At 34.0% G+C, this 144,179-nt stretch overlaps 6 protein-coding genes and 2 long non-coding RNA genes across 8 annotated transcripts; 4 read left to right on the plus strand and 4 right to left on the minus strand.

The window, feature by feature from the left end:
* Positions 1-12,704: 12,704 nt before the first annotated feature.
* Positions 12,705-15,534, plus strand: LOC133204864 (matrilysin-like). Its single transcript, XM_061340607.1, has 11 exons — positions 12,705-12,785; positions 12,908-13,005; positions 13,218-13,357; positions 13,459-13,534; positions 13,694-13,836; positions 13,930-14,172; positions 14,260-14,376; positions 14,526-14,699; positions 14,834-14,958; positions 15,060-15,211; positions 15,447-15,534. Exons 1-11 carry the CDS (start codon positions 12,705-12,707, stop codon positions 15,532-15,534), a joined length of 1,437 nt encoding a protein of 478 aa, XP_061196591.1.
* Positions 15,535-17,228: 1,694 nt separating this feature from the next.
* LOC133204865 (helicase domino-like) lies at positions 17,229-57,282 on the minus strand. The gene is made up of 47 exons (XM_061340608.1): positions 56,734-57,282; positions 56,520-56,619; positions 55,495-55,614; positions 55,169-55,391; positions 54,922-55,072; positions 54,499-54,684; positions 54,051-54,191; positions 53,540-53,806; positions 53,014-53,145; positions 52,661-52,787; positions 52,422-52,556; positions 50,715-50,824; positions 50,480-50,578; positions 50,057-50,234; positions 49,826-49,962; positions 49,255-49,365; positions 48,700-48,951; positions 48,463-48,599; positions 48,173-48,359; positions 46,039-46,239; positions 45,848-45,929; positions 45,654-45,743; positions 44,159-44,260; positions 43,700-43,846; positions 41,993-42,190; positions 41,773-41,882; positions 41,319-41,635; positions 40,944-41,146; positions 40,188-40,357; positions 39,880-40,076; positions 39,335-39,632; positions 38,937-39,116; positions 38,716-38,793; positions 36,567-38,618; positions 33,426-33,461; positions 31,094-31,250; positions 30,713-30,930; positions 28,660-28,890; positions 28,168-28,455; positions 27,395-27,550; positions 26,971-27,144; positions 26,660-26,864; positions 26,316-26,473; positions 24,832-24,915; positions 24,354-24,519; positions 20,902-21,006; positions 17,229-18,640 (listed from the first exon to the last, which is right to left on the minus strand). Exons 1-47 carry the CDS (start codon positions 57,172-57,174, stop codon positions 17,721-17,723), a joined length of 10,557 nt encoding a protein of 3,518 aa, XP_061196592.1. The 5' UTR covers positions 57,175-57,282; the 3' UTR covers positions 17,229-17,720.
* Positions 57,283-57,313: 31 nt separating this feature from the next.
* On the minus strand, positions 57,314-68,566 carry LOC133206337 (uncharacterized). The gene is made up of 3 exons (XR_009723749.1): positions 68,364-68,566; positions 59,771-59,925; positions 57,314-57,341 (listed from the first exon to the last, which is right to left on the minus strand). It is a non-coding gene; the product is annotated as an uncharacterized LOC133206337 (long non-coding RNA).
* A 105-nt stretch (positions 68,567-68,671) lies between these two features.
* On the plus strand, positions 68,672-78,929 carry LOC133172461 (nucleolar complex protein 4 homolog B-like). The gene is made up of 13 exons (XM_061307348.1): positions 68,672-68,815; positions 71,954-72,068; positions 72,337-72,440; positions 73,192-73,296; positions 73,452-73,698; positions 74,602-74,687; positions 74,930-75,041; positions 75,507-75,567; positions 75,687-75,797; positions 75,980-76,140; positions 77,893-77,975; positions 78,365-78,478; positions 78,786-78,929. The coding sequence occupies exons 1-13, from the start codon at positions 68,702-68,704 to the stop codon at positions 78,900-78,902; spliced, it is 1,530 nt and encodes a 509-aa protein (XP_061163332.1). The 5' UTR covers positions 68,672-68,701; the 3' UTR covers positions 78,903-78,929.
* Positions 78,930-79,818: 889 nt separating this feature from the next.
* Positions 79,819-87,520, minus strand: LOC133205870 (cilia- and flagella-associated protein 251-like). The gene is made up of 22 exons (XM_061341754.1): positions 86,956-87,520; positions 86,640-86,786; positions 86,290-86,393; positions 85,990-86,098; positions 85,583-85,741; positions 85,295-85,463; positions 85,085-85,175; positions 84,824-84,892; positions 84,664-84,732; positions 84,346-84,531; positions 83,906-83,965; positions 83,698-83,777; positions 83,443-83,582; positions 83,053-83,223; positions 82,545-82,771; positions 82,260-82,401; positions 82,036-82,127; positions 81,686-81,814; positions 81,391-81,496; positions 80,953-81,043; positions 80,690-80,824; positions 79,819-80,313 (listed from the first exon to the last, which is right to left on the minus strand). The coding sequence occupies exons 1-22, from the start codon at positions 87,484-87,486 to the stop codon at positions 80,090-80,092; spliced, it is 3,231 nt and encodes a 1,076-aa protein (XP_061197738.1). The 5' UTR covers positions 87,487-87,520; the 3' UTR covers positions 79,819-80,089.
* A 321-nt stretch (positions 87,521-87,841) lies between these two features.
* LOC133205449 (N-acetylglucosaminyl-phosphatidylinositol de-N-acetylase-like) lies at positions 87,842-91,683 on the plus strand. Its single transcript, XM_061341270.1, has 7 exons — positions 87,842-88,147; positions 88,728-88,827; positions 88,952-89,042; positions 89,637-89,704; positions 90,142-90,173; positions 90,463-90,593; positions 91,309-91,683. The coding sequence occupies exons 1-7, from the start codon at positions 87,895-87,897 to the stop codon at positions 91,507-91,509; spliced, it is 876 nt and encodes a 291-aa protein (XP_061197254.1). The 5' UTR covers positions 87,842-87,894; the 3' UTR covers positions 91,510-91,683.
* Positions 91,684-112,076: 20,393 nt separating this feature from the next.
* LOC133172319 (uncharacterized) lies at positions 112,077-113,079 on the plus strand. The gene is made up of 2 exons (XR_009718930.1): positions 112,077-112,283; positions 112,895-113,079. It is a non-coding gene; the product is annotated as an uncharacterized LOC133172319 (long non-coding RNA).
* A 5,998-nt stretch (positions 113,080-119,077) lies between these two features.
* LOC133206349 (uncharacterized) lies at positions 119,078-123,161 on the minus strand (the record flags this gene model as incomplete). The annotated part of the gene is made up of 7 exons (XM_061342301.1): positions 119,078-120,470; positions 120,642-120,807; positions 120,938-120,958; positions 121,085-121,264; positions 122,117-122,224; positions 122,462-122,606; positions 122,991-123,161. Coding segments are annotated over 7 exons (1,653 nt in total), but the record flags the coding sequence as incomplete, so codon positions are not given.
* Positions 123,162-144,179: the final 21,018 nt, after the last annotated feature.

The raw sequence follows: 144,179 nt of genomic DNA on the forward strand, positions 1-144,179 counted from the left end.
TCCCTGCATGACACAATCGCTTTTTTTGAGCCCGGCTGTAATAGACAAGTCGCGATCGAAACTAGCTTCATTCAGTATCATTTGGTATGAATAGTCATCTAATAATATAGTTTTTAATTTATTTACATGTATATTTATGGTAATAATTTTATTTAAGTTTTTTTTTAATTAATGTTCTTTAAAACTTATAATATTCTCTCATTGGGCTGCTATCTATGGAACAGTCTGTCAAAACGTATACCTGAAAACGTGCAAAAGATACACTGTAGTATGGTTCAAAACTTTTTTCATTATAATAGCAGATTATAAAAAGAAAATTTTCAAGTTTGGTCAGGGCTAGTGATTTTATGGTCAGGGCTAGTAAAAATTATGGGAAGTAGCCCGACTGGTCTAGTACTCATAAAAATTAATGTCAAACCCTGAACCGGTTACAAAAATTATCCGACTGCCATCCGCACATTTAAGCCTAATGGCCTCAGGCAAACAGTTTGGTTCTTGGGTCCGACAAAACGCATGTTGCCCTCGAACCCAGTCAATATATGTAAAATCTCCACAATATGCAGAAATCTCACAAAGATTGAAATTATTTGCCCATAAAATAGCATACACGCAATAAAGAGGACAAAAGGGATCATTTTCTCATACTATAATACAATTTTTTGATATGAGTGGGTCTTTGCTCCATTTTTTTTAAAGTTTATCCTCAAAGTTTGCATAAAAATATACATTTTCTGGTTAACAAAAACATGGAGCAAAGACCCCTTATATCTTAAAAATACACTTATGACACAACATTCGCATCTTTCCGAGAAATACTTGAAGTCCATTTAGTAAAGGATCATATCACAAACATGATTTAAATGCCACTATTCAGCAGGTCTTGTGTAGCGTAGTGGTTAGCATGTTAGTCTCAAAGGAAACTGATACTCGGGTTTTTTATTGCTAGGGTTCGAACCCCACGAATACCATATTATATTTTGATAACATTTAATGATTTTTGCTGAGAAAATTTCCTTCAGAAAAGTTTTGTTTATCATGTTTACATAAACTTCAATAATGAGAACTTTACTCTTAATACTAATTCACAAACTGAAAATGATTTTTATATATCCGGAGCTATAGGTTCAAAGGCATTCTATAATAATAATAGTAATAATAATAATAATGTCCTTTATCTATACAGGATAGCACAATTAGTTCATGGCCGTAGGAACCCCCACCCAATAATTTTTCCGATGTATAAATTACTATAGTAAACATAGAGCTATGTGCTTGTGCCCCCTCAATAATAACGTCTGATGACTTTTTTTTTTGCTTGTCAAGGAATTTTGGAAGTTGATAGTGCCCCCTCAACTAGAAAATGTATGGTTGTGCCCCCTCAAAGTGAATTTGCTTCCTACGGGCCTGTAGTTTACAAAACTAGTTTACAATGTGGTCATGAAAACATTTATACAGACAGCAAAAGTATGTACAGAAACAAATAAATAGTAAAGAATATGAAAAAAGCGTGGTCGAATAAAAATAATATTTACATATGATGTAATGTAAAACTTCCATAAAACTGAACATAGTCAATGAGGTGTTTGGTACATTTTAGTTAGTTTGTAGACTGAAAATAATTTCTGATATATGCTGAATTAAAACTTCGTAATGATGGATAACACTTTAAAAATTCTGGCAATGCATTCCATATTTGCGAGCCGTAAATTGTAAAAGATCTTCTATAATATTCTGTTTCTGCCCTCGGAATGTACAGTGCGTTGCTTTGGCTTAATCTAGTAGATCTGCTGTTTATTTCTTATACATATTTTAAAACATCTAAATAATTTGGAGCTAATCCATGCAGGACTTTAAAAACAAGGATGACAGTTCTATATATATATAAAATAGTCATTTAGAGGCATCCATTTGAGTTGCAGAAACATATCTGATGTAGGTGTATAAAAGGTTTTAATCAAAATCACTCTAGCGGCTCGCTTTTGGAGTTTGTTAAGACCATCTTTGTTCTTCATATTGCCCCAAACAGTACAACAGTAATTAAAATGAGGAAAAACAATTGTATTGTAAATTTTCAGCAATAACTCCGAGGACATGAATGATCTTAATCTAGATAAAACACCTATTCTGCCTGCAAGTTTTTTTTGTTAAAATTTCAACATGTTCAGACCACGCAAGACACCTGTCAATGTAAACACCAAGTAATTTCGCACAAGATACATTTTCAATAACAATACTACCCACTTGAGTAGATAGATTCCTACAATTTTTTAACCTTTGTTCAGTACCAATTAACATACACTGAGTTTTTATAAGATTGAAGGTTAACTTGTTTTTCTCCATCCATTCTAACGTATTGATCAGATCGCTATGTAATTTATTTTCAATAACATTTATACTCTTATCTGAGACACCCTGAGTTGTATCATTCATTAATTAATCATTAATTCTGCACGCCTTGTTCACCTATCTCCTTATTATAAATGTGTCTACTTTCTTATTTTTTGCAAACATCTCTTGATTCCATCAATTTTTTATACAGTCAGATCCTTGTAATCGTTTTCTGCTTTTTTATAGTAGTGGAAGAGTCCACTTTGTCTTCTATGAAAGGGGGGGGGGTAATTATTTCGCGCCAAATGTCACGAGTAATTTTTTGCTAATTTTTTTTTCATCACAATCGTGTAAATATTTGTTTTACTTACATACTCCATTTTTAATTTAAAGTCATTAAAGAATCTTCAATATTAACTTCTTTCAATGTTACGAACATGCATGTACATTCAACTTGTAGTCCTGTTGTTTTCATAAGTACATGTATGTACTTTGAGATACAGACAATAAACATATTAACCTGTATTTAGTTCACGTCTTCTATGGTAATGAAACAAAGACAGTTCTTCCTGGAACGTTTCACACCAAAACGACATTTGCTCTTTGATGGATTCTGATACCATTTATGTTCAATAACTTGGCATCTCTATCAACTTCAATACATGATTAAACAATCTTTCAGCAAAAACATTGATTTTTTCCCCTTCTTTCTCTCTGTCCTTTTTACTAAATATGACACGACCGTCACGGTAGCTCAGTCGGTAGAGCTCTCGCTCCGTGATCGGAAGGTAAATTATGTGTTCGAATCGCGGCCGCGACTGACCCAAGTCGATAAAAAATAGATAGCAAATGTTCCTTCGCCAAGCGCTCGGCACTTTGAAGTGAAAGTTGCGGGTCATTCGGATGAGACCTTAAAAACCGAGGCCCAGTGTCACGGTAGGCGTTGGCACGAAAAAGAACCCTCACTGCTCAATGGCCCTAAGTGCAGAGTAAAGGTCTAAATTTGAAGCCCTTCACCAGTATATGGTGACGTCTCTATATGAGTGAAAAATCCTCGAACGGGACGTAAAACAACACACAATCAATCAGTCTAAATATGACACGAATGCATTGGTGCGAAACATTCTCACTTTATATGTACTAGTCAGGCAATTTTTTGAAAAGCTATTACAGTGCTTGTTTTTCATTGGTTGAATTGGTTGTAGTGAAAAATTGTTGATAGATTTAATTTTTGTAATTCTGAACATGAAAATTCGACGCACTTTGGGAAAAAAGGGTATTTTTCTGAATATTATTTTATATATGCATTGATTATGAGCCCTACTTTGTAGTTTGATTCATCTACTTCACATAAATGCCGCATAAATAACACCCAGTTTTTACTCTGCAGCCAAGATATTGGAGAAAGCTTGTTGTTCTAGAAAACATTAAAAGCAACTTTTCTTAAAATATCCTTATGTAAGGACAACTGAATTTCACATTTAAAAAATAATCTTTAAGTCGATAACCATATCCTATGAATATATGCAATGATAATAAAATTAGTTTTATTATTGTTTTTGTAGGACGTGTTATGTTTCTTAAAAAGTAAAATCGAAACAAGATACCTTAAAAGTCTTAAATATGTCTTGCCGACTGAATATAAATTGCTTACAGTGATTTTCAAAATTAACTTGTCAAAAAAGGTCAGGGATTTGCTTTACAAAATACAAAGGATTTCAGTTCAACAACTGGTCCGTGGAAAACATGTGTCCTTCATTTAAGTTTTAAAAGGCAGAGTAATTATATTATTATCAATCTTATTAATTGGATCGACCTAGGCAAAAGAACCCCAAGTAGTTTTGTTAATTGATTTTTTTTTGTTATAAACAGGTCATGGTGACAATATAAGGGTTATTGAAATATTAAAATTTACAGTGGATCTAGAACTTTGAAATAATTGTGTATGCCATTAATGGGAGAAATCACTTTACAGAAAAGCTACATGATTCTGGCGATTGGGGCACAAGAAATTTATGATAGGCAAACATAATAGTAGGAGTCATATACATATACATGTAAATAAGTGGTCATTTCCATCATCATCATCATCATCATCATCATCTCTCTCTCTCTCTCTCTCCGAAATACCCCTATTCACTCAATCCATCAGAAATGAACAGAAAAATTCAGCTGGTTTGGCATTTTTGTTCAGTCAATGGTAGTTATATATCTTATTCATGTAAACTAGCATTTTGACAAAACAAGATTATCAGGGTAGTTGGATGAAATAATTTTTGTGCACACTTGCTAAAAATGGAAGCTTTTAATATGGGGTAGGGTTGTTTAGGGAAATTATTGCAGCATGATGCTTAGGTGACGGTTAAAGCCCATTGGCCTTTGTTTATTTCAAAACAAAATTCTTGTCACCAAGGTTCGATACAATTGCTTTTTAAGTTAAACTACATGTATACGTATTTTTAAAGCAGGTAGTTTTTGAAAACCACGCCACTGTTTTGCGAAATTTCTTCTAGTAGAAGCCTTATCCATTTTGCAAAAATGAGTTCCAACAGCAATAAAGAGCAGGAAAACGATGATGGATGTTGCGATGGAAGAACTTTTGATTGTATGACAATAATGTTTGGATTCTTACATGCATGTCAAGTAAAAATTGACACTGATCTCGTGGTCATTATTCGAATCATGATGGCTGCATACGACTCTAGCGCTGAGCTGGTTATTTTTTCCATACAGAATGCCGATTTTTTTGCCGCTGATAGTACTGATGAAGGCTTGCTTGCCATGTGTTTCCTGGGTGTTATTGCGCATTGGATATTTTTATGTATTCCGCAGCTCAGTATAACGATTGGAAAGGCGAAACCATTGATGCGAAACTGGGGCTCAAAATTGTAGGGATTGTTTTTGACGTTTTTATGCTGGGTTATGCTGGACACATGTATTCTGTTCATGATGACACTGGCTTTAACTTAGTACTGATTATTATTGAAAGTTTGGAAGTAGCATTGGATATTGTTCATATTGTGCGCCTTGGCATTAAACGTCAGAAGAAGAAGGTCTCTCCGGAACCAACAAGCAACCCTTAGCTTACGCTTTAACACCATTTTTTTCTTTGTAATTGAAGGTATCCTCATTTAAAAAAAATAATTAGAGCACAAAGTTGTCTATTATTTTGATACTGGGAGTCCATTTGAACAAAGGATGTATCCAGACTTTCAAAAGAATTGACCTATAGGAGAGAAAAAGTCACTTTTTATTATTTTCTGTCGTATATTAGTCTAAATTTTTCAAATTTGCATTTTGAACCTAAAATTTATTATTTTCAACTTTAAAATTAACCTACAAAGTTGACTAAAACAGCATTTTCTCCATCAAAGCACCGATTTTTGCATGAATTTTGGTTTAGAAGCAGGCCCGTAGGAAGCAAATTCAGTTTGGGGGGGGGGGGGGCACAGCCATACATTTTCAGTTGACAGTTGAGGGGCACTACCAAAAAAAAAAAAGTCATCAGACGTTTTTATTGAGTGGGCACAAGCATATAGTATCTATGTTTACTATAGTAATCTGTATATCGGCAAAATTATTGGGGGGGGGGCACCCCCCCCCGGTTCCTACGGCCATGAGAAGTCCTTCAGGGCAGACCTGTCCCTAAATAAAATTATGGTATTTTGATAGGTTGTGATCTAAAAAATGATTTAAGATAAAAAAAAATTTAAGGGGCACCCCTGCCCTAGGGTCGAAATTCACCCCCTCCCCCCCCCCCCCCAAGTACAAAAAATAAGGAAACCTGTTTTTGACAACCTGGTTCATATTTTTACCATCTATTTTTATAGCCAGAATAACTCGAATGGTATATCCGATGACTATTCACACCGTGGGTGCTTTTTTGTAGAGTCGTATAATATTACATTGCTTTTATTCCGTCTGTACTACTAGTACATTTCTGGGTTATTGTGCTGGAAGGTATACGTACTGCTTGTATTATTTGAGCTTAATCTATCTACAATTACATTCATGTACTTTTGTAGTAAATTAATGTTCTAAATTCAGATCTAATTTTTGAAACAGAAGGACTGCATATCAGTGACTGTACTCCCATGTACTTTATAATATGGAGATAACGAACAGTATTCAAGCTCAAATTCCATTAAGACAATACAAATCGGGAGCAGAGCAAACAGGGACCTCCAAAAACATCAGAGGTAGGATCAGGTGCCATGGAGGAGTGAGCATCCCCTGCCGACCGATCACACCCGCCGTGTGCTCCTTGTCATGATCGGTAAATAACGGAAATAAGTGTTTAAATAATGGCCTAACAATTAGTATGAAAAACATCAGTCAGCATATGACTTAATGATTGATTGTATTTGCTGACAAGGTCTTTATATCGACCATAGAACTTACGAAATGATGACTTTAAACGAGACTGTTGTATATAATTTGTATACATTAATGGCACGTTTTTATATCCATGGAAATAATTTGTAAAATAAACAAACATCAAGAAAAAAAATACTATAGACATTACCATTATTTACAATGAAAATATCAAATAACATTTTGAGATAACAAACTCAAAATGCGTTGACGATATCATGCTTCATAGTTATTGTCTATGAAAAGGTTCCTCCTATTCCTACATACTGAAATAAAATGATTTATGAAAAACGAATCAGTACATGAATGTAGTCTAAAGTCATTGACCGGAACAGAAATTGACCAGCTTTTTGTAAAGACTACAACCAATCTCGGCCCTATAAGCTCAAGCTCCATTTATAACAAAGTGTTCTTTGAAGAGATAATGAATAAAGTTTGAAATATTCTGCTCATATTACATCTGCTGATTGAGACAATATCAACTTTGAGACATTAAGGATGAGTAATATCGTTGCTAGGGATTTTTTAAAGACAATCTGGAACATGGGCTGGATATAAGCTTTTGGAAATTACACGGTTCTAGATTAAAATAACTTTTAACTACATGTATTTTATTAATGAAAAATTTATTCATATTACGTTTGAACTGCAACATCAGAATTTGACCTGATCCTTATGGAGATTGCAAAAAAAAAAATAAATAAATAAATAAAAAGTAAAAAAAAAAAAAAAAAAAAAGACCCAAGGGCCTTAACGGTCACCTGAGTATAAAATAACAATCCATAGAGGATCAATAGATTATAAAATAAACTGATAGAAGAACCTGTGTTGCCTAAAAGCAAGAGAAATAGGATGATCATGATCATCGAAATAATTAGTCTAATATTTAGTAAAAACTCATAAATTAGGAAATAATTAGTCCAGTATTCAGTAACAACTCATAAATTAAGTTCTAACCTGTCCCCCATTTAATTTTTTTTCCTACTATAAGTTTTATTCTCTATTGTGGCCCCATCCTACCCCCGGGAGTCATGATTTGAACAATCTTGAATCTACACTACTATAAATAACTTATTATTCACGAAAACTTTATTTTCTCGTAATTACGAAAGACAGTGCCCTTGCGAAAATTTCATTCTCGCGTATATTAGTATTACTAAAGATTATATAGAGCAATAACCACAATTTGTGAATATTCTGTCTCGCAAATAGGGAGTCGATGACTATCTCGCGAAAATAAAGTGTCACGAAAATTTAGTGATCTACAGTGCCTGAAGATGTTTCTGTATTAAAATGACTAATCATGGCTTTGTTGTTCTTGAGAAGAAGATTTTTAAATGATCTTTCCTATATATTCCTAACTAAAACTTTGATCACCTGTTGTGTCCCCTCCCTACCCCACGGGGGTCATGATTTGAACAAATTTGAATAAACATCACCCAAGGTTGCTTCCTTATAAATAACGCAAATCATGGCTTTGCTATTCTTGAGAAGGAGATTGTTAAAGATTTTTCCTATGTATTCATTATGTAAATCTTTAATCGTCCATTTTGGCCCCAACATATCCCCAAAGTCATGATTTGAACAAACTTGAATCTATACTACTTGAGGATGCTTCCATGTAAATATAACCAATCATGGCCTTGCTGTTCTTGAGAAAATTTTTTTTCAAGATTTTTCCTACGCATTCCAATAAAAAAACTTTCATTGACAATTGTGGCCCCACCCTACCCCTGGTGATCATGATTTTAAGAAATTTGAATCTACACTACCTGAAGATGTTTCCACATAAGTTTCATCTCTCATGGCCCAGTGGTTCTGGAGAAGATTTTCCAAATGTATTCCCATGAAAAACTTTGATCGTCCATTGTGGCCCCGCCCTACCCCCGGGGGTCATGATTTGAACAAACTTGAATCTACATTATCTGTGGATGTTTCCACATAAGTTTCATCTTTCTTGGCCCAGTGGTTCTGGAGAAGATTTTTCCTATGTATTCCTATGTAAAACTTTGATCGTCCATCGTGGCCCCACCCTACCCCTGGGGGTTATGATTTTAAAAAAATTGAGTCTTCACCACCTGATGATGTTTCCATATAAATTTCATTTTACCTGGTTCAGTGGTTCTTGAGAAGAAGATTTTTAAAAGATGCCATTATTTTTTCACTTATTCTTAATTATCTCCCCTTAGAAAAAGGCGTGGCCCTTCATTTGAACAAATTTGAATCACCTTTACCCAAGGATACTTTGTGGCAAGTTTGGTTGAAATTATCCCAGTGGTTCTTGAGAAGAAGTCGAAAATGTGAAAAGTTTACGCACGACGCACACCCGCAAGACGACGGACGAAAACAGATAGCAATAGGTCACCTCAGTGACTCAGATGACCTAAAAAGATAACTTATCTTGATATATACATGTATACATATAAGCTTAAAATTTGTAAACCATTCTTCCTGAACAATTCGATGACATAAAACAGTCAATAGGAAAGTTAACACTGAAGATGAACACTGTGTCAGACCTCCGTGGAAACTAAAGCAACTTTGCCTCCAAGTCGAAAAACTGTCCAGATTCCGACAAGCAGCCAGGTGGCAGGGGAAATTAAAACAACATTTTGAACTTACATGTATCTCTATTTTATGGAAGGATTAGTTATTGGGAAAGAATGGCAAATACCTGTCTCATTGTGCAGTTAACTTGGTTATGATTTTCACAGATTTTTTTTTTCTAAAAGACATGCAGTTGTTCCAAAATCAGAATTGACCCAATAGAGTAACCTCCATTCGTTGCCAGAAATAAATTAAATAAGTAATATTAAAATACATGTACATGTCATTTCTGAAATTCACTCTGTCCACAATGTCGTTGAAGGAAGTGGACAGAAGTTCAAAGACGGAACGATATAGATATATCAAAAATGTATTTATCCTTATCACTTATATTACATGATAAAATTTGTTAAAATGAAAGTTCAAAATTTGAAAGGCAGCGAAAAATAAATAAAGTTAATCGCATTTTTTCAGACACTCAGAGGACTACGGGCCAGTGGTTAACATGGCCTTGTTGCTAGGTGACTTGTCAATGGATAGCTTTTCAGTGATAGAAGCAGATACTTTTTATGGGCCAGAGATTCTTATAACTTCTGGCGGCTGTTTTGTGACGCCTGTGTCCTTTTAATTGGAAGGAGGAGGGTCCTTAAGAGAAAGGAATTTAAGGGCTTTATATTTGAGCATACAGACTTAAAACTAATGGACACTGATCTACCACCGTGTCTTTCATCTACTTTTCCGCAATATATTTATTCAGCACACAATTTTGATTTTAAAATATAATCATAAAGAACATTGAAATTAAAAAAAAAATACGAATAGTTTTTTTTTTTACTTTTGTTTTCTACTTTATTATTTTTGTATTATTGACCTTGGTGCCTTTATTAAAGATTAATGATTTTAAATATGAGGAATACAAATAAAATTTCATTCTTGACTTTTAATTTGTGTTCTGTCAATGTTACTGCTGTGTTGAAATTTCCTTGGTATGCGTTCATTATTTTTTTTACTAAGAAATATTAGAATTAAAAAGTAAGCCTGCACAATTGGTAATGTTTTAACTCCCTTACAGTATTAATGTAATTGACAATATTTAAGAGTAGTACATTCATTTTGTACTTTCCTCGTCATCCGTGACGCTGGCCGAATAGCATCCCATTTTTACTGTTATGAGGTGACGTCAGGGAAATCCTAGCAATATAGGATTTTTGATGACTTTTTGTAAAAATATTGTTTGATGGTCAATGGGAAATCTTATACTTTCAAAATTCACTTGAATTGAAAAAAAACCCAGTGGTTGTACTTTAATAATTACAAAGTAGTATTGTTTGTTTTTATTTAAGGACACCTTCACTTGCTGTAAAGAACATAAATATTAAATGTATGAAATTGGTCTATATTTTGGAGCGGAGAATGATGTAATTATTTTAAAATATTGAAATTATAGATTTTCTATGATGTTAAAAGTTGATATAACTTTTCCCTTTCCTCCTATTATTCTTTGAAAATTTTTGAATCATTTTAAATGACAAACAGAAATCTTGAAAAGAACCTTAAGTGCATGGTTAAACATATTCATTTTACTTATAAACATACTGAAAGCGTACTTATTTTCAAAAGCGGTGGTCCTTATTTAGCGCCTTTCGTGTTGCTTCATGTATACTCGCTAATTCATGTACACACTAATTCATGTTACTGATCGGCTACAAGACTAATTTATGATTGGTGCAATCATAAATTAGCGCACTTTCAAGAGCTAATTCGCTGAAGAGAAAGATTGAGCTCAATTTTGAGCAGTGGCGGATCCAGGAATTTCATAACCGGGGGGGGGGGGGGTAGATGGCATGGGGGTCTGGGGTGCATTGAAGCCTCCAGTTGGTCCAGGGCAAAGAAACTGACCATTTCTTACAAATAAGAGGGTTTTCCTCCTAGATTTTAGGATAATGGACATATAAGTTCTACATACATGTAAAAAAAATTCAAACGGGGGGGGGGGGGGGTGCCGCGCTGGGTCCGCCTTTGTTTAGTGCGCTATGTACATTTACAGTAGGTAGATAAATATCTATTTTCACATTTTTTTAAATTAAAAAAAATTGTTTGTAGCAAGTGGACTTAATCATTTTATACAATTTCCTGGCAGTGCATTATTTTGGCAAATGGAAAATACTTATGCTTACACAAATATTAGTATCATTCTAAAAAGAAAAAAATCATTTGACTCGGACAAAACTACAAGACAAATATAAAATGCATTTATTTATTCTTCCATGTACCCAAAATTTAGTGAATTTATGTCCAGCTGCAAGTTTGTGATATTTATCTTTGACCCTTCGCCTCAAGAGGTCATGTTTTAGTTATACATAGTATTCGACTGAATCCGGAAACCATTTCATGCCATATAAGAAATTGTGACCTTGACCATTCACCATTTGGCCTCAAAATAAATGGGGTCTTTGATAAGTCGGAAAGAGCAATCACCTTAAGTTTCATCGCAAAGCCTAAAAAACTTTTACGCAGTATATTAATTTCTTTGCAGATATATACTGGGCGAATCTATGAAATTTTCCTTGGGGGAGATGGGATGTCCACACCCACTCAAAAAAAATGCCAGTCTGACTCTCATTTGATGGATACAATGTCATTTTTGGTTACTTTACTACACAAACTTAATAAATCTGAAAATCCCAGCGGGGTCTGGACCCCCTCACCCCATTGATCATCTCCAAGTTGCGTATTTTTATGTAAGTTTTTATACTCTTTGTATTTATGAAAAAATATATAATATAAATATATCAATCAAAGGGTTTATAAATCATAGATGTGTGGTTATTTTCATTGACAGAATAATGTGTCGAATCTAAATGACCTAGTGTTGATTCAACTTGTATACAGCTAAGTGATGGAAAAAAGTAAAAGTCTGCACGGCATAAATCTGGACTGTGGTCACTCCTAAATTCCTACCAAAGGAACAACTCTTTGATTCTCTTAAACCATATGCATGCAATAGCGTATTTATAATATGCAGTCGCTCAATTGGTTGTTTACTCATAGTTAAATACAAGTACGCTTGCACGCAAAAAAGAAATGAATTTATTTTCCGCTTCAAAAATTATCTTTCATCTTCCTACAGTATTGAATAACAATATTGAAAGATGTCTGGGTCCAAAGTCTCATGCATCAAAACAACGAAATATTTGGGAAGGTGACCAAAAGAACAAATGAGAAGAAGGTGACGTAAGGTTACAGATATTAACAAACAATTTCCGAATTAAGTACAAATCACACTTAATTGGCACTTGTAGGAGTACTGGCCTGTCCAATCAGATCCGGGTTAAGATTGTATATAAAGAGAGGTAAACTGCTACTCGTCATGAAACCATCTGTTTACAAACAGAAGCAACCGAAGAAACTTACCAGTAAAGAAAAACAATATATTGCTTTAAATATCACCAAACATGTTTAAAATTATATTGGCATTATGTTGCATAAGTCTTGGAGTCGCGCTGCCACTGAATGAAAAGCCACTCAACATTGACGTATGTACATAAATTTGAATAATACTGTCAATCACATTGTTTGCCATAAATATTAATTTTTTATACTCCCTTATAGTATACAGACAGCTTGATAAATATGTAATTTTTTTCCTTCGTTTTAGGACTATCTCGTTCAATATGGGTATCTCACTCCGGCCAAGACACCCTCGGGTGGCACGGGTGTCGCAAGTAGTGATGCAGACAGACGTCAGGCTATAAGGTGAACACCTCTTAAATAATGTCTTAGAATATAAACTGTTTTTAAAAATTTTAAGTACTCTTAACACCAAATTTTATATTATTTAATATAAATTGGTTGAAATGCAGTACGACTACATGTAATATTGAGACTATGCAATTTCCTTTTGTTTACTCACAATACAAAATATTTCTCTCCGCTTTTTTCCTATTAGAGATTTTTTTTTATTTTAGAGAATTTCAGGAATTCAGTGGCCTAAAAGCTACTGGAGAAATTGATGAGGCAACGATTCTCAAAATGAAACAGCCTCGTTGTGGAGTAGCAGATAAGCACCTTGTATCTCTCAATGGTCCTCAGAATTTTGTAGCTATCGGTAAGATTTGTAAGATAATTAGAGTGTCTTTTGCAGTATGTAATTTTTTTTTTCCAACCATGGAATACATAAATTTATACAAAACGGTCTATCATTTTCAGGAAAGAAATGGCCAAATAAAATCATTTCATGGAAAGTAAATTCTTACACAGAGCAATTACCAAAGTCAGAGCAAAGGTGAGTGAAATTCAAGCGAATAAAGACTGGAATTTTATATTAGATTCTTAAATATTAATAAATTATAACATTTCTTGTTTAATTAAATTTTCGTTATATATTACAATTAAAGATATGCTTTTATCAACCTTCATTTATACATTTCAATTACCAATTAAGATCAGCTTTTGAGAACGGGTTAAAATACTGGTCAGAAGTCACTCCACTCAAATTCAAAGAAACAACTGGGAATGCTGACATAAAAATATCATTTGGTAAAGGCAACCACGGCGATGGAAAATACAATGCTTTTGATGGCAGAGGTAAATATTCCCATAAAGTTTGGTTTACTCGTGCATCATACTACAGGAAAACAGTTTAATTCTTACTTACAACATTGTACTTTATCGTACCAGGCAGCGTACTGGCCCACGCCTTCTTTCCAACCAATGGAGAAACCCACTTTGATGATGATGAGTTATGGACGTATCAGAAAGACGGAACTGAGCTACAAACCGTTTCCGCTCATGAATTCGGACACGCTCTTGGACTTAGTCATTCAAGAGAACCAGAATCTCTTATGGCTCCATTTTACAAAGGCTACGACCCAGACATGACTTTACATCAAGATGATATCAACGGGATCCAATCTATTTATGGTAAACGTTTTCTGTGATTCAACAATTACAAAGCATATGTGACAAAGAGTGCCTAATGGATATTTCATAAAATGTTTGTATTCATAGGAAAACCAGATGTATCTATAAGTACTAGTACCACAACTGAAGTACCCACCACTACAGTAGAAACCATAAAAACCACGAGATTTCCGTGCACCATGAAAGTGGATGCTGTCACAGATGGTAGAGATCAACTCTTGTACAACCAATAACAAACTGCTTTGCCTGCTTTTTCGTATTTCTTATTGAAAATACAAATTCATCATTTTTCGTCTATCAAATGCTTTTTTTTTCTCTTGATGATGGAACTTTCTATGGAATTTTAATCATAGGTCCAGATGGATACGTGTATTTTTTCCGGAGGGCAAGTGTTTACAAAATGGGACCTAATGGTGTACTTCCGGGATATCCTCTTCCCATTCGAAGTGTTTTTCCGGGAGCCCCAGCAAAAAACGTGGGATCAGCCTTTCACATCAGTTCGACAAACCAAACCGTGATTCTCAAAGGTACTTTATAAATTAATTTACAAGACAGTGGTAGGGAAAAAATTCAAATTCATATAACCAAAAAGTGAAAACTTTTTAGCGCACAATTTGATTTGGATTAACTTTAAAAAATAATAACCATTCTTCATTAAAAGGAAACAAGGGTTGGAGTTTCAAAGGTTTTACACTGGAAGAGAGATTCAACATATCTGTTAAGGCGCAATCAGCCATTGCCATAAGAAGGTCCGGGAGTTACACGCATCAGGTGTACCTATTTCAGGTAAGTCAGACGTTGATCCAAACTAATTTTTTTAAACATAAATTTATTAATTTTTTCATGTTTAAGAAAAGACTTCTCAGCATGTGCATTTACATTTCCAGGGTGAAAACTTCTACGAACTGAATTACAAGACACTAGAACTGGTACCTGGTTTTCCTTTGTCAGTTAAAACATTCTGGGGAGGAATGCCATTAAATACAGAGGCTGCCATGCAGCTGGAAGATAATAATTTACTACTCTTCAAGGGATACAAGTAAGTTCACTTGGTGCTGTCGATCTTGGTTCAAAACATATAAAGCAAGTTTAAATACCGAAAAATGTTTGCAAATACTAGTATAAAAAGGCACAATTACGTATGATATTTGCCTAATCAACAAATGAAATTAAATTTAAGGGGAGAGTGAACAACGAGATAAAAGCGTCTATTTTTATTATTGTCATATTCAACTCTGCTTTAAATGTATTTATTTGATCATTTATTTTTCCAGGTATTCCATTTTTGACACTTCTAATCAAAGAATCGTTCCCGGATACCCCAAGTCAATTGCGCAAGACTGGCTGGGACAATCCTGTTGAAAAAGATAATAGTCTCTTAAAAGATCTCATTATATTTTATATATATATATATATAATTTTATACATTTTTTAATCACTTTATACATTTTACATTAATTTTTGAATTTTTTAAATGTTGAATTTACAATTTATAGTTTTGTACTTTATTTAATAAATTTTACAAGAACTCATCCAGATTTCTCTTAGTTTATCTATATATGTATATGGGATTTACAGTATAGAGAAGGCCATGTGTTTTACACATTTTGCCAAACTCTTACGAGCAAAGTATCAAGTATTTTCTAATCAGCTCTTAGCTACTCCCTGTTATTGTTGCAGACTGAGAGAAGGACATTTGTATATATAAATACAAGTGGCTCTCACTGTTAAACAATATCTAAACAGTCAAAATCCTTGCAGAGGTAGAATACGCATACCAGCCTCCCTCCTCCCCCCCCCCCCCCAAAAAAAAAAATAAAACAGAGGTCACCTTCCAAATTAAGAAAACTAGAGGCCCATGGGCCACGTTCACACGAGTCTTTTCTTCAGATCATTTGCCCCACCCTAACCCCAGGGGGCCCTTATTTGAACAAACTTGAATCTACACTATCTGAGGATGCTTGCATATTAAAATATGACCATGTTGTTCTTTACAAGAAAATGTTTTTTTAAAGATTTTTTTTCTTTTATTCATGTACCTCCATCAAACCTGCAGGAGTCAAAAACTAAACTTGAATCTATATGACCTGACAATACTGCCTCAGGATGTCTGCAAATTTATATCACTAATCATTGCCCTGCTATATTTGAGATTTTAAATGTATTATTATATATTTAAAAATTTTCTCAAATATGGCAAGACCATTATCTGAGGATGCTTCCATATTAATATGACTCATCATGGCTTTGCTGTTTCAGACTGAAAAAAAAAATCCCTATGTATTCATATATAAAACTCTGATCTCCTGTAATCCCCCCCCCCCAAGCCATGATTTGAACAAATTTGAATCTACACTACCGGAGGATGCTTCCATAGTAACATAACTTGCTCTTGAAATGAAGATTTTATTAAATTAATTATCTCCCCTTTGAAGAGATTGTGGCCTTTTATTTGAATCCCCTTCACCCAACAATGCTTTGTGGCAAGTATGGTTGAAATTGGTCCAGTGGTTCTTCAGCAGAAGTCGAAAATGTAAAAGGTTTACAGATGGATGCAGATAAAATGTGATCAGAAAAGCGCCCTTGAGCTCTCTGTTCTCACATGCGAGCTTTAAAAAAAAAAAGCAAGTCACCAAGCACAAAAAAGCCTGTGTGGGTGGGGTTGGGTATGTTTATAAACTTAACCTCTTTTGTACCTATGAAGTGCCTAGAATGTTCCTAATCTCATCAATAATTTGGTCATGAGATACCATTCAGTTTTAAATAAAAAATATTACTTTCAGAATACACACACTACAGTATAGGCATTTCCCTTCTAATCAGCAAATAAAATGTTAATATTCTAGGCAATAAATGTCCGGAATATAATAAAGAGCCATTATAAAGATGGGTAATTATTTGTACTACTATTCTAAGCAGATTCAGGCCCATAGAATGGAGGGGGGGGGGGGGGCTTTCCTGAGTATAGTATTTTGATTTTGCTATAGTAAATATTCCTTTATCCATTGCTACAGGCCTGAGATTCTCCAATCTGAGCAAAGATACAAACACAAATGTTTCTTCAAGTTTCAATTTTTATTTTTTAGGTATATCTAAGGTATTTATACAAACATTTTTGTATAAAAAAGAAATTACATGACACAAATACCAAGTCAAAAGAGTAGCCTGTACAGTAATCTTGACTTAACCTTATCCATGTACATCTGCAAGGTTTCTTATGCAAATATCAATTTGAAATAACCCCTATTAAAAATTTTAGTTTTTACATTAAATACATATTTATCTACAAAGCAACCTTTTTTCTTTGTACAAAATATGTGTATATATACACACGGTGAAAATGATATAAAACATTGCTTATTTTACAGTAGAAAACCCTGCATTGAAATCTGATATACTTCAAAGACCACATTAAATTTTCATGATTATTTTACAATAAACTGCATGATCAATAGAGCACAACCTGTCCAACTTGAGTCCATAAGGTGAATGGCAGTGTAACAACAATGATGTTATGTTTTATACACACCTTTGGGTCTAAATGTTATTCATGTTTTGGGATGGTTTCTGGTTCTCATGGCGTAAGGAGCCGCTGGTTTGGCAGACCCTGGTGTTGTCTGCTGTGATTGAGTGGAAGACTGGACAGCAGAAGCTATGGTCACCGTTGTGGAAGGTAGGGCTGCAGCTGCTGCTAGTGCTGCCTGAGAAGTGACCGTGCTGGGCTGTGATGTGGCCTGGACAGCCTGTGTCACCACCACCGGCTGCTGGATCAGTGTGCCAGTGCTGGGGACAGACTGAGCAGCCGGAGTTATGGTTAATGTCACTGCTGTAGGAGTAGCAGACACAGCTTGAGCTACGTTGCCAGCCTGCACTTGCTGAATGGACCCAGGAGTGACCTGTATTTGGTGGGCCGTCTGCGTAAGAATTTTCTGTGGCGTGTGAGATGCTACAGGCACCTGCTGGACAACCTGAGTCTGTGGTATTAACTGTTGTGTTGTGGTCTGTGATCCTTGTTGAGTTGCTGCTGTTGCTGGCTGTACTTGTATGGTTGTGCCTGTGCTGGCATCTTGAGCTACAGTAGTGACCGTCAGTGGTTTACCTGCTTGACCACCTACTCCTGTGAGACTGATCGAGGTGGCAACTGGCTGAGCTGTCACATTTGAGGCTTGTACAGCTGACACATGAGTTACAGAGATAGGTGTAGCAGACAAGGTCTGGAGGTGGGTTGTGGGAACTGCTGAGGTAGGAAGTACCTTGGTCACCATCTGTCCAGTGGGCTGTTGACTTTGCGTTACTGTCGTGATGATAGGTTGAGATGTAATGATCATGCCAGAACCTTTGTTTTGCTGCATGAATTGTTGTAAAGAATAGGTAAGATGTCGTCCTGTTGCACCTGAAGCGGGCTGCTGGATGATTTGGACAGCATTCAGAGGGAAACTCTGTCCTTTTGCAACTTGTTGACCTACAGCTGTAAAGCAAAATAAATAATATTTATAGAATATTGGCTGAATATTGAGAAATATGCCTACCCAGTCTTTGCGCAGACCAAGTTTGCGAGGTCCACACCGGCACAAAGTCCGAGGGCAAGATTATTTCTCAATATTCAGTCAATAACCTTTTTATTACATACATGTATTTTAATTTTTATGTACCAATACATTTTTTCCGATTCATATGAATGGGATATCTCTTAATTTCTGGTCATAAAAATCTTTAAATTAGTTACTGCCATTTCTACTGATATTTGATATCAAATGTACATATGTAATATCATTAGTGATAGGTATCAGAGCTGAAAAATCGTATTACAATATATTGAAATGTTAAATTCATATTCATTTTTTGTTTTTCACCCTCTTTTATGAAAACACAAATGTAAATATCATGTGTCCTAAAATTTATATCGACATTGCTTGGCTGCGATGTGCCGGCTTATGTGGCAAGCTGAGTTTGTTGGGCCATATTTAATAGTCTTGTTGCAATAGTCAGATACAGCTTTAACTTGAAGTGGTTTTCTTGTAGCAGCTATTCTCTTTTTGTTTCTAATCAATTCTGCATCATTTGCTGCCATATTTTACTTGAACAAGAGCAAGTAACTCTTTTTGTAACAATACATAGAATATTGACCCCAAACCGGTACTCACAAAAAATAACGTGATACAAATTGTGAACAACAAAATTGGGATTCATCCGGTTAACCAGTAATATCACACAGCACTAGATGTCATTAGGACAGGACGGCAATTATATTGTGATGTTACAAACACAAAAGTAGTCCTGGGCAAGTAAATATGGTTCTGTAAATGCCCAGGACCTCTCTATACATTCTATTGAGAAATATATCAAAATAGGTAGTCATCATATTTAATACATTACCAGTATTCTATTTTTTTTTTAATGTTAGTTTTCAATAACTTGCTGGATAGCTCAATAGGGTATACAGTTTGGTCTAACAAGTATCACATTAGGTTTGAATCTAGGTCACGAGATTACTCAGGTGTTTCATTAAATTTTACAGGTAAATGTGAGTTGATTTCAATGTTGTATGTAGCCACATGTATGTGCCAAGATGTTCCATTGTAAATAAATGCAATATTTTCCTTTAATATCAAATATTTTATCAGTAAATTTGCAGCATTAATGAATGTCAACCTCCCTTCCATTCTCGCAAAAGGTACTACATGTTTTACAAAGTTTGGAAGTTAGCTCCCCACTCCAATTTTCTCTCATCTTATGGATTATAAATAAATATATAAATATAATACATGTATAATAATATATTAATAAATAACACATTTAATTTGTAGGCATTAATTTATGATCAATATCTCTACACCCAGCATATTTCTTTTTTCTTTTCGAAAATCTGAAATTTCATTTAAGGGCTTGTTTTACAGAAGACCTTCTGACTAAGTGTTTTTGCAATTGATTTTATTCTTTACATGGATTTAATTGTAATTTTATTCTTTAATTATATGAAAAAATTAGTAAGGTAATTTTATTCAATGATTAGAGTTAAGAACTATGTCACATTTTTTTTTAGATTTAGTTGTAAGTTCTTTTATAAAATGGGTCCCAAGAGTTCCAATTTGCAACTGCTTGCATAAGCATAGTTTGATCCCTTCATTCTCAACATCACCCCATATTTCCCATTGTTTTTAGTTTTCATATACTTTTCTAAAAATCTTAATTAATCTAACAAGATTATAAAATCTAACCAGATTATCATGGGTGATGAGATTTTGAAGAGTACAAGTAGTGTATTCACAGTTTTGGACATATTCGGATGCTGGATTGAGCAATGTTAAGCAGTTTAATCTAATGCACAGGGTGTTGGTGTTATTGTTTATTGGCAAGAATGACACTTTAGTCCAAAAGAAAAATTTTACCCTCTAATTTGACTTTTGAAGACTTATGAAGATTTATAAGATTTGTAAAAGAGCTAGCATACAATTTTACTGAAAATATATTTGCAATTAAAGAAAAATATTGCATTTATTTACAGCAGAACACCTTGGCACATAAATGTGGCTACATACAAAATTAAAATCAACTCACATTTACCTGTAAAATCTAATGATACACCTGAGTAACCTTGTGACCTAGATTCATACCTAATGTGATACTTGTTAGACCAAATTATATAACCTATTGAGCTATCTAGCAAGTTACTGAAAACTCTACAGGTATTTTGTAATTCGCCGCAACATATGGCAGTCAAACACTTACATGTGATTTTCTGTGGTTGCTTAAGTTGATGCCTCATTTGCTGCTGAATCTGTTGGATATGTTGAATTTTTGCTTGTGGAATCTGGCTTACAGTGGCAGATTTACCTGAGAAAAAAATTGTGAAACATTCCTCAATTATTATTTAATCAATTCTTTAAAATAACATTCACAATAATTACTTGTTTACACAAGTCAATATCACTCATCAGGAAATTAGGTTATACATAATTATGTAAACAATTTATCCCTTGTGCTAAATGGATACTTTAAGAAAAAGAATTTCACTTCAAACATTCAACAACTTATATACCTTTTTCATTTAACACATTTATGAAAAAAATATCTGATTTTCTAATAAAATGGTAGCAAGTGTTATAAAAGTTCTTCTTGACAAATGAAGAAACATAGCAATTTATAATTACACAGAAGCACAGTTTATTGCCGCCAAAATCTATTCAATTATTATTTATTTCTCTTGCAGAAACAAACAAGTTTTATACAAAGCAAACACTTGTACCCAAATACATACACAAACAAACTCACATACATACAAATAAGCATGGAAAGGGGATGATGAAAATGTATGAAGTATTTATTTTGTACTGTCCTTTTTGAAATGGGAGGGGATCAAAATACATGTTTTATAAAAATTTACTTAAAATAGAAATTTAATGGAATATGATCTTTTGTTTCTTCAAACAGTTGTTTGGAAAGATAATTTGTTAACTTCTGCACAAACAAATTTCAAAAAGTTCATGTCATTTTAATTGATGCATTATTTATTTTTGGTTAACTCTTGTAAAATCTTTATATTAAAAATCACCAACAGAAATAACTGATCAACTGTTTTTAATTATCCTTCACAATCTTGTTAAAAAAAATCTTGTTAAACCAAGATTAATAATTAGTTTGCTTAGTTTAACTTGAAGGGAAAAGATATACAGTTTTGTTTTAGAACTTTGCCTTCGAAGGAATTTGATGCATGTTGTAAAAGTTCTTATTTATTTTCTTCCCCTTTTTATTTCCTAATTACAGAAATGTAAATAAATGATACACATGACAATAGTTCACCTAGGCTGAATTGCAGAATTCCTTTAATGACCCTAATTATCAACCAATACAGTATGCCAAACAGCTCATAGTGTGACCAGCTACCCAAGCCATGATATCAAATTATCATTGACAATCTACTGTTCATCATGGCAATGATTAATACTGAAAAGAAATCAGCTTGCATGAACCAATCAAATCAATTAAAATTTAACAAGTGCTTAAGACAACCAATCAGAAAAGAGAAATAATAATTACAACTGAATAATCCCAATTTCAATCCAATCAGAAGACAATCAAACCCCACTCTTCCTATAAATACCCAGGTTAACAGTTAAGGAAATTATCCAGCTTTGCCTGATTAACAAGCCAATTCATCACAAAAAGAATTCAAGAAGTTCAACAATGGAGTTGAGTATTCAGCTTGCCCAACCAACAGATGCCAATCAGAAGCCCACCTCTTCATCCATTCTCCAGCTGCCCTCCATCAAACCCCACTCCCTGGATATCAGTGATTTCCTGGAGCTTAGTTTTAATGACAGTTTCTCAGAGATTCTGCCACATTCTGAAGATGATTTGGACAGCCTGCAGGAAGTTTTTGATCCACTTCGTGATGGACCCATGGATTTCCTGGACAATTCCACCCAGTGTTCCTCCAACTTCACACAGTCTGCAGAGGTACAAGTATTTAATTTTCAGGATGTGTGTTCCACAGTGACCTCTCCAGATGTGAACTCTTCTGCGTCCAGTTCATCTTGTGATGTGGACTACAGTGACAAGTCAGCTTCACCTGATTCAAAGGATGTGTTATCCCGTGCTCTCGAGTTCAGTGACCTAGCTTGTCTTGATGCATACAGTGAGGAAATTCATCCTGCAGAATCCAGACCTTTGAGCGACTGTTGCTTCAGTGATTCATCAAAGTCATCATGTGAATTAAGTGCAGTGGGTATTCCTTCTTCAGACTTTCATGAGGAGTTGTGTCGATTCAGTGTTTCACTTAGTGACTTAGTGAGAGAGCCTGCCCCACAGCCTACAGCTTTCCCTCAAGTTACTTATCCATTCGAGGAATATGCCCAAGTCAACAAAGAGGCATACCAACCACATGTCAACACCTTCCTTTTCCAGCGGGAGCAGGATATCCGTCGAAGATTTGAGGCTCTACGCATAGACTACCCTGAAGACATCAAACAGTTGTGCCAGTTTTACATGTACCAGTCAGCCATCATTGAAACGGAGCGCCTTCACCAGACCAAACCTCCATGCCCATCTGACCATGCAATGGTGCTGAATCAACAGTATGACAACCAACTCAACCAGATGTTGAACCGAGTGGAACAAAGCCTGTGCCTTCTGGAGGAGACAAAGAACCAGAAACCAAAGTCCATCCAACCCATCCGAAAACAGCGAGCTAGCTTCACCAAGAAAGCCATCCAGGTCATGGAGGACTGGTACGACAAGAACATGGATCATCCCTATCCAGATTCCATCACAGTGGAGCTGATCGCAATTCAGGGAGGAATGACAGCAGAGCAGGTGAAGAAGTGGTTTGGAAACAAGAGGAACCGCTCCAACAACACACGCACCCTGACAGAGATTGCCAAAAAGAAACGTCAGATTGCCTTCAACTGCTTCAGTGAACTTTCTTTGTGAAATTAAGTGAAAAACCCAGTGATGTATGAAAAGTTATCAAAAATGAGAGACTGAAAAGACAAACATTACAAAATTGTAGACTGAAAAAGTGCTTCTATTCAACTTGTGAATGCCCCTGTGATGTAAATGTGCTTTGTTATGTAAATATTGTACAAAAGATTGGATAAATGTGCTCCTATATGTTGACTAATACTCCTTTATAGTTGCTGATTGTTGCCTGTTAACAGCATTAAAAATACAACAACAAAAAAATATTCTCTGTTTAATGTTTGTTCTTCAAAACATTGTAAAATGGAAGGGAAAAAAAGGGAAGATGAAAACCCAAACTGCCATCTGAATGGATAGACAAACAAATGAATGACAGATTGATCCTTTTGTTTAGGTCACATACATAGTAGACAACATAAATGCTGCACTAAATGAAACACTTTACATAAAGTAAATGCAACAAAATTTCATTTTATATATTTGTTAAAAAACTCTGTGCCACAAGCATTACATTTAAATGCCTGAATGTTTTTTTATGCTGTGTCTAAATGATCACTTACCGACTACTCCTTTCTGTTGTGGCACACTGACATTAATGTTCACATGCTGTGTCTAAATGATCACTTACCCACTACGCCTTTCTGTTGTGGCACACTGACATTAATGTTGACATGCTGTGTCTAAATGATCACTTACCCACTACGCCTTTCTGTTGTGGAACACCGACATTAATGTTGACATGCTGTGTCTAAATGATCACTTACCCACTACGCCTTTCTGTTGTGGCACACTGACATTAATGTTGACAGTGCTGACTGGGATCCCCGGGGCTGACACAGTCTTAACCAGTGTTCCAGAAGTCCCCGCCACTGTTGCTGATTGCGTTATATGCTGCACTTGAGCTTGAGGAATCAGCTGTGCTGCTGTCAGCTGTAGAATGAAGCATATACTGTTTATAACTGAACATGAAATATTTTTTACAGTTTTTCTTGTATTATAATCATACATGCAACTACATTTAGTTAAAACATATTTTTTTGTGCTGTTTTTTGTCCCAATAGGTCATTTCTGATATTTATTTATTAAGAAATAATGCTGGGGCCAGTTTTTTCTTTCCATTCTCCTTGAATGCTTTAGGAAATAATGTCTCATACATTTACAATTTTCTGTACTAAGCCAACTATTCTTTCAAATGAAACTTAACCAATATGGAACCACTGCCAAAAGCTAATAAAATTGTACCTGGCCAACACCCGTCACAAGCTGCTGAGCAATCACAGTTTTCTGGGCCCTACCCTGCTGTTGAAGCTGCTTTAACTGTTGTTGCTGAAAATAGTTAATGTGGAAATAAATGTAATGAATTTCTGTACATACTTTTCCCACATAATACATATGAAGTATGCAGTCAAAGGATATACATAGAATTTTGTACCAGTGTACTTCAAGTCGTTAACAAAATTTATATACAACAGACAGCTTGTCAGTGACTGTAAACAAACTGTACTGGTCTTAATAATTAATGGAGCTTCAAAATACTTCTTAATGAAAAGCATATGAATCCTCAAAACTTAATTCAGAATTATCATTTTTTTTAATGCACATACACTGTACACCATTTGACTGCAAACAGGTTAATGACCCAAAGGTATTCCACGCTGTTACTGCATTTATTTTTGTCAAGATAACATAGGACAAAAGAATTACAACAGGGACTATTATTTTGTGTGCAAGTATTTTGAACATCAAAATAATTTAAGAGTAAAGAATACAATTTTTTGTTTAAAATCCAAAAAAAAAAAAAAAAAAAAAAAAAAAACACACAAGAATAATAGAACATACCAGAAGGAACATACATGAACTACAAAAATTGTTTATTTGTATGATTTTTTTCTTTAGGATCTTAAAATTAAAATAAAATTTGACCCAGGGCTATTCCAGGAAAAAATGTACGGGAGGGTTGGACGGCACTTAATATATTTTTGTATGGGTAGTGGGTCTGGAGCATATTAAATTTGTATGGGTGGTTGTCCTCACTCGATATATTTTTAGATGGGTGGTTGTATTTACCCTCACAAATAATCAATTGCAAATTACTTCTTTCCTCTCATTTTGTATAAATCGGTAAATACTGATATTTTCGTCCTAAACAGTTGTAAAGTGTGTTTACATTGAAAGTGAAAGTAGAATCGAACAAAACGGAAACAAGGGCAGATAACTATAAAAGCATGTGCAATGAGACTGCAATGACAGTGGGAGATTGGAAAACGGATTCGTTGTGCTTTGAACTCCCTGGTCCAGTTTCTTTTCACCGGTTTAATCAAACATGATTACATTGGTAAATTAAATGATATTAGAAACAATCAGAAAGATCGTTTTATTTTAAAACGAAAGTAGAAAAAAACGTATCTGATAATGAACGTTTTAGAGCATGACTACGGAGTATATATATGTGACACATTTTTTTTTAAATTTAGATGGGTGGTTGTATCAAAAGCAATTTTTAAATTGATGGGGGGTGGGGTAGAAGGTAATCAAAAATGTATGGGTGGTGGGGTAAAAATAAAAGTGCCTTCCAACCCCCCCCCCCCCATACAATTTTTCCTGGAATAGCCCCCAGCAAAAACAAGGTACTGTACGTCTACAGCATCTGACTAAGAAGTTTTAAGGAAGGATACATGAAATAGTGTGCCTGAGTTAAAATCAATAACTTTTTTCGATTAACTAACCGTTAGATTAAGTTTCTGCATCCGGAGTTGCTGCTGTTGTTGCACCTGTTGTTGCTGCATTTTCTGCTGATTAATCAGATTTTGCTGTCTCTGCTGCAGCTGTAACAACTGTTGAGGAGTCAAGTTTTTCGTCACCGTTTGCTGTGTTAATTGCTGGCCTGTGCAACAGAATACAAACAAACTATACCTGACTTTGAATTTATCTTCTACACTTATAAATCATTTCAAGTCATTTTCTGTAATACTCATCCTTCTATACAACATTTAAATAAGAAATCTGCCCTGAACAACACTTTTTAAATACATGTACATACATGTATTTATCTGGTGTTCTTTATATTAACCTGTATTAGTCCTCTGAACTGTGGCAAGCTGTGCTCCAGTCACCGTGGTTTGTAGCTGTGTCCTGGCCACCTGGGGACCTGTTGCTATGGAGGTCGTGACCTGTGTCTGAGGTTGGGAGGCTATGGCTGTTATCTCTTGTATTGTGAGAGGAGCTGCTGTTCTCTGGGCCCTGATGTTAGCTGGTGTAATTGCCCCAGCAACTGTCTGTAAATCAAAGCAAATATGTACCTCAGAAAACAGACTTTTAGCATTAAACATTTCTTATTCTTTTCTTTAGCGGCATATAAACAGTATCTTGAGTTTAACTAACCACAGTGGCCGGTTGAGCTATGGAAGCTACAGTGGCCTGTTGACTCATCCTTCTGTTGATGGCAGCAAAATTAGTGGGGACCCCTCCCTGAGTGTTGACCACAATGTTTCCTGTGGCTGTCCTAGTCACTGCCACCTGTCCTACAGCTGCTGCCTTCTGTACCACTCCAGTCTGCTGCAGTAAGTCATAGCACTGTATGTCTTTCATCAGTATTATAGCATTCTAATTATCAACATCTGTACATTTTATCAACAGCTAGCTGGATTTCAACTTAGAAATTTAAATGCAAGATTCATTCCACTTCTTCAACTCAATATTTTAAATGAATTAAGAATTAACGAGACTTACAGGGAAATTTCCCAATTCTGAACAAGCAAAAAAGTACATGTATATAGTGCATCAGTTGCACTAAAGGAACTCCTACCAGAACAGCTGAGGAGACAACTGCTGTTTGAATGGGTTGCGCCACTGGAGCCACTGCCACTGAGGTGGTGGTCTGCTGTACCACTGTGGTACCCGTTGTGGTAGCTGTTTGAACAACAGATCTCTGCGCTGCTAATTGCTGGTCTGCCGTGGCTTGCTAGAATACCAAAATAAAATCCTTTGCGGTTAAAAGTCATCGCAAATTATTAGGATATTCACCAATAACAAAATTATTTACATGTACTTGCACAAGGTGATCAGTATATACATGAGTGTATATATATATATATATATATATATATATATATATATATATATATATATATATATATATATATATATATATATATATATATATATAAAAGAAATCTAATATGAGTGTTTATTGGAACACATTACATATGATTTTCTTAAAAACTATGGCCATTTCTTTCATTACATTTAGTTTTATGTTTGTATTGCATCAAAGGTGAACTGGAACTTTACAAGATCATTGAAGCATCAACCTCATAAGCAGAAAAGGTAAATGACTATAATTTTTTTTTTAAAAAAATCGGCAATTTCTCTTATAAGTTATTTTTTTGTAAACAACACATTCAAACGTTTATACAGCAAAATTTCTTTATGTACTGATAACCCAGTATAAAAATAATACATAACTAACATTACTGCTTTCATAAAGGAATTTCAGTGTTTCATGTGAATTGCTTAAGTGGAGAATTAAAATACAGTTATGGATCACAGAAAGGGAATCTACTTCAATAAGAGACTTACAGCAGCGGCCTGGTTTTGTTTTTTCTCCCTCTGTATCCTCTGAGCTCGAATTTCGGCCACACTCATAGGATTTAAGGGCTGGTCATAGTTAATATTATTCTCTGACAACACTGTAGCATGCTTGGGATTTTTCAGGGTGGGATTAACCAGAGTTTGCTTCAGGGGTGGGGGCCTCTTTCCTGCAATCTGTTTAGCCGACTCAAAACGGAAGGAATACAACATGGTAACAGCCTGATTGTTGTCTTGGATATACAACTGACTTGTTCTCATTGGTCGATTGTTCTTTGTCTACAAAATTGTAAATACATATACTTCATACACTGTTACACTGTACTTCATATACTGTTCTTACAAAAGTCCATATAATAAGCGATATTTAATTCTAGCATCAAGACTCTCAATCTTATTAAAACATCCAAGGCACATGTATACAGAAATACAGAAAACAAATACATGTAGATTTCATTCATGACCAAAGTACTCCAGCCTTACTTTGTATATCCCCTTTGTTTTTTTGCTCTGTTTTCTGGGGTTGATATCATAAAGAATTCTGCCCTCTTCCCTTGGAATGATGACATTCTCATATCTATTCTTACACTGCTTGGCTGACCTGTACACACGACTGCATGTGTTGACAACATCAGCCACCAGATCCCAGTTTGGGTGATGTGCAGGAGACACAACCAGCAAGTTTAAAGGAACATCAAACAAGCTTTGCACAGCCTACAAAAAAAAAACAAAAAAACCCCCAAAAGTATTTAATGTAGCCATCATTCCATAAGCACTTGCATCTTGGGAAATTCTCTGAACTCTACTTGCATATTACAACCAGAAGTCTCTGACGAGACTGTAGCTCTACTGGTTGTATTTATAAAGGAAGATAAAAGTAGCACTTTGACTTGAAACTTTGCAACAGCAATAAACAGAATAATGATCCTTGGTTTAGTCTCTTTTGTGGCAAGATTTATTATTATATCAGACTAAAACTGTAGGAGGAGTAGCCTTTTAAAACAATTTTACAGAAATTTTGATTTAAGTAACCATGGCAACATCATTCAACAAAATCAAAAAACAATAACACCAATTATGTATCTCTGTAGTCTACTTGTATGCCACATTATACTGAAATCAGACAAAAAGTGTAGGAGGAGTAGCGTTTTGAAAGTATTTCAAGAAAATTTCTACTTTTAGTAACCATGGCAACACCGTTCATTGAAACCCAAAACTGGTACAGAGAATTATGTAAACCCAAAACTGGTACAGAGAATTATGTATCTTAGTGTAGTCTAATTGTGTGCTAAGTTATACTAAAATTAGACCAAAACTGTAGGAGGAGTAGCATTTTGAAGGTATTTCAAGGAAATTTCTATTTTTAGTAACCATGGCAACAATGTTCATCGAAATCAGAAAATCAATATAAAGAATTATGTATCTTAGTGTAGTCTACTTGTTTGCCAAGTTATACTGAAATCAGACCAAAACTGTAAGAGGAGTAGCATTTTGAAAGTATTTCACAGAAATTTCTATTTTTAGTAACCATGGCAACACCGTTCATTGAAATCAAAAACCGATACACAGAATTATGTATCTTATTATAGTCTACTTGATTGCCAAGTAATATTGAAATCAGATAAAAACTGTAGGAGGAGTAGCATTTTGAAATTATTTCACAGAAATTTCTATTTTTAGTAACCATGGCAACATCGTTCATCGAAATCAAAAACCGATACACAGAATTAAGCATCTTAGTATAGTCTACTTGTGTGCCAAGTTATACTGAAATCAGATCAAAACTGTAGGAGGAGTAGCATTTTGAAAGTATTAGTCTACTTGTGCGCCAAGTTATATTGAAATCAGATCAAAACTGTAGGAGGAGTAGCATTTTGAATGTTTTTCACAGAAATTTCTATTTTTAGTAACCATGGCAACACCGTTCATCGAAATCAAAAACCGATATACAGAATTATGTATCTTAATATAGTCTACTTGTGTGCCAAGTTATATTGAAATCAGACCAAAACTGTAGGAGGAGTAGCATTTTGAAAGTATTAGTCTACTTGTGCGCCAAGTTATATTGAAATCAGATCAAAACTGTAGGAGGAGTAGCATTTTGAATGTTTTTCACAGAAATTTCTATTTTTAATAACCATGGCAACACCGTTCATTGAAATCAAAAACCGATATACAGAATTATGTATCTTAGTGTAGTCTACTTGTGTGCCAAGTTATACTGAAATCAGACCAACACTGTAGGAGGAGTAGCATTTTGAAAAATTGTTTACAGACGGACGGACAGACAGACAGACAGACAGACAGACAGATGGACGGACGACTGACACATTACTATCGCATAAGCTCTTCTGGTCTCTGACCAGTAGAGCTAAAAACAGACAATCTGTGTTATTGTACAAAGAAATGCACCTACATTAATGTCAGGTGATATGTTGTTCAAAATAAATAGATTCTTGACAGGTAGCTAATTTGGTTGAAACAAGTAAAACTGTACACCACTTCTTAATGCCATATTATTACAATAACATATTACCTGTAAGAGAGCCCAGTCCTCATGGATGAGCCATTCTGGGTGATCTGAAGTATCTACATTAGGTTTGACAATGGGTGGAGGAACAGGCCTGAAAGGCTTCAGAAGGCCACTCTTTTGTTTGTGCTCCCTTCGAATCTTCAACAACTGCGCTGAAGGACGATCAAACAATGACCGAGGCACTCGAGTTTGCTCCTCTTTTCGCTGTTTCTTCTGGCGAGCTGAAATGCAATTCATTTTCATTTCAACTAACTCCTACATGTACTAAAGTTCCATATCAGTTGAATATTTATACTGATAATAAATTCTTTCAAAATAAAAATTTGATTACTGTGTACCGTTTGATATTTTTGGGAATGCCAAGTTATATAACATTTGTCTTACTTGTGATGGATTCAATCTTGGGTTTCTTGTGCTCCTTCTTGATGTACACAGGTGGAAGCTGGGTCTCTGGCATCACATTAGGTTCATACAGGAACAAAAGACTTTGATCCAAGTAGATGTCATTGTCATCATGAGGCGGGGTAGGAGGAGCCCACAGCTGTCAAAATAAGTATGTTTTTAACCCCAATGTACACTAAATCAACATGAACACACAAATATTTTTTTCTGTTAATACAATTTAAATGATAATTTTGGTTTCAGTATGCAGTGATGTTCCCAAATTCCTGTCATATTAACTAGTAACAAGAGGCCCATGGGCCACATCGCTCACCTGAGTAACTTTGGCCATGCTGTTCTTTACCAGATTTCCCCCTTTTAATATACCTATTGTGGCCCCGCCCTACCCCCGGGGGTCATGATTTGAACAATTTAGAATCTACACTACCCCCAGGAAGCTTCCATTTGAGTTTCAGCTTTTCTGGCCCAGTGGTTCTTGAGAAGAAGATTTTTTAAGATTTTTCCTATATATTTCAATGTAAAACTTGGATTCCCTACTGTGGCCCCGTCCTACCCCCGGGGTATATGATTTGGACAATTCAGATTCTACACTACCCCAGGATGCTTCCATATAAGTTTCAGCTTTTCTGGCCGAGTGGTTCTTGAGAAGAAGATTTTTAAAGATTTTTCTTATTAATTTCAATGTACAACTTGGACTCCCTCTTGTGGCCCCGCCCTACCCCCGGGGGTCATGATTTGAACAATTTAAAATCTACACTACCCCAGGATGCTTCCACTTAAGTTTCAGCTTTTCTGGCCCAGTGGTTCTTGAGAAGAAGATTTTTAAAGATTTTTCTTATTAATTTCAATGTACAACTTGGACTCCCTCTTGTGGCCCCGCCCTACCCCCGGGGGTCATGATTTGAACAATTTAAAATCTACACTACCCCAGGATGCTTCCACTTAAGTTTCAGCTTTTCTGGCCCAGTGGTTCTTGAGAAGAAGATTTTTAAAGATTTTTCCTATATATTTCTATGTAAAACATTGATTCCACATTGTGGCCCCACCCTACCCCCGGGGGTCATGATTTGAACAATTTAGAATCTACACTACCCCAGGATGCTTCCATATAAGTTTCAGCTTTACTGGCCCTGTGGTTCTTGAGAAGAAGATTTTTTAATGACCCCACCCTATTTTTGTCTTCTCTTGATCATCTCCCCTTGTGAGGGGACTTGGCCCTTCATTTTTACAATTTGAATTCCCCTTCACCCAAGGATGCTTTGTACCAAGTTTGGTCAAAATTGGCCCAGTGGTTCTTGAGAAGAAGTCAAAAATGTGAAAAGTTTACAGACGGACGGACAGACGGACGGACGGCGGACAAAATGTGATCAGAAAAGCTCACTTGAGCCTTCGGCTCAGGTGAGCTAAAAACAGTGCAATATCGAGAATATGAGCATTTGATGGCATTGGAAATGTTGCATCAGTTCCTTAGAATTTAACTGAAGAACACTACATCTATTAAGGTTTTGTCAAAGGTCAAGATGTCCAAAAATTTATTTTTACAATAGCTCCAAAACTATGTGGTTTATAAAGTTAAAACTTTTACAGTTTATAAATATATTATTGATTAACAGATAGAAAGTATCACTTGAAAACAAATATTTAAGAAAATATATTTTTTTTGAGAAAAAAAATCTCAAAAAATTTGCATATTTTAAAAAAAATGCACCTGCTTAATTCTGTACTTTTAGTGAAAACCATCAATGTAGAAATAATATATGTTTATCAATGAAGGGCAAGTTGGACGTGAATGGTCTCTGAAAGGCTGTTATTTAAAGCATGACATGTATAAAGACAAGACCCCTATAAAATCCGCCATTTGCAATGTACTTTCGGTTTCAAATCTTAACATTTGGACAAAATAAACAGGGAAAACAACTTTCCAGAAGGTATCAAAGTCCAACTTGCCCTTCATTGATAAACATATATTGTATATGCAATGGTGGCTTTCACTAAAAGTACGGAATTAATTAGGTGTATTTTTAAAAAAAATATATGCATTTTTTAAAAAGAATTTTTGTCGATAAATATTTTTTAAGTATTTGTTATCAAGTGATACTTTCTATCTGTTAATCAATGATATATTAATAAACTGTAAAAGTTTTAACTTTATAAACCACATAGTTTTGGAGCTATTGTAAAAATAATTTTTTGGACATGTTGACCTTTGGCAAAACCTTAAAAGAGTGCTGATTACATCCTAACAGTTTGACAGCACAGACTAAAGTATATACTGCTGATAAAAATGTTGTATCATATACAGTACTGTACTCACAGGCATTTTCTCCTGATCAACATCAGAGAGGAAGACCTACAAAGAAGAGATTATACAACTCATAGAAATCTTGCAACATTGAAATTCAAGTATCAAATATCATTATTTCACAGAATTTGGTAGTAGTGAATTGGTTATATTCAGTTTGGTTTCAACATGAAAGGAATAACTCAAAATTTGAAATTTAGGAAATTCTGATATTGTCTACTCATGAAAAAATTGAAAATGAACTTTGCATGGTGATGTCCTTTGACCTTTCGACAAAATTTACCTTTTATTTTGTTACAAGCAGAATTCATGTAACTCCCACTTGTGGCAATGCAAATGTGAATGAGCCAAATCTCTAAAGAATATTATTTTTTCTTCTAGGAAAATCATCTTTTTTTTTTTTAACAAGAGGCCCATGGGCCACATCGCTCACCTGAGTAACTTTGGCCATGCTGTTCATTACCAGACTCCCCCCTTGTAATACCTATTGTGGCCCCAACCTCCCCCCAGGGGCCATGATTTGAACAATTTAGAATCTACACTACCCCAGGATGCTTCCACATAAGTTTCAGTTTTTCTGGTCCAGTGGTTCTTGAGAAGATTTTTAAAGATTTTTCCTATATATTTCAATGTAAAACTTGGGATTCCCCCTATTGTGGCCCCGCCCTATTCCCTGGGTCATGATTTGAACAATTTAGAGTGTACACTACTTGAGGATGCTTCCACATAAGTTTCAGCTTTTCTGGCCCAGTGGTTCTTGAGAAGAATATTTTTAAAGATTTTTCCTATATATTTCAATGTAAAACTTGTATTTCCTATTGTGGCCCCGCCCTACCCCCGGGGGTCATGATTTGAACAATTTAGAATCTACACTACCCCAGGATGCTTCCACATAAGTTTCAGCTTTTCTGGCCCAGTGGTTCTTGAGAAGAAGATTTTTCCTATATATTTCAATGTAAAACTTGGATTCCCTATTGTGGCCCTGCCCTACCCCCGGGGGTCATGATATTTACAATTTAGAATCTACACTATCCCAGGATGCTTCCACTTAAGTTTCAGCTTTTCTGGCCCAGTGGTTCTTGAGAAGAAGATTTTTAAAGATTTTTCCTATATATTTCTATGTAAAACATTGATTCCACATTGTGGCCCCGCCCTACCCCCGGGGGTCATGATTTGAACAATTTAGAATCTACACTACCCCAGGATGCTTCCATATAAGTTTCAGCTTTACTGGCCCCGTGGTTCTCGAGAAGATTTTTTAATGACCCCACCCTATTTTTGTCTTCTCTTGATTATCTCCCCTTGTGAGGGGACTTGGCCCTTCATTTTAACAATTTAAATTCCCCTTCACCCAAGGATGCTTTGTACCAAGTTTGGTCAAAATTGGCCCAGTGGTTCTTGAGAAGAAGTCAAAAATGTGAAAAGTTTACAGACGGACGGACAGACAGACAGACAGACGGACGGACGGACGACGGACAAAATGTGATCAGAAAAGCTCACTTGAGCCTTCGGCTCAGGTGAGCTAAAAATCAAAAGAATTCCAAATGATATCTTGTTTTGAATCACATAAATTTGATTTCATGAAATAAAGGGGTCATATTACATCAGATACAGTGAGTTCAGTCGATACAACTCAAAAAATTCACACTTGCTTCACTTAACTCCCTAAAGACATCCTCTTTATAAAAGTCTCTTCAAAAATTGAAATGAATGAACCTCGACATCTTACTTCAATTCAGGTCAAAAGAAACATCCTTTTCTTCATTACTTCAATTTTAGAATCCACACCATCTCTAATCCAAAAGTTAACATGAATTCATCGATCTAATGTTGTCCTTGTAAACACCAGTAAGGTACTAAAGCTTAGCATTTTCAGTGCAAATGACCTGCCACTGCATTTCTATCTGGACAGATTCAGATAATAAAATGAAATGCTAGTAGTTCAATTTATTATATAACCCGAATGATTTCTTTCCATTGTGCATCAATTCCCCCCCCCCCCTCCCCCATTTTTGAAAATTTTTCCTGGAAGGGGTTTATGAATGAGCAACAATAAGTTTTGAATTGGTAGTTACGCAGTAACTTTATTTGTAATTTCAGTGCCTTGATAGTCTGCCTGCATATCAAAACATCTAGGATTCCTAGTAGTCCACAATGCTTCCTTTTCTCAAAGTACCTTGGCAGTATTCTGCTGCCAATATGCAAGTCTACAGCATATTTGTGTTACATTTCAATTTAATATAACTTTGGATTTTCTTCATGTATCAACTGATACAGCATATTTTCATGTTTATCTGTGCCTATTTTTACTTAGATAATTTTCTTTCAATGCCTGATGTTTGCTAGCAATGACACACATGATCATGGATTTTGTATCTGCTGCAGAGAGCTTTTCCTCAAAAAAAAAAAAAAATTGTGATTTTTCATTATCTCAAAATTGAGTTAAGTACTTGATCCAATGTTTGAGGAAGAGCTCTTCTGCTTGCATTACAAAGTCTACATCTCATTTCTGAGGGGGAGCAAAGCTTAAGTGGCCAGACAGAAGGTGATGGTGCCGGCACCTCGCTCCACCCACAGAAGATGAGACTGACACCAGGACCTTGTGTGCCACTACCCCAGAAATGAGATGAACACACTTTGTAACAAATCATTGGTTTATTCTAACTTCATTTGAAATGCACAGTCACAACTTTTCTGATAACAAAATACATGCATACATGTGTGTACATCAACAGTGCAATATCAAAATATGATCATACCGTAACAGGCAAACACAGTTTACCTTACAAAATCACAAATTCCACAAACTGTCTTGTACTCAAAGATTTAAAAAGTCCCTGGTTTCAGAAGAAAAAAAAATTACATATAAAACTTTTTTTTCAAATATACTCTATGTAAAGCCTTTTGCCCAATCATCTTTTTCAGATCTTCTGTATAGTTTTTTTTTTTTAAATTACTTTTACACTGGCACAGTTTCAAAATAAAAATTCAACATTCATTTGAATGAAAATTAAACTCATTTTCATTGACATTTAAAATGTTTCAAAAATAAATTCAGTTGTATAATATACACAACATCAGAAACTGTCATTTTCCCAGTTCTTACATTCTACACATTTAATAGCACAATTTTCCATTAACAACTTATTCTCAGCTGACATCATTCACCTGATTAGCCAGAGGTCCATTGGTTGTTACTTGAGTCTCACTATTAGCTTGACTTGTAACCACCATCCCCTGAGAGGATATAATAGCATTTTGTTTTATCACAACATTGGACACCTGGCCAGAGGCCACTCCAGCTCTTAGTAAACTAATGAACTGATTGGGAGACCCACCATTAGTACTTGTCTGTGGGGTGGGTGGGTTAGGTTTCCCTATCACAAAAGGAAGATTGTCACTAGTCTCTCCCTGCTCTACTTCTTCCCTAGAAACACCAGGCTGTGCAGCAGCCTTTCTGGTACGTATTACAAGATTGGGATTCCAAAATGGGGAAGATGTGGGCGGTGTACTTGGGACAGGATTTTCTTTGGGCTGCTGCTGACTGATTTTGGGAATTCTGTACCTCGCCTGTTGTACAACAGTGGGTAAGTTGGAGGGCTGAGGACTAGATACTGGTGGGGCAGGGTTGCTTTGGCTTGCTGCAGCAGCCGTTTGGAACCTTGATATAGGTGCAGATATTCTTGTGGGCTGTATGTTTCTTGCAATATACTGTTGGGGTATAGCATTCTGTTGTACAACATGAGCAACTTTCTGGTTACCATTTGCTACATTCCTGCTTGTCACTAGTCTGGCCATTGGAACAGACAGTGGTGATCCCTGACTTAAGGACACTGGAATAGCTTTACCTCCACCAAGTTGTAGGAACACCACCCCCTGCTGATTTTGAGGGGCAGTGTTCTGTATTCTAACTTGACCTGCAGTGCCTGCAGAAGTGTTAACATACTGCAACACTGGTTGTTGTGCATTTGATGCATTGACCTTGATAAATTGTAAGGTGGGTTGTCCTGCACTATTGCGAGACACCACCTGTTGTATAGCTTGGACCGGGCGTGGAGTTGCAACCTGAGTTGGTTGTGTTATATACTGAATGGTTTGTCCTGGACCTTGACTGACAATCTGGGCAACCTGAGGGGAAACTGCAACAGTCTGAGGTTGAGGAATAACAGAAGTCTGTCCAACCAGCTGAATGGCTGGTTGGTTTTGAGCAGACTTGACATTTAACTGTTGAACCAAGTTTTGCTGACCAACCTGGACAACACCCGCTGGGTTTGCTTTTGGAGGAGCAATTTTGGCAAGGTTTGTATGAGCAGCTTTAGAAATGATCTGTTTAAGGTGTTGCAGTTGGGATGAGGACAACAGCTGTGAAGTGTTATTGAGCTGGTGGGGCAAAGTAGGGGCAGACTGCCTTGCAAACTGGATTGAAGGTTGCTGCTGGTGTGCTTGATACATGAGCTGGGCTATTGTTGGTTGAGAGGCAGAGTTTTGTTGAGCTTTGGCTATTTGAGCCTGAACCTGTTGAACTTGGACCTGTGACAATTGTACTGTTTTCTGGGGTGAGGCAGTACTTATTATCACAGGAACTTGTGGGATTGCAGCAACCTTGTCTGGGGTCTTTCCTTTACCCTGCTTAAGAATGGAGGGTCTCCCTCGACCTTTCTTTTGCTGTAGTACTAACTTTGGAGTAGTATCAACAGCTGGTTCTGATTCATCATTTGGAATAGTAACATTGTTATCAATTAGAACTTTTTTGTTAGCTTTGGCAGATTTGGGTTTACACTTAAAGGTAACATTGATAGCACCATCTCCCTCTTCATCCACTACAACAGCCTCAGCTTTAGCTAAAACTTTGTTAGCCCTTCTATTTCGTCCTACATTTAACCTTGGAGAGATTGTATTTTTTGTAGCTGTCACTTTTGGTGTAACTTTGATAGCTCTGCCAGAAGATGGAATATACTCATCATCATTAAATTGCTTAGCCTTATTTCTGGCAGGGGTAATACGGGATGGGGTGACAATTTTGGCTGGTGTTTTGTTTGCCTTCTGGGCTTTCTTGGACTTTTTCTTCACCTGGTTGTATGTATCATCCCTGTAGTAAATGTACAACATTTCATCTTCCTCCAACTCTGCTCTTCTTTCTTCTTCTTCTTTCAATGCTTTGAGTCTTCCAAGTTCCCAGTCTTTCTTGACATTTTCTATGTCCTCCTAAAATACAGACAATTACATCTAATGTACAACTGTTCATATACGATATTCAATCAAAAAATATGACAGAGGTTAGTTTAAGGTACTTTTACTATACCTCTCCCATTTCCAACTCCTCCATCGGGTCCATTTCAAGCTCCATGAAGTTGACTGCATATCTTTCTACTGGAGTAAGCTGAAACATAATGTAATATGGTGATATTTTGACAAATGTTCACCTACATGTATATTTTATCTGTTCTGCAAGTATTAAATGTACATGTGTACATGTACCTATGTGGGTCAATATACAATCTTCATCTAAAATCATTAAACTACCTCTTTGTCAAGCATGGCAATTTCCTGCTCCACTTTAGAGAGCTCTTCTTCTTTCTTCAGCTCTGCTTCTCTTTCATCCCATGGAATGTTTTCATCAAACTCGGCCAGTTCTGCTTTCTGTTCAGCTTTGACAAGATCTACTGCCTGGGCATCTGTTTCATCTTCAGCCTTTGCCAGAACCTATGAAGTTCAAACATTTGTTAACTTTTGTAATAAGGAGATAATAGGGAATCATCGACATCCAAGATTCATCCCAATTAAATATTGCTCACTCAGAAAACAAGAGTACTTGCAGCCATTGTTTACTATCATGAAGAATCAAACGGTAATTAATATCATCACAATGAGCAACCTGTGTGCACAAGAAATTGATGAATTTCCGACTGACCAATGCTCACCTTTTCAAACTGAGCCATTACGTTTTTCTCTGATTGCACCATGTTTTCTTCCTTTGCATCTCCTCCTGCCTTTGTTTCTTCCTTCATCTCTGTCACAGTCTCTTTCACTTTTTCATTCTCTGTTATCTCATCTGCCAAACTCTGCAGACCTGACGGTTCAGTAAACAATTCCTGTATGGTCTGCTCTTTGAAGAAAGCAGTAGTAAAGTTTCCTCCTTCAATTGCCATGTCCCCAAGCATTCTCTTCTGGTTTGCTTTCTTTAGGATGTTTTCTTCTACAGTCCGCTCACTAATCAATCTATATTTTAACAAGGAAAGCAAAGGAAATTAATCAAAAGCCTTGTTTGAGATCCAACTACGCAAACTTAAACAGTTTCACATTCATTGTAAGTAGCTCATTCAGTATAAATAGAGTACTTGCAGCCATTATTTTCTATCATACTGTATCAAACGGTAATTGTTATCATCATTATGAGCTTCCATTTGCAACAGATTTAAACAACAATGTAACAGCAGTCAAACTTCAAGCACAGGTGCTTACTTACCTGTAGATATGAACATCTCTGGTCTGTCCGATTCTGTGACACCTGTCCTGTGCCTGGGCATCCATTGTTGGATTCCAATCACTGTCATAAAATATCACAGTATCTGCCCCTGTCAAGTTCACACCAATACCTCCAGAACGAGTGGACAAAATGAAAGCAAATATACGCTTGTCTGCATTGAAGCGATCCATAAGGAACTGGAATAAGAATATCATCAGTAAGAAACAAGACTGCATTTTTAGATGTACATGTACATCTATATTGGACTGATATGTTAGTATAAATTCACACATGAACTAGAATCTTACCTGTCTTTGATCCACCTTTGTGGTACCATCTAGTCGTAGATACCTATGGCCATGGAAATTCAAAAAGGCTTCCAGAATGTTCAACATTTTGGTCATTTGGGTGAATATAAGCACTCTATGATTTTCTGACTTTAGTTGTCTCAACAAGATATCCATTGTCTGCAACTTTCCTGAAGTTGGTAAAAAAAAAAATTGACACATTACCCGTCAATTTCATATCTTATGACATTTTTTTTTAATTGCAAACTGTTTCATGAGAAGAAAGTAATCATTAAGACCATACAAGTTGAGAAAAAATATATCATGTATTACCCAAAAATTCTCAAAAAACTAACTGCCTACCTACATGCAAGAGCCAATAAAAACATTCAACTCTGACACTTCAAATGGGGTATTCCAAATGAAAACTTTTTTTTTCAATTTGCAAAATATCAACATATTCAAAGATGTTTGTTTGTGAACTATAGTCAAACCTTCCTATCTAGAACTCAATGGGACTGGGAATTAACTTCGAGATATCCAAGGATTCAAAATACACGGGTAAAATACTTTAAGAATAGTGGTTGGGACTGCCAAATTACTTCGACATATACATGATATGCAAGATATTGATATGCAAGATATTGGTGTTCGAGATACTGAAGTTCAACTACATGTATATACCCCGTCAGGGCTCGTTCTGTAAGTCAACAAAAATGACCCATACCCTAACCTGTTTACTTTATTCTTTTAAAAAATTCAGTGCATTTAACATACCACAATCATACTGGATCAACCGTAGCTCTGGAAACTGTACACTCATCCTAGATGAGATTTGATGAAGACATTCAGTTTGGGGTGAGATGTGTTGTCTGAGACAGAATTCAGTTCTCCTTTGCTGATTGAGGTAGGATGGAGACGGATGTGAAGCATGAAGCTGTATTTGAGGTGACACTATTGATGGTGTCACAAACACAAACCTGGAATTGGAAACAATCATATGGTACAGTTTCAACTGTACATGTAAATTTGCATTAATAAGCATTTCTAAATGTGCAAGAAAAGACCATGTTCATTATAATGCACTTGTCATGCTTTCAAATAATCTTTTTATACATGTGAATCAGTCATGTATGCATGTTTCCTTCTTACCTAGAAAGAATATCTTTCAATTCACATAAATAATCCATTGGGGAATGAACTAGTTCTGAAAGCACTGTGGTCTGTTTCCAATAAATATCGGGATGATTTGGATTTCTCCAACATTTCACATTACGACAATATGCCATACCAAGTCCCTTCCATGTATTATCTTTCACAGAAGTTTTGTTCATGTCTTTAAAAACATCCACTGCATCACACAAATCTTGTCCATACACTGGCTTACATTCACACCTCCTTTTATTAACCTTGGCTATGTACTCCAATTTCTGCTTCCTCAGATCTTGAAGCTTTGATGTCAGAGATTCCTGAAAGAAGGTAATGTTAATGTTTATGATATTATTCAAAACCAATACATGTACATATTAGTGGAGACTTCTGATTTAGACTGAAAATAAACCTTTATGTATGATCAACTAATCATGATATTTAAATCTGTCCTTACCATGTAAAACCGTGAGCTTTTGTTGTGCAGATTTTCACAGTCTAACACCGACATCTTGGTTGAACTATGAGACATCGTAGTTGTCACCTGTGCTGTGGACGGCTTGGAAACTGAACAAATAGAAAAAATGAGCCAAACTTTACTTAGATAAAGATTTGCTACTATGAAGGAAACTTCAACCCTTTAAAAAAAGTGACTACAATACACTTTTTTTCCTCACCTGAGGGGTCCTGAGTGGATGTGACTGGAGCTATGGATGACAATGGGGACACTCTCATCACAGGCCTGGCTCCGGTCACAATGGTGGTACTAGATGGCAGCTGAACTGCTGGAGTCGTCTTCACCTGGGCATTCACACTCGTTACCAAAGTACTGGACGTAGAAGAAGCTACTGTTGTAATTGTTGGTGGGCCATTAACTGTAATGCAGAGAGACATTAGTATATATACATGTAGTTCCATAGAAAAGCATACTACTATTCTTAGAATGTTAACACACTCATCATAATTGTAATAATTAAATCACAAATAAAGCAAACATAAATTGAAAGCATAAAAGCAGCTATTGCAACATGAATACTTGAAAAGCAGGCACATAAAGATTGTCACACACACAAGAAATTATGCAGGGAAACATGTCATGCATCTACTCTACGTGGTTATATAATGTCCGAGAAAGCTCAAGCCAAGCTAGTAATATAGTACTAAATGGTGATTTATTCTCGTTGGCATGAAGTATGTACTAGGAATCAGGACCTTACCAGCAGCCAAAATTTCTACATTCAAACAATTGTTCAAAGCCTAATTGGTACTTGATTGATTAATGTTTTAAGAGGGAAAAGGCAGACATTCCATACAAATATCTGTCTTGTATGAATTTAAATCAAATACCTTGTTGTCTCAACATTTAAATACTACAAACTATCCTAAGATTTGATGACTGGGTGTCACATACAAAGCATAGCCAGTGGCTAAATCTTGAGACTTGCTCTTCCCTACGATTTTTAAGTTAAAATAATCTAACAGACTTAAGACAGGCTCTTATCTGTTAAGAATGTCCTCTACAGCAGCAATATTCTGAATGTTTCAGACCAAAAAATAAATCCATTTAAAGGATAAATGCAACAAGTATTTTCTTGAGATTTAAATCTGCCATGTTGAACACTTGGGAGAGTTCAAAATTTCTACTTTTCTTAAGTATTAAGAATAAAGTTTACTTTGTGAAAGTACAAGGATGTGTCAATCAAACATGTCCCAAAATTCGTAGTTTCAATAATTTCCAGATAAAATAAGTTTTTTTTAATTATTTTTCCATGTGAAATGTTTTAGCAATATACATGTATGTCATGATGTAATACAGAAAATTTGAGAAAATATTAACTTCAAATCTGTGTCTATGCCCCTTTAATACAAGACATCATTAGGTCAAAAGGTTTCAATGGTTTGCTGTCACAAATGGAGTTTACTTAAAACCTTGTGTAGGAAAAAAACAAGCAGTGTCTTGATATCAAAAAATGATGAGCTTACATGTACAAGCTTACTACCTTCAACTGTCTCAAGATTTGGTGATTGGGTGTCACATAAGTGCATGACAGCCAATGCATATATCTTGAGAACTTTCTTTGACCGAGATTTCTTAGCACTTGTGGAATAGATTAAATCACAAGAGACTCCGCTCGGTAATAATGTACATGTAAGTACATAAAAAGGACTATCAATGATTTACATGCTTTAAAAGTTGGTACAAAATTAGCAAACCTATATATTCTATGTGAAAAATAACTGTGCATCTCATCAAAAAAACAAGAAAAGCATTACTCATCACTACTGCATAGCTAATTGCTAACTTGATGAATACAGATTAACAAACAAGCTAAAGGCATTAATTACATGAGCTGACAAGACAAAGACATGAAACATCTTCTTACCAACAGTGGAGGAGGTTGTAGCCACACTTAGAGCTTGTACAGAGGATGTAGGAATGCTGGCTAAGATTTGACTAGAAGTAGACATAGGGGTAGATGTAGCTATAATCTGCTGTCCTGTGGAAGTCTGCACAATCTGAATGAATCCAGCTACAAACAAGTATGTGTATTAAATGATTAATACAATGTATAATAAAGTCATACATGTCCATGAACCACTCCATATTCTAAGGTACACCAATCTTCTTATTTTGCATACAAAAATAAAATGTTGCCAAAATTAAGGGACCTGCAAGATAACATTAATTCTCTCAGGCTCGTACAAAGGCATATTATTTAAGCCTCTGATGGAATTCCACCAACAAAATAATTAAATTGGCAGAACAACGAAAAAGGCTACAGTCATAACATTTCACATGCCTCAGAATAAACTGACAGTATAATACTGTACATGTATCTTACCTGGTAACTGAGACAACTGGCCTGCAGGAATCATCAGACGAGCTCCCTGATCTGTCTGTTGAATGTGAACAGTGAGAGGCTGCTGAACTCCTGTCTGTCCAGCTGCAAAGAAAATACATCTAAATACAACAGAACAAAGATATATCAAGTCATACCAATATGCAACTTAGAAAAAAAATTCAAGAACAACTAAGGATTCAAGCCAATGTATACTTTTCTGCAGGAAAGTTGATTTAATACCAGCTCTTTAAAACAAATATCAAAGAATTATGTAAATAAATGTAAATGTGTACATCAATACTTTCAGAAATACATGTATTCCAAATATTTCACAGCAACTGGCTACTGTTTGGTTTTGAGACACACAAACACCTCTTTGGCGACTTTTTTTTTCCCTGTGACATTCCTTTGACTTGTAAATGTAACATAACAACAATCTTTTCTTAGACAGATATTTAAACAAGAGGCCAATGGGCCACATCGCTCACCTGAGTAACTTTGGCCATGCTGTTCTTTTACCAGATTTCCCCCTTGTAATACCTATTGTGGCCCCACCCTACCCCCGGGGCCCCACCCTACCGTCATGATTTGAACAATTTAGAATTTACACTATCCCAGCATGCTTTCACATAAGTTTCAGCTTTTCTGGTCCAGTGGTTCTTGAGAAGAAGATTTTTAAAGATTTTTCCCATATATTTCAATGTAAAACTTGGATTCCCTTTTGTGGCCAAACACTACCCCCTGGGGGTCCTGATTTGAACAATTTAGAATCTACACTACCCCAGGATGCTTTCATGTAAGTTTCAGCTTTTCTTGCCCAGTGGTTTTTGAGAAGAAGATTTTTAAAGATTTTTCCTATATATTTCAATGTAAAACTTGAATTCCCTATTGTGGCCCCACCCTACCCCCAGGGGTCATGATTTGAACAATTTAGAATCTACACTACCCCAGGATGCTTCCACATAAGTTTCAGCTTTTTTGGCCCAGTGGTTCTTGAGAAGATTTTTAAAGATTTTTCTTATTTATTTCAATGTAAAACTTGAATTACCTATTGTGGCCCCGCCCTACCCCCGGGGGTCATGATTTGAACAACTTAGAATCTACACTATCCCAGGATGCTTCCACATAAGTTTCAGCTTTTTTGGCCCAGTGATTCTTGAGAAGATCTTTTAATGACCCCACCCTATTTTTGTCTTTTCTTGATTATCTCCCCTTTAAGGGGACTTGGCCCTTTATTTTAACAATTTAAACTCCCCTTCACTCAAGGATACTTTGTACCAAGTTTCGTTAAAATTGGCCCAGTGGTTCTTGAGAAGAAGTTGAAAATGTGAAAAGTTTACAGATGGACGGATGGACAGCTAGACAGACGACGGACAACGGGTGATCAGAAAAGCTCACTTGAGCTTTCAGCTCACGTGAGCTAATAAAAAGCCTCAATCTTTTGTCACTGAGGCAGAATAGTAGCTTTATTCTTATACACTCATGAAAGACATGCCTGATTGTCCAAGAACTTTGACTGGAGGTTGTACTGTAGCAGTTGCATTTGTAACTGGAGTGTGGGCATTTTCTACTTGAATTCCATTTACTGAAAAGTTCATATACATGTAGTACAATACGCACTTGTAAAATTTCATATGTACATGTACATGGATTGCTAATATTGTTCATAATAATTTAGATGTTACATACCTGTTTCTGTCTTCATTGCAGATTGTACCGCTGGAGAGGCTGGTGTGGATTTTTCAGATGTAGTGGGAGAGGCTCTTCCAGTCTAACAAAGATATCCAAGTTAATATGAAATTGTTCCAGCACTCTGGATGTACTTATCATGGAGTTTATACAGTAAATGTAGTTACATAGCATTTTCAAATCATACTTACTGGCTGAACAGGAGCAATGCCTTTAAAGATCACTGGTTTCAGTTTACCAGTAGGGGGTCTAGATGGAGGCTCTTCTTGACTATCAATTTCCTCAATCAAAACTCTTGGAGTCTGTAGTTTTTTAACTCTGTGTGCCACAAAAGCTGGTAAATTTAACTCCATGTCAGCCAAACTGGGATAAAGTGAATGTAGATCAATATCCTACAACAGAATTTTCATAATCAGTTACAATGGAATTTACATGTATCACATACAAGTATTTTGTGCAGGCCCAATTTTCTTGGATTTTATGGGTACTTCTTACCTCCCAAATTTGCCTCACCAAATATTGAAATATATTGTACCTGTAGGTGATCTCTTTTGCAAGATGCTCACCCATTAAATACCGTTAGTTTTGGAAGATAAGACGATACTTTTTTTCTCAGAACCGCAGGGGTCGTCCTATTTAACGAATCGACCTATCTAAGGCTCAAGTTTACGAAAAATGCCTCCAAATCAGTAAAATTTACGTCAATTTTAAAGCAAATCTGTGCCATTTTCGTATTTTTTAAAATTATTTTACCGAGAAAAAAATAATAAACAATAAAGAATTAAATATTTATTCCATTGATTTCTTACAAAATAAGTTCCATTAAATATCCGTCGATGTACAAAAAGAGAACTTACTACCGGTATATCATCTAGTAATTAATGTCTCAAAGTATATTTACAACATGCTGTGTCCATCTTGTGAAGTTGGAAGTCACAATCGTTTACTAAAAAGAAAACCGCAGCAGTATCAAAATTTAAAATACGGAAGAGTTTTCACAATCGCAATTATAATCTTTTTTTTACCATTTATTTGTAACGATTAATTGAAATAGTATGCCTAAATATTTGTTCATCGTCTTGTGATATTTATTTAAATGTAAAATACGTGTAGTAAATTGTTGCCAGTAAATTCCTAAATTTATTTACCAAATATACCGCTAGTAATAACTATTTTGTTTTATATCTTAATTAATTATAATAAAACGAACTTATCTTGAATATACTATTATACGTTTTTGGAAGTTATTATAAATTCATTTATTTACGATACATTATTTTTTATTCACAGTTTTTTGATGTTGTTTTTTTTTTGTTTTACCAAATAAATATTTTTTTAAATGATAGAATTGAAAGCTTCCTCGTACCCAAGGGGTACACTGAATTATACAAAGATTGGCTTCTAATAGAATTTTAATTGTCTGACAGATAAAGGGATATACACTGTGTACACAAAGGTGTTAACACCTGTGTTGGTTAAAACACCTGCGGGGCATGATTAACAGATCCACGTGCCGTTACAGGGGTATTAGTGCTATACATCATTGAACAACAAAACTGTGAAATTCTTGATGACTGTTAAATTGCGAATGTACTCTCAATTAAATTTACTTTTTACAACAATATCTCATGCAAAATTATAGCATGTTTTAAAATATGATTAATTTCATTTGCGCACTGTTACATGTAATAGTCATTTGCGTGTTTTAGCAAATCCCTGGACAAGAAAATATAAAAATGGCGGTCATCGAAGTTAATTTTTTACCCAGGTATATAATGTCGGAATAAAAGAACGTGTCCACGATGTTCTAAAATGGAAATGATTATTGTTTGATTTCGGGTATTTCCCTAATTATAGCTGTTTTATACTACCGTATTTATGTGTTTAACGAAAGAGTCAAACTATGACGGCATTGAACAGGCAAGTTGGAGAAAATACGTTATATCACAATTCAAGGAAGTTTTAAGTACGTTTGTATAAAACACTAATAAAATACTGTACTCATAAAAATACTGGTTATTTTCTCAATACGTTAATATCACGGGTTAAGTTAAAGAGGTTTACATGTTCTGATACGTAGTATCTACGTAAGAATCTCTAGAAATCGATAAACAAAGCCTCGTCCTATCTTCCAAATTCGTCCTATCTAAGGATTTTTTAAAAATTACGGCTGAAAATGAGCCTTTCGACCTATACACCCCATCGACATATACCCCAAAACTTATGGTAATGTCCCCTCGAATTGCAACTTTTAGCAATCCACAATGAAATTACAGTGATCTTTATAATCGCAATGAATTTTTTTAAGCCAACAAACTAATGTACCTTGAAAGGATCATAGTTCAAGCAATTCAGCACCAGTGATGGAACAAAGTAGTCAATGCCTTCAGTTTTGAATGGTGATACAATTGGCCTTGGATCAAAGAGACTTGGATGATTACACACTTTTCTCAACTGCATTAAGATGTTGATAACACTCATAAAATGTCCACTAGCCAGGGTTTCTTTAGTTCTAAAAGACAATTTAAATACATATCATATAAATAGGAATAATGTCAAAAAGGAAGAATAACATCAATAATCAAAAACTTAAAACATTTCTAGTTTCTACTTACTTTGTCTGTGACATGAAATCATCATAAAGGTATCTTTGTCGTTTAGACAAATGGCACATAACCACATGCTCATATTTTTTTGGCATCTGCTTTTCAACATCTTTCTTTAATCGACGCAGTAAAAATGGTCTTAGTACCTGAAATGAAAGCCATGAAAATCCATCTTTTTCTCATGCACAGTTCAGCACAGATTTGATGTGGAGTTATAACCAAATTAAGATGAATTAATCTGCTTACCTTGTGTAATCTTTTAATGAGACTTTCATTGTATTCATGACTCCCCTCTATCATCCCTGTCAGAGGATTAGCAAACCACTCTTTAAATTCTCTGTGAGACTGAAACACATGAGGCATAAGGAAATGCATCAGTGACCACAATTCCATCAAACTATTCTGAAGAGGAGTCCCGGTCAGAAGCAATCGTCTCTGACTTGAAAAGTTCAGGAGGGTCTGCCATCTTTGAGACTTGAAGTTTTTGATGTTTTGAGCCTGTTTTGTGAAAAGAGAACATTATTTCTGTAATATGCATGCTAATTTTATTGTTGATTAATACAAATTCATTGATATTATGTTAGAAGTAAAATAAATGGCACAATGAAAATAATTGTACACTCAATTTTCCTTCAATTTATATCCGAGAATTTCTCACATACTCTCTCTATGCAAAGAAAGATATGCTATCAATCTCGATGTCTGTATCAACAGAGGCTAATGCCAGTTAATCAAACACATTATCAAATGGAAATTTTCAAAGTTTTTAAATCAATAGAACGTAAAGTATGCCTCCTTTACCTCATCTAAGATGAAATACTTCCACTTCTTTCTCCTGAAAGACTGATGGTCTTGTATAACAAGTTTATAAGATGTTATACAGATATGAAAGGCATTGGTTTTGGTCCAACCCTACAAAAAATAATATATTTTGACAATATGTTTCTTTGTAGGGAAAAGGGTTATCTAAATGTATATTCCATTTTAAGAAACATACATACATACATGTTTTTACTATTTATTACAAAGATCTTTTATACATTGTGGATTGCATTCACTTCTCTCGAAAGTAATTCATAATTTGAATATTCTCCTTGAAGTTTTACTCCTTCATGGAAAATTCCATGGAGCAAAATTTTAAACCTACTTTTTTCCCACTATGATTATGAAATGAACCTTACTAGTTACCACTTACATTTGTCATTACTTACATGAATTACAATTGAATATTGATGCAATGTTTCTGTTATTCTGATTTCAGCAAACTAAACTCAATGGATGATAACAGTCAATTTATCTAGGGGGTTCTCAACCACTTAGCTATGGAAAGCTAACAAGCCTTTAATTACCCCATCTTAATCCTCCTGCTTACCTGTCTTTTTAACTTCCTTTCCTTAAGAGATCCATAGTAGGTGAGTATTTTGAATGCTGGACACCATTTTTTGATTTCCATCTCCCAATTAAGCATTACACTTGTTGGAACAACAATCAAATGGGGTCCCCATATACCTGAAAACAAGATTATTAAATACATCAACTGTATATTCAATGATTGGAACATATCAGCATTTCTTATGTTCTTAAAAGGTTACAATTCACTAACCTTTCTCGCAAGCCAAATGAGCCAGCAATGCAATAGTCTGAATCGTCTTTCCAAGACCCATTTCATCAGCCAAAATTCCATTTAATCTCTGCTCATACATAGTGGCAAGCCAGTTCAGACCAACATGTTGATATTCTCGTAAAGTATGTTTCAATAAGAATGGCACAGCTGTTTTAACCTGGAGGAAACATACATTTGTACATTACATGAATCTTAAAATCAACATCTGATTCATAATATACCAGTAAGCATTTCTATGAAATGTATTTACCTTGAGATATGACAATTTTATTAAAAAAATTGTCAAAGCAATTGGCAAATTTTATGTTGGAGACTGGTACAACCATTCTCTAAGTTGTAGAGAACGGAGAATAATAAAATCTCCAGGAAATAAACTAAAACATGTATTCAGTACACACTTACAGTGGTTGTTTCTAGAGTGTATCCCTTGGGTTGAAGACTTTGAGCTTGTGCTGCAATATCAGTGATTTCTTTGCCTGGACCTTCCTGATCAAAATCACCCTAAAAATATTTGAACAGCATATTAGATTTATCTAATTACCTCAACTAATTCCTGGACAAGAAACCATTTCCGTTTCGTCAGCCCCCCCCCCCCCCCCCCCCCCCTTTGTTTTTGCTCAAGTTTATTTACATGTACCTGAGATTTAGAATCCTCATCTTTCTGTGTCAAGAATTCCAACCCAACATCATCCTTCTCTGTACTCTCTTCTTCCATACTTTCTTCATCTTCTTCCTCCTCCTCCTCTTCTGTTTTCAATAATAAAAACATAGGTAATCAAAGATTACGAAGCTCACCTCGACGAAGGCTATCTATAAGTAAGGCAAATCTCACATCATATTTTTTCTAGTTAGTGTTCATCCCAAGATCAATATCCATACAAGTTTGGTTTAAGAAGGACTTATAGATACTTGGAAATAGATCTGCTCAAAAAACTTCTAACCTGTTTACTAATCAAGAAAATTTTGGACAGTTCCAACATCCAAAGCAAGTCTGGAAGTTTTCATCCTTAGATGTACCATCCAAGCTGTTTAATCATAACATGCCATAATATTATATAGCTACTCCAAAAACATTACTCTGGTCACCCATCTGGAAAATGTAGGTCAGATTCAGAATCCAAAACAAGTCTGAAAGTGTCCATCCTAAGATACATCATCCATGCTAATTTGATTAAAATATGGCTAAAATTCACTCATCTGGAAAATCTAGGTCAGATTCAGCATCCGAAGCAAGTGTGGTAGTGTCCATCCCTAGATGCATCATCCATGCAAGTTTGGTCCAGGTAAGGGCTTATAGTTACTTGGGAATAGATCTGCTCCAAATATAGGTCAGATCCAGCATCCGAAGCAAGTGTGGTAGTGTCCATCCCTAGATGCATCATCCATGCAACTTTGGTTCAAGTAGGGCTTATAGTTACTTGGGAATGGACTTGCTCCAAAAACTTTAACCTGGTCCCTCATCTGGAAATTCTAGGTCAGGTCCAGCATCCGAAGCAAGTGTGGTAGTGTCCATCCCTAGATGCATCATCCATGTAAGTTTGGTCCAGATAGGGCTTATAGTTACTTGGGAATGGATTTGCTCCAGAAACTTTAACCTGGTCACTCAACACGAAAATCTAGGTCAGATCCAGCATCCGAAGCAAGTGTGGTAGTGTCCATCCCTAGATGCATCATCCATGCAAGTTTGGTTCAGGTAAGGGCTTATAGTTCCTTGGGAATGGACCTGCTCTAAAAACTATAACCTGGTCACTCATCTGGAAAATCTAGGTCAGATCCAGCATCCGAAGCAAGTGTGGTAGTGTCCATCCCTAGATGCATCATCCATGCAACTTTGGTTCAGGTAGGGCTTATAGTTACTTGGGAATGGACCTGCTCCAAAAACTTTAACCTGGTCACTCAACTGGAAAATCTAGGTCAGATCCAGCATCTGAAGCAAGTGTGGTTGTGTCCATCCCTAGATGCATCATCCATGCAAGTTTGGTTCAAGTAGGGCTTGTAGTTACTTGGGAATGGATTTGCTCCAAAAACTTTAACCTGGTCACTCATCTGGAAAATCTAGGTCAGATCCAGCATCCGAAGCAAGTGTGGTAGTGTCCATCCCTAGATGCATCATCCATGCAAATTTGGTCCAGGTAGGGCTTGTAGTTACTTGGGAATGGACTTGCTCCTAAAACTTTAACCTGGGACGCCGACGCTAACGCCGACGCCAACGCCAGGGGTATAGCATAAGCTCATCTCGACTTCGTCGAGGTGAGCTAAAAATTATAATTACATATCTAGATATTTTTTCATAAAACAAGCCAATTCATTCCTCTTAAGCTTCCAATAATTTTGTTTGAATTACCTTCACTTTCATCCTCCTCTTCCTCATCATCATCTGAATCTTCATCTTCACTGTCCTCCTCCTCCTCTGGCATTTCAAAATCACTGTCATAAGCCCCTGCATATTTTTGATACAGTTCCTCCATGGTCATTTCATCTGCAATACAATATTTATTTTTTAGTACAGGCTTTTTTCGTAGTAAAAAACAGAATATCAACAAACTTTTGTAACAATAAATCATAAACAGGAAATGCTTTTACTTTCATCCTTCAGATCACTCAGTTCTTTGGAATAATCTATCTTCTTTTCATGTTTCTCTTGTTCAGCAATTGTGTCTTCTTCATCTTTTTCATCCTCAGTTGCTTTAAATTCTGTATCTTTCTTATCCTGTAAGGCAATACTTACTTCTTAAAACTGCACAGTTGAAAAACTTTCAATTACATTTATTTCTGAACAAACTGTAATCGAAGAAATTTTGCATATCTTTGAATGAGATATGCTGTGCATTTCCAAGATTGTTAGTCTACCCCTGAAAGATAATCCACTGTGACTTATGTTACAATGGGAGTGTACTTGGGGATTTCTATAATTAATGTAGCTAAGAAATCAGTACCTCTTCATCAGCCTCATCAGAATGTACAGGAACTGGATTCTCCAGAACCTCTTTTGGCAATGTTTTTAAAAGTTCCTCAAAGGGTAATTCACTCTCCTTCTGTAAAGCATCTAATTCTGCTTTGGTATTCAGCTGTAACAAATAAACAATGAACTATCAATCTGTGAAGTATTTGCACCCTCTGAACTCTATTCACAAATTTCAGTATGTGGTTGGGATGTGAAGATTAAATTAAAACTGTCCTTAAGAGATAGATACCCATCCATCCCACTGACAGATTTCTATTAAAATATGGTACATTTCAAATATTGCCTAGATAAAAGCATTTAAAGATGCAAGAAATTACTGACATGTACAGAAGTTTTGTCACTTGTGACAAGTCAGAACAAACTACATACTAATGGATAATAGGGATAAAAGGACAACTTAATACATAATAATGCTACCCCCACCCCCACCCCCCCTTTCACAATTTCATTGCTGGGAAGAGGGTATTGGTTTAATGACCACAATGACCAATACTCACTGGATCTTGTTCAGCTTCTTCTTTTTCAATAGTCTCCTCATCATCAGATTCATCTTCTTTTGCTGGTCTGAATTCTTCATCTCCTGCATCACTGTGGGCTGGAGTTGCTACATTGGACCCACTTCCTATGGAAGTCCCTTCCTTCTTTAATCCTTCTGTAAGCCATGTAGAATACTTCTCTGTTTGGTCAACAATAAAGTTAAGGTGCAAGTCTAAAGCCTTCTTCCTTTTCTCCTCAAGTCTTGCTTGAGCTTTGTACTGCACCACCTGCAATAAGTAGGTTACTTAGTAAATCGAGGTCATTCTTCACTGCTCACCACTTTACAGCATGTTTTGCTCAAAACATGCAAAAGTCAAGCGACAAGACTAAATAAATGTTTCAAATGTCTTCATTGTAAATTGCGACAATTTGAATTAATCTTTGGCCATCTTCACAACTCAGCTATTTATATCAGTATAGCTGGTCTTGGTAATAGTGGCCAATTTGAAGAGATAGCAAATAGATCCTTACCTTTTCAATATTGGTCCAGAACTCCCGGATCTGTTTAGCCATCTGGCTAGCTATTTTCTTTAGTTTCAGACCCTCTTCCTTCTCTGCTCTTATTTCTTTCTGCTCAAGATCTTGGAAATACTTTGATACCATTTTTGCTACCTACAAACAGTCATAATTAAACTGTAAAATCATGTTACACAGCCACCTAAACAGTGTAAAAGTACAAATATTCACAATATCCACCTTTATTGAAATTAAATAAATTTTGGCAACAATATTGATGATATACATGTATATATATTATTATGTTATTTTTCTTCCAATTTAAAGCATATTCCAACTAGGAATCTGACCAGTCAGCAAGAACCTCATACAAGGATACACTAGTACATTAGGGTGGGGTAATAGGGTTGAGAATGTGAATGTTGATGGACCAAACTTTGGGGATAATGTACATGTAAAATACCTTTCTTGCAGCTGCCTTCTTCCATTTCCTTTCTTGGGCAAAGTCTGCAGCTAACCACTGCATTTCTTCCAACAGATAATCCCAATGCCCTTTGTTTCTAGGAGGTTCCTGCACTTTGGGTAGTCTCCTTGTTGACCACAGTCCTTCCTTTCTCAGTTCAGAAACTCTCTGCATCACCTGTGCCTCCTGTAAACAGATGAACAACATAAACTGAATGGGTAGTCTTGCACGCTTTAGATTCAGGAAAAAAAAAACCTATTCCAATATGTTGCAATATTCATTGCCAAAACTGGCATGGAAACCAGATTTGGAAGCAGCATTGCAATGCTCTCTCATCAATGTTTCCAGGATGAATGTAGCAAATCCTGATAGATAAACACATTTGATGAGGTTAATAAGGATTCAAATTAAGCACATACTGACCTGTTTTGCTCTTTCAACTATTGCCTCCTGTGTTCCCACACCTGGTGCACCATCATAAACCCCTGATATAGTTGGTGTCTTGGGCTGTTGAACATTGGGAGATATTGGGGGTGATTTTGTAGTTTTAACAACAGGAGTTGATACAGATACTCTGCAAAGAACAGTGGCATTGTTTTCACTAGATTGTATTATTTTTTTTCATAGCAGTACCATTCAAGATATCAACATATATGATAAAGCTATTTACATCGGTGAGGCTGCAGTCACATTTGACTTGGTTGAGGATGTCTGAGCAGCTGGAGGCTTGCTGTCTGTGATTGCCTTGGCTAGATGACTGTGAAGCTGTGGCATTGACAGAGGAGTTGCCAAAGTTACTGTGGTCATACTTGTTGTGGTAACAATCTTTTGAGCTGGTACAGACTGAGTGGTACTCTTCGCAGCTAAGCTATCAGTAGTGACCGCACCTGTACCTATTTATGCATCATAAGGACAACATCCAATTACAACATTTTAAAATCTTAAATACGTGTAATAGGCTTTCATACTATTTATCTTCCTAATCAGTGTGTGTACCTGGCAGAATGATGGGACCAGCTTGAAGTATAGGGAGTATAGTAGGAGGTTGTGATAGATGCTGCACATGACCAAAAATCATTCCATGTCGTCCCCCTGGGCGGCGCGGATCAAACCCTGCTAATTTTACATCGCCATGAATGCAAATACCACTTTAAGATTTTTTTTAATTAAAAAAAATTTTTTTTTTTGGATGAAATATTGTAACAAACTGAGTTACAAAATCTGAGGTGCCTTTAAGCCCTGTTTAAGGCAATTTAAAAAAAATATTATTGAAGAAGATTCAATCCCTAATAAAGCTTATTTTCAAATTTTATTATTTATAGAAGATCCAATTCCTAATAAAGCTACAGCAACATTCAGCCAAGCACACACATAATTAAGAAAATAAACTCAAGAGATAGAATTCAAAGAAAAATTAACTCATCAAAAGATAACAATACAACATCAATGCTTAATAAAGGTTTCCAAAACTTAAAGCTATTAAGAAAGTCTGTAAAAATCTAAATAGATTTTAGGGACATTAGTAGCAATGTATCAAGACTGCAAGCTGAATGCCTATGAGGAAGACACACAACGAAATGTTCTTGCTAAGTTTATATTCCGTTACAATAGCACCCTAAAACTAGAGATTTCAAGGCGACTCCATAATTGTAACGTGGAAGCATAATACATAACACAGTTGATTACAACACAGAGAACATGCAATGTTTATAAAGCTGACCAATTCTTTATAAAATAAAAAAAAATATGAAAATGACTGCCTTTAGTTTCATCACACAATGCTATTTCATGAAAAATTAGCTAGATGCACAGAATTTTCAATGCATGAGTGAATTTTGTTAAGACATGTATGCATACAAAACCCAATACTGTTGTTAAAGGAATTTAAATATACATGTACATGCAGTTACACAGAAATAAATTTGATCGAGGCCTTTAAACAATGTGCACTGAAGCATTATATTTCATATAAAATGAAAACTTAAAAAAACATATACTGTACATACACAAGTGTTTGTTACCTTGTTGATTCAGGGCAGCTACTGACGGGGGTAATGTGGTTGATATAGCTACAGGTGTAGCCAGTGGAACATTGCTTCCACTACATGTGATGACCTTAACCTGTTAAGTACAGCGTATTCTAGAAATGCATTTGTAAGAATCTATATGAATATTATATCAGTTATTAAATTATCCTTTAGCAATCATTTATTTAGTAGATTAATATCTTCTTACTTCATTATTAATTTTCCTCTCCAAACTACTCTCCTCTTCATCATCACTATCCAAACTCCCAGATTTCAGAAAGTGAACTAATTGAGGAGTTGGCCTTTTCTTCCATGCAAGAAAATCCATCAAATTCCCTCCATTTTGAAGGAAGAACATTTCTGTCAAATTATCTATGTATGGTTCCTTTATATCCAACATACTTTTATACTTAAGATCTAATATCAATTTCCTATGATTTGCTATCTCATGGGTAGCTGCAGGTTTTTCTTCCAACTTAATTTTCTTCTTGGGAGATGGACCAGTCTGGTTACCTAATGCAGTTAAGTTTGGAAAAGTTAAATTTAAAGCTGGGGGTTTTGAATCCATTGGAGCTCTGCTAGTGGAAACCGAAGCTGAGCTACTAGCCCCAACTAATGAACTAGTGCTTTTAGGCGTTTGATTACTCATAGTCACAATATGTTGTTGAGGTAGGTTGGGTCGAGAGCTTTGCCCTCCACTGGAAGGGCTTTGACCTGTATGGTGAATGGTTCCTGTGGCTGCTGTACTACTCCCTCCTTGTTTAGCAGTTCCTTGTGTAGTTCTTTGTAACTCATCTACACCACTGCTGCTTGCATCTGAAATTACAAAAAAAAAAGTCTCAATTTTAAGTTCATTTTTTAAAAATTATTTATACAGTTTTGTAATTATTCACTTTTTTATTTATAAAGGTTGAGGAACATTACATTAACTCAAGTATACTCTATTACTAAAACAAAATGTTTTTTGAACACTGAGAAAATTGGATAAATATTCAGCTCTTCTATTTAATTTTCAACACAGGTACCTGACATTTAGCTCCCTATCTACCTCCCCCTTCAGGGATTTATCAGTACCTTCTCAGGGGCCGAAATTCGGTTTTTCCCAATTTGGCAGCATTTTTTCCCAATTGGTGAACAATGCTATTATATTTAATTATCTTGGAAAAAAACTAAGTAAAATTCTCAGATTTTCTGTAATTTTCATCTTTTTAACTCATTTAGCAAAGCTACAGTCATAACACGTTTAAAAACACTGTAAAAACATCACCAGGGGTGTGCAATTAGCATCGCCCGACGCCCGGGGCTACCATTTTTTGGGGTCGGGCTAGTTGTTCTCTGCATGCAGGTAGCCCCTTGGGCTAGTAAAAATTAAAAATACCAATGTTATAAATGAAAATCACTACCGGTGTTTTCACTTATTTTTTGCTATTAAATTCCCAACCAATGAAAATTTTTCAGGCAGAATGCTCCTTTTGTTCGTAAATCTCCATAATCTTATCCATTTTGCAGCACTTCCTGACTTATTTACTTCCAAAAACGATCGTTTTTTTTCCTAATCCGAATTTCCTCCATTCATGTGTTTATGGTAAATAAAGGCAGATATCTATTATTTACCATCACTCAATCAACTGAAAGATAAGTATTATGTGATTTATGTGTATATAAAATATATTTACAGTGTATTTGATAATTTAAGATAAAAAAAAGATTTCACTTCGTTTTAGATGAGTTAGTGCAATATGCACAGAGAAAAGGAAAAAAAATAATTTATTTAAATTCATTTTTATTTTCTATCATAATTATTAATTTATACATGATTCAATTTTACTAGTGAGAATAAAACTTTAATTTTAAAAAGAATTACCTTAAACCCCTGACTTATTCAACAATAATTTATTCAGTTTTCGTAGTTGTTACTTTTCCCACCTACATTTGGGCTAGTAACTTTTTACTTGGGGCTAGTAACTTTATTGCTGCCACTAGCCCGTGGGCTAGTACTTGATTTTTTTAATTGCACACCCCTGATCACCAACTTTTAATCCGAATTTCCTCCATTTTTCTGAAAATGGTGATATTGTGTAATTATATAGATTTATTAAGTTATTTCTACCTACTCAATTGAGTATTGAGTGAATGGTAAGGACTGTAGGCATTATTTCAAATAGAAAAAAAATATATTTTCAATACATTAATACATATTAAAAGAGGACTTTGAGAAAATTTGTACTTAGTACAATTTTTTGCAGGTCAGGTTTATAATTTCCAGAAACATATTCTGTAATGACCTAAATTGGAATCTCATACACACATGTACTACCTAAGTTATATAAACACTTTATACTCATTGAAGTCAATTTTACTTTTATTTAGTGTTATTCATAATTGAATTCTTTGTGAAGTTGGATCATATTTAATGGTCTGTTTGGTTGCCCAAATTAGAGTTCATGCTGAAATGTTGAATATATTACACCTGAATACATGATTTAAGCAAATTTTTATTTTTTCCCAATTTCATCAAAAAGCCGATAATTTTTCCCAATTCCCCAAAAATGGCATTTCCCAAAATAGGCTGATAAATCCCCGCCCTTCCATCCCCCGAAGTGTTCATAAACAAAGTATTGATGAACAAAAATCACTCTTGTTTACATATGTGGGGAAAATACATGCAAGTAGAGTACTGAATTAACTTAACTTGCCCTATTTAAATGTTAAGAATTGCTTACAATTGATTATATAAATTGAATTAATTACAATTTAATACATGCATGTATTTCAATTTATTTACAAGATTACTTAAACCACATGCACATAAAACAACACAGATTCAGAATCTTTAGTTTGTAAAATCACAATCAAAACTTGCTGCATGTTTTCATTTTACATAAGGAGTTGTTACGATATAGACATTTATATAAAGAGTATATATTTATTCTTTAATAAGACATGATTAAAATTAATGTGAAAATTAATACTATCCATTTTCATTATTATCGATTTAAACAGAAATTATCTGATTTTTCAATAATGCCAGAATTTCTAGTACACATTAAATTTCCAACTTCTCTTCTTAAACTTAATACAGTAAATTAAGTTCTTGAGGAAAACATGCTTTGTCAAAAAATTTCAACATTTACTTGATTTTATTCATTGTGAATGAACTCATTTTGAACACTGCAGATACTACCCTCTGTTTCATCAAAACCTCTGTAAGTGAGGCTGTTTCTGGTTTACTTTAGTGCATGTACCTGATTTATTTAGTAGTTGCTGTTGTGTGGAATGCACATGGTGAACAAGTATTGTCTGTGGTAACCCAGACGGGAATACCACATTGCTTCCATCCATGTTTTGATGTTGTTTCTCTGCCATTTGTCTCTCATCATTCTGCATTCTTTCAACAGCTCTGTAAAATTGCAAAAATTTTTTTTTTTAGTAAATCCACAATGAATACATGTAATAAGCATCAATTTAAAATTGTGAATAAATACCAATTACAAATTCATATCTACATCCTTAGCATTCATAGTTCATTTATTTTGTCTTTTGATGGAGTAGTTATTTTGCATACACAAAAATACTGATATTGCATTTTTTTTTTTAAAGTATCACTGTATATGACAAAAATAAATTTGGTCAAAAAAAAAAGATCTGAGTTGAGGCATTCCATATTTTCCAGTGTAGAATTTTCTGTCGACTTATATAAAATTACATATAATCATTAAAAAACAACGATGCTGCATTTTTTGACAGACCATTAATAATGCCTGCAGACTAGTAAAAATAAGGAAGCACAAGTCCAGCTGGACTAATGCCCACACTAGTGATGTGTTGAACCCTGACCCACATGTCTAGGAAAGGTTTCAAGTTAGTTTAAACCCTGCTATACATGTAATACATGTATTTAAATTTTTTCTTTCTTTTAGAGCTTACCCTCAATTAACAAACATACATGTGTAACTTTTTTAGGCTAAATTTCAATGCATAGCCAAACCCTGACCAGGCTGAGCTGTAATAAATGGATCAGTTTTCGAACCTAAGGGTGTCTATTTTACCACCCTGATCTGTAGAGACAGTGAATATGCAATTTTTTGATACAGAAGTTCCCAAGTTATTCAAGGCAAGAAAGTGTTGTCAGATAGACGGTACAAAGACTGATGAAGATTTATCAGATGTTAAACAAACTGCACATTCTTAGCAATGATTGATGCTACTAATGAACAAGAGGCCCATGGGCCACATCGCTCACCTGAGCACATTGGCTAAAAGCACAAATCAGTTCAGTATTGAAAAGTTTACTTTGGGGGGGGGGGGGGGGGGGGGTTTGAATTGATGCTTCCATGTCAATATAAGAAATGGCTTTGTTGTACTTGAGAAGATTTTAAAAAAAATTTCCCATATATTCCTTTGTAAAAATTTGATCCCCCATTGTGGCTCCTCCCTATCCCAGGGGTCATCATTTGAACAAACTTGAATCTACACTACCTGAGGATGCTTCCATATCAATATGACTAAACATAGCTTTTCTGTTTTTGAGAAGAAATATTTTTCCTATATGTTCTTATGTAAAATTTTTGATCCTGCATTGTGGCCCGACCTTATCCCCGGGGGTCATCATTTTAACAAACTTGAATCTACACTACCTGAGGATGCTTCCATATCAAAATGACTAATCATGGCTTTGCAGTTCTTCTTCAGAAGAAATTTTCCTATATATTTCTATTTAAGACTTTGATCCTCCATTGTGGCCCCACCCTACCCCCGGGGTCATGATTTGATCAAAATAGAATCTACACTACCTCAGGATGCTTCCATATAAATATGATCAATCAGGGCTTTGCTGTTTCTGAGAAGAAGATTTTTAAAGATTTTTCCCATATATTTCTATGTAAAACTTTGATAGTCCATTGTGGCCCCGCCCTACCCCCAGGGGTCATGATTTGAACAAACTTGAATCTACACTACCTGAGGATGCTTCCACGTGAGTTTCATCTTTCCTGGCCCTCTGATTCTTGAGAAGAAGATTTTTAAAAGATGCTATTAATTTTTCACTAATTCTTTATTATCTCCCCTTGAAAGAGGGCGTGGCCCTTCATTTGACCAAACTTGAATCCCCTTCACCCTAGGATACTTTGTGGCAAGTTTGGTTGAAATTGGCCCAGTTGTTCTGGAGAAGAAGATGAAATTGTGAAAAGTTTACAACGACGACAACGACAGACAACGGACAAATTTTGATCAGAAAAGCTCACTTGAGCCTTCGGCTCAGGTGAGCTAATAAAACTAGAGAGAATGCTAAAATAGTTCTCTTCTTCAGATCCAGTGCAAAGACAAATCTGCACTGTAGCAAGAAACAGGGGAAGCAACTCCAACTTGCTTCTGCACTACGAGCACTACAGACGGCTAACGTAAACTTGGGGGGGATAAGTTTGCAGAGGCAAAAAATTGTGTTAAATTTTCTCCTTGATGTGGATTTAAGACTCACTAGAAGAGCACCAAAAAGCTTAATAGGCTTGCATTCATTTAGGTACCAATTTTGTATTCCACAAAATTGATGTGGTTTAGATAATGATCCATTCAGATTCTGCTACTTTGCATATAGTTTGTTATAACTTTAGCTAAGGCACAAGATGATGATTATCTCTCAAAATACTGAACTTTAACTAGTCGTATTATAAAGTGAATAAACGACATACACATTCTTAAGAGTTATCTCTCTTCGTGGTGCAATGGTCATTTCAAACCTTCAAACTTCCTGTTTTGCCATGGATAACGGTGGGTTCGCCCCCATTACATGTTTGCTCCGAGTGGTTTCGCCAAATTTTACCTGTGTCCTTTTTTTGTCAAATTTTTGCATGTGTGAATTTTGGCAGTATGCTATGACAAATCTCCAATGTTCTATGTCTGTGGTTTTTGCATGTGTCTTATCGGAAGGGTTTATTTTGCATCTAAAGCGATGTACACCTTACACCTATTTGATCTCGTTCTTAATAAAGTAAATCTTTGTTCAGATTTTCAGAAGAAAGATTGAAGTTATTGGAATAAAATTAAAACAATATTTATTTTACATAAGGGATGTCAAAATATTTATTTTCCGTAGTTGATTATTCAATTGCATTATTCGAACAATAGTCGAATATTTGGAACTTCTTCTGAAAATAAAATATGATTTCAAACTTCACTGATATATTATGTATTCGTAACTCAAAAACTCTTTAACTTTAATCTATTTGAAAAGTAACCTCAAATTAAATACAACGTAATGTGTGGATAACATGATTATATGAAATAAATTTAGACACCTAATTCTCCAAAATGTCTAATTTCCCCGTCAGTTGAATTCATAAATCGGTCTATACAGTCAATTTTTATTTTAGGATGCATTATTTAAAAATTGATAGTCTTTATTCTTTTTAAGCCTATTATGAAATAAATTAAGGCTGGGGTGGGGGGATAATTTCATATTATATTACACATCAGGTGCTCGCAATATTGTTAAACAAATACTGCTTAATCAGTTATTGATTGCCCTGGCTATCAAAATGTCCTTAAAATGGAAGTGGATTGTTTTAATAATTATCGAAGTGTCAAAACATGTCATGGCTATGGTGTGTTTCTTCGATTTGAGCAATCTAAATTAATAAGATATAACTGGTACAGGGTATAAGATCAAGCCCATTTATTAATTTTCCAAACAAAGCCCAGTAATTTGATTGGTAATTTACAACAAAAACAACACAGGCAGTAACTGACAAATAATTCTCGCGGTAGTGAAGCACTCACAAATACTGTACATGTACTTTCTTTACGTACATGAAAAGTCATTCTTTTTTGGTTGAGGAAAATTATCTTATCGACTATTTCTGAGGAAAGACGGTTTCTGAATTTTGAGATGAGAATTCCATCTCGTTTTCACTCTTTCATTGCATTTATTTAATAATAACAATATTCGAATGTCGTTTCATTATTCGATCGTCGGTCCATTCGACTGATAGTTGAATAGTCGACTATTCGTTGACATCCCTATTTCACATAGATGAAGATGTTTTTCTTCCCCTGTTCATTTTTCTTCCTGTTTTTTTTTTTTTTAAAGAAAAGTTTTTATCAGTTGTCGTTAAAATTGGAAATGTTTATTAAGTATTAGTCGACAACTTAGAGCAAGGGCAGTAAGCGGCGCAAAGCAAAGCTCTAACGACAACGCCTGTGTGAAGAGAAAATTCGGACTACTGCACATTTTTTCAATAGAATTTTTTGATACAGTAACTTTGGACCCACAACGCAACGCTTGTTGTTCTTGGTTCGCACGGTAACAACAACTAACCAGAAGTCTCTGATGAGACTGTAGCTCTACTGGTCTGTTTGTATAACAAAAGAAAAGTAGCACTTGGATTTGAAACATTGCAACATGCAACAATAAATAGAATTATGTATCTTAATGTAGTCTACTTTTGTGACAAGTTATATTGAAATCAAATGAAAACTAGGAGTAGTAGCGTTTTGAAAGTATTTCACGGAAATTCCTATTTTTAGTACCGGTAACCATGACAACACCACTCACCCAAATAAAAAAAAACAGAAATACATATTATGTATCGTAGTGTATTCTTACTGTGTGCCAAATTAGATTGAAATCAGACCAAAATTGTAGGAGGAGTAACGTTTTAAAGGAATTTCACAGAAATTTCTATTTTAAGTAACCATGGCAACACTGTTCATCGAATTCAAAAACCAATGCAATAAATTATGTATCTTAGTATAGTCTTCTTGTATGCCTAATTATATTAGAAGCAGACTAAAACTGTAGCAGGAGTAGTGTTTTAAAGGAATTTCACAGAAATTTCTATTTTTAGTAACCATGGCAACACCGTCCATCGAAATCAAAAACCGATGCACTAAATTATGTATCTTAGTGTAGTCTACTTGTGTGCCAAGTTACATTGAAATCGGACTAAAACTGTAGGAGGAGTAGCATTTTAAAGGAATTTCACAGAAATATCTATTTTTAGTAACCATGGCAACACCGTCCATCGAAATCAAAAACCAATGCACTAAATTATGTATCTTAGTGTAGTCTACTTGTGTGCCAAGTTATATTGAAATCGGACCAAAACTGTAGGAGGAGTAGCGTTTTAAAGGAATTTCACAGAAATTTCTATTTTTAGTAACCATGACAACACCGTCCATCGCAATCAAAAACCGATGCACTAAATTATGTATCTTGTGTAGTCTACTTGTGTGCCAAGTTATATTGAAATCGGACCAAAACTGTAGGAGGAGTAGCGTTTTAAAGGAATTTCACAGAAATTTCTATTTTTAGTAACCATGGCAACACCGTCCATCGAAATCAAAAACCGATGCACTAAATTATGTATCTTAGTGTAGTCTACTTGTGTGCCAAGTTATATTGAAATCGGACCAAAACTGTAGGAGGAGTAACGTTTTAAAGGAATTTCACAGAAATTTCTATTTTTAGTAACCATGGCAACACCGTCCATCGAAATCAAAAACCGATGCACTAAATTATGTATCTTAGTGTAGTCTACTTGTGTGCCAAGTTATATTGAAATCGGACCAAAACTGTAGGAGGAGTAGCGTTTTAAAGGAATTTCACAGAAATTTCTATTTTTAGTAACCATGGCAACACCGTCCATCGAAATCAAAAACCGATGCACTAAATTATGTATCTTAGTGTAGTCTACTTGTGTGCCAAGTTATACTGAAATCGGACCAAAACTGTAGGAGGAGTAGCGTTTTAAAGGAATTTCACAGAAATTTCTATTTTTAGTAACCATGACAACACCGTCCATCGAAATCAAAAACCAATGCACTAAATTATGTATCTTAGTGTAGTCTACTTGTGTGCCAAGTTATATTGAAATCGGACCAAAACTGTAGGAGGAGTAGCGTTTTAAAGGAATTTCACAGAAATTTCTATTTTTAGTAACCATGGCAACACCGTCCATCGAAATCAAAAACCGATGCACTAAATTATGTATCTTAGTGTAGTCTACTTGTGTGCCAAGTTATACTGAAATCGGACCAAAACTGTAGGAGGAGTAGCGTTTTAAAGGAATTTCACAGAAATTTCTATTTTTAGTAACCATGACAACACCGTCCATCGAAATCAAAAACCAATGCACTAAATTATGTATCTTAGTGTAGTCTACTTGTGTGCCAAGTTATATTGAAATCGGACCAAAACTGTAGGAGGAGTAGCGTTTTGAAAAATTGTTTACAGACAGACGGACAGACAGACAGACAGACAGACAGACGACGGACACCTTACTATCGCATAAGCTCTTCTGGTCTCTGACCAGTAGAGCTAAAAATTCACAAAAATAAACTCACCTTAATTTAATGGATATTGCATACAGATAGCAGATTTAACATTCGTTGTTAAAATTTTTCACTTTTCAAACTTCATTTACAGAAATGCAGCTAACATACGTCATGTGACGTCACAGTCTAGATGTTCCAGATGTCTCGTGCGGTTTGAAGAGGGGGATCTTAAAATTAAGTGAACAATGCGCTCGCCCCAAAGGTCGCACCGTCAACATATTAATTGAATAGACTGTTTCATGATAGGTATTGCTCTTTTGCAGGGCAAAATGATATGTTTTGGTGAAATATGACGTAAAAGCAATTGTTTATGTCTTTTAATTATCAGTCCATACAAACTCTGCCAAACGTTATTAATTTGCCCTGCAAAAGAATAGTACCGCAGTTATCATGAAAAGACTAATTGAATTAAAGTGCTCATTAATTTTGTTAATCTAAACACTCAATGTCTGATCCAGGGGTGTGCAATTAGCATCGCCCGACGCCCGGGGCTACCATTTTTTGGAGTCGGGCTAGTGGTTTTCTGCATGCAGGTAGCCCCTTGGGCTAGTAAAAATTAAAAAATACTAATGTAATGTATGAAAATCACTACCGTTATTTTCACTCATTTTTTGCTATTAAATTCCCAACCAATGAAAAGTCTCCAGGCAGAATGCTCCAACTGTTCGTAAATCTCCATAATCTTATCCATTTTGCAGCACTTCCTGACTTATTTACTTCCAAAAACGATCTTTTTTTTCTAATCCGAATTTCCTCCATTCATGTGTTTATGGTAAATAATGGCAGATATCTCATTAAATTATTTACGATCACTCAATCAACTGAAAGATGAGTGTTATGTGATTTACGTAAAATATATTTCAAATGTTCTTAATAATTTAAGATAAAAAAAAAAATGATTTCACTTCGTTTTAGATGCGCTAATGCAATGCACAGAAAAAGGAAAAATAATTTATTTAAATTCATTTTTATTTTCTATTGTAATGATTAATATATAAGTGATTTGATTTTACTAGTGAGAAATAAACTTTAATTTTAAAAGATTACCTTAAAACCCTGAATTTTTCTACAATAATCTATTTTTTCAATATTAGTTGTTACTCCCCCCCCCCCCCCCCCATTACATTTGGGCTAGTAACTTTTTACTTGGGGCTAGTAACTTTATTGCTGCCACTAGCCCGTGGGCTAGTACTTGATTTTTTTAATTGCACACCCCTGTGATCAAACTACTTTTGCTTAAATAAACATCAAGTACACTGTAACAGGGATGTGCAATTAAAAAGATTAAGCACTAACCAACGGGCTAGTAGCAGCAATAAAGTTACTAGCCCCAAGTAAAAAGTTACTAGCCCAAATGTAGGGGATGGGGAAAAACAACTAATATTGAAAAAATAGTTTATTGTTGAAAAAGTCATTCTTTTTAAAATTAAAGTTTAATTCTCACAAATTATATATTTTATGTAAACCACATAACATTTATCTTTCCGTTGAATGAGTGGTCGTAAGTAATTTAATGAGATATCTGCATGTATTTACCATAAACAGAGGAATGGAGGAAATTCGTAATAGAAAAAAACGATTTTTTTGGCATAAATAAGTCTGGTAGTACTGCAAAATGGATGATTATGGAGATTTACGAACAATAGGAGCATGCTGTCTGGAAATTTATCATTGGTTGGGAAATTAATAGCTAAAAATGAGTGAAAATACCAACAGAGATTTCCATGTATTACATTGGAAGTTTTGATTTTTACTAGCCCAAGGGGCCATCTCCGTGCAGAAAACTACTAGCCCTACCCCAAAATACGGTAGCCCCGGGCGTCAGGCAATGCTAATTGCACACCCTTGTGTATGTTTGAAGATAATCATGTGGGGTGAATCCACTCAGGTGAACAGTGAAATGGCGCGAATGCGAAAACACCCAGATTCTTTGCAATAGTATGGGGCATCAAAGAAAACAATGAATATAGTCGATCACACAGATTTGATTTGCGAGATACTACCCCATAAAATAAGTAATATTATAGAGGGGAAACTGGGATATGCCGATTCACCCCACAAATGGGAAATAACTTTTGCAAATGTGATAGTCGTCTGGCCATTTACAATCATAAAATTCGCCAGCATGATGAAATGTCAACTAATGAGAAGCTATCGATATATTTCTTTATATAAATCATGATCATAAAAAGCTTTGAGATGTAGTGTTAGTCTGTTATATGCATTATAGTAGGTGGTGCTAATGGTATAAGGTCGGGGTGGACGTGGTGGTGACCATGATCGGCATGAATTTACTGCACAAGTTAATATCTGAAGTGCGTCTATCATCACAAACAAAAAATTAGTGAGGAGTTGCACAATGGCTTATTTTCTTGTTTTATTTCATATACAAGACATCATCGTCATTAGCACACATTGGGATTTTTTTTTTCTTTGCGCCACTTGCTACTCAGAGCCTTCCCATGAATCAAAGTGCGCCATTTTGAATGCGTAAATACTTTGACTTACCAAGAAAATGAGTTACAAATTACACCTTGTAAACCAATTCATCTTCGGTCAAAAACCCTCAATCCAACCTAATCAGTTACTCAACGACACATTTTGATGGGTTAAGTAGCATATTTTTGTCTTTAGATGTTTGCTTTTGATGAAAATTGTTTGCGGATGTCCCTTTCTATAATCTACATAACGCATCCAGTCTGCGCCGGTGCCGGAAAAAGCAGTTAGCGCATGAGCAGGCGATATTCCTTTCGGAATTCTCGAATTTTAGGGAGGTCAGAAATGGTCCTTATCTGATAACATCCGAAAAACAAAATAAACCACTTTCATTGGCTATATGTTTCATCATGGTGGACAATGAAGACACATGTGCTATTTCAGAGATAAAAAGCAAGACCCAACAATGTTTTGAGAGCCGAAAGCATGCAAATTGTCTTCTAGACATCATTGCACATTCTGAGGTCAATGGTCATATGGTTTATTTACTCACCACAATCATCATATTTTCTTTCATGCTGTGTGATTCATACTGAAATAGGAACAGATTAAAATACATGGAAGGCACTGCTTACTAAACTTTGTCCGAACGACAATAATTAAGTAAATATAACAAGGAAGTGTAACAAATGTTATTTACAAATTCAATTTATTTACAAGTCCAGAAAGATTACTAGATCAAGTTCAGTGTTTGAAACTCACCGTAAAATTAGCTAGACATGCAGGGTTGACTGCTTGTGACAGTTGTCAGTCCTGCCAAAAATCTACTAGCCTGAGAAAACAATTGTCTTTTAGCGATAACATGAATGGGGCTAGTTAGAATAATCTTACTGTGTCTCGGGACAAGCCCTCACCACAGTTAGAATACGTCCCATATACTTGCAATGTAGCAAATCGGAGTGGATCCACTCCGAAATGATTTTGAAGAATACAAAAGGAGTTGCACTGAAAATAACTACCAAATTAATCATAACAAACCTTTTTGAGATTGTATATGCCTTTTAACCTAAAAAATAATCCATATAAATAAGAAAATTCAACTCATTTTTTCAACGTTTTTTCCTTGCTTCAAATTTAACGCCATGTTGACATTCGGAACTCTCTGGATTGTTCATAGAAAATGCACAGAGTTCGAGTTATCGCCCGTGTTTATTTTGCTACATTGCGAATACACGGAACGAATTCTATCGTTAAACCGGGTCCGTAGGACATCATTTTAACGATAGAACATTCTATCTAGAATGGGGCCAGATCACCATAATCTATAGGATGACAAATTCTAACCCACACTTTACTACCAATACTAGTATTGGTTGATTTGAGAGAGATTTATCAAATATATGAATTTTAATTTATTGGAAATTTTAACACATCCAGCAGGATGTCCATATGTGCATATCAGTTTGCCCATGGCAAAATTTGTGCGTCTCGAGCGGTTGGGCACACGGTCGTCTTAAACACTGATCAAGTTGAAATAATCTGTCTTGGGACAGGCCTTCACCTCAATTGGAATTCCTCCCATATACCTGCAATACAGCAGAAAATTGCAGACTTGTCGAAATCCGTTGGTCCTGTCGGCAAGGCCGGTAAAAATTTGTCTGGACCGACAACTATTAAGAAAACGTCGGTCCAGATGACTGTTTGAAAAAATCCAGCGTGATGCAAATTTAATAAAGGTCGGGATCGGGATGCGCAGTTGAAGGTCACAAACACAGAAAAAAATGGCAGCGTACAAGGCGTGTTGACGATATCCAATTAAATTTGTTATAGCAAAGTCATAAAACATGTCATTTATGTCTTTTATTAAAGACTTGTAATATTTTAGGCTGTTGAAAATAACCCAGGGCATTTTGGTGCTGTTATTCATATGACTTTCACAGCGTCAAAATGAGGTACATGTATCTGGTATGACAAAACTTTGACTGGTCCGACAGAACATTTGACTTTGTCAGACCAAATGTCTGACAATGATTTAAAAATTTCGACAAGTCTGAAATTGCAGAATTTTGGAGAAAATGAATGAAGTTGCATTTAATATAACCATCAAATTAATCATAACAAACCTTTTTGTGATTGTGGATACCTTTCACCTTAAAAATTAATCCATATAATGGAGGAATACAACACTTTTTGCAATGTTTTATACTTGCTTCAAATTTACACACCATATTGACATTTGGAAATCTTGAATTTCGTCGACATTCCAGCCAAGAAAAGGGAGATATGGTATTCTGGAAAACTTTTGACATCATTAATACAAGTAAAAAAGGAATAAGCATTCACCTAATATTCTTTGCATCTCTACTTTTGCTTTCCGTCATTGTGTGAAATCCATTTTTTTTAACGAACTGAAACTAGTTTTAGATATGAATTAAATAATCTCAACATTTACTCTATTTGACAACTAAATGAAAAATAAATATTATTGCTTCCAGGCTATATCAGCAAAGATCACTCTTCAAAAGGCTATAGCAAGCATGCACTCAAAGTTATAGTGATGAGCATGAAAACATTTATTTTAAATATGCATCATCCTACTCTCATGAAAGGTTTAGTATAGGTATTCTTATATTTGAAATAAAATTGTATGAAGACTTTTGTAGGTGTACAATAAGGGATTCCATTTGATACTTGTCAATGTTTGAAACAAATACACCTGTAATTGATTTAACAAATGATACATGTGTATTTATAGTAGCTCCAACTGAGGAACCTGTTGTCTTACCAAAGTCAAGATAGTCGTATACTGTTCAAAATTCCAATACGTGTGATTAATTACAATTATCAGACTAATCAGAGATATGATTATAATCTTTGATACAATGTTTTTAAAATATAAACAAACAATTTCATAGACAATTTTCCTAGGTAATTAACTAATTTCCCGATAATGACTATAAAATGCAGGATTATGTGCAACCTGAGATAATCAAGTAATTTACACATTTATTCTGAAATTGAGTCCTTTACAATATTAATTACAGACTAATTCTAATGCACATTTATTTGAATGATCAATTAAATTTGTTTTGATAAGTATACTGTTTACGTCTTTTAGAAGGTTTTCATTTTGTTGTCCTCGATTCTAGACCCGATCGTATTTACATGTAACTAATAAAAAACTATGAAAGTACGTTTTGTATTATACCTAAAGCATTATTGTATAATTCTTTAACACCTTACTCAAAACAAAATAATTTAGTAAATCTACATAAGAAAATAGTGAAAGAAATCGGGCGATCGAAATTGATGGCTAGTAAATTAAACAGGGATATTTCCAGCACTGTTCTAATCAAAATTTATTAATCAAAGTACTTCTTTTTATGAAATCTGAAAAACACCGAATATTCAAATCTTAAATTCATATTTGAATATCAACTCATCGAATGAATATTCGAATGTTCGAATATTCGTTGACATCCCTAGAAATATGTATATCAATCTAATTATAAAACATTGAAGATTTTGTCTACAGTCCCAAGAGATATCTCAGGTTAATTTTACATTAGTAAGGCTCACATCCATCTTTAATTTTACATTTAATTTTATTTGAAAAGTCACTTAATAGTTTAGTTTTCAAAGTAAGATATTTTCTTTTACAGACTAACAATAAAGCTGTTCTGTTAGCGTGTGTCCGATCTTTCCACAAGCTATTTACAAGGTATTTGTCTTCTGGAGAATTGTTCCTTGATATTCCAAGTAATCTTAAAGAGACAGGTAAGAACAGAGATGTAAATGAGGAAATATGCCTTGTTTATAATATATAAGAAAATATTGTTAAATTGAGGATTGAAATGTCATATTCTATTACAAAATACATACACGCCTGTTTCATGTTACATAGGGAACAGGTATCATTATATAAGTGCATTAATTAATGACAAGTTGATTGTAGTTTCAAATTGAAAGACAATCATACCAGTATTAGATCAAATATGCAGGGCATTTGATAGCTAGAATGAAATAAGTGTTGTTTTGTTTGAAGATCTTACTAAAGAGGAAAAATACAAAGGTTGGCTAAAAGATCGATATAAAGATGTTTGTAATAGGCTTATTCAACTGGTTCATCATGAAAATTCAAATATCAGGGTAAGTTATTCACACATTGATTTCCACAACTTAATTCAGTATTCACTCCAGTTGTTCTTGTCAGTAATATATTTTTTCTTTCCCAATGTAATGATTTTTGTAATCTTTATATGTTAGAGTACTTGGGGATATTTTTGTTCTAATATTGTTTCCCCCAATGGAACATGTCTGTCTGACACAAAATTATAACCAAGCTTTAATTCTAGAACCCTTGAAATGGAATCAAACTTGAATGTGGTTTCTTGTAAACTAAACATGTGTCAAGATCTTGAATTATTTTAAGGTCACTGCATGGGTAGTTAGATATTGAAATTGTGCCATAACTTTGGAAACCATGATTGCAGCAAATTAATATCTGCAAGCTTCAGTGAATTGTTACTGATAAGGTATTGGTTTGATTCAATTAAGGTAAAATCTCAAAGGTCAAAGCCATCAGATAATGAATACATGCCATAATTTAGAGCCTCTGATAGGAATGAATTAAAATCTAAGTATGTTAAAGCTGGGTCACGACCTTGACTACCTTGTTTCCAAAGTTCATGGTCAATGGCAGGGAAAATTTTTAAAAATCTACATAAATAAAAAAAAAAAAACGTTTACCTGTCCATTAAAATATATGAAATACCTAATTAGTTATATGTTGTTTTTGTGTGTGTGTGTGTGGTGTGTTAAAAGGTAAGCCTGCTTTGGTTTGTATTTGTATTTTCAATTCACTGATTACAAGTAAATTTTATGTATATATTTTATTTAGGAGCTGTCCTTGTGCACTCTGATGAAGTTTGTATTGGAGGAAGGACAGTTTCCAGTCACCAAACATTCACCAAGTAGAACTCATTTTCCTCTAGCCCTGTTTAGAGTAAGTTTTATCTTGACACTGTGTAAATTTTAACAAATATTGTCAGTAAAGCTGCTATAGAATGGAATAAAGTTTTAAGTATAGTATAGAATGTGTTCCATTCCTTGATGCCTAATTTCCAATAAATATTGATATTTAAAATTTTACACTTTTAGAGAGTTGTGCATTCATTGACATCAGACACTGTTGATGTTACCGTGTTGATTAGTCGATTCCAGGAGTACCTGGCATATGACGATGTAAGGTATCATCTTATGAGGATTATTCACAAACAAATTGCAACCAAAGCCCAGGATCATTTGACTGATGTCTGTCTTAATAATATTGTTGCTGTGCTGGAACAGATCAGCTTCACTGCTGATGGCTGTGAGGAACTGAGCAATTTTATGACAAAGTACCCAGGTATATTTACAGTTAATTTGAAAAAGAAGTCCTTAATTTTGAAGATATAATTATCTTTTTTTGCTTTTAAGAAAGAAAAAAATAATTGTAGTTAAATTTGTACATACAAGGTGATACTATCAAACTTGTACATTTTTAGCTAACCTGAGTTTTTCTGATCAAAATTTGTCTGTTGTCTGTCAGTGTCACCATAAACTTTTCACAATTTCATCTTCTTCTCCATAAACACTGGGTCAGTTTTGACCAAACTTGGCATAGAGCATTCTTGGGTAAAGGTATTTCAAGTGTATTCAAATAAAAGGCCATTCCCTCTTTCAAGGAGAGATAATTAAGAATTAGTGAAAATTTAATGGCATCTTTCAAATATCCTCTGCTCAAGAACCACAGTGAAAACAGTTCAAAAAATGAAACTTATGTAGAAGCTTCATCACATAATGAAGACTCCAGTTGTTTTTATATCATGACCCCAGGGTAGAGTGGGGCCACAACAGGCAAGAAAAGTTTTACATAGGAATATATAGAAAAAATCTTCTCAAGAACAGAAAAGACATAGTTAGTCTTGTAGAAACGTCCTCTGGTAATGAAGATTCAAAAATTGATCAAATCATGACCCCCAGGGATAGTGTGGGCCAAAATTGGAGATCACAGTTTCACATAGGAATATATGTGGTGAAAAATCTGATGATGAAGAACAGCAGGGTCATAGTTACTCAGGTGAGCATTATGGCCCATGGACCTCTTGTTTATAACTGTTCTTGTAAAGTACAGGGATCAAATGTTTTTGTAAAAAAAGTTATCATATATTTAGTATATACCATGATTTCAAAAGCTCTATCTGCAGTGTTAAATTGATTTGTTAGCTATAAGATAGTGAACTAATTGATTTACATATACTTTTAACAGAAAGGGAAAAGCTAGAGAAAATCAAGAGCTTAGATGAACAGAGGAGGATTTTTACAAATTTGTGGATTGATTTCTTACAATTAAAGGTTTGTTACAAATTTTTTGCTGCAATTATTTCTACTTATGGATTTTTGTTATTTTTATATATGTGTAATCAGAAATGCATGTGATGCAGAATAATTTATCATTGGTAAATGTATTGGACACTGAGTACTTGTACCAGTGAACATATCCCATAATTTTTTTATTTTGGATGTGCATGAAGTATTGTAACAATGTGATCTGAGTTTATTTAAAATAGTGATACTTTTTTCCTACATGCTTTTAGCTTCCAAACTCTGTGTACAAGAAAGTATTAATTATTCTACATGATAAAGTGATGCCACATCTTACAAATCCCCTATACCTAAGTGATTTCCTAACAGCTTCCTATGATGTAGGTAAGTGATGTCACACCTGACAAATCACTTAAGTATGAAGTGGGAGAGTGTAGGTAAGTGATGTCACACCTGACAAATCACTTAAGTATGAAGTGGGAGAGTGGAGGTAAATGCATCTTTATATAGTTTGCACTTCTCAGAATCTGGTTAAATTTAGATGATGGTTTTGCATCGGAAAGTATGGAATTTTTAAGCTCAGTTACACCAAAAATTTTATTTAGTTGCTTTGATTAAAAAAAAAACATCATTTGTGGCATTAAAGCTTTTTTTCTTGTCAAATTCTTGAAAATGCTAATTTAGCTGTTTGACAACCAAGATCCAATTGTCACTATTTCCTGTGAAATCTGTCCTTTAGTTGTAAAACTCTAATTTTCAATGACTTTATGCATGCCCTTAGTCATCAATGAATACTATTCATATATTGTAAAAACAATGCTGATCAATGATATCCATTTCTTTTCACAGGGGGTGCTATAAGCTTGTTAGCTTTGAATAGCTTGTTTATCTTAGTCCATAAACACAATTTGTAAGTATTCCTGTTTTCAGGTATAAATTTATCTTTTATGGCAATATTTGAGATATGTTTAAGATACATGTATAACAAATCCATCTCCATTTTAAATTTGCATGGTATTTTATTTACAGAGATTACCCAGATTTCTATCAGAAGTTATATGCTTTGTTTGAACCCGGTGTTCTTCATGTGAAATACAGAGCCCGATTTTTCTATCTTGCTGATCTATTTCTATCATCAACGTAAGTTTCAGAAAATTAAAATTGTTCACATTAGAGCAGAATTTCATTGTTGCAATCCATATCAATCCAATACATGATCTGCTTGTAAAATGAAATCCAAGTTAAAAAAAAAACTGAAAATTCATGACAAGACTTGAATTCATTAATGATGAAAATGTCAGGTTTTTGAATGTATGTTTCAGACACTTACCAGCTGCAATGGTAGCTGCATTTGCAAAGAGACTGGCCAGAATCTCTTTGACAGCCCCAGCAAGTGCTCTGATGGTCACCATTCCATTTATTTATAATCTTATCAGCAGACACCCTAACTGTAAAATTCTCATCCATAGGGAATCTCCCACTGGTAAGTTATGTATCAAATTATTTAATTCATATGGAACTTACCACTGGTAAGTTGTGTCAAATCATAATAATCATAGGAAACCTACCACTGGTAAATCACATGTCAGATCTTAAGGTACTCCGATCCTCAGGTTCTGAAAATCAGCTTTTAAGTAATTTAAAATGCTCACAAAAATGTCTCTGATTTCACATAGTAACGTGAATTTACCCATGGAATTTCTTCAAAGTTCATCATTATAGTTAATCATATTATACAGGGAAAATTAACAAATCTAAACTATATTTTCAGGAAATGCGAATATAAACACCAGCTATGCATTTTCTAATTGAAAATAGATCAACAAATATAATTCAGGATAGAAAGATATAGGTATCCAGGCATTTGGAGAAAATTGCATCTTTTTTATGCTTTTACAGTATTTTAGTTCTTTTTTTTTTACTTCAATTTCCATATAATACATAGTGTAAAAAGTTTGTGCTATCATTGCTAGGCATCACATATCACATCTAATTTCATATCATACTAATAAGCTGTGGTATCTAATGCTAGACTACTGGAAATTCGATTTCTCTGAAAATGAATTCATTTTTTTTTGTTTTATGGGGTACAAATGTCAACTTTTTTACAAGACAGTTTCTAAGACTTAAAAGAACCTTGAATCATATTAAGATGCATAAAATGAAAATTGCTGCACAAAAAATATCAATTTCAAGCTTCATTTTGAGACTTTTTAAATAAAATAATAAATTTAAGAGTTATCCTTCCTTGCTGAGGATCGGATATCCTTAAAATTCATAAGGAAACTATCACTGGTATGTCATGTGTCAGATTCTTAACATTTATATGGAACCTACCTCTGGTAAGTCATTATTAAATTCTTTACATTCATAGGAGAACTTGCCATAGGTAAGTCATGTATCTGATTCTTAAATCCATAGGGCATCCCCCACTTGAAAGTCATGTATCAGATTTTATATTCATAGAGAATCTCCCACTGGTAAGTCATGTATCAGATTGATTACACAGGAAATTTTCCACTGGTAAGAGGTGTCAGATCTTAAGCTACACTAGAGATCTCCCACAAGTAATCATACGTCAGGTCTGAACACCACTGGGAAGTAGTTCATTATATCTTAAAATTATTAACATTCACAGGGAATCCTAGGAAGGTATTTGTCAAATCTTTTTATACAGTATGGGGAATTTCCCTCTGGTAAGTTGTATCTAATCTGAACACACATGGAATTCCAGTCTTTACATGATTTGAAATATCCCACTAGTAGCTCATGCACACATGCAAGCATACCAAGATATGGTGGTTCTTAGATGTATCATACATAGGGAAACACCAACTGGTAAGTAAGGTGCAAGATCTTAACACTTATGCAGGGAATGTCAGTAAAGTAAGTATCAAATCTTTTCATAAATGGGGAATTTCCCTGTGGTAAGTTATGTCTGACCTGAACATGGAATGTAAGTCATATCCAAGTTCTTTGCATAATATCTATTGGTTGCTCATGTGCCAGATCTTAGCATACCAAGATGTCCCATATCTTATCATACAATGTACAAAGGGAAAGTCCCACTGTTAAGTAAGGTGCCAGTTCTTATACAGTTACAGGAAGTCTCCCATTGGAAGATACTGATCTTGATATACATGTACACAGGAAATGTCCCACTGGCAAGTAATTTCTCATTTAGCAACACATATATGTATACCAGCTCTACTTTTACAATTAAACTACATTACAGAATTACAGGAGGATCCTTACTGCCAAGAAGAACCAGATCCAGTCAAAAGCAAGGCCATAGAAAGTTCATTGTGGGAACTTAAGGTAAAATAAGAAAAAATAATTTTGATAGAGTTGTGCCCTCTGTGTTTCATTACACAATACACTGATGCTACTGTATGGCAGCTCAAAGCCAAGGTTTAAGTTTTTACAATGTAGGTCAAACTCCAAGGTCAAGAGTTCAAAAATGGTGGTACCCAAAAAGGTCTTGTCACAAGGAATACATATATGAAACATGAAAGCCCTAGCACCAAACATTCAAAAGTTATGGGCAAGGTTTAAATTTTTGTGGACAAACAAATAACAGACAGACCAAAAACTATATGCCCCTGAATCCAAGATTATGGGGGCTTAAAAAAAGGGCCAGATGCTTGTATACATCTTACAGAAAGTGTCCTTCTCATCAATAACATACATCCACTTTTACTTTACAGACACTGCAGAGCCATTATCACCCTGATGTGGCTAAGAAGGCCCAGAGAATGGACCAGCCCATAACAAAGGAGGAAATTCCATTGGCAGACCTTCTGGAAACTTCGTACAATGATGTAAGGATAGTTACATTTTCTATGAATTAAATTTACCACCAACATGCAAAAATTCTGAAAATCTCTGATGAAATACATGTATGTTACTTGACTTGGTAGTAAGATGTATTTATTCTCTGTACAAGGCATCCCCAGACCTACTTTTGACATAGCTCATACTGAGTAATTTCAATTTATAGACCAGTTGCCCCATACCAGTTTATAAGGAGAAAGTCACTTTTGAAAGATTAATACTGACCACAGTTTCAAGATTTTCATTGGATATTGCAAAACTTTAAGGCCTAAAATTTTATTTCTTTTGTTTCAGCTTTTTGTAAAAGAAACCAAGAAGAAAGTAAAGCATGCTCCTATGAACTTTAACCCTCCAGAGGGAATTATGGGACTATCAAGTGACAAATTGAATCTGTGCTGGACATTAGAATGAATTTTTTAAATAAATTGTTATCGTTGATTGACTTGTTAGTTTTTTTTTCTCCTCAAAATGTAAATTTAACTGTACTTTAATATTAGTATTGTGACCCTAAACAAGAAATAGTTTACGAAGAAATTTTTAAGTGGGGGTCATTTTAGTGAAATTCATTCACAAGGCTCAACAAGATCAATCCCACAAAAATTTCTTTACAGTAAGGAATTTTGTGAGATTAATGGGGGTTATTGGTGCATAAATCGTACAGACTTGACACATTTCATGAAGTGTGCTAGCACTTCCTGAAAAATATGCCTATATGACAACAATAGCAAAAAAAAAAAAAAAAAAAAAAAAAAACATTTACAGCAAGGATTTCAGTCCGTAAATTTGAACAAAATATTAAGAGACCAGAATTCTAACATTCTGCATTAAACAGTCCAAGTTGATGAAGGAAAAAACATCTGGACTCCAATTTGTAAAACTTTTAACATCTACTTTCTGCAACTTTTGTTTAGTATTCTTGTAGTGGGAGTACATATAAGAAGACATATTGGGGAAATACTGTAGATCACCAAATTTTCCCGACACCTTATTTTTGTGAGATAGATATTTGTTATTTATAAGAGACAACATTTTCACGAAAGCTGGTTATTGCTGTATGTATCCTATGCTAATGAAAATATACGTGAGAGTGAAATTTTCATGAGCAGACCACACTGCATAATAAAGCAAAAATAAAGTTCTTGGGAATAAACAGTGTTTTACAGTAGTTCCTCCATGATTTGTACATGTAAAGTGATACCACTCATACTGTCAAAAAATTTCATAGTCTTCTTAAAGTATATAAAACATGACCTTATGATGGAGCACTACATATCAGTTGATTTGTTTGCACTTACCCTGAGAGGAACTAATAAAAGCATCAAACCAATTTCTTGGTTTTAAATAATATATTAAAACTTTTCATTGTAACAATAACCTGTTTCATTATTCATTAATAAGTAGACAAAACAACAAAAGTCATTAAAATACCAGATATATGTGGATTTTATCACAGCCATTTTTTTTGTGTGTGTGTTTTGAATGAATTTACTGTGCTAACTTATCCAACACAGAAATTTATTGTCACAGGAATTGGTCAAATCCACAATATCAAGGAATTTTGATACATGTATAAAGCACTATCTCCATTCAACCAGTTCTCAAGAGGTCTGCTGAGCTGTTGCTAGAGCATCCTTGTACATAGAAAATCCTAGAATTTCATTGGCAAACATTTCCTCTGTGACATTAACTGGCAGGTTTTGATCTATAATGTCACCAGCTGTTGAAGAGTCAAATTCCTGTAGTTCACTACTGCCGCCCTCTGCGTTGAATCCTAGCAGGGTCGTTAGATACTCGGCTAATTCATACTCTGTCATGTGTTCACCTAAAGAAGAAATGTTACTTTAATGTTGATTTGTGTATGGATGATGGAAATAAAAAAAATTGGAAATACAGGTACATATGCAAAAATTTGAAATGTCATTTTAGTGCATTTTGCCACAGGCAAGACTAGTCCCACTCCTTGATTCTGAAACAACTGTCTTCAAACATTTAGACTAAATTACTTACAAATTAAGATAAATATGCTCTTCAGTCATGAGAGTATAAGCAAATCGGAAAGATGGTTAGCAAAGATACTGTATCTGCACATTTCTTTTTTTCATGATAGTATAACATTGTGCTTTATTATATTTTCATTTCACCACATTTGTAGCTTTATGAATCTTATTGAGCAAAAAACTGTCAACAAATTTCTATACCTTTGGTTTGCAGGAGATCCAGTAGGTATCCCCTCTCAATGGCATTGCCTTGAGTAGAGGGTACACCAAGTGTTTGGAAAGCATGTACAAGTTTCTGGGGATCTAATCCAAATGCTGGTCTATGGTTTATGTACACTAAGGAAAAAAAGCAAAAGAAGAATATAAAAATTTTGTTCACTGTAGGTGATGGATTTCTAAAGCATTTTTTACAGTATGTAGAATTGCAAAAAAGTATATATATTGAAGAAAACAGATATGCCTACATTTGATGAAGTCTCCCAGGTCAATATCTTCTACATATTGCCCTGTCTCCACATAGCGACTAAACTTCACCTCATTTAACATGTCTTCAATCTGGAAATAAAAATGTCATCAATGTTAACATTTTACTAATTCTGAAGTGGATTCATGAAAAATTACAATTATAATGTAAATGTAGATGTACAGTAAAGCAAGCTTATAACAAAGTGCCAGGGATGGATAATTTTGCTTCATTACAAGTGTAATTTATTGAATCTGTTAGGCTCACAATATATTTAAAGACATTAGGATTGAAAATCACTTCGCTGAAATCACTTTGTTATATATCTGTTCGCTATAAGTATAAGTAATGCTTTACTGTACATGTATATGTTGTAAACAGTTTTTACACAAGAAAAACTTCATAATAATTAGATTTTTTTCAAGATTGGTCTACTGACCTCTTGTTCTGAGGGGTAGAAACCCATGGCCCTCATGACAAAGGGAACTTCTGTGAGGGGGATCTTAACTGACAACTCTCTCCTCTCCATAGCATTCACTCCCTGGCTGTAAGTATCAAAAATACAACATTAAATGTGGCCAGAAGAATAAATCATACCATTTTATTGGAATATGACACAAAACAAGAAGTCTCTGTATTTCCATAAATGTTGGTTTGTAAATATTCTATTAAAAAAAAATCGCAGATAAAACTGTGAATAAGGAGCAGTATGTATGTTGTAATGAAACACTCACTTTCTGATTTGTGCATAATAGAAGTAATCCTCCAATTCTGCAAACAGCTCCCCCTCCCGACCTCCATCTAACAGTCCATAGAATGGGATCAGATCCTCTCCACCTAACTTAGACTGGGCTTCTAGGGCACTATTGAACAAACCAAAACTAACAGTGATTATCATTTACAAAACTGAGGTGGAACAGTGAACAATTTACCACTGATAATTGATAAATATTTTGTCAATTTTAAATCTATTTTCATCTACCAATTTTCTTTATCAGACCACCAATATTTTTTTCTAAAATGTATATTAAACGTTTTACTACAGTATCTACACATACAGCTTTTTAAAGAAACAGAATCTTACTTGATATTGATTTCCCACATGTGGACAGATGCATCAGTACCACCAGCAGAAAACAAGTATTTCCCATCATAGCTGCAGACAAGGTTTGAAACCTAAAATTGGCAGAATAAAAGTTGCTTTATAACAGACAAAAATAGAAATTAAATTTAAAAAAAAAAATTGGAGACAAAATGTTACTACTGATGTTCAGTATGTAAATCAAATGAGAATTTAAACCTGCATACCCCAGCTGGGTGACCAATGAGAGCCATTGCATCATGTGGGTTGCCACACAGAGGAAGTATATGGAGTCCTATTTTGTCATCGGTAATATAAGCTAGGTACCGTTTGTCTTTGATTGGATCCTTAGTTGGCACAACAGCAATTCTGTAAGAGAGAAAAATTTCAGTTTAACATAGCAATTTCTTTAGAACATTATCACAAATAATCAATAAATTCTAAATTACTGATGGGCAACTACTTTATTTTAATTAGTGGTTCAGCAAGAGTTGTTTCCCTTAAAATCTTACTTTTTGATAGGAGATCCATAAGTTGGTCCTAGTAATGTCTTCCTGCACATTTTAGTTGTGGCATTGTATAATTTGAACTTGTACTGGTCATTGGCAGTCACAATGAAGTGTTCCTTTGTAATTGGAGGGTACCAGGTCAGACACTGGGGAACAGCACTTTGCTCTATCCTGTCAGAGCTGGTTATCTTCAAGCTGTCTTTTGAGCTGTTTTCCAAATCATATTCAACCTGAAATTAGAACAAAGTATACATATAAATCATCATCTTACACAAAATTTACATAAAATGTCTAAAATTAATTCATTACATACTTTACCTATATACTTGGGAGGGGAAAGAGGGAACAAGCAGAGATATATCTATGACTATAGTAATGATAGTGGTTTTACACTCATGGGCACACCACACTAAATATTAAAATGACATGAATACTCCTAATGAATAGTTATGCTTGAATATTTTCAGTAGTTCTTTTCAATTCATCAATCAATTAGCTGTTGAAATCTTACCAGCACTCGATCCTTGCCCAAAGACAGGAGGCGGGGCTGGTTAGAATCTAGATGGACCCCAAAGATAATATCCTGTATGTCTTTGTAATGGGCCCTGTATCTACCCAGGTAACCATAGGGATCGTCATGGAGGTGCTGTCTCTTAAATACACTAATTGTGTATTCTCCATCCTATACAACAAATTAACAGCATTATATTCACATGTAAATAGACAAATAAGAGAAAGAGTTACATTTGGCTCCGACCATAAATTGTATTACTTGACAGAAAGTAAAAAATTTATTAAATCTGACGGTTTTCATTTATTTTACAAAGGTATTAGTATTTACACAGTGGTCAGAAGACAACAAAATGATGTACTTTATACAGATGACACTACCGATACTTACAGCTGTGGCTAGGTACTGTGAATTGTGGGAGAATGCTATATGAGTGATGCTGTATCTAGCATATCTAAAGGGCTCTGCTGTCTGGTCTTCTAGTGTTATAGAGTCTAAAACTCTCACAGATCCATTAACAAAACCAACAGCTGAAAGATGGAAAATCAATTTTAAATTTACCCTTTTTAATAATAAAATCACATACAGTAAATTTCTTAATTTGAAAACATTCTATTATTTTTATTTTTTTAATTGTGGACTTACCTATATAGGCTCCTTTGGGATCAAATGCACAGCATCTGATCAAGCTATTTTTATCGAATTGTCTGGAGACCATCACTTGTCTAAAAAACACATTCAATTAATGCATCTTTAAATTCTTGTAGAGTGAAGAATGTGTATATTTACCCATATTTTGCATGTACAGATAAACAAATATCAAACTGAATTCAAATAATGGCAGAAAACTTACTTCTTTTCATAATCCCAAATTTTCAGAAGTCCAGAGTAGCTTCCTATCACAACATAGGGCCTGATTTGAAGAAAAAAGGAAAAATCGTATACATGTACATGTATTAGCCACTTATGTTTTCAATGATTCACTTTATTGATGTAGTTTGACATGAATTATTTTACACACCTCTTTCAATAGGCATAAATGAATTCTTTTTTGTTTTAAATTACAACTATGCATTGTAAAGTAAATTATTTTTAACATTTACTCTTTCTGTTGCCATTAATTTATAAGATTTTTTTACCCAATAATTTTGCTGGTAAACAAAAAATATGCATGTTAAAGGTTAAAAAAAACTGTTTTCATATTAATGATTTAGATATGGGAAAAATGTTTCACAAATTAACAAAAATTGATCTATTCTAGCTCCGTCATATTTCTATACAGGTTGTACTTACAGTGAAGGATGTGAAGCGAGTGCATGGATTGCAGAATCATGCTCTCTGTGAATGACCTTCACCTTTGTTCCATCAGCTGTTACACTTCCAAATATGGCAATACTGCTACCCACTACAAAGTCCTTGATGACAAATTTTCTTGCTTCTATTGTAGCATCAGGTGGATAATTTGTTCCTTCTTTTGCACTAAAAAGTTAAGTGTCTAATTGCTATATGGCATAGTTCCTACTCCAAAATTTTTCACATTTTTAATAATTTAATTTTTCATAACATTTTCAGTTTTGGAGATTAATAAACTGATCTTAAATTCATACTTACACTGGTTCAAAATTGGGATAAAATGCAAAAGTAATGGAGGTCACTGGTCCTAAGTGGAAGTCCTGATACCTACATAATTTACATAGAGAATATTAAACTAAAATATCATAAACAAAATTAATTACAACAAATGTTCCAGTTGAAAGAAAAATCTTCTTACCAATGGACAAGTTTTAAACTCTGATCAAAGAACTTAACATGGCCGGCCATATCTCCAACAACAATAAAACTACAATAGGAAAAACAGAAAATGGAACATGAAAATGTTATCAAAATTATCAGAATCATATATTGAATAATAAGAATCATAAAAATACTCTCTCAAAAAGCATTAGATAACATTAGAAAAATTGAGTATCTTTAGAATACATTCTCAGCTTATTATGCACTCAGAATAAGTTACTAATAATTGGAATTTTACTTTTCTGTTGTTGTGAGAACATTGATTCCTCTCTCTTGAAGTCTGATGATCTTTAATGCTTTCTTATCTGCAGAAGGCTGGGCATTTTTCACTGCAAAAAAAAGCATGTTTTCTTCTACTTTTTTTTTTTAAAAAAACTTGTTCATCATTTTATAGTTTGTAACAATATCTTCTGTACAGTGGAAAATAATGAAAAGCATTCTAATTTACACTTAGTAAGTGGTTTGTTGGTGTCCCAGACCACTAGATTCCCTATAGAGGTGGATGTCAGTACCCTTGTACTGTTTTTCTGGAAGATGGACTGACTGTAACGACCCACAGGTTTGTTGAAGTCCTGGTCTGTTAGGGGAGGAGCAAAATATTCCATGTGATTGTCACTCTGAAAGAGCAATCAATATATGAAATTTACATTATGGAATACACATCAGTAATGCTGACTTCCTAATACACATTCTGAATTTTTATTATCCATTACAATAATTCAGATGTAGAACTTACCCACTGATAGAATATAACTTGAGAGTCACTATTTGACACAAGGAAATGAATGTCATCAGGATTAAAATGAATGAACGACTGTACACCATAGCTAGGGTTTAATTCTGCAGTACATAGAGGAGTGTCCCCATCCACTGTCCAGTTCCAAATAGATAAAACCTATAGGTAAGTAAAGTAAGTAACTCAGTCATTATAGTAACTTGCTTTATTCTGTACAACCACAATGTTTTATAATGAGAATTCAACATCTGGCCCACTGGGCAACATAACAACATAATAGTCAATGCAAGTATGTATGCTACAGTGGTATTACAATGATGATAACCAAGATGCAGTATTCAGGCAAGAGATTTTTTTTTATAATGCATTCATATGTGCTTCCATGGAGTAACAGATCTAAACCTTACCTGTGTTGGTGCTGCACTCAGTGTTGCCAAATATCTTGCATCTGGTGTCATTGCCATAGCAACAACACCCCCATTTGGGTTGGTATCAAAAATTGTTTGCACAGGAACTCTGAATTTGAAAAAAAAAGTTTTATTTATTTATGCACTTTTTTCTGAGCTAAGAAAATGAGATCAAACAAAATGTATTGTGGTACCTGTTAATACATGTATGAGTGCAAAATGAAAATAACACAATCTTCACTTCCTTAGTATATTCCATGTACAGTATTTACATAATAAAACATGTTCTCTGCTATTTACCCTGTGTATGTGTCCCAAACAATAACTGTTGAGTCTTGCCCTTTGTCTCCGGTTGCCAACCATCTCTTGTCCTCACTCACACAGGTACTGGTCAAGGGATTTATCTACACAATGCAAACATTTTAATAAGAATGGCACTCACTCATATGGATAATCAAATCAAAGTTAGTCTTTATCATTAAATTTGATTTCTTACTTAACAAAAGAAATCTTATGAACTTTTATACAATTACATGTACGTGTATAACAAAGACCAGTTATGCACTGGAGCTATATTTTTTGATTCATTTAGGAATTTTAAGTGCAGAAATACAACCCAAGAAATATTCAATGAAATAGGTAATACTTACATGTCCTTGTAAAATGTGTTGTCTATTGTTTTCAAAATCATAAAGTACTCCAACATGTGCACATGCATACATAATAAGTTTTCTTGTATTGTCTGTGAGATTTAAGACTGGGATATTTCTGTTCAGACCAAATGACCAAATAACATTCTGAAAATGCAAGAAACCCCATTAAGCATATGAATGTTTAAAAATCCAAATAAAAGATTAAAGATCAATAAAAAATCTTATTTGAAAAGAGAGAGAGAGACTCAATTGATGAATATATAATATTGATTATGGTATATTATTCAGAAAATGTTACAATATATTAACTTACTAGAGCAGTAGTTGACATTGTCCCTTCAAGACCTTCACCAGTAACCTCAGACTTTTCTGGTGATGGAATCTTTGGTGCACTAGGAATAACAGCTGGTGCATCTTGTCCTTGACTCTGATCTTGGACTGTCTCTGTGTTGGGTGGAGGTGAAGGCACTTTAACAGATGGAGGTTGTGTATCAACTGTTTGCTGTTCACTTTGTGCACCGGTTTCAGTACCTCCCTCTGGTGATCTTCTATCTGAGACAGCCTCAGCTGGTTCCTCTTTGGTTTTGGGTGGTTCTGACACCTGTTCTTCCTCTTTCTCTTGATCTGGTTGGGTCTTTTCTTGTTGCTCCTCTGTTTCTGTTTTGGATTCAGCTTCATCGGGCTTAGACTCTTCTGTTACTTCCTTTTCTTCGTCAGGTTTTTGTTCCGTTGTTTCTTCATCATTTGGTGCAGTGTCCTCTGCTTGTTTCTCTTCAACTGGAGATGGCGCCTTCTCAGCAGCCTCATCTTGAACAGGACTCTTTTTTCCCTCCTCGTCTGCCATTGTCACTATCTAATTTGTATCATGAAAAGAATATGTAAAATAGTTTACGGATTTATCACTGTATGCTGAAAGTAAGAAATCGCATTTAAAATGCTAATTCTTTAACATCAACTTACTAGTGCTTTGCCTGCCCTAGCAACACTGTTTACATCTAATTGCGCATGCGCAATTACCAGAAATAAGATTGCTTTAGATTTACGACATAAAAAATTTCGATTAGTATCACCCACTTAAAAATTTAAGTTAGATAAGACGGTTAATTATGGATAATTTTATGTGTTTATTAGGTAAATTTTAACCATTACTCTTAGATAAGGAAACTTTTTGTATTTACGGTAGCTGCAATATATTCGGAATTCATCTAATTTTATCATTGCGTGATGGAGGAGCCTGGGGAAATAAATAAGGATGGATACTGACTGGGAAATATTGAGAGAATATGCTTACACCATCGCATTTTCTTTTGTAATTTTTTCCTTGCTTGTTTATCTTTTTGTTGGATTTCTGAGACGCTTATCAATCACACCAAAGGTCCCCATTTCGGTGCAGAAAGTGTTGATTATCACTGCCCATCCAGATGATGAATGCATGTTTTTCTCACCAACCATCCAATCGTTAATAAACTCAGGGAATTTTGTTCACATCTTGTGTCTTTCTAATGGTATGTGTGTTTGGAGATATAATTTTTATTTGTATATATGTGTATTTATCTGTTTCTAGGTGAAGCCCTGCTAAATCAGTAATGCTCTGCTTGTACATGCATTCCAAAGCCCTCTGTCTCTGCCTCCTTGAATGTTATGCAATGAATGTCTTAGTCTTGAATTTCTGCAAGTTAATGCAGCAAAGTGTTAATACAGTTTAAGTATACAAGATTTTAACCCTGAAGGTCAGATCATCTATCATCATCAAGAAGTTACTTTTATGGACAATATTGCTTGAATTAACTTGCAATATCTATTTTTAATTACATTAGGAATCCTGCATCATCATCGATTGATCAGCTTAAGATTTCCAATAAAAAATTAATCTTAAATTGTATTCACACTAAATAGTTAATACTGATGGAACATTGAAATTTCAGTGTGATTGAAAGGAATTTGAAGATCATTATATTTATTTATCTTGTACTTTTACTATTGAAATTAATATTTGAATTTTCTAATTAATTTTAATGCTACTCTTATTTTTTTTTTCTTTCAGAAATTATATAAATTTTAGCATTGTTTGTTTTTTTTCTGAAGGAAATTTTTATGGCTTAGGAAAAACCAGATCACTTGAATTATTCAGCAGCTGTGAAACATTAGGCGTTCCTCTTAGAAATGTGTATTTATTCAATCACAGGTAAGTTATGGAATAAATTTTTTAAAAAATTAAAAATAATGTTTAAATAATCATCACTCAATGTAAATTAAAAAAAAAAGTGAAAGGTGTTTAAAATTCTTTTTCATGTTGTATGCCATTGTAGTGACTTGCAAGATCATCCTGCACATCCATGGAAAATAAGAGATGTTGAGAAAATCATACTGCCTGTCATGTACTATTTACAGCCACACTTGGTAAGATGTTGCACGATAGAGGGAATGTTTTATTCATCTTCCCACTCTTGTACACATAGCTTATATGCTCAGCCGTGCATGTTTTTATTTCAGTGACAAATGCATAGCAATTACTGTGAAGAGTACATGGCATTTTTGTCTTATATTATTAGGATTTCATTTTAAATTATGAATATATCATTGTCATTTTAGTAAGAAGTTAGCTAAAAAAAATTCATAAATAAAATTTGTTTTAGAATTTACTAAACATTGACATCCACATGCTCATTTCACTCATGTTTACATGTGCATTGATTTGTGTATTATATTTTATAAAATATAGTCAAACCTCACTATTTTTAAGGTAATGGGACTTTTGAAAAACTGAGAGAAATTCAAATTTGAATATTGGAGTTGAAACTTAAAAATCATAATATGATTGAGACAGTTTTTGCGAATCCCTTTTGGTATTCACCATATGAATATTTAAAATACAGATGCTCATCTCTCTGAAAATTTGGATTTGTTTTGTTGAAGTACATGGATAATCTGAAATGTGGAACCTTTTTTTTTTAAAATGAAATAAACACTCTTAATGTACCTCTTCTGTTTTAGGTCATAACATTTGATAATTATGGTGTAAGTGGTCACAGCAATCACATTTCAATTCATGATGCACTACAGTGAGTATTTTTCATTATCCCTATGTAAAATTCAAATATAAATGCCATGATCATATTGATTTTTTAAATTATCGATTAGTTCAAACTAACTAATAATTTTAGTAATTGAACTTCAATCATTAATTAATAAGTTCGGATGTTCACTATTCATATTATTGTTCAAGTTAAACGATAAATACAACTGCATCAGTAACAGTAATTTATTTCTCAATTATGTTATTGGTGGTTTTACCTAGTTTCATGCACTTCAAAATTCTAAGGAGTTCACTGCCCTTGTTTTAAAGAGCAGAAATTTCCCTTTTAAAAGCCATTAATCATCTATTAAAAAAAAAAAACAAACTCAGCATTCAATAAAATGCCAAGATATTGCATCAAATATCCTGTTAGTTTTAATAGCACCAGGTAATTGATGTGATAACATTTTCAATTTATTGCAGAAGTTTATGTAACAAAAGAATTCTTCCTAACAGTAAGTTTTTATTCAGTAAATTCATAGCTCTTATTACTTATTAAATATGATAATTTTTGTTTGCTTATTTATTTTTGACCACTGTCATTAAATGACACATGGAGAAATATAGTCTAATGCCTTTGTTTTAGCTTTCTTCTTTTTGAAAATGATAGGAAGATACCTCGCTGATTTTAATTTTACAATCAAGTATGGAATAATTTCAAAATTATATGGCAATTTTTTCTTATTTTACAAATGGATATTAAAAAAATTTAATGAAATAAAATCTTTAGGATTTGGCTTTCAGATATGCGGGCATTCCAGCTACAAAGCACCAGTATTCTTCGGAAATATGTCTCAGTTTTAGATCTTCCTTTAACTCTCTTAACATCCAAGTTTTTGGCTGTTGTATCACCTTGGGGATTATTAAAAGGATGGGCAAGTAACTTTGAATTTCTTGTAGCAATTTAAATTTAAAAATAAAGACGAGTTTTGAGAAGGATTTGAAAGCTTTTGAAAGAGTATTTTTTATTTAATATTTACATTTCCAAATATTTTTCCTTAAGATTCTTTGCAATTTAGAAAAAGTTCACGTTCTCATGAACTATTGTGGGATGAGTAATATTTCCATTGTGACGTAATTGAAGTCAAAAAATAGTGCAAACTTTTTTTTCAAAAATGATTGTTGAATGACAAAAATATGTGGCAAGTCATCAGAAAAATAATGTAAATATAAGATATGAATTTGATTTTTGATAATTCATGAGGTACATGAACTACAACACTTCACGCCTGCATATTTATCATGAAGCGCTAACATGCTTCTTGAAATATGCCGGCGTGAAGCGTCGTAGTTCATGTTCTCATGAATTCTCAAAAATTAAATTCATTTCTTAAGAAAACTTTTATGAGTGATGTATTTTGATGCATGTTCTTATTAGAAATGAATATTCATGCATACATGCATGTGCTGTGAAAATGAAGTCAGACACAATGACAGCCCAAAATTGACATGCATATTAGACACTTAACCTTTCACTGAGCAAAATTTACGTTCAGTTGTAAATATCGAGTAATTAACATTCTTTCAAAGAGTTATCACAGAGAAATAAATTGTTCATAAAGCTTAACTGATATTTTTCTGTGATTTCAGTGGGCCATGTTGAATCATTGGAGCCAGTTTGTGTGGTTCAGGGCCCTGTACATTGTATTCTCTAGATACATGCTAATAAACACACTGGAGGAAATTCTCCCTCAAGAAGTATGTCCCTCAGAAATGGAGGAGGAGCAACCAAAGAAACAAAAAAGCAAAGAGCATGGGGAACCCAAACCAAAAAGGAGAAGGAAAAACTGAGAGGGGGATTAGATTTATAGATATTGATTAAAATGTTTTGTAGTAATGAACTAAACCTCAGGCTATTTTATGTGAATGTATAATACAGTAAAACATGGTTACATTGAAAACACTTACAATGAATACAAACAAAGTGATTTTCAGATCCTATATTTTGAAAACATATTATTAAATAAACAGATATAACAAATCAAAACAGTTCCTCCTTGGCACTTCACTATAAGCATGTTTTACTGTATGTAATAACATTTTATAAGGGGTAAGGGAGAGATTTATACATGGATGGAATCATAATAAAAATGAACTAAAGAATAAAGGCAGCACTATACCATGTGATTAGAATGTAATTAAAATTTTGTAAGTAGTCTTCCTACAGTATTTTGTGCTGTAATTTTAATTTTCCCACCTGTACATTACATTTGAGTTACTTGCCTTTCCAACAAAACTTTCTCCTTTTCCAAGATATTAGAGAGGTTGAGATCTTAAACTTGTACGCGTAAGTGTACGTGTAGATATACTTTGACGTACATGTACACGTTTTTGTAATTTGACTTTGATTTTAAATCCTGTGTAACATGAACGTGTACATTGCGATCGATGTCTCCGTTTCAACTATTTGGTCAATTTGTGACATCACTCTGACTTTAGCCAGTAACTAAAAGATGGTTGGAATAAGTGCTCCTGAAACTAAACATCCTAAATAATGTACAACAGTTATGTTTTCACACATAAATTGACAAATTTTTATTGTAAAAGCTACAGGTTTACACTTACGTGTAGATGCCACTCTACACGTTGTAGGAACGTGAAGACAACTTGTCATCACTAAAACTGATGACGTAATACACAAGGAACCTAGTGAATTCCCCTACTAGACATACCCATACACGTATGAAATCTCAACCTCTCTATTGTAATAAGATCATGTGTAGTATTTTTATAGTGTTTTAAACACAAAACTGGAAAATGTACTTGTATGAAGTACTAAATTCAATGAAACTGTAAACATTACATTGCTATATAATTGGACATTAGAAAAAGGAAATTACTTGAACAACAATGAACTTTTATTTCAGTTTTTATTACTTGTACATGTATTTCATTTTTAATTAACTTAATATTGTTACAATTTGATAATGTATACTCAGTTTATATTGCCATTAATCTTTGCCTTATAGAACAGAAAATGTTCTTAATGATATGCATTTGCTATAAACTAACTTTTATTTGGGGCTGCTAACTAGTAATCTGGCGAACCCCTGATGTCAATTAAAATTTTGCAAAAATGAACGTTCAGTATGAAAGACTTTATATAAACTAACTTCTAAGGAACATTATTAAAAAAGTGATTCGACAAATTTTTTTTGTGATTTAAAGGTTACCATGAAACTCAAGTAATTTCTCATAAGCAAATGAAAGTTGGTTTACAGTAAGTTGATTTGTTGCATTTCCATTATATGTGCAATATTGGATGTCTTCTATAGAATTTTGTGTTGTTCATGTTGGTGCTTGGATTTACATGTATGTCTTATGATATCCTGGGTGAAGTCTGCTTATGAGTTTTTTATATTTAACTTGTTTATGTTTTCTTATACATTTGCATAACTAGTCTTCGATGCCACCTCAGACCATCAGTTTTCAATATCTAGATCATATTTTGAATGAACACTTACACCAAATGGGTATTTAAAAAAAATTTGAGTATTGCATTACTTAAGATATGCTAAACCTTCTTATAGTACAATATTTAAAATGTATGAAACAGTTTTGGTTTCAATAATTGATAAACAATTTTTTTTGTAACTCATTGTAACTTATTTTAGAGGTAGTCATATTTTGGTACCATTAATTATTAACAATAAATGAAGATGAAGGTTTAAAAACAAACACACAAACAAAGGAAAAACTTGTTAGTGCTAATTAATTATTGTGCCAATCACCACTGCCCTGTTTTGAATACTGTTATAAGTACATGTACAGTATATTCTCTCATTTGAACAAAAATGTTGAAAGGCACACATACTTTATTTTATTCGTTTTAGTAAAAAAAAAAAAACAGAACAAAACACCACACTCTGGATTTGTTTTTGTAATTCTGACCACGTTATTTTTATATTTGAATATGTGTACATATACTCTGTGATACCACAGCATATCATGGCTAATCAAAGTCGGTGGGGGTAGATATGAGGCATTATGAACATTAAACATTTTTACAGCTGGTTTATTATAGTTGTTGATATTAAAAAAAATATATGTATGGGTAAAAAGCCTGCAGTATGAAGCATTCTATTTTAGTATTTATTGTCTGTAGATTTTGATATTTTTTATACACAACCAATAAATTAAAACACCTTTTTTCCGTTGTTTTGTTTGTTTGTTTGTTTGTTGTTTTTTTTTTTTTTTTTTTTTTTTTGGTTCACATAAACAGTTGAGACGAGCTTATGCCAATCCCCAGGTGTTGGCATTGTATGATTAAGTTCATAAAGCCCTTCCTGGACCAAATTCACATGGATAATGCTTCCAGGGATGCTTACTACCAATAGTGATTTGGATAATTAAACAATATTTTATTCACAGAAGTGAATGGGATTGGGCAGCAGGCTAAGCCTATTTTAGCCCTCTTCTACATCAAGGTCAAGGTAAATAGAGCAAAGGGTAGAAATGTACCAAAAAGAACAGGAAAAAAAAGGAAAATTAGCAAAACTACAAAGAAAAATAAGCAAAATAACGGAAGTACCAGTTTGGAAATATTCAAAAATGCTATATGAATGACAGTGTTTATATAAATCGTTTTATTGTCGCTAAAAATGTATGTACAGCTTCAGATATTTGAATATTGATATTAAGTCCATGATTAGAACTACCATTTAATAATAGATCTACTAGTATTCAGAGAGATGGCACAATTTATAATATTAATGCACTGATGGAAAAAGTCTGTTGGAGTTGTATATTTTGGGCATACAAGAAAGTAATGGTAAGCATCTTCCTCAGAATCAGTGCAATGTTTACACACTGGAGTTTCTGATAAAAATTGGGTAAATAAGTCTGCCCTCAAATATTTTTTGCATTATTCCTTAACTGACAATACACTACTATTGCTGTTTTTGAGGTCAATACGATGATTTAGCCACCTGAGGAGTACAGTATTCACCGAGCCCCAAGGGCGAGATGAATACTTTACTTTGAAGGAGGCTAAATTATCTCACTGACTGAAAAACAGCAATAATTGTTTTAATATATGATTCAATGATTACATGATTAAAACTCATTAGGCAATCCATGTCATCTTAGGTGTTTACACTTTTTGAAGTCCTAACAAAGCACGCGAGAAGCAGGATTAAAATAAGCATATAGAATCCATTTAAAAAAAAAACGGGGGGGGGGGTGTTTAAAGGAAAATATCTGACAACTTATCGGGGAAAGAAAGCTTTGACCCCCCCCCGCCCCCCCCCCCCAAAAAAATAAAAATTTTCATATTTTAAAATTAAAAGTAAAAAAATTACGTTCAGAAAAAAGTTTTTTGGGGGGAACAGCCCCCCCCCCCGTATCCCCACACCCCACTCCAGATTTATGTGCCTGAATGTATTGTTCACCTGAGTAGTGGTGCAAGTGAAATAAATTTATAAAACTATTTGTATCAATTTGGAATCTCTCTTTCTATTTTTAGTCCAATGTAGAAAAAATAAATCCTTATATTCACCTGGAGGTCACGTGAACATAACGTTGTATTTTTTCTACAATGTTGGATCTCAGCCAATCAGATAGATAGGAATTATTCAAGCATATAATAACGTATTTTATTATATGATTGAATATTTCCTATCTCTCTGATTGGCTGACATCCCAAATTGATTTAGTCCAGAATCAGGCATATAGAATCGGAGGGGGTGCAGGGTGCTTGTCCCCCTTTTTTCTGAACGTAAATTTTTACTTTTAATTAGTTATAAAAATATTCACTGAAAGGCTGGTCCCCCGCTAAAGGACCTTAACAACACCCCCACCCCGAAATAGAATTTGAAGTTGGGAAAATTTTATTCTTGGAGGGGAGGGGGGGGGGGCTAGTTAAAGAATTTTTTTCCGGGTTTATAGTTATAAATTTTTTTCTTTGTAATGCCCCCTTCTTCAAAATCAATCCTTTTTACGTGCCTTGACATTTATTTTTTCTACATCGCACCTAGCTAGAGTAAATTTAGAAATTCCAAACTAATAAAACTGTTAGTGTTTATTCTAACCCCGCTTCTCTCATTGCGATTGGTTAGGACTTCAGCAAATGTAAACCACTAAGATGGCATGGATTGCTTAATGAGATTCTATCATTAAATCATTGAATCATACAATAAAACAATTATTGCTGTTGTTTTCAGTCAATACGATGATATAGCCACCTTCGAATTACACTATTCACTTCGTCCTTGGGATTCGATGAATATTGTACTCATTAGGTGGCTAAATTATCGTATTGATCTCAAAAACAGCAATAACTGTACAATATTAATTGTATTTCTTATTCCGAAATGAAAAAGTTCATTACTTTTACTACAAAAGTAGTATTTCAAAACACTCTTGAATGAAGATATTCCAGGAACATTTTTAATATAATGTGACAAAATATTCCATTGTTTGACTGTTGAAGGAAGAAAACATTCCATGTAAGATGTTCTTCTATTCCGAGGAATTTTGAATTGTACATCATTGGTTCTGAGATTGTGAGAATGACTTAATGGGCAATAAGGTTTTATTAAATCATACAAATATTGAGGTGAATAGCCATTTTATATAATTATATATTAACATGAAATTTTCTCCTTGTTTATTTCTAAAAGATCCCATCCTAATTTCCAATACAATTTTGAACGAGAAGAGTTTCGTCTTAATCCAGGGATAATTCTGCCTGCTTGACTTCAACTTGTATATCTTCTAAAAGAGAACAGTTTGTCCCGCATAACATCAGAATATTCCAGTAAAGGTCGAATAAATGCAAAATGCTTCTTAACAAGTATTTTACATGCAACCTTATATTTAAGCATTCTAAGAATGTTTAATCTTTTCGTACCTTTAATGTGCTCTATGTTTCCCGAAGTGAAAAGTATCTCAAATTTGATGAAATTCCATCAGAATTCAGGAAATTCGGTAAAATGTCCTACTTTGGCGCCCTCTTGTGCCCCCCCCCCCCCTGTACTCTTTGAATAAAAAATAGTGCTGGTTTTAAAACAAGCAACATTTAAAGTTCTTAACTACGAACTATCTAAATTTTTAACTGTGTTTTTATTTTAACATCAAATCAGGGGACAAAATTCAGCCATTACCATACCTTGTCCTTATCATAAAGTGATTCAACTAGATGAAACGCATTTAGCATATACTAGTAACTGAAAATGCTGACAAATACATAATTGTGTATAGCAATACAGAAAGCTGAGCTTTTGCAAATGGCCCTATCCGGACACCATAAGAAAGAGAAAAATATTTCAATGATGAATGATATAATCACTAAAATTGTTATGTTGCAAAGTGACTTGTCAACAACTTTGACAATCCAACAAATTTAGTGGTGTCCGGTAAAGGACATGTGTATCCAATATAAACACAAAGAGATTTTTATGCATAAAACCAATAAGGATTTAAATAAATTTCTTATACTCAAAGTATTTCATCAATGAATGATAAGAATACTATTATAAGGCGTCCTAGAGAAAATTTAATTTGTTGGCTTATCATAATAATGTAAAAATATATGAGAAAAAGCTTTAATTCAGAATCAAAGCAAGTGTTGCAGAGACATGCATGGAAAGCATACAAAGTTTTAAAAAACTCGATGTCGCTGTTTCTTTTTTCCTATAAGTGTAGCAATGCTGGTTAGCTTGCAAAATTCAGATATGCTTGTACAGAAAGAAGAAACCATGATTAATTCCAAACCTGTTCTGCATTTACAACACATGTAACAAGAATTTTGAATAATTTTACTTGAAGAAATCATGATGATCTATAGTTATTTTGTAAATTTGCCCAATATCTATAAAAACTCATTGCCTGAAGAAGATTGTAGTCTTAGCTCGTATATTTTCTTTACATTTCGGTTTGAATGGGAAAAAGAAATCCCTATGGACAAAATTAATTACGATATTCAAGGTGCAAAATGTCTAAATATAATGGCAGGTGAATTAACATAATAAAAAATGCATATCAGTTACTGGCAAAGATGAAATTCATACAAAAAAAATCTCTCAATTTCTTACAGAATATCGTTAACTTTAAACCCATATTGCGTCAGGGGACTCTAACCATTTCTTGATCCCAAGACCATCTTAAAATTCTGTGTTTAGGGTATTAATTAACATAAAAATTAAAGTACCTTAAAATGCGTTAAAATAAGGGAAAAAAAACTTGCAATTTATATAATACTAGAATGTTTCATTAAGAATTTCTAGATAATTATAAAAGATATTCTGTCATACACAAATGCTTATGATTTTTATAAAAATATTATTTAGTAAATTAAATATTTAAACATAAGTTCTCTATCAAATTATACATCATGATTATAACCTTTCGTTGAACACTTTATTCTCTATTTCAAAATTATCGAAGAAATATAACTGTCTTTTATTAAACCTATAGTATAATACACAGCACAAACATATTTACAGCTGTAGAATACTTAACATCAAAAGGGAAACAGAACGAAATGATCTGAATTGTTTATCAATGAGTTAGACCAAAACAAAACTTACAATAAAACATACTTCAAAGAAACTCAGTTCAACCGAGCCTACTTTTATGTTATTATAGAAAAAAAGAACAGTTCATACGAGCGGAAAAGTGCAATAAAGAAAGAGATTCTTATTGCTGTTTTTGCTTCGGATTGGTTTAGCTTCGTCTTTATGTAAGGACTCTTACGCAATTGAGTATAGTGGAACACACAGGCGACCAGTTTGAAGTGTTCAAAATGGATTACACATTAGTGTTCGGATTTCTATGCATTATTGCATAGACACTTGTTTCTATAACAAAAGTTTACTCCATATTATAAAAAGTACGACACTACCAAGGGTTTGGATATTTTTTGTTTCCAGCGTTTCGATGGAATGTTTTCTACTATTCCTATCTTTAATTTATATATATGGCACGACTGTCTTTATTTGCAAGTCTTTTCACACCACGAAATTCTAAATACTAATCTAGGACAGAATATGTGCGCGGATTTTGATTATCTAACACGCTTCAGGATGTTAAGAACCTAAATTAATAGCTGAATTTTGAGAATAGGTAGTGACGGTTCCTTCGACGAGCGCCCGACATTAGAGGTGAAGTTCACTGGTTTTCGGGTGAGATCATAAAATCAAGGTTCCGTGTCACAGTAGGCTTTGGCATTATAAAGAACCCTCATTGCTACGATCGAAAACACTTTGCATTGGTCAAAATTTGTGGCACTTCACCTAAGTATAGGTGACATTTCTATATTTGTGAAAAATTCTGTAATGGGAAGTTAAACAACATATACAATACTAGATAAATCTAAAAACAAATGTCCCAACAACAAAAAAGATAGATAAATATATAAATAAAGAAAAATAAAGTAATAAATAAATAGAAACAAAAAAGTTTATATATAAGCTTCAGGGACATTATTCTCAAAACATAAAAGTTGTCTAAAAATAATTTCCAATAGATGCTTCACATAAATCGTACTTGAAGTTCAGTTGTGAAATGACCCGGCGAGTTTTCCTTTGAAGTCAGCCGTACAATAACTGCGATACAGAACACTTTTAGTAGGCGTTTCTTATGCAAATGAGCAGAAACTGTACTGTATCTGCAAAATATCAACGATACAGTATGATTTATTTTTAGCGATGATGGAAAACTGAATCCGTATCTTAAATGATATTGACATAAGAATCAATCAAATCGTAAGATAGCGCTGTTAGTATTTATTCAAAATTTGAGATGAATTAAGAATAGAATTTTACAACGTAAAGTTACCAGTGGCGGATTCAAAGATTTTAGAAAGGAGAGAGTGGGGGCAGTACACAAATGGTTTTTTTCGGGGGAAAAAATGTCCTAACTGGAAAATCGGGGGTTTCGTAGGGGGGGGGTAGATTCATAATCAGGCCTGACACTATATGTGCGTGATCGTTTCGTGTTGATAAATTAAAAGTGTATACAAGTTTAGCAAACATAATTTACGAAAGGCAAAAAAATAAAAAGAAAAAACTCGAAAGGGGGGGATACCGACGCGCGTGAGTGAGTGCTGGATCTACCTTTCAGTTTGGTTCCTCTACATTCTTTTTTCAAACATGAAGGTAATATGTCCCCTTCCTTACATTTGTTTATTTCAATTTGGAGCATGTATGGACCGGTCGATGACATTGTCGGACATTTCTCTCAGAATACAACCTCCCCGACAGTGCTCCCCGAAACATTTTTGCTTCAAATACATTCCCATATATGATTCTTATGTATCAAAATGTTTTGCACTAAATTCGTAGCTAACATTTAAAAAAAAGTCAGCAAGAACTAAATAGAAAGGAATCAAATATAAATTAAATTTTGGGAAAAAATATTATATAATGCATCTCATAATTATAATTATTTAAATTTATAGATACCTGCACGTCCACCTCACTCGGCATTTCAGTTGCGATTGCTAAATATTGGGTACTAAATCAACTTTCCGCAAAATCATCTGATTGGTTGAGAGATATATAACCCAAAAACACATGTAAATTAGCGAGGTCATAAGAAAGGTCATGTCACAAGTCATTTAGAATACTCGTTTCCTACTGTATCGGAGATACAGGGCGGGGCCCGGCTCGAGCTATCGCTCTCGCCTTAAGCCCCGCCCTGTATCTCCGATACAGTAGGAAACTCGTACTCTAAATATAACTTGGAGCACTCTGTAAAGATGAAGTATATAAAAGTAAAGGGCATGGACCGCAAAGCGGAGCATCCCTTCTCAAAAGAGCATATGGATCCCGATATAAATTATTCCTTGCGCACCTTTTGTTACTCACGCACTCACTAACCAACACACACACAAGAGTGTTGCGAGGGGATAATAAGCCTTGATAACTTTGCAAGTAGAGCCAGACTTGCGTTATCTATGTTATATTTAGAGTACGAGTTTCCTACTGTATCGGAGATACAGGGCGGGGCTTAGGCGAGAGCGATAGTTCGAACCGGGCCCCGCCCTGTATCTCCAATACAGTAGGAAACTCGTACTCTAAATGACTTGTGACGTGACCTTTCTCATGACCTCGCTAATTTACATGTGTATTTGGGTATATATCTCTCAAACAATCAGATGATTTTGCAGAAAGTTGATTTAGTACCCCATTTTTAGCAATCGCAACTGAAATGCCGAGTGAGGTGGACGTGCAGGTATCTATCAATTTAAATAATTATAATTATGATGCATTATACGTGTTTTCCCAAAATTTAATTTATATTTGATTGCGTAGGTTTTTTTTCCTTTCTATTTAGCTCTTGCTGACCTTTTTTTTAATTTAAGCTACGAATTTAGTGTAAAACATTTTGATACATAAGAATCATGGGAATGTATTTGAAGCAAAAATGTTTCGGGGAGGTTGTACATGTATTCTGAGAGAAATGTCCGACAATGTCATCGACAGGTCATCATACATGTATATATACAAAATTCTTGGCTCCAAATTGAAATAAACAGATGAAAGAAAGGGGGCATATTACCTTCATGTTTGAAACAAAATGTAGAGGAACCAAAGGCAGATCGAGCACTCACTCGCGCTCGTCGGTATCCCTCCCCCCTTTCGAGTTTTATTTTTCTTTTTGGCTTTCGTAAATTATGTTTGCTAAACTTGTATACACTTCTAATTTATCAACACGTAACGATCACGCACATATAGTGTCAGGCCTGATTATGAATCTACCCCCCACGAAATCCCCGATTTTCCAGTTTGGACATTTTTTTTCGAAGAAAACCATTTGTGTACTGCCCCCACTCCCCCCTTTCTAAAATTTTTGAATCCCCTACTGGTAACTTTACGTTGTAAAATTCTATTCTTAATTCATCTCAAATTTTGAATAAATACTAACAGCGCTATCATGCGATTTGATTGATTCCTATGTCTGTATCATTTAAGATACGGATTCAGTTTTCCGTCATCGCTCAAAATAAACCGTACTGTATCGTTGATATTTTGCAGATACAGTACAGTTTCTGCTCATTTGCATAAGAAACGCCTACTAAAAGTGTTCTGTATCGCAGTTATTGTACGGTTGACATCAAAGGAAAACTCGCCGGGTCATGTCACAACGGAAAAGAAAAATGTAGAGAGCAAACATCTAGAATATTTCATCAAGTTGAAACTTGAGTCTGGATATAATATTCTTCTTTAATTTACACAATCAACAAAAAAATCGTTGTTTGCATTACGATGGGGGTCAATGGAGTAATAAAAGAAACAATTTGCACCTCCAAGTAGTATTTTAACGTTTGGAATGATTATTTGATATCGTTATATCTTTACACTTCATACAAACTTTTCAACTACTTAAACAATCTAAAAGGGCATTGTAGATGGTGTTGTAAAAGAAACAATATGTTCTGTCCGTACACTTGTTTGTTTTGCTTTGTTTTGTTTAATTGTTTGGGATTTTTGATGGACATTTTTATTTTTTGTTTGTTTGGTTTTAATTGGGTTTGTTTTTCGGTTTTGCTTTTGGTTTTGTTTTTGATTGATTGTTGTCTTTTTTCTTATTTTTGTTGTTGTTGTTGTTGTTGTTGCACATTAACAAACAAACAAAAATCTTTGAAACTTCATTACTGATGAAAAGAACCTTAAAAATAGCAGTAAACACATTTATCAAAATCCGAATTAATTGTTTTTATATCTTTCGGAATAAAAACTCACCATTGAAATAAAATTAACAATTATGTAATGTGTGATATGAAAAATTAAAACTTTACATCATTGGAAAATTTTACATAAAAAATTTATATTGTTTAAAAAGAAGTAAAAGTTTAAATTTTTGTGATGGCGCTCAGACTTCTAAATAACAGACCAATTGATTCTGGCATTGTTATATTGAAACGTTTTTTTGCTATAGTACTATTATAACGTAATTATAGTTAACTTAACGATCTTCCCAAGAATGCACTCTTTCAAATACTAACAAAGAATCAAACAAATTTTAATATAAAAAGAATGAAAGATAACATGTTTTGCGGTCAATGTTTCATTCCACCAAAGAGTAAGTACTATTCGAGCAATAAACTGAATATGTAGCAATGATATACATGAATGTGATTTTTTGATTTTCCAGACCACCTGAACCCCCCCCCCCCCTTTGATGTTTTAGAGGTCTGTGTTTGCTCTGCTCCAAATTTGTACTGTTTCAATCGAATTATCTTCATATTTCATTGATACAATGATCATTATATGAGGTGTTATTCAGATAGCTTAAGAACGACACATACAGAAAAAAATATGTTCAATAATCCTTTTCTAGAAGCAGTAGACAATGCAAAAGGAATGTCCTCTCAAATATTGAATGTGCTAAAATATATTTCTCTAATGCTTAGGTAAACATATTTATGCAATATAGACTCCGAAGATTCTCCCTAAGATATCCCCCGCCACTCCTTCCCAACCTCCACTCGCAAACAAAATGAAAATAGGATACTATTAAGTTACTAGTGCACATAGATATGATTCTTGTATGCTTCTCTTCGCATTAATGCAAGCTTTTCAATTAAAACTAATGCCTAGGTCACATGTAAGCCGATGGTCGGGCGACCAAATTTTTCTGGTATGGTCGGCTGAAAAAAACATGATCGGGCGACACGAGTATCGGGCGACACGGAGCAGTCACATTAATTCCTAGGAACACGGATGACTTTAAAAAGGTAATAAATATTTGTAAGTCAGCCAATCGTCGCCCGATCATCGAGCGCTGAGCTACAGTGGAAAACCTTAAATGTCGACCGACGACCAACTTTATAAAATGACCGTCGATGGTCGGACGATGATCGAAGGTGCTTCAATTGAAGAAATCGGCCACCGACGCCAAAAAAAAAAAAAAACAAAAAAAAACTTGGCCTGATGGACACAAAATTGGTCGGCCGACGGAAAAAGAGGTCAAAATCGGGTAAGACAACGGCCGATGAACTGCCAACTGTCGCCCGAAGAATCCCATTTTTGCTTAAAAATTAACTGTCGCCCGGTCACGGTCTTAATCGCTAAATGAAAACATCAACTGCCTCGGTTGCAATTTGACAATTTAATTAAATAAGAAAGAAAGAAGACCTAGGGAAAAACACTCACAACATGCATACTAGACAGTGGACTAGAGAAAACACGAATCATAAAATTTAAAACAAGTACGAAAGCCAGGAAAGATACATGTATTAACAAGTAAATAAATTACAAAATAAATACATGTTTACATCTTACTGGGCACACACTATAGACTTGTTCTTGTTTGTAGCTTTTAGGACGCGTTTTTTTTTCTTTGTTGAGGGTTATCTTGAATTTTCTAACTTAAACGTTGGTTTCAAATATCTCTAGTTCCAAAAAGAAGAAAAAAAATAATAAAAAGAAAAAAAAATACACAAATATATAAAAATTTATCATTGAGGGTGTATATTCAAAAGTTAATGTAGCTTTTTTAAAAATATCTTAACTTTTTGTCCTCCTTCTCTCGCTCCGCGAAGTAATATACCTTTTTCCAGAATGTTTACCCTTATAAAGAGCCGTACAAAAATGTCTTTATTTCAAAATTTCCATACAAGATTTCTGCTGGGTTTTTTTTTTAACTTAAGAGAGGAAACGGCAAAGCCCCTAATTTTGGGGTAAAATATGAATACCCTGCATTTTTTAAAATATATAAACAGAATTTTTACCGTGCACATTTATTGAATTTGATAATGCGTTGATTTAAACTTAATTCCAAGGTAATACAACGATCAATGTTCAAAGGAGATGGGTGAACATGACGAGCGATAAGCCTATAATGTGACAAACATGAAGATGAAAAATTAAATTTCAACTATATCAAAATTTTCCTTGATATTTCGTCTAACATTAAAATATACTTTATGTAAAATCTCTACAATTTGCAAAAATCCCTCAAAGTTGAAATTATTTGCCTGTGAAATATTAGACACACACTAAAGCGGGCAAAAAGTGTCATTTTCGCATACTATAACACTATTTTTCGATATGAGTGGGTCTTCGCTCCACCTTTTTGAAAGTTAATCCTCAAAGTTTGCATAAAAATATACATTTTTTGGTTACTAAAAATATGGAGCAATGACCCACTATACCTTAAAAATATAGTTTTATGACATAACATTCGCATCTTTTCGAGAAATACTAGAAGTCCATTAAGTCAAGGGTCATATCACAAACATGATTTAAATGCCACTGTTCGTCAGGACTTGTGTAGTTTAGCGGTTAGCGTGCTAGACTCGAAAGAAAATGATACTCAGGATTTTTATTGCTTAGGGTTCGAACCCCACGAATACCACATTAATTTTTTAAATAAAAGAATAAATTTTGCCGAGAAAATTTTCCTCAGAAAAGTTTTGTTTATCACAATTTCATAAATTTAAATAATGAGAACTTTTCTCTAAAGATTAAATTCACAAACTGAACATGATTTTTATATTTCTGAAGCTATAGGCTTTCTGCACGCTATGTTCGCTCATCTCAACACAGAAAATGCAATACATGTAAAAGAATGCAAAAGAGAAGAATGAAAATATATTCTGGTTTACCAAAACGATAACAGCAAGATGTTATTATTTCTGTTTTTTTTTTTTATATTTTATATGATATTGAAAAAAAAGTTTACTCGTATTAAAAAAATCTTTTTAGAAGTTTATCACAACCTTCAAAACTCATGATGATTCGATGATTATGCTGATTTTTTATTTCGTAGCAATAATGACAGGAGGGCATTTTTACAGTTGGTTAATTGAAAAACTTATATCTAGATAAATACTAGTAAATAAAATAAAGAAATAAATGAAAATGTTAATAAAAAAGACAAAAAAGATAAATTCGATATACATATACTAGTACTATATTTTATTAGACCGTATCAATACAAGTTGTTCTTGTTCTTTCGGGAATCTCTGGAAAAAAAAAAACTTAGATATAGACTCATCTTCGCAAGCCAAGAGGTTCCCTTCATTCTCAATGACTTTATAATGCTGAAGAGAGCAGATCAGAAACCCTTGGCTTGCGAAAATCTGGCGGTCTTGGAAGATTCAGAATGCAAATAAAACAAGATATGCATCGTCTAAAGATGTCCTCTTTATATTCTATACATTGTTTAAATTAAGCTTCCTAAAGTACATGCATTTATTTTAAAATTAAAAGAGGAACTTAACCTAGTATCCGACCTGTCGGGAGGTTTGTCCAGTCCTTGTGGGACAATGATGTCCAATGAATATTGCAACGAGGTGCTATTTATACCATTGTGTATAGAACAACGTCTTTATTATCAACATTCCAAATAAGGCGGTGTCGGAAATGCTGCCAAAATAAATACATTTTGAGGAACAACGTCATCAGCACAAACAAGCCAAACATGATGACATCGGAAGAGCGACGGAAATGTACATGAGCTTTTAGGAAGACAAAACATGTAGGCCGGAGACGCGAATACATTTTACTTATTTGCAGCTTCAGTCCAAAATCTAGAATTTCACTCATTTGCAACTTCAGTCCAAAATCTTAAGCCCAGAAGCAAAATCTTACGCATTTCTTCTTTAAATTATACATTCAGCAAAATTACTATTATCATTCCTTGTATAAAAGTGAATTAAAATGATGTCGAATAGTATAGTTAAAAAAAAGAAAAAAGAAGACTTTTTCTCTTTCAATTAGCATTTTAAGTTTTCGATTTTTTAAAATAAGTTATTGATTTTTCTAACATACAAATTTGCCATAAACTTTCAAATCTAGATAGGTATTTAGACAGTTATGTAGACAGTTATATAATGTTTTTATTTGTTTGAGTTGGTTTTTTTTTTTTTTTTTTTTTTTTTTTTTTTTTTTGAATTTGTTTTTATTTTGTTATTTGTTTTGTTTTGTTTTTTCATTAATTTTCTTATTTTTTTTTTGGTTGACTTTTTCAAAAAAATATTTGCTGATCGTTTATTATTGATCATGATGGAAATGACTTCCTAAGAGGTAATTAAACGACTTCATGTAAATTTGAATTTCCAGAATGTACCCTTTTAAAAATTAACAAACAATTCTAACCTGAAGAAATGAACAAGAACATGTTTTGCAGTCAAGATTTCCTTCATTCTTTGAATACGATATACGGTCTTACATATAGCAATGGTATAAACGAAAGAGAATGTTATTCATTAAAATGACTACAATATGAGAGACAGTTAATCAGATAGCTTTAGAACTACACACACAGAAAAAAGTTCAAACTTTTTTTGAAAAAAAAAATGCAAAAGGAATGTCCTTTGATTTTTTTTAATTTTCTTTGAACTCTGTTTCTTTCTAATGCTTACGATTTTAAAAACATATAAATGTATCTGCAATGAAGCCAACGCCAAGGATTTTTGTTTCTCCGTAAGATATACCCCCCTCTCCACCCTGCCCCCCCCCCCCAATAGAAAGTCGAATAAATATCCATACACTTAAATGTTTTTCTTGCATATTTCTGTTTCAAATCATTTCAACCTTCGTTCTTCAAATAATATATATATATATATATATATATATATATATATATATATATATATATATATATATATATATATATATATATATATATATATATCAAAAATCCTGTCAACAAAACGAAACAAACACATACCATTGGGAACACCAGAGGTGCGATCAGATGCTTAGGATGAATAAGCATTCCCTTTTGACCGTTGCACCCACCGTGATTCCTATGTATCTATCAGGTAAACATAGTAATCCTAAGTCAAAATAACATTTTAAACAATGGCCTAACAATAGATATGAAACTTGTCAGTCAAAATTCGACCCAACGATAGGTTGTATTCGCAAACAATGTTGTTATAGCGGCCATAAACAAGCGGAATGCTGACTTTAAACGAAACTGTAGAGACTTCCGTAACATCAACTTACTTGTCAATAGCATACCTCGGTTTGAAAACTGATCGTACAGAGAACATGCTCTTGTGTGCTGAGTCAGTTGGAAGAATAAACATCATATGCAGGTAATAGTGACAAAATACTACGTGAAAAGGGAATTTGACGGTAGAAAAGCTGTAGTCACTGAGTTTGTTATATACATGTAATTAGTTGGTATTTTGACAATGTTCACAATTCGGTTTTAGCTTTCCTCACCCTCGCCACCACCACCCAACCACCCCCTGCGTTCCCCGGGCTTGCGATAAATTACTTGGAAACTCTTATTTAAATAAAAAATCAAAAGTTAAATCAAAAGACAACCCAGCAACGGGGAATATAAATTTAAAGGGTTTTTTTGTACGGAAGAAACTAGTAAAGTTTTACTAACACTGTATTTCTTTTCTGATCTCAAACCAAAAAGACGTGTATGCACTTGTAAAGCAGATATTTCTTGACTTGTTGTTTGAAAAGGAATCAGAATGTTTTCTTATGCGGTCAACAATGAAAATAAAATTCCCACATATGTTGTGTTTTAGACTTAAAGTTATTGCTAGAAAACTATTAGGTATTTTTAGATAAATAAAAACGAGCGCCTTTTCAATATAATAATACTGTTTATAGTTATAATGATAAATAATACAATTATATTTACTGTATTTGAAATATATGATAACATTTTACATTCAAACATCTATAACAGAAAGCAATTAGAGACATAGTGTGAGAATAAGGAGAAAAGTTGTCATCTACAGAAAAAAATTGATAGCTGTTTCACGTCCCATTCGAGAATTTTTCACTCAAATAGAGACGTCACCATATACTAAAAAAAGGAAAAAAAGAAGAAAAAAATAAGAAATAAAGGAATAAGATTTTATCCATTCAATAATATTACTTTGAATATCAATAAAAGTTTTGAAGAACATGTTTCCTTAAAAATTGGGTTTAGGATTAACTTTTTAACGTTTCTTTATAAATCTTTATGCATGTGTATTCGGTGAAAAAGAGAACAAAAATGTGTATTTAGTGTCGGAGTTGAATGTCTTGTCTCTTGTTTAGCAAGAAGTTATATCTTATACTTCTTATACCCCCGCTTGAAAAACGGGGGGGGGGGGGGAGGGGGGGTTAAGTGATGGGGGTGTCCGTCGTTCTGTCCGTCTAGAGATCTGTGTGTACGTCCTTCCGTCTGTTACGCTTTGGGGTATCCATCTCTTATCCGCAATTCCTCCTTTACCATGGAATTTAATGAAACTGTAACAGACCCTTTATTGCATAATGCCATCTGTGCATCTCCTATCTCACTTTTTGATCGGACACATATATAGGGTTTCTCATAGCAAAACATGGATACTGACATTCTTTTTTATGAAATCGGGGTACCCATCTCTTATCCGCAACTCCTCCTATAAAACTGAATAAAATCTAATGATACTTTCACAGATTCTTTATTACATAATGCCATTGTGGACCTCCTACTTAATGTTTTTATCGGACAGATATTTGGGTTTTCTCATAGCAACAAATGGACTTTCCCATTATACTCATATAGGAGCGGGGGTATCATTTTCTGAGCTCAGTGCTCACAGTACATCTAGTTGTTACGGCATGGATTTGAAATGTTCGGCGGAAAAGTACGGTTAAAACGACTACAACTGAAACGTCAAAAGCAATGCAGCATATGGATTTTAATGGGGACTAACTTTTTTAACGTGGCTGAATATTATTTAAAATGAATCTGAGGCTGCCTCAAATAAGTTTTTTTCTCATTTCTTGCTTCGTTTTGTTCTGGCATTTGGTCTTTGTTTTGACGTTGTTATAACATGTACAGAAAACTTTTCTTTTTGGGATTTTAGCTTAAGAATTGACATAAACAAAAAAAAATTATACTGAAAGTTTAAAACAATATACATGATGTAATAGACAGCAGGCACACTGTCAATCTGCAGCGTACATTATTCTAAATTGCAAACAAAACTAAAACAGGGTGTTTATATCCTTTTTTGTCCGTTTACATGAAAGCAAAATTAGAAAAGGAAATACAAAACAGCTACAATGTATATGTGGTTTCCTGGTACATGTATATGTACATGTAAACAAAAGTTCAATCAACCTCCCTTAAAATAGATTGAACTAATAAATGAAATATCGTTGTTGTAAAGTTGATAGAAGAGCAGTAAAGCTGAATAGGAAAACATAAAATTACAGGCCGAAATGAAGTGTTAATTCAAGATTACTTAAGTTTATTTAAATCGGTTACTAACCCAACAACTATTAAAGCACTATTACGCTCAAAATAAATGAAGAAGAGACTTTTGCTTTGGAACAAAGGCTCACAGCTCATCCTCCTGAGTTGTCCGTTCCAAAGATGCACTAAAGACTAATGAATAAAATATATAATTCGAAATTACGGAAGAATTAAGTTTGCTACATTAAAACATCGATTATGATGAAAATACAACGAATGATCGAAGAAAGTTTGACATTATCATAAATTCCCCTTCCTGCATCTGATTAATGCTTCTATACACATTTTTAAAACAGACACAGTCCATAAATGTCTGATTAAGATTTAATAACTGATTTGTTACATGTCCCCATATTTCTCTACCCCACAGCCCCCATAAACACTGATAAAATAGGGGCCAAACCGACATTTTATTTTCTTAGTTCCCTGTCTTAATATGTCCAGTTATAATATACAAAAAATATCATTGAAAAACATATTCGAAAGAGAAAGCTAAATACAGTATACTTTACAGTATTTAAAATACAATTTGCAGAACAATTTTTAAGATATGTGTTTGGTATAGAATATTAAATTGCGGGTCAAAATTTGTATAGAGGAGGTTTTCCTAAAGTGTGGAGAAAAACTAAAAAAAAAAAAAAAAAAAAAAAAAAAAAAAAAAAACTAACGTATAACGGGTATTTTCTGCAGTTGTTCAATTTTTGCAGAATTTTGCGGATAGGACAAAACCGCAAAAATTACAATCGCAAAAATATTTCTTTAATATTAATTCAGATTTTTTATATACGCAAGTGTTGCGTATGTCAGTCAACCTGATTTATTATTAATTCATAACTTCTTACTCTATATCCTAAAACAAAAAGTTATGCTTACGGATGTATGAAATAAAAAGGATTTGAAAATAATTAACGCAGACTAACTAAAAGATAGTAGAGCTTAGTATCAGTTCTCATGCACCTGTGACCAAAAACGTCTTCAAATGAATTTATAAAACATAAACATGGCAGTGTTCTGCCAAATCTTTAGAATTTGGTGTTCATATCCCGTAAATAAATTTTTGCTGTATAATGTAACCGCAGAAATTGAAAATGCAGAAATTAATTTGCTACCTATCGCAAAATTTCCAACCGCAGAAAATACCCGTTATGCGGTATTAGACTTGCCCTAATTAGTCCCCCTACCGGTGAAACCGGAGGGACTATAGTTTCCTCTGAGTCTGTCCGTCTGTCTGGTTGTCTGTCTGTCTGTCCCTCTGTCTGTCTGTCCCACTTGGTTTTCCGCACTTTTTCCTAAACGCTTGTAGATATTGAGCTGATTTTTAGTATGTGAGTGTATCTTGATGTTTGCTTTTCGTTCCGCTTCATTGATTTTTGACGGAATTACGACCTTTTCAATTTTTAAGGGTTTTCCGCGATTTTTTTCTAAACGCTTGCAGATATTGAGCTGATTTTTGGTATGTGACTTAACCTTGATTACTTATGGATCAAGTTTGCATTTTTGTTCCGATTCAATGATTTTTGACGGAATAATGGCATTTTCAATTTTTAACGGGAACCAGATTACACTTGCCGGTAGGGGACTAGTATTGCTAATGCAATACTCTCAGAATGCTTGTTTAATTTGTCATAAAGTTGCCTTCAGTGTCAAGCATCTCAGACCTTCATTCAATGCAGTAGGGTTAAAAAGCTGTAGAAATTGCCGACTTGAGATTATCAAGCTCAATAGACTAGAGCATGCCTTTAGTATATTATTTTGGTGTAAAATACACGCACGTTCATTACAATTCGTATTCATGAAGAATAAAGGACAACGGAAGACCAAGAGCAGAAAGAACAAAGAAATGTTTTAAAGAATAATTTTTAAAAAATATGCAAGACATCGATTAAACAGCCTCAAGAAAACAAACCAAAACAGTCACTTCGATGAAGTGACAATTAAACACTGAATAGGACAGAACAATGCGAAACGCAACAAAAAACTGCCTGCTTTTATCATGATCATAAACACGTGACGTCAGACAAATTGTTTCGAATATAGGAAACGAGTTTTACAAGAAAAATAACATCAGGAAATTGTTTTGAAGTTTGTGGCTTAGAGATGTGTATAAATAGGATAAGTTTTCGGGTCACTTGAAATCAGTTTAGTGACACTATTGTATACACTAAATTACTGTAAAACATGTCTCATAGCCATCAAGGAGGAGGCGGTGGTGGTGGCGGTGGTGGTGATCGCCGAGGACAGGCTTTAAAGGACTTGTTAGACAGAGCAAATCATTTGAAAGATCAAGATGATGAAAACGAGCTCCTATGGGTTGCTATAATAAGTCTAATAAGATATTACATTCAGCAACACCGGCAACAGCAACAGCAACACCAACAGCACCATCCTCCTCCTCATCATAAATAGTAGAGCGGGTAGATTTCTCTTAGACTCCAACAATATACAAATATTGACTGGGGATGAGGGCAACATTGGTTATGTTAGCCTTTAAGCAGTGAAATATTGCCAGACGCGGAGCGGAGGGGAAAATTTTCGTCCCGAGGAGACTAATACAATCAATGTTACCCGAAAACACGGTCAATAATTGTTTTGTAATATGAAAAACAAAACAAAGCATTAAAATAGTATTTTGATTTCAGTCATTGAAATTCAGCAACTCATTTGTATCCAATGCATTATCATGCACGTTGGTTGTAGTGTTAGCGAATCTTTAAGTTGCCATAATTGTAATAATTTTAAGAAAGTCGCGTCGGTATTATTACTTCTAATTCTGATTAGTCTACTAATTAGTCTACTAATCAGAATCAAAATCAAAAATATTGTGGGAAAACTCTTTTTGTCGGTCAGTTGAAAAAATTAAATGACCGTCAATATTTTTCGGAGTAGCTAATATCAATTATGTTGACTGTTTCTCTTTATAAAGAATATATAGAGTCTCTTTTTTACTGAATATAACAATGAATACTTTTACAGGTATTACAGAAACTAAGTTTTGTTAGGTTTTACTATACTTCTTTTTTTCCAGACATGGTGACAGATATTTATGGATCCGTAAAAGACAGAGCCTCTCGCTACCCAGTTCTTTCAATTTTTTTAATTTCCTTTTTAATGTACATGAATATTCAAATGACTTCAATTTCTTACTACAGTGATAGCTAGCTTGTACCTTAAATATTGAAAAACATGAAATAAACCGAGTAAACTGTATAATGATACTCACCAAGAGAGAGAGAGAGAGAGAGAGAGAGAGAGGGTGCGGGGGGGGGGGGTTAAGTTGAAATCACTACATAATAGAATACAAGCAAATGTGCTATTTTTTTCCACCAAACATCTCTGTTGGATATTATATGACGAATGTGAAGTTATCGATCTCTTACACCTACAAACAATGCAAATCTGTGAACAGGGAAGAAAAGCACGGACCTCTAGATATTCCAGAGGTGGGATCAGGTACCTCGGAGGAGTAAGTATCCCCTGTCGACCGGTCACACTCGCCGTGCGCCCTATGTTTTGATCAACTAGGCAGACGGAACAATCAGTCAAAGTCAGTTTAAAATGAAGTGGCCTAACAATTAATATAAAATATTGTTCAAAATACGACCCAATGATAGACTGCATTTGCCAACAAGGTCATTATTACGACCATAGAATTTACAAAATCCTGACAATAAACGAAGTACTGTATATCTAACTGATTTGCCTTATAATATTTTGGCAGGTCAAATGCTGCAGTATTCGATCTTTTCCATTTGTATTGTATAATTTCCCATTTGTATTGTATAATTCTTATTTGTATTGTATAATTTTCAATTTGCATTGTATAATTTTCCATTGGTATTGTATAATTTTTATTTGGAAAATTTAGAATACAGGGAAAATTATAGAATACAAACAAAAATTATACAATACAGATGGAAAATCATACAATACAAATGGAAAATTATACAATACAAATAAGGATGATACAATACATATGTTATACAATACAAATGGAAAAGATCGAATATTACAACATTTGACATGCCATATCCAAGTATATATTTAAATTATATGTACTAATTTTTTTACGTTCATGAAGCTCTTTTTATTTAAATCTTGATACGATATTTATACTATGAAACAATTTATGATGAAATTGAAGCTAAATAAAATATGTCATTTGCAACCCTTTTTTAAAAAATTTTATTTTATTATTATTTATTTTTTTTTAAATTTTCCCTTGAAAAAAAAAAGAAAAATCATACAAAATAGTGAAGAGTTTATATCAGTCTTCAAAGGCGAAATTATATTAAAAGAGATGCCCTTACTTCTATCCATCAGATATTTTTGATGTGTTTAGCCTCGATTTAATTTCAGCATTTCATCCTATTATCAATCTTTTAGTTATATTTGATGCTCTAAGAAATTTTATTCGAGATAAATAAGAAGATTATTGTACACTCACATATAATCATGATAATAAATCCCAGAATTAAATGATCACAGGAAAAAAGAGCAGGAAGAACAGCATCATATTTGTAACTGGTATGATGAAAATGAGATTTTTTTTGGAAAATTTACTCACAGATTGACGCATTTTAACTGCAAAAGTATTAAGATATGTGGAACAGATATCATATTTTAAAAACGAAAGTAAAGAATGTATTACTGAATCATCTCTCGTTTTGGTGACACTACATACATGCAAGAAGTGAACATATTGACTTTGTTGAATTTAGACCTTTTTCCGTTCGGCTTATACTGGCATATTTATAATAAGAAAATTTCTAATATTTCTACACCCCAATTTTACACGTATCAGAAAACTAAAAATATTATTTTTAGTATCTTTAAATTACCAGTTCATGGATTACTAAATCATTTACAATTAAAACAAATTAGTCCTATTGTGATTACTTTAATATAGACGTTTTTACATAAAATCACTTATCGATACGGACATGTTAAGATCTGAGACGCCGCCCGTGAATGACATATTCTGGATCACAATATTCTATCTGGGAAGATATCGCTCAGGATAATGTACGCTGACGAGTAATTGGACAGAAAAGAGAAAATATTTAGCCGAACTTTTATAGCTTTTTCTTTGCACATTTATAAAAATCTACTAATTTCCGCGGAATTTTTGCAACCTTTGAAGTCACTGAAACATCAATGAAAACGTGGATTCAACCTGAATATTAGAGCAATTTTTATGCTAAATATTTCGCTTAGAGGTGAAAATGAATTCCGTTTTCTTAAATAAACCAAATATTTTTCGTTGAATAATATACTTTAATGTATAAGTTCTAAATATTTCACAGGAATTCTGATACATGTAGTAAGGTGTTTAGCCGATTTCCCTATGCTACGGGAGATAACTCTTGCATCGCAAAATTTCAATTTTCAATTTTGCCAAAAATACTATTGAAAACCTTTTTCCCACTGATATTATTTTTTGAACTGAAAGATGAAATATTCCTGGATTTAGTTATGAGTGAATTACAGATCAATTGAAAATTTATTAGAATTCACAGTTCTTTGTTTTCAACCTACATTCAATAGTTTATAAAAGGAAATTCAAGAACACAGACCATAACGATATTTTAGTAAACAGGTTATTTTCAAACAAATCTTCCTTTACATCAATCCATATGGATAACATTAATATCATTTTCAAAAAAATATTCCTTACATTCGATGTACCGCCTATTTATAAAATACTGCATGGTTTTCTGGTGGACTGCCTCTTAAAAGAGGGACCAAATATTAAAAAAAAAATTATTGATCAAAAGTCAACATTTCCAACATTCCAATTAAAAAAGACATTTCTATGTGGACATATACAGCGATTATTACATTTTGCGTCGAGAGTAATTTAAGGCAATACGTTATATCTACATTCCACATTTATTTTGCTTATACATGTAAAGTGTGTGAAAAACGACGGCATTCAAAACACCATAACACAGACGGGGATCAATAGGTAAAAGTATGCATTTTATTTTGACGTCACAAACGTTCAAACGCTATGCAAGTGCAACGCCAAAAGCAAAAAACAAAATTCACGCTCACATTGAACAGAAGCTGTCGCGATAGCTCTTCCATTGTAACTTACCCGAAGGATAATAAAGGGATTTAAAAATATAAATCACATTTGTAGTTTAGACAAGGAGTTTAAAAATGTAAATATAAGCATTGAATCATTACGTTAACGCGCGTTACTTAATTTGTTTGCACATACCGTTGCAGTTATGAGACTACATCTTTAAAAATAAAAAATAAACTTAAATATTTACATTCCACATGTATTTTGCTTCTAATATGTGTGGAGAGCTTCGGCATTCAATACACCATAACCACAGGCACTTGGGGGATGGACCCCCTTTTCCTTTTTTTCTTTTTAAATCTGGGATCGACACACCTTTTTCCTATGTTTTTATTCTAATACGCACTATATGTTATCGATAATGTAATCCTTTTGTCTCAATAAGCTGTTTTTAAATATTTAAATATAACATTTTCGAATTTCGACTGATACATAAAAAGAGAGAAGGCTTGCAACTCTTTTCTTTTCTCGTCATCCTCCTCACCTCGCTTAAACTTCGCGTGATTATTCATCGAAAGCATAATAAAACATGGAATATGCATACATCAATTAATTTGTTACACATTAATCTTCCTTTTCATATTTCCATTTCATTTTTAAGTGCCACCGATTTGATAAATATTTCGATTTAATCACTAGCATCTAGGGTAAATTTTGTTGGTGTGCACCAGCTGAGACAAAAGGATTACATTATCGATAACATAAAGTGCATATTAGAATACAAAAATAGGAAAAAGGTGTGTCGATCCCAGATTTAAAAAGAAAAAAAAATGGGGAAAAAAGGGGGGTGTCCATCCCCCAAGTGCTCTATCCAGAGTTGTCTTCCGCTACGCTACAAACAGCGTAGCGGGAACGACAACTCTGGATAGAGAATGGGACAAAAGGTTAAGTCACGAGTCTTAGTTTGACTTCACAAACACTTGACGCCGTGCGAGTCCAACGTCATAAGCATCAAAATTCACACTGACACTGACGAGTAGCTGTTGGATTTGCAGATAAGGAACTGAGACACAAAAATGTAAATATAAGCACAAGGTTTATTATTCTTCCTCTCCATCACTCATGGCTTCATTCATTCCAATTTGCTCGTGGTGGAGAGAGGAACAAAGCGTATTGTTTTGCTTTATTGCGTTTTTTAGTGGGGGAATGGACAGTTTTAATATTTCCATTAGAGGAAATCATTGACAAAGCTGACTTCAAAATTTATCTTTTGTCAACTCGCTCTTTTATTGAAAAGCAATTTTTTAAGGAACATAATGACAGTCCAAAGGTTCCAATAATCTCTGGTAAAATGCACACCATGCGAAGAGTTACAAGCGGATAGGAGTCCTTGAACAGCTACGACGATGTCTTTACTTCAATATCTTTTCATAAGTTTTGAAATGCGACTCCACCCCACCCCACCCCCCACCCCCTACACACACATACACAAACAAAATTTAACTTTACACTTTTGTATCTTGGCCCCGGGTTCACAAAACATCTTAAACTTATAAATATCTTATGAGTGATTGAAAATGTGTCAAAAGTCGGAATTTAATTTCATGATCCTATGGCCAGGTATTTGTACAAGCATAGATTTTGTTTCTCGTTCAACAGAAAATAATAATTACTGTAGATCACAAAATTTTCGCGACACCTTATTTTCGCGAGAATATGTTTGGTATTTATAAGCCAGACAAAATTTTCACGAATTCTGAGTATTGCTATATATAACCTATACTAAGTAACAAAAATATACTCGTGAATGGAATTTTCGCGAGCAGACCGTCTCGCGTAAATACGCGAAAATAAAGTTCTCGCGAAAAAAAGTGATTTACAGTAATTGGCGAAAGTTTGATGTGACGCTTATGTGAAAATTGAATCTTAATTTTTTTCTCCATTCTGATAAAATTTTAAAAAGTTTTTTTTAATAGGAGAAAGGGTTCGTATTACTGTGAAAGAAAGTTTCCCTATAAAATCCAAAGGTTAGTCAACTGTCTTGTAAATTTGCATTTTTTCATCTGTAATTAATTAGATATTACTCTGCCATATCGATTTGCAATGATACACCAATCGGCTGACCATTCCATAAAGATAGAGACTCCATGGAATCTTGTCTGTCTGTCTGTTCGTCTGACTGTATAGTGCATATATGTAAACATCAATTTGATAAACAGCTATAACACCTAATATGAATTCTTATTTTTTTATTAAGTAAACTTAAGTTTTTAATGTATTATGTAATAAGTTATAACAAAGTTAAACAAGAGGCCCATGGGCCACAACGCTCACCCAAGTCAATATAGCCCTGCTGTTCTTCATCAGCAATTTTTTTTTCTATTATATGTATTCCTATGTAAAATTGTGATCCCCCATTGTGGCCCCACACTTCCAAAGGAGGGTCATAATTTGAACAAACTTGAATCTACAAGTTACCTGAGGATGTTTCCATATCAATATTGACTAATCATAACATCGCTGTTCTTGCGAAGATTTTTTTCCCTCTACTTTCCTATGTAAAACTTTGATTCACTATTTTGCCCCACCTACCCTACTGATCATGATTCGAACAAACTTGAATCTACACTTATAATGAAGGTTTCACATAAGTTTCAATTTTTCTGGCGCAGTAGCTCTTGAGAAGATTTTATAAAGATGCCACAAAATTTTCACTAAATAAATTCTTAAATATCTCCCCTTGAAAGACAGCGTGGCCCTTCATTTAAACAAAATTTAATCTGCTTTGGTTCTAGAAAAGAAGCTGAAAATTTGAAAAGTTTACAGGCGGACAACAGACAAAATGTGATCAGAAAAGTTTACTTGAGCTTTAAGCTCAGGTGAGCTATACAGCGTTACCAAACATCTCCTATTGATATGAGCTTCAGTAAAAATCATTAACTGAAGACTTCACCAAAGCCCCAGATTATTAATCTTTTTAATCCGATTTGTAAACTGCTGCACTGATATACATGTATGCATACTGATATTGTAAGTCCAACAATCACAATCATTTTCCATGTTTGAATTTGATAAAACTTCATGTATAAAGACTAGTGAACTTCTTTATAATGTTACTGGGACCATGAGATTACAGTATTAAAAAAACCTTCTTTTTTATACATGTACATCTTTTTGGAATTCAAACAACAATTATTTTGTATTTTTATCAAAACGGATATCCAGGTTCATGTAATAAATTTTAAAAGCACTTAAATAAATCATCTTGTTCTAATATTGATAGTAGTGGATTTCCCTGCTTGACAATTTGTTATACGCATTATCTAGCCGCACATCTTGTCTGAAAATATGTTTGACGGTCTAAGATTCATGCCCAGGATGGCTTTGAACCAGTTGTAGAAATGTTTTGTTATGCTAGTAGCACAGAAAATGAAATTTTGAAATGGCAGCTTTAAATACGGAGACGTGTCCAGTTCATTTGTGTTGTTGTGCGCTATAAACACAACTGAACTTCATTATCTCGAACTTCGATATCTTGATGTATACACTCTTTCGACTGCATGAAACTCAGCTCTCTGGTCGTCCATCCCATTTTTAGACCATATGAGCTACAGATCTACAGCTATTTGATCTCATGACATTCTACATTCATCTGTCCAACTTGAAATGATGGGTGAAAACATACAAATATACTAGTAGCTGAAACACAAACTAAAAAAACGCAGCATCATCGCCATCAGCACCGAATGGATACCCGCCTTTTCCACCTCCTGGTCCGTCATACGGCATATCTACGGAGGCATCGTCACCCACCTGAAATCGAGGCGCAGGTGGCGGATGCCTGAAATTGTCATCGTTATCATCATCATCATCTAAATAAAGATCAACCCCAGAAACATTCCTATTGAACCTTTTGTCCAATACTGGAGGTGCCGCGGGAGGTACCCGGGGGTTATTCTTCTTAAAGTCTGGGTTTGAATTCTTGCCCGGATGTTTATTGGCAAGCCAAATATCACGTGCCGTCACATTTCCCTTATTATCATCATCGTCTTCTTCTTCACAGTAACCTTCGTCATCGAAGTTCATAGGTGTCACTGTATTATTATTTTTCTTTGCACGAGCTTTTAAAGCTGCTATTGTTGCAGCAGCCTTTCCTGTTCCCTTGAAAAGATTACCTCGTGGATTTTCTCTCCCTGAATTTCCTCTGTGATCCGGGTCCCCATAGGGATCCTCCTCGTCGTCCTGGAAATTGTTATTACTTCCTCTTCCGGGCATTCTTCTCATTGGGATACCCATCGGGCCTTTTCTTTTTCCTCCATCGTAATCATTTCCATCATCATCTGGGTTATCATCGTCATCATCCGGGCCATTGGGGTTTCCTCTTCCATATTTCTTTCCTCTTTCATTGTCATTATAATCGGTGCCATCGTCATCATCTGGCCCATCTTCGCCTCCTCCGCCTTTCCCTTTTCTGTTGTTTTTAAATTTATTCATAGCATAGACAACTTTGACCTTTTCTCTAAAATGCACGACATCACGTGTATTTGTAGTGTTGTTATTCTGGGTGTCATTTCTGCCAAAGAAGATAAAAAAAAAAAAATGAAAACTTTGAGCATAATTATATAGTCGTTCAATATTAAAAAAAACACTTAAAAGATATGAAAATGAAATGATTTTATTTATTTTTTTTTTACTTAGTATAATCAATTCACTTCCTCTTCCAATTTTGAGAACAACCACGTACCCTTTATCAGAACAGCATCCCTTGAGACAACACGCACACATGAACATCAACATCAGGAGAAACAGCACGGCTATTGTACCAACGTACACTGTACACGGCATGGACTCCCAGGAAAAAACCAGAACATCTGGTACCGCTTCATAGCAATAGTACTTCGTTACTTCATCTGAAATACAAAATAAAAGAGATTCTATGAAAACTCCGTCATAAAAAAAATATCTAGAAAAAATTCTCATTGGTAAGCGTTTATCATATATTTTTGTTTTCTAAATAATAAAAGAAACTCTTCTACTTGCCTGGCGCTTTGGTTGTTGGGCCTGAAACGAAATATACAACAATGAACTTAGTGGGAAGATTTTGCTGCAACACAAACGTTTCTTGTACTTAATTATAATTTACATGTATATTACGAATCTGCGACAGACAAACTTGTTGATTCTTACCCATAGTTTTCTCGGGACATGAAGTACGTGGTCCGTCCCCAACTACAGTGTAGGGTAAAACGCTGATGACGTACCACGTGTCATATTCCAAACCGGTGATGGTATGAGAAAAGGTAGAGTTCGAAACCAAAATCTCTTGTGGAAATTGACTAAGATATGCATGGTAAATGATTTTGTAACCTATAAAATCCAAGATCAATTTCGTGTAGTGTATTTCATATTTGGATGGTTTACTCGAAGAAGACTTTGATGACAAACTAACAACTAAACTTTATGATCAACTCTATGACTTAAACCCGGCCCTTTTTTTTTAACGCAATATACATGTAACATTATCAAATGCATATGGAATTTATGGCTCAGTTGATTCGATATGCAATAGCGTGTTCTACGTATGAACAATTTCTAATAAGGCAGGCTATTGACAAATAAGTTGATGATACAAGGGTATCAACAATAAAGTTCAAAGTCAACATTTCGCAAAGTCTATGGTCGATATGACCTTATTGCAAATACAATCGTCATTAGGTCGAATGTTGACTGACGTCTTTCAAATAAAATGTTGAGCCATTATATTCTTACTAAATTGTCTACGGATTTCTCCGTTTACCCGATCATGACAAAGGTCACACGGCAGATGTGACCGGTCGACATGGGATGCTGACTCCTTCATGACACCTAATTCCACCTCTGATGTTTTCAGCGGTCTGTGTTTTGCTCACAATCCTAGTTGTTTGCATGGACTTTGAGCATGATTACTGTTCGAAATCTTCACATTACCAGATGTGTCATATATACATCGGTATATCATTTGTCTTCGTCGCGATTTTACCCCTTTTGTTATTTTAAGTCATTACTTTTGATTTAAGAAATATTTTATTCATCGTCAATCACAAAGTCACCAGCGATAAATATGATGAAAAAAGAAAATAAAAGAGTGAGAGAGAGAAAATTTTTAAAAAGTTTTTGGCCTTCGCTATTTCGCAACTTTCAAACCTGGTTTTTGCGTCAAAATTTCATTGATAGACTTACCCACCAAGATTCCATTATGATGGTATCGCTCTGGTTCCGTCCAAACTACGGCTATTTCTGTGTACGACATTCTTGTTGAGTTTACTGATGGCGGTCCACCATCAGGCGCTGTCGTTGAAAAAGTTAAAGATCATATATACATATATTTTAAATTATTTACGCTCTCCATTTACAGTATTTCCCAATTTGTTTTATTTTCTCTATTTCAAAAATTATATACTAGATAAGATGCAATATATTTGTTCATGATTTTTAAATTTTTAAAGTTGTTCTGCATTTATAAGTGGTTTTCCAGCATGCTTTTCGAACACTCTTAAATAAAAATAAACTTAATATTTAACTGACCATCTTCAAGAGTTCTGCATTCTGTGGTTACATCATTATCGTTACCGCTGGCTGTGTACGAGTGCATTGTTAGCCTATACTCTGCGTACTTTCCTATACTGTAATACGTGTAATTTTCGACGTACACACTTCCTGTATCCACTTGCTGAAAATAAGTAAAAATGTAATGGTACATTTTTAGATCTAGAAATGCAGAAATGAATATAAGATTATTATTCGAATGTGAAATTAATTACAGTGAAATCTGTCTAGTCCGACAAATTTTGTGTTGGAATAGACAGGATGTCGGATTGCACAGTGTGAAGAACATGGGAATTATTAGAGTTGGGAATGAAAATGAATGTCGGAATTCACAGTGAAACGGATAGCACAGGTGTCGGATAAGACAGTTGCCACTGTACTAGCAATTGTAGTTAATGATCCCATTTTCAATGTAAGATAGAAAATAATCAATTCAACATAACTTGGAATTTTGATTCACTTCATCAAAAGTTGTGATTCAACTTTTTAAAGGAAATCATATTCTTACTGGAAAGTTTTCCACTTTGATATTGTCTATCCTTTCGAGGTTTAGATGGTATCCGTTAACAGTGAACAGTCCATTGGCAGGAATTGTCCAAGAAAACATTAAAGTCGTGGAATTGATTGGTGTACAAGACAGGTTTGTAGGCTCATCTAAAATACAGAAGGAACGGTTACCTTAAAATATTTTTTAAAGTCTATCCATTGTGTTTTTCCCCGTTATAAATTAATACATATAACAGGTTATATTTCAACGTATTCTGATTGTACACACAAGTACTCTGAAGTTGACATTAAAAAGATGCTTGAGTTTCTGATTGACAATATCTATGTGGTTTTTGGAGACCAGGTCTTCCAACAATCTATTGGAATTCTTATGGATACCAATTGCGCCCCGTTATTAGCAGACCTTTTTTTGTATTCATATGAAGCAGAATTTGTCCAAAATCTTGTACGTGAAAAGAAGAAAACACTTGCTGTGGCGTTCAACTCGACATTTAGATATATCGACGACGTATTGTCAATTAACAATGGCTATTTTCATTCTTATGTCGATACGATATATCCTGGTGAACTTGAGATAAAAGATACCACAGAGTCTGACACACCTGTTTCATATTTGGATATTTTACTTGAAAAAGACGTTAATGGTAATCTAACAACCAAGCTTTATGATAAACGTGATGACTTTAACTTTTCAATCGTCAACTTCCCTTACTTATGCAGCAATATACCTTCATCACCTGCATACGGCGTATATATCTCTCAGTTGATTCGATACGCAAGAGCATGCTCTACGTATGTACAATTTCTAAAACGAGGTAAATTATTGACAAATAAGTTGATGAAACAAGAATATCAGCTGTCTCGTCTAAAGTCATCATTTCGAAAGTTCTATGGTTGATACAATGACCTTGTCAGCAAACACAATTTATCATTGAGTCAAATGCTGACTGACGTTTTTCATACTGGTTGTTAGGCCATTATTTACACACTGAATTGTCGACGGATTTTTCCGTTATTTCCCGATCATGACAAGGAGCACACGGCGGGTGTGACCGGTCGGCAGGGGATGCTCACTCCTCCATGGCACCTGATCCCACCTCTGATGTTTGGAGGTCCGTGTTTGCTCTGCTCCTATTTTGTATTGTATAATGGACTTTTGAGCTTGAATACTGTTCGTTATCTCCATATATTTCATCTAACATACAGAGGGTACGATTAGAAGCCCACCCCCTCCTTAAAGCAGTACCTATAATTATTTCTTTCTGAAACTTAATAATCACACGTAATGCAAATTAAATAACAATATGTTAATTATTTATTTATCTTATTAAGAAAGAAAAATGTTACAACATTGGCATGAGGTTATAAATCATATCGATATCATATTTTAATGTGATGTAGGTAAATTATCTATAGCTGAATACTCACATAAAGCACCCGTCAAAGCCAAAACTACCACAAATATCAACAACGGAATTCTGATATTCACAAACATTGTGAACAAAATTTGCGTAAGTTAAAATGACGAAAAATGCTGAAAAAAAAACTACATCGCAATTGATTCCAATCGGAAATTTACATAAAATTGTCCAAGTTATATAAATCGTTATGTTAGACGCTGCAGTTTTAATCTACAGAATTTCCCCTACATTTGTAGAGAGGTGAAGGGTTCAGTAGGCTAATTAATCCCCGGATTATAAAATAAACGCATGGAAGTTTTAACATTAACTTCTCTTTAAAATGCTTGATTGAATATAAACGTCAAAATTGGCAGTCCTTTTCTTTTTGAATTAAAGAAACCTATTGTTCTAAATACGAAATCAATGTATTTAAATTCACATTAATGACCATTTTGTAATTACTGTCCTGGATATACATCCAAAATACAGATCAATGCCCCATATTTAACATTTTCTGACAGATAGTTGTCCAAAAATGCAGATGATAATTTCAGGATCTATGATATTACCTCGTCAATATAAATAAAATTGATACCGTTTTAAGAATTTAGAGATATGTGAGACTGCAAACTAAGATTACTCAATCCAAAGCGACTTGATATGTAGTTGTTTATGTAACTATTTACTAGTCTCTCTTCATAAAAATAATTCTCCAAATCGATTTGGACAGAAGTCATTTACTCTCTCTCTCTCTCTCTCTATATATATATATATATATGTAATAGTATACATTTTTCATTTGTTCTTCACAATCTTTTTACTTTTGAAATCTGAAGGTTTTTGCCTTATGTCCCAACCTCATCGATATTTTCGCAAGACGTGTCCTTCAAGATCCAACAAACAATGGAGCTTTCCGTTAAAGTACTCACAAAACTAAACGTGAAATCAAGTTCACTGAACAACTGTTTCATCTAAGAGATTTTAATGAAATAAAAATATAAGTACATATTTATGCAGATAAACATAGCTGCAATAAAAAAAATAGTTCTTTTTTTGCAAATAGTAAATCCAAAAATGTGCTGCATTCGGCTAGACCTGAACCTTAGGGAGGACACACTGTCTCATGTTCACATCTGATCACGTAGACAGTATTCCCACCCTGAGAGCAGTCGCCATACCTATTCGATTTCCAAAAAAATAAAGAAGTTGTGACACTTAAAACCCTTGATATCTGCGTGTACCACTTCAGTTTCGTTGATAGTGAGTCACGTGACAAGGGAGGACACACTGTCTCATGCCATATTACCATGGAGACAAGCGAGACCTTCCGCATCAACTGTTGACTCTTACTGCAAGGGTTAACGACCAAGACAACAAACTGGTACTCATGTGTGGACTCCCGACTTCATCGAATCAATGGCTGCAACAGTATAGAACTATCCACCTGGCAAAGAAGTTAATCTTTTTATTATAGGTCGCATGCTGTCCTGGGGAAGACCCTAGAAAAAGAGTTTGAAGCCATGAAAGGAAAATTAGCGTCAGGTTTACCCTGTAATAATGGGTTTCACGGACGATGTGTTATTAAGTGTTGGATACACCTGAAAAAGTCTCGTCGGCAGATTGATAAAAATGTCTGTAGGACATTAAGCGAAATGACATTTTTGAAAGGGCAAAGTTCTCTTGTCCAGTAATCGGCCTCGCTCTGCAATTTAAACGTTTGAATTCACTTCTTTTGGTTCAGCTTACAAACATAGATAAATGTCCATCGAGATATACTTACTCATTAGGGGGATAAATGTTATCACGTGATCAAATGTATGGCAGAGCGCGTCTTTACAAATGACATTCCCGTGGCATGGACCATTTATTTAGTTTATGGCCCCTGGGCCATGTTACAATCATTTATCTCCATCAACTCAGATAAGGATAAACACGTGTTGATGGCCTCCGAACGATGAACAGCCCATTATATAAATACACATATCTCCTATTGTTTTTCATCGGTTGCTTATGAAAAACAAGTTTAGTTGTTAAATTATGTTTTATCTTAGTGTTTTATCTGAATATTTACATGAATTTAAGATCAAACAAGATAAAAAAGCTACATCACATCTGTAATACCGTGCCCTGTCAAGAGTTGTACTTTGATCATTAATTGCCACTTACTTAGCCATCTACACCTTAAATGTACATCATTAATAATCTTCCCAAAATTCGCACAAAACGCAGAAAATAAGTATACGAGTATCTCAATATTTTACTAATTTTACCGTAAGAAAATAAAAGTTATGTTAAAAATCGAATTCCCGTCCCTTACTTACAAAGAATTGGATTGGTTTAATATCTAGTTCCAGAGTATTATAATATAGTCCAAGTAATAGCAAAACTATAGAAACAAGTATATTTCTCCGTCCACCACAGGGAAATAGTAAGTACAAAGCCATCTGCCACACGACGCTCGCTGGAGCATACACAACCGCGACTCGACTTGCTCGTACATAAAATCAACTGACCATGGTCAGCAACATAGTATATTTATAGTGGAGCCGCACCCTGGGGCATGAAGGACCCTATCTATATATCTAACTCCTAATGTACCCTGTCTAGCAGGCGGTCATGCATGTCAACTCCTTGTTACAACAATAGATCTTGTTTCAATTTGTAATTTATTATAGCAAGAGAAAGTTACTTCGACTGTACATTTGTATGACAACTAGGAATGTGAGATTTATAGACAAGAAGTCTTAAAGTGTAGAAGAATCCATGTATTTGTAACACATTTATTCTTGATAAGCAAATAAGAGTCATCAAAGTTTGCTTTCGTTTGCTGTGGATTTGAAGTTTGCTCTAGTTTGCTGCTAAATTTGCAAGAGATGTAATCGTGGATTAAATTATGCTTAAGCAATTAATATAGCCATCAACGACACATTTTCGGAAATATGCCTTGGATTTCCATAAATGACATTTTCAAATACGAACGATTCCTGCAAAGATTGGCTATCAGATCCTCATAATTTTGGTCAATCAATAATATTTAAAATGGAAATCGGTGCTGGTTTCATTGTCCTTAATTGGCTTAAGGTCCTGTCAATCTGTCGTCTGCTTAATGTTTATGGACTTCCTTTTGTTGTAACCTGGTACTGAGAATGACAGGGAAAAGTGACGTTGGACCACGAAGCGCAGACATAAATCGTAATTAGGTCATGTTGATCTCCTATAAATTATTACGCTGGCGAATAAATACATATGTCCAACAAAACAGAAATTATTTCATGGACACGGATTACATCACTCTGATTTCATGGTGTCATTCCTGGTGTGCATAAATTGACAAACTTAAAATCTTCAATAGAGACATATCATTGCACATCTAAACTCTGTCTTTCATTTACAAAGGGTGCATTTTTTGTTCGTTGTAATATACCCATGCATCACTCACAATATGTATATCTAACTACTGTCTAAAATAAAACTTTCATGTATTGGTAATTCATTTATGAATTGGCCATAGAAGCAACTAAACACTGCTGTGGAAACATGTATGTAGAAAACAAATGGCAGCTTCGTTTTGTCTACAGTTAATTTTGATGTGTACATACTATTTTTACTAATGTAATCAAGGTATGCATGACTGGTATGAATACAAGAGAAGTAGACGGATTGATCTCTACACTGTACAAGTAAAATCTCAAAAATGCAACTACTGAGCTACATGTGAACTGAAATTCTATTCAGTAGTCTTTAAACGCTAAAAATTGTCTTTCTGTATTGTAAAAGAAAGGGGGGGGGGTGATATCTTTAAATGTTTTTCAAATTTAATGTTATACAGACTAATTATATTTCAACAAAATGTGGGTGTCTTCTTACCACATGGCATTCAAACGTCTAAAGTTTTAAAGTTTATTTGAAAATTTAAAATAAATTGAAATAGGAGATGCCAAACCAGTAACCTTCGAAATATCAACCACAATATAAATATATCTTAGGTTTGTATTATTCTGCTCATCTATTCAATTGCTCGGATTTTTTTAACGCTAGAAATACCAAATACAATTATTAAAAGTTGTCATGTACCTAGAATGTTTTATGACTGCTTTCAAACGCCTGAAGCAGAGAGCAAGGTGCGCTCGCTCGTCCGTTTCTTGTCAAGTGCTGGCATGATGGATGTCCATTGTTAGACCAGCGGTCAGTATCTACTGGACACATTCCATTATGAACCTATAAAACAATAAAAATGTGTCAAAGCTGTGTCATTAAGTAGCCTTAATGAATAAAGTTTTCACATGGTGGCCACTATTGTATAGGTAAAATATTTCCTCTGCTCAACAGATGAAAATTTTGTTTGTACTGCGAACTACCTGCTCGTTTGTTTTGGTCTATGACCACGAGTTAAGAAATTTTAGATACAAGATTAGCTGAGAGGCGTTTATCCTTTCTAAATAACAAATACTTTATGTACAATTTTGCTAAACATTGTCAAAATGTTGCTGAAATGAAAAGATTTAACTATGATTTAGCAGATAAATTTTACACTTAGTTACGGGAAAATTTTAGTCTTAGCCTTTTAAAGATACACGTGTGTATTAAGCTTACTATCTGGTATTTTTACATATTATGATAGATGCTGGTTCATTTCGATGATGGAATCTCAGTCCGCAATAAATTTATATATAGAGTGGTGGTAATAAGATAAATTATTTTATTATTTTTGAACTATTGCGAAACATTTATCATTTCATATTTAAAAAGTCAACTAGACGCATTAGTCAAAACGGCTACTCTCATTTCTCAAGATTAAACTAATTTCTTACATATGTCTGGTTTGTATGCAAATAGAACATGTAAATGTGGTTAGGAGCTGCAGATGCTTTCGATTTTTTCATTGCAAAATTCTAAAGCATAATTATTTATAAAACTTCACACACAATGTTGTCATGATATGTAATTCCTTTATATTGAAATTTTATTTGTCCACTATGCTCATCTTACTGATGTTGTACTCTTACATGATAATGTACCGGGGGATTTATCTACATACAGTGGGGGTCAATTTTTCGCCCCTCCCCTGACTATCATCCTTATTAATTAACCCCAGGATATCAAAAAAAGTTTATCGTTAGTTTGACCTTTTAATGAATAAATCATATGACGACTTACAAGTATTACATGTCAAGAGGGAGGGCAATTTTTGACATTTCCTGAATTTTGGTTATTATAAAACTCTATATTTTCAAACTTTTTTCCCAAGAAGTAAATTAACTTTCAAATTTACTTTGAACGTATTATTGGTGGAAAAAGGTGCAACATTTCTCCGACGTTTCTAAAGTAAAATATTTAAGCACAGCCTTGTACAGAAATAAGAATGCATAAATAATTGTTATGACGTATAATTTAAAAGAAATATTTAAAAATTGTAACTTATAAGGGATGTTTTTGAATTGTAAAACGTTGTCCCGGAATTAGTACATTTATGAAAAAAGAAAGAGTAATTTGATTTTTTAAGCAATCGTTACTGTGAATTTAACTTTATAAACTTTACCTTTGAAAGAAATAGGATTCACACTTCTAGAAGATATATTCGTTTCACTATATTTTTCTCTGTCCAACCAATATCTAAGAAATAAAATTCACAATTGTTACTTGGATAAGAATACTCTTACGTGTGACTTATGCAAAATGACAATTAAATGTATAATTAAGAAACTGCGCACTAATGCAACCATAAATGCAAAACTGCATAAATGGACCAAATTTCTCATTTTCTCATTTTATTAGCAAAGCTCATGTTAAGAAAAGCATGGCTTAAGAGATAATTTTCCACGATTATTTCTTATATAATAAAATGCTATAATATATAACTATATGGGTGCAGCAGAGGATTTTTTTTTTACTTATACAAAAAGATGCTTGGATTACTTACTGGACATGCACATTTTCTGAAAGTCATTCGCCAAGGTTTTCTAATAAAATATAATAACTATCATAATTACTATAAATACACATTCTTCATCTGGAATTACAAATCTACAGGTACAAATGACCATGTTATTTTTATATTTGGTTGCCCTAAGTAAGGTGTCGTATCTCAAAATTACCTGCAGGTTAATCTTGCGTAACTGTCCAAATTTAAATAAAATCGATGATTACACACCTAATTGAAGGATCATCAGATTGTAAAGTAACCATGTTCTAACGTAATATAACTGCATTAACTTACAACTTGTCACCTGGCCGAGGGGCATTTCCAAGTCAAAGATGAATGGAACCAGCTCCACTTAGTAATAATTTTCAATCCTCGTGTGTGAAGTTGAAGCTATTTAAGGTATGTAAATTCATTTTTAACGGACCACTGCGTACCTAGATGGGGGCAGTAGATAATATCATCGGCTAGAAAAAGAAGGGGCATCCTTTCACGGCTGCTAACAAAGACCCACCATTGTGAACAGTAAAGGCACATGACAACCACTTAATACAATAGCAGTTTTATATTTAATGAAACCGTCTTCTTTTTTCAGTGCGTGTATTAGAGATATGTCATTTTAAGATCTGATACATATACAAATAAACTCGGTGTAAAAGTACCCTTGTACACGAGATCGGGTTTTCCTGTCTTGCTTTAAAAGACGTTTACCTTACACCTGACAACAGTCAAAATAGCAAAACGATGGTTGAAACAGACTTAAATTCTTTACTATAAGAATGATGTATACTGTTTCCACATGCGGGTCTTGGTATAGAGTCGCAACGAGTTAATAAATAACATTCACACTATAAATTCATTTCTTTCTTGTTTTTTTTTCCGACATGCCTGTTCTTCTTTACCCCTCTCTTTTCAATATCTCGCCTATCAAATGATTGAACAGTTTTTGCAATATCAGTAATACCAAAGATTTATGTGTATCGCTAAACCACAATGTGTATGCTACAGAGAGGCAGTGCTTATCTCTTTTTGTTCCTTTTATCCATAGAGTTTTTTTCCTCTTGCATATTTCCCCAGTACCTACCTAAAATTTATCATTACCTTGCAGTAATAATGGAATATAAGTAAGTGTTTTACTTATATATCATTTACAGAAAGCTGGTGTACGTCCTATCATAAAATCTACACATGTTAACTAACTTGATTACACTTCTACTTAAAAAAAAAGCATAATTAATGTCATCCAACTTTCGTCAGGCAAAAATGATAAGGTTTACTATTTGCATATGTTTCTATACACTAAATCTTGGCACTGCACAGTTCTTTTCACATCGCTTTGCTGCAGCGTTACAAAAAATCTCATAGAAATATACAAGCTTCTGAGAAAATCAAAAGAATGCGGATTCCTAGCGAATGACATTTATCAGACGAAATGTGTACCGCAATATGAAACGCATGTGAGACCTAGATATGTAGTCATTATCTGAAATATGGAAACAGTTTTGCTGATGTTGAGTACAAATTAAATGTAATACAACGTACTGAGTTTTATTTATAAATTGTTAACAATATAGTGTCCTTTTTTTCCTTCATAGTCAAGAAAAAAAATTCCTTGGGGGGAAACCTTATCTACGCATAAAAAAAATTTAACCCAAACCTAATAAAAAGAAACAATTTATGCCACAAGAACTTGAGACCAAGTGTCGTATTAAAAGTGGTGCGATATTAAATGAAACATACCTGTCACGAATTAACTCTAGGAGATCATATTTCAAGTTTTCGCGTCCCCCTCCTCTCGTAGGTACAATCCGTTTCTCATCAACACACCTGTGGTTTTTTACCTGGCCGAAAAATGTGAAAGGAGTCATGGTGATTAATTAAAACTGGACATTCGCACGAAAAATAGTTTTGTTTACTTTAACCCAGATACCAGTGAGTATGATGTATTTTACCTCCAGGCATCGAGGAATTTTGGACGTTTTACTATCCATTTTGTTGGCTGTGTACAGACGTTTGCGAAAGTCGGTATATCATGCAATGCATCAGCAAATTTACAAGTACTAAAAGTTCAGGTTTTTAAATTTATTTTCCTCTTTGATTGTTTAAAAATCCATTGAAATCAACTTTTGATAAAAGAAATTAGTTTTTTTTCTCCATGGACATCACATCGTTAAATAAAATTTAATGATAAAAATCTCAGGAGAATGTAATACATATGAAACCCGCCAGGTTTTCAATTAGTGCAAAAATGTTTACCATAACAACGCATCATAACGAGTTTTGAACTAACTTTTGTGCCGTTCTGTATAAGTAGGTATTCCAGTGATAAGAAAGATGAGCATGCTATAAAAGGACGCACTCATATGTAAATAAATTTAATGTTTCGCCGTTTATGACAATATTGGAAGTCGCCCATAGATAAAGAAACTTTGAATTATAGCAAAGTCATAAATATCTTGGACAAAAAAAGATATCAACTTTATACCGAGCGTGTTAGTGCATACGCCGCTTTATATCTTAGTTTTCAATGTCCTCCTTCGGATGCCTTTCTCCAATATCATCAAAACGTCAGGGGTCCTGGGTCCACTTGTGGTCATGAGGCGCCACTAGTGGACACACGATCCCTGGCGTTGTGAGGATGAAACAAACATGCAGCGGACAGACAGAAAGACGGACAAAGGGGATAAGTGTTTTTTAATAAATAATACAAAGTAATGGAATTAAGGCGACCTCCCCCCCCCCCCCCAATAAAATCGACTAATGTATAGCGATGCGCTGAAAATCTGTTTATATAACATACAGTGGGTTAACCATCAAAATACAGTAACTGTTAACTCCCCATTTTTTCCTCATCGAAAATCATGGAAGATAGTTATCAACCTCATACTTAACAATATTAAAATAAAATAAAATAAAATCTATTGTTAATGTAAAAATTAAAAGCCTGGTCAAATCTATGTGTCATTTTCAGCCCCACATCAAACTAGTTCGATTCAATAATTACGTATAATTATGGTAGCTTTGGCTTACTTGATAGGGTTAAATCTAAACTAACAAAACTTGTAGGAGTTTCCACTCAAATTACTTAAAGATAAATTAAGGTACATAAAGCGAGTTAAAAGTCCCAAACTTTCACAGGGTTTTACTGATCAAACACAATAAAAAGTGAGAGGTTTACTTGTACAAACACAGACAATGGACTGTAGTACCTAACAGACCTCTCGAGAAGTAGAAATTATCCTCCAAGAGTCCTCAAATCTCTTCACATAATCAGCTAGGTCTTGTATTTTTACATATTTTACCGTAACTTTGGAATGCGGAGAGCCTGTATATAATCACTAAATGCTTTTACGGTCATTCTGGGAGACACGCATGACGCTGCACATCCACGTATATAATTAATTTTCATTCACCAACACGGAATTTCATCTCAGTCAATAGTATTCCAGACAGAATTAATATTCAAGCAGTATTTGATAAATGTATATATTCACAAAATGAAACTGATAAAATACTTTTGTTCATATACTTTTACAAAGAGTCGTGACCCCACCCAACGATTAAAAAATTCTGAATGTCTGCATCGTGGATGAGTCTTTAACTAAACACTCCCGTTCTGATGTTTCATCAAGATATCTGACCTCTGCCACTAAGTGATTCATAAAATAACTTGTAATTCAAATTCATTCATGAATTTAAATTGAAAATGAGTTTTTAAAATTCCATTCTGAGCGATAACGGATTAGAGAAAATATCAAATTCATCAGATTAAAATCTCTCTGTTTAAAAAGTATCTCATATACTTTTCTTCTTAAGTATGTAGTGGCGGTTTTGACTTAAATATTTTATACAAAATATGATTATCATAACAATATTCTTTGACCGATTGAAACACGTGCACACGAGAAACGTGAACACACACACACACACCTGTCTGTTTATTTACAACCTATTGGTGCATAACGTGTAAAACTCCTCACCAAATATAGAACTTAGCAATACTCAATTAAAACATTGCAAAATTATGAGATCGTTGATGAATAACATAAATCAAGGCTTTTCAAAAGAAAAAAATTTTAACCACTTCCTTCAAATCCCTTATATGAAAAATTAAGCTTCGTCAAATTTGATTTTTTATTTTCATGGTTTGTACAGCCTTCACTTATTAAATGCTTACCTGTGTTGTTTACCTTTCTACCTGGGAAGGAAAGCTACACGGGGGAACCGTCTCCTCCGTGGTAAGTGTCCTAAATGATAAAGATGCCATCCACTTCTTAGTCTATATAAACTCTCCTGTTTCACATTCCATTTGAAAGAAAAACACAGACGCTCATATCATATGAATGAACGCGACTGTGCAACATTTATCCGGATTAAATACATTGTCCATATCCATTAATGCAAAAATTGACACTGGGTTGTAATTTTATGGCAAATGTTATTGGATTTTCAATATTCATCCCCTAAAGTATTAAAAAAAGAAAAGAAAATCTCATTGGAAATTTCAGGTGCGATTCAGAGAAAAGCCTGAGGGTACTCGAAAGACCTATATCTCAAATGTCGTAAGCATACAAACCTAAACATTCCGGACGGTTTCTCGTGTGCATAATATAAATGCCATTAACTGCTTGACTGAGGTTGTTCTATGTCACTTATAGCGTGTAATTTACCATCTAATTTACTCCAATTTAGGTCGTATCTCCCCCATTCCACTTTTCCTAAACACCAAATAATTTCGTTTACGTAGCCATCATTTGCCGTAGAGGGGAAAATCAAACCCAAATCATGCCTGGTGATGCGCTTCCTTTTATCAGAGAGAAAGAATTCCGATTTAGTCAATGGTTTGATCCTTTGTCCCAATATTATTCAAACTGATATCAAACTTCTGTATATATATTTGAACTGTGTAGAACACTTGGATGAACCAGGCTTAACAGTCAAAATAATCCTTGATAAAATGTGTCAACAAATCGAGAATATTTGAATGAATATTGTGGTATTTTGTTGTTCTTAAACTTGTCCTTAAAGTGGCTTTGAACTTTGTGGAAAACTAAACCCTACTCATATCATATCCATTATACACTCCTGTGTATTTTTATATACAGGAATAAGAAAAACATGGGCCTTAAAAAGTACATGTATCTGCGAGGCACTCTGTCCTTGGTACATGTAGCTTCTGTCGCCAATTCTACTCTCATACTTTATTGATGTTCTGTTGATATTTGCATCACCCTTATTATGTTTAATTCGAATTTTAAATCTCAAATATATTTAATGTTTCATCTTTCAGTTTTATTGAAATCGTATGAATTTCTAGTGATACAATAAAACCTTACTGGACGAAGGAACAGATATACGGTTCAGTTGCTAAACATCGTCAACTTTTGCATCAACAACAATATGCGAAAAAATAAACTACGAGTGGAATTTTAATATAAAAGTTTTAATATTTATCACCATTCTTTCTTTTTACCATATGTAAGTTATATGCAAATTACATGTTTTAATAATTTTAAACCTTCCTGGCTACTGTGCCATCTCTACTTGCCAATCCGTTATTCTGAATATATTCCATTCATTGATTTTATTCCGTAAATGTAAATTAGTGACATAAAATGTGTTGCCTGTTCAACACATTAGATATAAAATTATATGTACATTGGAATTAAGCATTCCTTGCCTTCTTTATTCGACGGTAATGGATCAGGTGAAGATTTACCTGCACTATGTGTAATACAAGAAATTAATTGTCGGAAGCACGACTTCTTCAGCTTTTTTCATGAATTTTGTTGTCGCATGTTTGAATTTTCTTTTTCATATATAATTCTTCTTTCCTCCTATTTATACAGTACCCCAGCAAATGCATGTGTCCATATCTTAAGAGTGTTTGTCTGTAGTCGAAATCTCATAAGAAGCCTAAAGAAGTGAAAGAACATTTTGGAAATATAGATTCCTGGGATAAGAAACAACATATTTTGATGAGGATCTGGAGTTTTCCCCTGTATGAATGGTAATATCGGAGAGGGCATGAACTTTCCGGAAACTCTTTCTATCGTTTGATTTGTCATAGTTATCGAGTAAAAGTATTTTCTTCACTCTTTTTGCCTTTTGATTTCCAGCGTGTTGCTTTGATTAATAAATTCTTGGATTATGCTATTTTGACTTTTAAGATTAAAAAATTAAAAATTTCCACAAATGCCTCAAGAAATATTAATTAATACACTATTAATTTAAAAAAACAAAACAAATCTAAGGCTCCTTTGAACTATTCAAATTCTATTTCACTCCATACAAATATTTTGGCCGTCAGCTAAAATATTCTAGGATATTTCATTCACATATCAGTTCTTTCATGAGGCTACACGAAATAAACAAACTTGGAACTTAACCTTTCTTTACACGCGTGTGCAGAAAGAAAAACAGCTTTTTATCTAGATATCTAGGATTAATCTTTTTTTTTCCTTTAGAGTTCTCTGATTCTGATGAAAGGATTATTTTCTTTTTAGGGTTATTAGAGTATCAATGTATACAGAAATGATTAGGTATGTTGGTAGACTAAATAAGGGTTATATCATAAACACGTGCCAAACCATCGTGCTTCTAAATTCAGGGCTTGGTCCTTTGTTAAGGGAGTTATATTGCACAGAGGAAAGTATTACATGTAATTACAAAACTGAGAAAAGGGAAATATTTTAACAATGTGTAGTAACTTCATTTTTTTCGTTTTTATGGAATGAAGCCATCCAAAAATGCCAGACTTAATGGTGTGTGATATTGTGGTTTATTTACATAACAATGAAAGCAGCTACAATAGGAAGAGTAATGTAAACTAAATATTGTTGGAATTCGGAAAAACGAACATAATCAAAGTAATGGTACATGTAACAATAATTCATAGAAATATATGTAACAATAATTCATAGAAATATAGGTTATAAGGTAGATAAATATCTTGTGCGAAAACACAAGCTTTTCTTTTCTTTTTTTTTTAAGTTTTATATATGTATTATAATGTTAATTTTTTTCTGTAAGTTTTATGGTAATTAAACGCAAGACCAGAAACTTATTTTTTTTATATTACATAAAACGGAGAATGTTGTTGATTTCTATTTTACATGTGAACAAAGTCTTCATTATATGCCGTCATTCTCCATATTAAAACCAATTTGGCAAACAAGGAGTGCAAGGTTGCAGTAACAACATACCATGTATGAAACATTCATACAAACTAAGCACTATGAAGGACTCCGGTAAAGCAGTATTTTTTGATTTTCAGGTAAAATCTGTTCAGTAATCTTTAACCTCAGGACAGTTTTATCTGGTTGATACTGGCAAGCAGCAGATGGAACCTGGAGTCGTACTATACATAACATTACTCTAAAAGTAGTACAAGGAACGTGCTTTTACATTATTGTAATTCATTTTATTTGGTGGTTAATTCATGGAGTCATAAAATAGGTTTCTTCATTTAATATACTAGAAATATTAAGCAGATATGGCTCTTTTGACATTGATTCAGCACTGTTTATTGGGTCACATTTTAGCAGTAGGTACAAAATTTCATCAGGACAGACTGTCATGTGATTGGTCACCAACAACCTCATTGGTGCATTGTGACGTTTAAATCTTGTTTGCTTTTCATTAAATATACAGGTTTTAGATAATTATCTTGTCGTAGACTTTGTTATCTGTACAAATAAGAGGCATACGGGTACTACCAATGATGGTCCGAGTGCTATTTTCACTTTCACGTATGCAATAGCAGGAGTTGATTGAGTAAACAGAAGTCTCGTTTTCAAAATACATGTATAATAATTTTCATGTTCTCGATCTTAAAAAAAGGGGTTTCGGTAAGAAAAAAATCAAGTTTCAGCAATTTGTGGCACCGAAAATTCACATGTTGAAAATCTTCAGTGAGCTGCATTTTTCACTTTCTGGTCTAGTTGGCCACGCGACCAGTCAAATTTTCTGTATTTTTTTAGTTAACTAGTTTCTCTTCAAGTCTGGGATTGGATAAACATGTTTTCGTAAAATCCTGTTTTTAGTTGTAAAGAAAAAATATATATTTTTATTATATACTAGTAAGTTGAAAGAACTCGTGTTCAAACCTTTTGCTTTTATTATATCTTAGTAAGTTGAAAGAACTTGTGTTTTAACCTTTTGTATGAAATACATGTATATGCAAAAAAATATTTGCCTGTTTTTAAAAGTAGCATGCTTTTCTATTATTGTCCTATTCTTCCTTACTATATATTTAATATGTTCATGTACCTCATTTACCATTGTATGGTCTGAGAGTAATAAACAAGCATTATCAAGAAATACAAGGGGACCAAAGTTATAGTTTAACTAAGTTTGATTTAACCAAATTGCATGTCACAATACATTCTGTGTATATGCACCACCTTATGGGTATCACTTTGCGTTTGCGCTACGCAGAAAATCATTATGACGGTAGCCACGTGTTTTGTGACCTTTTACATCATAGAGTGTCAAATGTGATACTTTTTCAACAACAATAAAAAAAAAAAGCTTATTCGTTTTCAACACACCTGAGTTAAGAGTTAGCTTACATGCAGGTTATTACTGATATTGGATAATTTCTCCTCCTTTCAAAGATTTTTAAGTAATTATTTTAAATCATACTTTAAAATAGAACTAAAAAAAATCTTCATCAAATTTGATTCATTGGACCATTATATATCCATTTTTTAACAAAAAAAAAGCACACCTGAGTAAAGAGTTAGTAACAGGTTTTTTACTGATGATGGATAATATCTTCCCCTTTCAAAGTATTTTAAGTAATTATTTTATTATTATATTATTAAAATCATATTTTAAAATATAATTCCAAACAAGTACCGATCATTTGTTGGAAGTTTATTTTTTCAAATACCTGTGTTGTGAACCGTGATTTATTGTGAGGAAATTTCTGACAGAGATATTGAATTACTTGTATCCATTCCCTTCTGAGTGTTGTTTTACTCGACCTTCATCGACCTTGGAAAAATATAAAATATCCAGGTAGGATAAATGTTTAACAAAGGCAGAGGGGAAAAATGCGAAATTTGTCGTAGTTATATAAAAAATGCATTTTGTAAACATAAGTGAACTTTAAAATGGTTTTGTATTCAGATGTAATTTTTGGCAAGGACTTTCTTTTCTTTTTTTCTTTCTGATCCTTTAATCTTCTTTGCTATGGTCTCGAAGACAAACCATTTTTGTCGTTTTTAGGGGAGGGGAGCTTCAACATCTTAATTGAACAAAATTTTGAACAAATAAAAATTGTTCATTTACTTATTGTTCAAAGATGCATGCACTCTTCTTTGACTCATGTACTTGTTCTTTATTACCTATTAATTTATTTCTGTTCAACGGAGGTAAACTTCAAAAAACTGTATCATTATTCATTAGACAGATTTGATTAAAAGAAGAGGATTTTAAGATAATTTATCCTATCATTTCTTACTATAGTAAACATTCAGCCCTGTTGTAGCAAGATTTGAGTAGATTTTCTCTGATTAATGCCCCCTGCTTTTGTGACAGCGAGGGGACATTAAATCTCACTTGTCTGTCCGTCTGTCAGTCACGAAAACTTTAACCTTGGGCATAACTTTTGAACGAAAAAATCAGGGCATTCATATGTACATTACCTGTGTTAAGGACATACGCAACGTAGTTTGAACTTTATTGTTTTTTCCCCTGGAGTTGAAAGGTTCCAATATTTAAAGGAACTGTCATCTAGAATAAATTCTTAGTAATTTTTGTATATTTTTCTTTGAATTATACAAGAATTTTCATCAATTGATATCTTTTTCAAAACCCCTGGTAATGCATGCTGATTTTTTGTCTACGAACATCTGATGCTATTATAATCTTAAATCAAGAATATCTTGAAAAATTATCAGTAGGTAAGGGATGTTGCGTATGTCCTTAAGACCTTTCCAAATATATTATGATTTTTGACCCCGTGACCTTGACCTTTAAGTCTAACCTACGTTTCAAAAATGCTATTATTATGACAACTTTTGAATGAGAAAAGATAGGTTGTTCATATTTGACAAGTGCATTACATGTGACAAAACCTTTACAAATGTACTAAGATTTTTGACCCCGGCCAGTATCCTAGACCTTTAACTTTGACCTATATGTACTTTTCAAAAATTTTAACATGGTGATAACATTTTTGAATGAGAGAAAATAGGGCATTCATTTTTGACATGTGCATTACCTGTTCCAAGACCTTAAAGAATGTACTCTGTACTTTGACCTCGTGACCTTGACCTTGAAGTTTAACAGTTTTTTTTTTCAAAATTTTTAACATTGGTAATAACTTTGAATGAAACAAGAAAGGGCTTTCATATTTTCATTGTACATTACCTGATGATAACACCTTTCAAAAAGAACTATCATATTTTGAGTTCATGACCTTGACCTAGAAGTTTGATCTACTTATTTTGAAGTTTGACGCAGTTTAGAGAACCTTTAACCTTGGCTATAACTTTTATTAATTTAAAAGATTAATTCTTTTTTGTATGATGAACAGAAAAAAAAAGACACACAAACAAGCTAGTTACAATATGCCATAAATAATTGCATTCCAACCACTAAGACACCGAGATCGAGGGGGACCATACTTGTTTTGAATCGAATTAAAGACATCTTCTTCAAAGGGGAGAGGTATATCAATATAAACGATTTATTATTTTCCTTTATCAAAGAATATGATTTGACATGTGGTTTACGAGAAAGTTTACATATTGATATCTAGCTTTAACAGACAAAAATGTTCATTTAATAGATAGTTTCTATTCAAAATACAAAATGTTTATTGAATGGACAGTTTCTAAGAGTAAGACCAAGTAAAAAATAGTTTTACAATTATAAAAAGACTAAAGTCAAGTCAGTTCTTGAATTAGAATATTATAAAATGTATCATGGAGATATACATATATACTAATATTGACTCAGCGATGTCTCTAAAAGCTTAGTTTCTAAGCTGTATAAGTATATAGTTATAGAATGTCACTGAGAGAGTTAACAAGATTCTAGTTCCCCAAGATCAGATCTATATTAAGAAGTTTTCTAATCGAACAAATGATATTCTTTAGTTATTTTACTTATTATAGTTAAATTTGGATCAAGGTTCCAACCTAAATGTTGCTAATTAGGCGATGTTTACAATATTTGTCTATCAATTAAGGAGAAGGCTGCATTCTGTGTATATTAACTCCGCCCACAAAGTCTCAAATTGGCTGATATCCAAGGCGCGGATCTTATACCACGAATATAAGATCCGCTTTTGGAGGAACGAAAATTAATTGAAGTGAAATTCGTGATAATAGTAAGCAAATATTAATGAACTACTTTAATAAAGTGAAAAATCATTAGAAATATGTTGAAAATAGAATATTATACTTGTTAATTTGATACATCTAGAATCTAGATGAATTCTGCAAGTTAATACAAACCTGTTGTTCTCAGTAACTGCTCTTTTCTTATAGGTTCAAAAACCTGCTTTGACCTCAGCAAAAGATTGTAATTATTTCATATAAAAATTTCTGAAATAGGATGCATTTTTTTTCCTTCCATATACCTAGTCCATATATGTATAATAAGTTTTCTATTGTGAATGGTTGTATAACAGTTAATTTATTATTTTAAAATTTTCCTTGGTCATCAGTCATTTCTATCTCTTTATAGTTGTACACATAGTTGCTGGATCTTCAAATTCCAGTAAATATTGATAATGTGGTGATACGGATGAGATATGAGGAAATTGCTAAAAAAAAAAAAAAAGTGATAAACAAAACAATTGAGCAAAGAGAAATTTGATATACTGGATATTTTATATTCACTCGACTTGGTGGGTTAATAAAAGTAATATAGTGCAAAAAAAATGTACAATTTGAATCCTTTGAAAATCCCCGACATCCAGCTACGTCGGTTTCTGCAAATGATGATACTATCAAGAGGAAGTCTTCTTATATATATATATATATAGAGAGAGAGAGAGAGAGAGAGAGAGAGAGAGAGAGAGAGAAAAAAAACTTTAAGAGCTAATTGGTCGTCACAGTATTTACTTAGATTCTAGAGAAACTCTCTAACCACTGCGGCACGCGGGCGACAGAAGGGGGAATAAGAAGATGATAACCGGAATTACAGGCACTGCAATTTTTAGCACCAGAAATCTACACTCTCAGAGTCTTCATGCTTCTTGAAAAGTCCCAAGCAGTTACGATTGCAACTGAAGAAGGCCTTTCAGACATCAATACAACACTAGTGCCCAGTTATGCCCCCCCCCCCCAAATCTAAGTAAGGGGGTACATACCTTTACTGTATAATGCAACGGCTTAAAACATTTTCTGTTTTCCAAGTATAATTTGTCTATTTAGGATATCAACTGAGACTTCAAAAATCAATGCAATTGTATTTTCATCAAAAAATATACATATCCAATGCATACCCGGTATTGCGCCTTTACTTTTTTTACTTAACCAATTGAGACATGAATACGTAAAAGAAGTATTCAAATATAATTAAAAATCCAAAATCTTTTACAAAGTGTCAACGCTCAGGGAAAAAACTTAACATATTAATTGCTTTGAAAAATACAATCTTTCGGTATGGCATATTTTAACATTTATGGTGACCGTGACACAGTGACCCCGAATATCTAAGTAATTAAGGTCACTTTTTAGGTGCAATGGAGTTGTTATATGCGAAACAAGTAAAATTAATTTGTGAATGAACAAAAAAAAAATATGCAAACTCGATCTAACTTCTCATTATAACGAGTAAGTTATCGCGTTATAACGAGTTAATTTTCTCATTTTAACGAGATAGTTATTTTGACATAATGAGCTAGTATCTCGGTATATATAAAATATCGTTATAACGAGGGATAATAATATCTCTGTTTAAAGAGTTAGTTTTTCGTTATAACCATTTAGTATCTCGTTAAAACGAAATAACTTACTTGTTACATGTATATAACGATTTAAGAGACATTCCCTGTAATCATTTAACTTTTCCGGCACGCATGGTCATCGATTTCCACTAAACTTTGCTCATTGTTAAACCTTGACACCAGAAACATATATCAAACAAAATTTGGTTGCCAAGTGTCTTGATTGCCACGATAACAGACGAATAAATTTGGAAAATTGAGATTTTCAACAACTTTGAATCTTAACTGAGCCTTAATTAAGTAAGACTAAGAAAACCAAATTAGCCACTCTCACAAAAAAATTCACCTGTTGCCTCTTAAGCTATAGAGAAATCATTTAGAATATATCTCTAAGTAACTGGTTACCATGGATTTATTTGGCATGCATTTTTAATGCTTGAAAAAGCTTAATGTTCACTAGTGACAGGTTTTACAATATAAAACTCTATCACTTATGTGGAAGCTTCTTGCATCCTGTTAGAGATAGTGTGTAACCAGAATTAAAAGTCAGGTAAGTTGTTTATAAATATCAGTAAAAAATAACGGTTTTGGAAATTTACATACAAGGGCAAATATTCAAGGAAACAATTTTTTTTTAGATTTGTGTATTTTTCATACAATTTCCAAAGCAACGCTCTATTTTTGAAATAAAATTTAATGCTTTTGAAATGTGGAAATTTAGAGCAAACCTTTGCCTTTAAAAATATAGAAATGTGCACTGTTAAAAAGATAAAAACAGATGTAATCACTCAGAGATTTAATGTGAAATCACTTTTCGGTATTACAACTATTGCCAACCAATAAAAAATTTCCCATTTCTTCCTTAAAATATGTTATAAGGATCTTTGTCTGTTATTTGGTTGCATTTCAACTTATAACCGCTTTCATTTTTTGAATGTATGACTGATCTAAACAATAAAA

The sequence above is a fragment of the Saccostrea echinata genome, unplaced genomic scaffold (assembly GCF_033153115.1).
Source record: "Saccostrea echinata isolate AGI-Se365-2 ecotype Australia unplaced genomic scaffold, CSIRO_AGI_Sech_v1 ptg000054l, whole genome shotgun sequence".
Lineage (NCBI taxonomy): Eukaryota > Metazoa > Mollusca > Bivalvia > Ostreida > Ostreidae > Saccostrea > Saccostrea echinata.

Excerpts from the sequence above, each read along its gene's own strand:
- LOC133204864 (XM_061340607.1), top strand. The coding sequence starts at position 12,705 with ATGTTTAAAATTATATTGGCATTATGTTGCATAAGTCTTGGAGTCGCG. Across the intron at positions 13,358-13,458 it reads TCAGAATTTTGTAGCTATCG|GAAAGAAATGGCCAAATAAA; the intron begins GTAAGATTTGTA and ends TATCATTTTCAG. Across the intron at positions 14,377-14,525 it reads AGTGGATGCTGTCACAGATG|GTCCAGATGGATACGTGTAT; the intron begins GTAGAGATCAAC and ends TTTTAATCATAG.
- LOC133204865 (XM_061340608.1), bottom strand. The coding sequence starts at position 57,174 with ATGAGTAATCAAACGCCTAAAAGCACTAGTTCATTAGTTGGGGCTAGT. Across the intron at positions 42,191-43,699 it reads TACAACCTCCTCCACTGTTG|TTAATGGCCCACCAACAATT; the intron begins GTAAGAAGATGT and ends TCTGCATTACAG. Across the intron at positions 21,007-24,353 it reads ACAACAGAAAGGCGTAGTGG|GTAAATCTGCCACTGTAAGC; the intron begins GTAAGTGATCAT and ends TTTTTTTCTCAG.
- LOC133172461 (XM_061307348.1), top strand. The coding sequence starts at position 68,702 with ATGGTGGACAATGAAGACACATGTGCTATTTCAGAGATAAAAAGCAAG. Across the intron at positions 73,297-73,451 it reads TTCCTCTAGCCCTGTTTAGA|AGAGTTGTGCATTCATTGAC; the intron begins GTAAGTTTTATC and ends TTACACTTTTAG. Across the intron at positions 77,976-78,364 it reads GTTCATTGTGGGAACTTAAG|ACACTGCAGAGCCATTATCA; the intron begins GTAAAATAAGAA and ends TTTACTTTACAG.
- LOC133205870 (XM_061341754.1), bottom strand. The coding sequence starts at position 87,486 with ATGGCAGACGAGGAGGGAAAAAAGAGTCCTGTTCAAGATGAGGCTGCT. Across the intron at positions 82,128-82,259 it reads TCATTGGTCACCCAGCTGGG|GTTTCAAACCTTGTCTGCAG; the intron begins GTATGCAGGTTT and ends TGCCAATTTTAG. Across the intron at positions 81,815-82,035 it reads ATGTGGGAAATCAATATCAA|TGCCCTAGAAGCCCAGTCTA; the intron begins GTAAGATTCTGT and ends TTTGTTCAATAG.
- LOC133205449 (XM_061341270.1), top strand. The coding sequence starts at position 87,895 with ATGGATACTGACTGGGAAATATTGAGAGAATATGCTTACACCATCGCA. Across the intron at positions 89,705-90,141 it reads TCAATTCATGATGCACTACA|AAGTTTATGTAACAAAAGAA; the intron begins GTGAGTATTTTT and ends AATTTATTGCAG. Across the intron at positions 90,594-91,308 it reads GGGGATTATTAAAAGGATGG|TGGGCCATGTTGAATCATTG; the intron begins GCAAGTAACTTT and ends CTGTGATTTCAG.